This window comes from Thunnus albacares, chromosome 2, assembly GCF_914725855.1.
Source record: "Thunnus albacares chromosome 2, fThuAlb1.1, whole genome shotgun sequence".
Taxonomy (NCBI): Eukaryota; Metazoa; Chordata; class Actinopteri; order Scombriformes; family Scombridae; genus Thunnus; species Thunnus albacares.
This window is the reverse complement of record NC_058107.1, coordinates 28,404,554-28,548,732: the sequence shown is the minus strand read 5'-3', so window position 1 is coordinate 28,548,732 and position 144,179 is coordinate 28,404,554. Positions and strand designations below refer to the sequence as shown.

Here is a 144,179-nt window from a genome sequence, read left to right as displayed (position 1 = left end):
CAGGCTTCAACTTGTGCAGGGGGCATGAAACTCTGGTCGAACCAGAAAGAAGGGCGTCTCTTTAAGACATAAAGTTTCAAACTCTCCTCCCCTTGTGTCATTCATTCAGTGAGCTCAGATTCTTATAGTCTTTATATTATAGGCGGTGCGTGAGTTTGTTTTGCCAAGTTATTTCAAGCCAAACATATGGTTGTAGCTATAAAACACTCCTCCTTTTCACAGTAATATTTGATGTAATACTGAGAGGCAAGATTTATTAAATTAACATACACTGTACCAGTCAAAAGTCTGGACACACTTTCTCAATGGGAAAGTGTCCAAACTGTTGACTGGTACTGTATACTGTTATTCAATTGTTGGTCCCCAGACTGTCTCTACAAGCAGACATGCAGACATGTTATATTTTAAAAGAGAAAATAAGCAGATGATAATGAAATAAGAAAAAGAGAAAGTGGTAAGAAAGTATATATATGTAGGTATTCATTTTGCCTCAAGATGTACCTCCCTCCCTCCCTCCCTCCATCCATCTCTATCTTTCTCCCTGTCCGCCCAGACAGTGCAGGGAAAGTATCGAATGCTGTGAACAGATTTGTCTTTCCTAAAAGACTGCTGACACCTGTCTAGTGCTCATTTAAAACTTTTACTGGCCTATTTCTGCAGGGCATCCACATATAGATGTCCGCAATGTACTTTCTACTTAACCCCATAAAGAAAAAGGGGGAGATTGGCCTCAGTTTGTTCCTCTCTTAAATGCACAATCTGTATGACTTCCACTGGTCCAATTTCAAAGAAACTTTGAGTATCTTTTGTGTAATTCCTTTGTTCTAGCATTTTCTTTTTTTTAAAATACTTTATTTACAATTTTAGAAGGACATATAACAACAAATATATTGAAAAGACATATAAAACAATACTGGGAAAATAAAACACAAAGTCGAACACAAACAGAGCAAAAAGAAAAGAAAAGAAAAGATTAAATAACTGTCTTTCAAACGGCAACTTCTCTGCAGCAACATGAAGTATCACAAGTAATTGAGTCATGTTAAACATTGCATCCACTCATGTTGCCAAACAGGTCAGAGTCACTACTGCGGCCAAATACATAGATACTATTGATGTGACACAGTGCCAACAAAGCCCACATATTTTCTCAAATCTAATCTGTGTATTGGCAGCAGAGTAACACTTTGCTGCACTCAGAGAACAGTCCTTGTTTGTGAGTAATACAGTCCATGCATCACCTTGCACTGAATCAATCTGTAATGTGTGTTCATGGAACAGCAATGAACCCGAGACATTGCCTCTTCCCAGAACTCTGCTGATACCTCTGAATTCCTTATTAAATCTGAGGAAACAGAGGTAGTCAAGCAGTTCACAAATTTTGATACCAGCTGCTTAGACTCTGGAGGAATCAAGAGATGTTCATAAAAAAAATGTGGAAATTTTTCTTAATATACTGTAGGGGTCTGACTTGGAGACACTGGAAAAAATGTGGATTTGGGAGACTGAACTTCAGTTTATCTATCTGTCCGGGCTTAAATGGATGGTTTTGGCATATAGGAGTTTTGTGAGCCATCTGTTTTGTTGAATTGGTTTATCTAAAAATACAGAGCTGGAAAACAACAGAGCAGGCAGTGAAGCATTTTCAACAGCAGAGGCTTCCAACTGTAACCATGAGGTGGCATTTTCAATCCTTGTATCAGTGGGACCTTCACATTTCTAATAAATGGGAGCCCAAAAGTTAGTTGCCTAGTAGTAATATTTCAAAATTGAGAGACCAAGGCCACACTGGATTTGTGTTGGTGAGCCTTGGATATTCTGCATGATTTGTATCCTCATATAAACGACATTATGATAGAATTTAAAAGGATGCTTGGGTAGATTCTGGTAAATCTGGGTATGGTATCCTCCTGGACTTGATATTTGCTTTAATTTTTTCTTCTCACTCCATAAAGTTAAATCTGAAAAGACGCTTTGGGTTCTTGGTCAGTTTAAGCCCCAGATAAGTGAAATAGTCCTTCACTCCTCTAAAAAGCAAATCTTTCAGGAAGTCTTCAGTGAATGGATCCACTAAGGGAATGGATTTGCTCTTTTCCCAGTTAATCGTATAACCAGAAACACTGCAAAAGGAATTTATATATACTAGTCGGACAGGAATAGAGACTATTGGGTGCCCGCCTACAGAGTCTCATAGGTCTCAATACCTTTCAACTCCAGTGTGATATTAAACAGCAAAGGGGAAAGTGGGCGAACCCCACGTGGTTAGGAGAAAGATCTGGTTTTATCTACATTTGTGAGAATGAAACATTTTGGATTAGTGTATTATGTTGTGTTGCCATATCCAATCTTCTCAAGTATCATGATTAGATAGGGTCACTCTATCATGTCAAATGCCATGTCAAAGGATGATAAGGCAGCTGTATCATCTTTGCTGCAGTCAGTATACAAAACATTAAGAACTTTGTGGACATTACAGAAGGAGTATCTATTTGGTCAGCGTAGATGATATCTGCTATGTGTTTGCCCTGCCGGTTTGTTAACTGCTCTGGCATTTACAAAACAATCTCTCAGACTTTAAAGACTTAAAGGAAAGTAGGTGTCTAATTTCTAGGCATTTTCACACTAATTTGTCAAATGAAGTTTTACAACTTAACTTTTTTGCACTTTGCCAAAACTTGGGGTAGTGACGCACTTTCACATTTTAAAAATGGCTCTTATCAGTCCAAAGAGAGATGAAGCATAATTTACTTATCCTTGTTCCTCACAGACAGCATCACCTTGGGGACTTATCTTGGGAAAATAATGCATTATTCCAGTGTTTTGCATGACAGTGACAGATTACTGCTAAAAACAAGGTCACATATTTGTTATTTACTGGCCCAAGTAGGGACCTTGGCATTTGTGAGAATCATCAGAAATGGAATATTTACTGTTATTATTATTCTTATCCACCCTGCGTATAAAAGGATAAAGAAATGCAAATGATTTCAGCAGAGAACAGACACAATAAACTGCCACCAGAAAAACACATTCATGCATGAAAGCAGCGATGCAAATTCACACAAACGTAGGTGTTTAAAGAGGATAAAATACAGGAACAAATCTGGAAAATCAGACCTATAAATACCACAACATGACTTGACAAGTGAGACATGAGGGCAGGAGGTTGTTTTGCCAAAGGATATCGGAAACACACATTCCACAGTGTGTCAATTACGTTTGTCTTGTCATTAATATGAACTCAACACTTACAAGCTTTCGCTCATTATTTTCTGTTTTGTCAATAAAATTGGTTTCGCATTTCCCTGACAACTCAACATGTTATGCAAGTGAGCTGCTGTGCTGCGGGTGTAGGTGTGACTTCATGTATGTGATGAATATTTTTTATTGGAGCAAAACTCCTTAAATATAAATGAAGTATGTTGTGTGAGTCTGGGGATCCCTGTGGCTCCTTAATATCCCCTTAAATCCTCTTTTTTTGTAATCTAATCAAAGTTCCCAACTCACCAGGGTTCGGGTAGGTGAGGGGTGGGATTGGAGGGGGGGGTTTCTTGTGTTAGACAGCTTACTGCAATTAAAATTTATTTAAGGCTTACAAGGAATCCTTTCACTCTTGAATAAATCAGAGTGAATTCCTCTGACTCTGACGAGGTTTTCCTTCCCTATAATTATCCTTTGCTCAACAAGCACTGAGAGAGCAGCTCTCCTTTAACCCGCTGCAATACCTCAGAGCTTTACACTTGTAATTAAATCATAAAATAACAACAACTGCAAAGTCGGAGTTAAAACTCTGATGGGAGGAAATGGGTGCATGCCAGATGACGTCATGTTATTTTGATGTCATTTTTTTTAAGAAAAAACTTGAGCGACACATCATGCCTTGATTGCTGAGGCATTGGGCCTTCAACTACAAGACCTGACAGTAAGGCTCAGACCAGTGCTGGCATCCCGAGGAGTGTCATTGTGTAATGTGACACACCTCAGATGATTACAAGTTTCAACAGGTTACCAGTTTCAGTCTGATTGTCATGATGTTACTACAAACTGCCGCTACTGTCCTGCTGACACAACCTTTAATCTTAAGCGGTTTTTCATGTCATAGAAAAGTTTAGCTGCAAGGCAAGGCATTTTCTCATCTCTGGAAATACACTTAATTCACATTTTTGATATCTGGCCCAGTGGGAAAGAGCAACGAGGACAGAAATATATTAATCTATAATCCTGCTTCACTTTGATGTGCTGGAAGGATTTTAAGCCTAAAATGTGTGACAGCTGCAACTTGCCTTCTCTTCTTAGCTGTGTATTTACCTTCTAGTTTGGAGTTTAATTCAATTATTGAAGTAATTCAATTATTAATTTAGATTTTCAGTTGTTTGTGTTCAGCAGTTCTTAGCCAAAAGTCATCTCTGTGGGCTTATCTGACACTCCCTCCTTGTCCTTTTTAATATGTTTTTACGATTTCCCTCTGATTACTTTGCCCTTGTGACCGAGTGTTGAATTAAATGCCTAATTTAACATGGACCTTTTGTTGGCTGCTTCATTGTTGGGAAGCTCTTTCTAATCGTCCAGCGGGGGCCGTGGTGTTGTTGACGGCCGGGGGCCACTCAGTCCGCTCTTATTATGCCTCAGTGACAGCGTGTCCTTGGGCAAGGCAGCAGAGCTGTCAGGTCTCTCTGTCACACTTCTCTGCAGGCAGGACATGGCCAGCCCACGGCACAGCCAGGGGTCCTAAAGACCTGGGGCAGCACCGCTCATCTCCAAGATGCCTACCTTGGTTGTTTAGCAACCGACTCTGCCTGACAGCGTTTGTTCGTTTGTGTTTGGCTGCTGTGTGATGGAGCGCTGGTTTTTGGGGGGTTACAGCGAAACTAACCAAACAACACGATGGGCGCTTTTGTTGCCTCAATAAAGAGGAGGAGCTATCAGGAGATCCCACTATGTGTCCTTTCATTGCTCCAAGTCATGGGAAGTGCAAGCACATACACATACACACAAGCACAATGTAGAGTAGGCCTACTGTACAAGTCATAGAAAGTTTACTCATATATTCTCATTAATCACAAATTTCATTGGTGAATTTAACAAAGAGAACGTGACCTGTCCCCTCAGTTGTCTAATTCTGCTCTCACATTTTTTTTTTTTTCATTATTTTTCATCATTTTTATTCACAATTATTTTCTTGAATTATCATTGTAGTTCTGCAATCAGAATTTCCCAGTGCTCAAGTCAACATCTTCAATTTTTTTGTTTTGTCAGAAGAGTAGGCCAAAACTGAGAGATATTCAACTTACTATCATGGAGGACTAAAAGAAAACTAGCAAATATTTTCAGTTGAGAAGTCAGAACCAGTGAATTTTTGACATTTTTTCTTAAAAAATGGTTTATTTTCTGTTGATTGACTAATCTTAATTGACAAATCATATTTGAGCCCTATTTACCATGATGAAGAACCCTACCATCCATCCTACTCCACCAAAAAAGGCAAATTGGTTAAAAAAAAAAAAAAAAAAGATAATACACAAAACAAATTGTACATTATTAGATTGTCTCTATTTATTGATATTGGCCAGTAAGGCATTTTTAAATCATATTTTGGATTTCAGTAAGTTCAGGTTACAAAACACTAGCAGTACAGGAGTAAAAAGCCACAGACTGCTGGCAACGACTGACTGAACCGGCTTCCTCTTTCTTTCATCTCCCCTCTAATCTTCTGTTTGCACAGCTCTCTGTCTTGTCAGCATAGTTTGTTTAGGTTTTATGCCCGTCAATACAGTTGTATTCCTCCCTCTCAAGGTATCACCCTCATCTGAAAAGATCAGCGGTGATAGATTTGCAGGCAGAAGATTTCCACAGCCGCAATCCCGGGCTTTGTCTGAAAAATAATTAAAGCTAACGGAGTGTTTCACCTTAAACGGCTGCAAAGGAAACACCTCAGTGTTACTGAAAGTCTGCAAATTCACTTTCATGGTCAAGATCATCTGAGAGGTGGCTTCAGCAAAGATGGAAACAGGTTTCTTTTTTTCCAAATTCTCCAAGTTCACATGCACATTATGCTGCAATGTGCTTGTCTCCCTTAAAGCAGTAATTTGACATTTTGGAAAATAAGCCCACACTTCTTTGCTTTTTTGCTGCAAGTGAGATGGGAAGAAAGATACCACTCTCATATCTGTTTGGATTATATAAATGAGATATATCTCATTAATTAAGTAGTAAGCTTTAGTGGTGCATTTAGGAGTATTTTGTTACCTTTGGGCAGAGCAAGGCTGATTTCCCTCGTTACCTGTTGCTGTCTTAGTGCTAAAAGTTCCAAAATGACGTACTATTCCTTTAATGTACATCTGTTAGTGTGTGGTTATAACTGTACCGGTTTAAATAATTACTAAGAAAAATGTACCAAATATATAAAAATCTAGAGAAGCTTAATAAATGAATAAACTCTCTTAACAGGCACAAGTAGGAATGAACGTTAAGGTGCTCACTTTTCCTCCGTCCTGACCAGTCCTGCTCAGCCGAGAGAAAGAGAGCGTTGTTTCACTTCGACCTCGGCAGCCAATGACTCACACTGGAACGTGTTGCCAACAGACAGAGTTTGACAGTTTAATATTTATGCTGTCAATTCCAAAGACTAACTTTGGTAATTAGGGGAGGTGATTCCGGACAGATGTGGACGGAGGGACAAAGGGGCCTTTGTTTGGCTCTTGTGAATGCAGTCACCTCTGCCATGACAACATTAAAAAACAGGTCCGAAGTCATTGACAGCCTGATCGGTTCACCACTCAGCGCGACGGATGAAGTCACATTTCCTCATGGCATGATGTCACTCTTGGGTGGGACGTCACGTCAAGCAGCATTAGAGGGAGACATCCTGCTGACTGCCCGGCAATTAGGAGCATTTTAGTTCATTTGAGAACTGAAGATTACTCAAACCAAACTGAATTATTTAAACGTAGCAACTCAATATTTTGCCAACAGTGGAAATATAAATACAAGCAGGTGTGCCTTGTGTTTACAGAGACGGATCTGTAAGCAAAGAGTCACAGGTGCGATTCTGTCAACGGCAGTATACCTGAGTGTGGACAGGATACTGAACTACTGTAACTGCTGTATTGTAAGAAAAGAATAGACAAAATTATGTATATAATAATGAATAATGTTTCAGAGAAGAATTAATAACTTTTCGGCTCCAGTGGTTTTTCATTTAGACTATATTTAATGCTAAAATTGCAGCTTATACTTGTGTGTGTGTGGCAAAATATCAGTAAGCATGCAAACCAGAGTACAAAATGCTTTAAAACTCTGCAGGCAGTTGAACAAGTGGTGTAATTAGACATGCAGGACTCCATCACGAAATTCAAGTGCATCATTTTATGATGGATTATCTCCAGTTCTGTATTTAAAATCAAACTTGATTATAGTCCAAAAAAAATCTAAGGTTTCCCATTAATATAGTCCCAGAAAGTTATCATTTTGCAATCAAAGGAAAACTTTCAACTCTTATCTTGATGGAAGTCTCCTGTTTTATTTTTTTACTATGTTTTACATCTGTAATTATCGGCTTTAGGTTTTGTAAACCACATGCAAATTGCATCTGTAAGGAAATGTTAAAGGACAGGTTGACAATTTTCACAAGTCTGTCCTACAACAATAATCAAGTGCCCAAATGAACATTGACATGTTTTTCATGCTGTAATCATTCCTCCTGTTCATAGTGGCCATTAAGAGATCACTTTATAATGTGCTGTCAATGTAAGTGACGGGGGACAAAATCCACAGCCAAGCAAAAATCTGTTTAAAAGTTTTTTGCAGCTCATATGAAGCTTCAGCCATCCAAATTAGTTAATATCTTTCAATGTTACTGCATTTTTGGTGCCAATTTTTGTTATGATCTTTCCGCTGCAGCTGAACAGGAAAACACTGTCCCTTGAGACACAAAAAGGGAATTTTTTTACTAAAAAGACTGTAACTATGGAAGATATTCACTTACTTCGACTAACTTAGACAGCTGAAGCCTCATATTATCTTTAGAAAAACCTTTAAACGCATTACACAAATACACAAATGAGAACTGTGGATCTTATTCCCCATTGCTTACATTTTAAGTGCATTGGAGTGGATCTTCTAATGGTCAGTAAGAACAGGAGGAATGATTACAGTGAGCAAAACCTGTTTCAATTGTGAATTTAAGTCTTAGTTTTGGAGCACTCAGCTTGTATCAATATGTACATAAGCATATTTTATACTAAATAACGGATAAATAGATACACACCAGCAGATAAATAGCCTACAGTAACAGCTTTCTACCATTTACACTAAGCTGTGGTCACTGGTCAGACTAACAGCCCAGCCTCAGCCTCTCTCCTGTGAGAACTGCCTGACCACTGACTGTAACTCTGTTTTCCCTCTTAACAGATCACACACCACAAACACCACAAACTGCTGCTTAGGCACGGTAACACGTCAGGTACTTCACATATCCAACATCAATCATGGTCAGTGAGCAGGAAAACACTACTGTAAGGATTCTGTATAAAAACGCATATGATTTTATTCCATATTTTACCCTCTTAAATGTTTAACAACATGTTATTAGTGAAAATCTGCATATGGAGCTTCTGTATTAGCTGATGATATTAAGAGCAAAAATTTAATTTGAAGTTTACTAATGAAAATCTTCAAGGTTATGATTACTATAAACACAGAAACCAATCGATTATTCATACTGTACCTCATTATTCACAAAATTGTCCAAAACTTATGCAAATTTCTCATAAAAAAGAGAACCTCACACTACTACAGTTGTTAAATGATTCACGCAAAGCACATTTTTTTTACTTTGGCAGATCCATTACGCTCATTGCTGATATTAACCACTAACCTAAAGGCTTATCCTCCTGCAATGTTACAAACTTCATCCATCATTTGTTTTCTTTTCCCCCATGTCAGCCCACCTGGGCAGAGAGTGAGAGTGCAGTACAGGTAGTTGCCATAAACACTCAGGCTTTATCGTCTGGGGCAAACACAGCCAGGAGTCATTTTGTTGCACACTCTAGTTTAATGAGAGATGACCTCGAGCCATTTATAGGCTGTAAAGGACACCCTGTAGCAGTTTAAGTGCATCAGGGCTAGAGGTTTCAGGCGGAGGCCGAAACGTATGGTCAGTAAAGACAGAAGACATGTCAGTGGGCAGGAGGGGATGTTTTTCAGATGAGGGCTCTGAAAATAAATTTGAAGGGAAGGTCAGGCGTGATTAGTTAGGCCTTGCCTTCATTCAAATACTCTCATGGTTTGGCAGGATTGTGTATTTCTCACACCCAAGTGAATGCTCAGGGAAAAACACTAAATGAGTAGAGAAAAACATGGGCCAAGGGTGTAAAAGAATGAAGCCAATGTAATTTTAACTTCTCATCATCATTCATTGTTGGGTTTGGTCTCTTCAGGGGAATTGTCAATAATAATAATAATAATAATAATAATAAAAGATTAATTTAAACTGCAAAACCCATACAGGATCTGTTGAAGACATGCAACATTTAAATTTCTTTAAAACTGTTACAATCAGTATTTTCATAATGACAATGGCTAAAATTACTACTTGTATGTCAAAGGGAGCATTTCTGCATCTTTCAGCTCAACCATTGTCATTAATCTAATTTTCAGATACAGCAAGCAGTTGTTTTCAGTGAAAACATACAGATAAACCTACCTGTACACCTACCTGCCGAGCACCAAACAGCAGACAGAAACTAGCTGGTGAACATAGTAGAGTATTTAGTAGCTAAAGAGCCGGATATTTCCCTCAGGAGTTGGTGGAGACCAAAAACAGAGCTGAAAGGAGAGTAAATATAGTGCATACATTTGCTAGAAACATGATTCCAAATGAACATTACTGTTGCTTCGCTTTTGCTGGATGTGTAAATAAGCCAATGTTTGCTTATAAGTTGGCCATATCGGCTTTAAAGGTGATGTCACCTGTGATAACAGCTCGTTTCTGCTGCCCCCAAGTGGCCAAAAAAAAAAATCAATTACTGCAGGTTTAAATGCCTTAAGCATACAAAATATCTGCCATGAGCACAAAAAATAAATTCAGTAAACAAAAAATTTCACCACAAGGTCCATACAAGACTGTTCTTGGAACTTTTGAAAGTATCATGTGGACTTCCTCCACAGATAAGAGTTGCCCAGAAATTTTGATTTCCATTCCTTGGAGCACTTTAAGGACTTCTCATCTTTGCTTGGAAAACAGCTACTGTTTCCAAGATCAAGAATGTGCTTTCAGTCCCAAAAAATAAATGATTTTAAAGCTTCTTACAGCTCCTCAAAACAACCATAATATCAACTATTTAATTATCAGCATCTATCGAAAAATATTGAATTAAAAAAACATCTTAACTGATTTTGGTGTGTGTACTTGCTCTACTTTCAGCAGCTTAGTAGAAATGAGTCACATAGGATCTTCAAAATAAACAGTATGTTCAGATTTTAAAAGAAAATAAGAGACATTTCCTAGGTGTGTAGGTTTGCATTAATTATAATTTGTTTTGTCCATTGTACTCCTGGGAAACTTGCAGCACACCTTTATCATTTACACCAGTCATGGCACACAACAGAAGCAAAAAACATGGAGAAAGTGGGGGCTGGAGGGAGTCTACATTCAGTCTCCACATGCATGGTCAAACCCGATGGCACAGGGGCCCTTCACCCAAGGTAGAGTTTTGTTGTGCTAAACCCAGGGATCCAGGCCTTGTTATTGAGCAATATGCTCTGCTTTGTGCAATGAAGGTCCGCCCCCTTGTGCTCTGCTTGTGTTTTATCTCCCCTTTTACAAAGAAAGAGGCCCTGCAAACAGCCACCTTCACACCTCTCTTAGCTGCCCCACTGAATGAGCTCAAGCACTTCTCCATTCATACATGGAAATATACTACACACAAAAAAACAGGGTATTCCTGAGTACGCAGCCCTTTCTCCTCAGTGTGAAGAGGGGAGAAAAAAAAGTTATCAGTGAACGTATTGAGATCATATGAAAGAGGAAAAAGCACAGACTCCTGTTCGGGTATTGGCCTTGAAATGTTTATAGGTTTTTTCGAAAGGGCGATTGAGGAGTGAAATGTTCGACAATAGGCTCGAAAAAACTCCAGCAGCTTGGAACCTTTATAAAAATGCCAAATATGAATCACTGCTCCACGGATGCCAGACGGGCCTTTCCTGTGTTGCTAAGAGAGCCCCTTGGACTGGAACAGGCCGGGCGGCCAGAGGGGGGTTAAGTGTTTCGGATGGCTGTACAGTGCTGCATGGTAGATATGACTTGATGCTCCTATTCCTTCCCTGCAGCATGGGTGGTCCACGCTTGATTTTATACTGCCACCTATTAGCACCATGAGCCCGTGATTTATGCAGCTGTCAACTTCAACTTCATCAGCTCCGTCAGCCACTGGTGAATTGTGGGTATGCTGGCAAAGCCTTCCCTCTCTGCACCTCCTACTTTGGGGCTAAAGTAAACCACCCCTGAGAGCAGAAAGGAGGGGGGGGAAATGCTGTTAAAGAGAAAAATACAATTTAGATAAATAACAACCATGCATACCACTGAGGCCTCCTCTGTGGAGAACTTCCAGCCTAAACATCTGGCTGGCTGCGTATAAGGAAGAGACTGTGTTTGAGTTAAAGCAAGGTGAGAAAGGAGGAATTCATGGTTGAAACAGCCAACTAACAGTTGATCTGCCTGGGGATCAGTCAGAGGCTACACAGAATTATTCAGGGCAAGTGTTCCTAGAAAAATTGCTGTATGAAAGAAAGAAAATAGCAGTATTCATGGCAGTAACTTTTCTCAAACTGCATCTGACTTAATGCTAGGATATTGTGCATGAGGACAGAATGTGTTAAAGCAGGAAATCTGTTGAAAATTAGTCTGAGAGAGCCGTTGAGTTATTTTGCACTTGGTCGTACAGTACAAAGTAATGGAAACTGTGGGTAACAGCTCTTATTCGCTGGTTAATGAAGAAAAAGGTGTTATTCCCTGTGGGCAGAGCAGAGTAATGACCTTTTGCTTGGTTGTAATGGGGCTGCTAGATTCATGCTGAACCAGTGCTGCGGGCCAATTTCAACAAACACAGGCATGAAAGGAAGGTGGACTCTGTGTATGGGTGATTTACAGTATGTAATTCTTTACCATAAGGAGCATATTAGCAACAAAAAAGCACTTCTGCAGCTACTGTGATGCTGAGGGCACTGCAGTTAAGATTAAAATGCTGATTTGCGGAAAAGACATTGAGGTTTTAAGATGTCAGGGGGTAATTAAAGTCCATCAGCTTTTACTGCTGTTGCAACCCAAGAATGTTAAATTTTACTATGCACCTGTTAAAATAATACTTGTCACAGTGAAATTGTGGGAAAGCACCCAGTTGGATAGATTTGAAAGGCAAATCATACAACGTAATCGTCTAGATCAGTGATTCCCAACCAGGGAGTACTTCCGAAGTTGCCAGTGGTAAAAGATTGTGGAGTGGCTCAGCTAATTTCTAAATAAATTTAAAAAAAAAAAGATTTGATTTAAAAAAATAAAATCCGTGTTTGCATCTAGGAGGAAAATAAACATCCAAACAAGATGCTGATCTTTACCAAATCACTATCTGCAATTGGCAGCCATTCAGATTGCATGAAAATTAGTTTGCAAGTGAGCAGAAAAGTTGACATTGTCAGCTAAAAGTAGCTGGTAATTGTTAGCTAGTTAGCTAAAATTTTGGATAAGCATTTGAAATGATTAGCTAAAAATAATGGACAAACAGTTGAATTAATTAGCTAAAAATAACGGATAAGCAGATATACAGTAATTACGTGAAAGAAATGGATAAATGGTTGAAGGATCCAGCTTCTGCCACTAGTATGCGAACTTGACCAATTGTATTAAAAAAAAATTTTTGTAACAACATCCATTTTTATGGTTGCTTAACATCCACTTCAAAAGCAATTGTAATGAACACATTTGGAGCGTGATGGTTGGGGTCCATGAGGGGGTACTTGAGCCCATCGAATAAAAAAGGTTTGGAACCACTGGTCTGAGATGATTTATTATTCATATAGCGTGTTATCAGTTCAGACCAGATTTCTGCAACACAAATCTTGCATATTCTCTGTAGTTTTGCTTTTGATCCTCATTTTTAACTGTACTGCTGCTCAGTTTGCCATGACATGCAGCTGTCTCGTGTTTGCAGATCTTCCAGACCTACATCACAGATACTCACAGTGAAATGTTGGTGTTGGCTACATGCAGGGTGTGACTGGTGGCAAAGGCCTCTCCTTGGTGTAAAGCGGTTTACTTAATTTATGCTGGGTCAGAGGCAGAGATCATACTTTTGAGATGAGAAAAAAAGCATGTTTAGGTCACACGCTAGCTTTCCAGATGCCAGAAAGTGTGATCAAACGATTCCCAATTAGAACCATATAATTTGGTAACATTATGATATTAAAGATGGCAGCTTGGTTTTCCCAAGCAAAACTAACTTCACGAGCGGCTGACCATAATTTGGGGTTCTGTTGCATTTATGCAGAGGGGTAATGGTGCAGGAGGGTGTGTGCATGTGTGTGTGGCAGGGGGTGTAGTAGTTACTGCAGAGACAGAGAAGTACTCTGGAGGAGAAAATGGGTTGGGAAGCATTCAAATATGCATTTCTTTGCTCCAGAAGCAACATGGCTCGTGGATGCAAGGGAGGAGAGAAGGTAGGAACATGAGTGTGTCACAGGGGAGGTCTTAGACTTTTGGCTGTCACTGTCGGAAAGAAAAGTAGAGGGGAAAAAACCTTTTACATACATCATACAGACTGACTTTACAACAGCAGTGACTGCTGTCAGTTGTCATGGTGACAAAGGAAACAACACATAAACACATACAGTAAACAACGTCAATAACAACTTGTTACTGCAGAGGGAAAAAAAGGCAGATGGGATGATGAATCTCTACATACGTGATGTGCTTTAAATAAGTATTTCAGCATCTTGGAAAATATTCTTATTTGCTTAATTCTTACTTAGAGTCGGATGAGAAGATCAGCCCCACATCTTTCTGTTAAGTATGAAGTTACAGCCAGCAGCTGGTTAGTACTCTTAGCTTAACATAAAGACTGGAAGCAGAGGGAAACAGCTAGCCTCTGTCGAAAGCATAGACTGTAGCCTATATAAAGATGGACATTAGTTTGCATTGGAGCCAATTTGAAGCCCAGAGTTGCTGCTTATATTCAGCGTCGTCTTTTCTGTTTGGAGCCTGGACCTTCCACGTAAGGAGTGTGGGCTGTAACATTTTATACTCTGGAAACACATCCCGCTATCTCGGACCAAAGCAAATCCTAGCTTACTGGGAACACCGAGCGCTGCACACTAAAGGCTAAAAGAGCAGCAGGTGAGCGAACTGGCAATCACAGCTGTCAATCAATGACCACATGGCACCAATCAAAGCTACTATAAGTCTTTAAATCTTATTAACAGAGCAATAATTTTCTGAATGACCACCAGCACACTTATTAGAGGGCCTGAATTTAGCGATTGAGACCATAATGACTCATTGAAAAAAATGATTGAATTAGTATTTCTAGAGAGAAGTTGACTCTTTTTTGAATGAGAGTCAATTGGAGCCAGGGATTTTTTTGGAGCCAGCACCTAGTGGCCGTCGATGGTATTGCACTTTGACATTGGCTTCTGCCTCTAGCAGTGGTTGTCGCTTGGTCCAAAGGCAACAACATCTGTCTACCAGCGCCTCTGAAGCTCACTAATTAATTGTGTACATTTAGAGGAGCCAGATTTGCTGTTTCTAGTCTTAATGTTAAGCTGAGCTAACCAGCTGCTGGTTCCAGCTACATATTTACCATACAGACAAAAGAGTAGTATTGATCTTCTCCTCTAACTCACGGTGAATGAGGGTATTTCCCACAGTATTGAACTATTCCTTCAAGGTTAGACCGTTTGAAAATGATAGAGATAAACTGCATCCCTTACAATGTGCATAGTGATTTTCTGTTTTTGGAGACAGATTATAGTTTTGGTTTAGCTTCAAAAACATCATTGATAATAAAAACAGCTGACACAGGGCAGAAAAGGGATTGGTATGAAAACAAAAGATACTTTAAAAACTATAGGACTAACTTGAGTCATAAAAGGAGAGCTCACACCATGACTTATCTCAGCATCATCTAAGTAAAGAGCTGTAGCAGTGGGACCTTTTTAACATGTGAATTGATACCTTGAAATGCATGTGTGGCGAGAGAAAGAAAAGTTTGCTCAGTTCAGTGAAGCGTTGTGACCCTTCATTGCCAGGTTGCCAGTGAAGCGTACAGGAAGGATCCAAGAGGGAGCGAGGATTCACAGGAAGGCTGAGAGTCAACAGCCGAGCTGAATCCCCAGAGATTTCTGCCTGTCTCGCCCTGTGTGTTGACACTCTCCTACTCCATTGACTTTTTCATTAACCCCCTATCAAAATGTTTTTCTCTCCCACACTCCACCGACATTAGCCCCCCACATTTTTTTCCCCCCACATGATCCTGGTTCAGCTGTTCCACCTTGTGGTCAGATTTGATACAGTATGAGGGTTTGGGGCTTTCTGTAAACTTATGTCTTTGTTCTGGTAGTTTAAGTTTTTCTCTTTTTTTGATGAGACATGGGCCAACATCTTAAATATTTAGGATTGTTACTATGATGAGGAGTGAATAAGGAATATAGGAGCCAGGACATAGGAGTAAACCCACTTTTTTATATGTGATTATTTTATAAAAAGTACATTTTCAGACTGGAAATTTACCTTTTAATAAACATTTTTACAAACTAAATAGTAACATTCAACGTAAGAGTTTTGAATACTAATATAATCATAAAATTTGGATTTATTTGACAGATATATGAATTTTAGTAAGCATATTTCTTCACAAGAAACCAAACCTGTGAACATATTTTATGTGGTGCTGAAAACTTCAACTTGGCCAAAATAAGTGATGGCTTCTCACTTATTTTAATTAATTGCAACTTGCAGCCAAAATCAATGTTTTCATTGGCCTGGATTCAGAGTTGGGTCCACATGTTCTCTTCTGCAACTGTGAGGCCATCTTTTGCTCTAACTTTTAACCTCAGTGCTAATGTTCCTACTTAAATTAATAGGAGACGCTCGCATGATTTAAAAAGGCCATTTACAAATAAAACAGCGAACAGTTACGACCACATCCTGTGGCCACGAGCAAGGCAGGAGTTTGTCCATCTCTATACCATTTCTACTGAACCTTGTGAATACTGTACCTTATTTAAGTGAACAAAGAAGGCCAAATAGATGCAAAGCTACCCCATAGCCTTTTGTTTCGTTTACTAAGTTTGCTGTGTTATTTTATCCATAAAAGCACTGATCTGTGCAGGGCCACTTTTCCCAGATGTTAGACTGCTGAAACACACTCATGTCTGTTCCAGCTGTGCTAGTGGAGTATACAAATATAGCACCGACTAGTGGTTGGAATAGTAATCTGAGACTGAGAGTGGGAAGTGGGTGCAAGATTTATGTATACCTAATCAAAAACTGTATCTGTATTACAGATTTAAGTGGACAAAGTATATTTTCACATAGCTGGAGCAGAGAGAATGAGCTCAGATGGAGGGAAAGTCAAGAAAGTGCATAACTAGAGCACTAACGGTAATAACATGCACTTATTTGTGTGATCTCTTCTGCACGTTTACAGGTTACATGTAATTCAGAACATTTTCCTCTCTTGAAAAAAGAAATAAACAGACTCATATTACTGTTTTAAATATGCTAAAGTATAAAGCAAAGTATTCTAAGAAAGATTTAAACTTTTCACCTGTGCTTTAGTTTAATGGAGCAAAACAAAATGGTTCAGTAAGCATGTCATAATGTGGAGCATCAGGTGTTTACCCTCCAGCACATCGCTGATTTGCGTCGCAAATGATGAAGCACTAGTGGAGGAAGGTGATAAGGATCCATTTTCACCTCAGTGGTACTCTCATGTCTCCAACTCCCATCCACCTGCACTTACTAATGAAAAATTTGATGCTCCCAGTCCTGAACTCTAATAATTTCAACTTAACATGCCAAATCTTTAACCAGTTAACGGAGTTTCAACTTGAAAAAACAAACACTACTTTCCTACAGCAATTTCAATACATATTTACTTGTCAATAGGGTGATTATTATTGATATTCTACCTTATTGCTGTAATTATTTGGGGCTATTCATGCTTATATTAACTTGTCATTTTCTCCACATTTTGACAGTCGACTGACGGACAAACTCAGCAGAAGTTTAATTATGAAGACAAACCTCTAAAGAAGAATTTGCTGCTGAAATATCCCCACGGAGGTGAATTTTATCTTGTAAGTTATTAAAAAAAAATATGAAGCGCACACACCCATAAAGAATAGATTGTTTAATTACCAAAATTGTAACTCGTGTACAATTCCCTGAAAAAATAATGACTGATACAAACTGTTAAGACAGTGGTACAAATGATTTCCCCTCTGTTTTGATACAGTTCATTACATATTGAAAAGGTTTTTCAGAGCAGTTTTATGGTAGAATTTATTCAATGATGCACAAGTGTTTTGTGAAGCTGTTTGGAGACCTAATCAAATTAGAGTCTCGCTAGTTGTATTTCAGTATAAGCAGAGGGGATATGGACAATTATATTTCATTCCATGGAGTAATGAAAACTGGAACTTGATTAAACAGAAATCATACAGTGAAGAGGAAATGGAAGACACCAGAAAAAAAACAACACAGTAACTGTCTAATTTGAAAAATGTGATTTCTTGGAGACAAAAATGGGACTAGGCAACGGTGTGAAAGTAGTTTCATCCCTCATGGAAAAATGATTTCAACCACATGACCCTTTACAGTTACTGGACTCGAGGTCCTGTCGAGATGAGGACAAGCTGATAGCAGTTTGAGTTTCGGGAAAGCTTAGAAATCCTCTTCGGCATTCCGACTCCTGGACGACTTGAGCTCTTTCAGACGCTGGATGCACTCCTCTACACTGCGCTCGCCGTGGACTTTGTTATCCCGGGTGCGTACATTTACAGTGTTGCTGGTCTTCTCCTTTTCTCCCACCACTTTTTCCATGTAGAGAAAGATGCAAAGAGGACAAAAAAGGGAAATCAATATCTAGATAGACGGTGAGGGAGAGATAACAATAAAAACAGAGAGGAATAAGTGACAGATGGAGTGTGTTGCCACTGACCCAGGATGAAGTTGTATTGAGCCAGCTGTGCGTTTCTGATCTTTTTGTTCAGAGTACATCCGGGGTCGAGATCCACGTCAGTCATTAAGCCGCTGTTGTGGAATTCCTGCTGGACCTGCAACATTAACCAGAGAAACGACCAACAGTTAAAAGAGGTAAGTCTACATCAAGCATGTTTTAAACAATTAATTCAAACTTCCTGGTTCATATGTACTGTAGTTGTGAGCACAGTTTTCCAGTGAAGGATTCTTAGGTAGCTTTTCTGGATTAATAGTCGGCTTGACTGTATGATTGTATGACTGCTCGTGTCTTCTCCTGTTTTTTTTTTTTTTTTAAAGCAATGCTGTCTCGTTTTTTGATGTCTGCAATATACACTGCAGTCTGATGTTACCATAACCAACACAACAGATGGCACAAGCTAATAAAACCCAAGTTATCCTCCTCCCATTCATTTAGCTTTCTCTACAGACTTTAATGTGCAAAAGGCTTCAGAATCACTGACAGTATTTTATGTGGTTTGGTGCAGGTGACAGTAAAAGTTCATGTATACATGACAATAAAAAAAATTATAACTAACAGAACCATATAACAAAGGCTTCACAAGTAAAACAGAAGGGCTGTGACTAATCATTACTCACATAATGATTACTCAAGTAGTTTTTGTCTTATTTTGTCTTATTTAAATCATTGATAGTTAGAATAAGTAGCTGTGGTCAGTGGTTACCTTCTGAGCGTACTCATCACAGGTCGGTCCTACAGGTACAACCATCACTTGACGAGGAGAGAGCCACAGAGGCCTGAAACAGAAGAGAAGAAGACACATTTGATTTTAGTCGGTGAGCAGAAAAGCAGGTCGGGCACAACCTGCAAGGTACCTGTGCAAATATTTACACAGCTGAGCTGCTTCTATCAAAAAGTCATTATCAGTGCTCATAAATAACTGCGATAAAAACAAAAATATAAATGCCTGGAGTCAAGGCCCTTTTGACAAATCTTTTTTTTTTTCATTCACTGTATACAAACCATTTTCCGCCATAGTTTTCAGTCAGAATAGCAATCATCCTCTCTACTGATCCCAGGATGGCTCTGTGGATGATCACCGGCCTCTTTTTGTCATCACCATCGTGGCTACGAAATCATTTTTAGGAGACAATAACAGTGTTAGCAGCAACCAGGACTCGCATAAAAGAGAGAAATCAAAAACAGGAGAACAAAAATGATCATCTGGAGGAATTTGCATGTCATTAGCATTCCAGCTGTACGATTGTTACTTTCATTCTTTTTTTTTTTTTACAAAACAAAAAGGCTGGTTAAAATAATGCACCAAGACAATTGGTTTTCAGGGACATAAATCAAAGAAACACAAAGATGAGTGCTTCTCCTCAAATGGAGTTTCATTTAAGCAAATGTCTTTTTTTCTTTTTTTACGCTATAGCGTCACTTGATTTTATAACATATGTCTCAACATTGATTTCTTACTGTGAGAGAGCTACAATTTTAGATTATGTTAATTGTATCACAGTGTTTCTATTCTATTCTATATTCATTCTATAAAATATATGAAGATTTGCAGCAACAATATATTGTTCTGTCTTTTTACTTTTATTGATAAAAAGAGGTAGAAGGATTACCTAACAAATGTGAGGTTGAAGCGGATTGGTAGCTGGAAATCAAGCTGAATTGTGGCACACTGATGGTATCTGCCGATGGCATCCTTGATCTGAATGTCGATCTGCAGAGAAGGACAAAATGGACGGTAAATAGACTGTTCTTTTCCTCCTTAACGGACAAAGTAATTTACAATTTGCCTCTGATTCATTCAAGGACACTGATGTGGACCGGAGGGGCCAGGGATCGAACCACAAACCCTCTAATATACGATATGGACGCTCTACCTCCTGAGCCACAGCCGCTCCTATCAAAATGACCAAAGCTACCTTCATGCTGTTTCACAATTAAAGTATATCATTACTGCAGCACATGCTCACCTTTGGTCCGTAGAAAGCTCCGTCACCTGGGTTGAGAACCCATTTCTCTCCAAAGTCATTCAAGCTGTTCTCCAGTTGCTGTAAAAAACAAAACAACAAACAATTACTGCTTTGCTACAATATCGATTGCTGACCAACATGCGAGTAAACAGTGATGTTAAGCAAAGCTGTACATTTAGACCTGACATTTACTTCATCTGGAACCAATCACTGAACTGAGAAATGTTAACGTCTCAATAATATTTTATGGTTGCTTGTGGGAGTTAATGAGGTGAGGGAAACATGCACCAAGTTCTGTTCCAGTGACTTTGCCAAGTTTACAACTCCTTTTTTTTGTGTACATAATTTTCCACCTTTGTGCGTGCAAACATTAATCAGAAAATAGTCAGTGCTTTAGGTGGGAAATGTTGTCCCTCAGAGAAAGCGTCCTGATAGGTCAAGCAAGACAGCTGTATATTTTTTAATAACTCCAACTGGTATTCAGATATTACTGCTATTCTGAGAGCTGTGACTCGCAATTAATTACAGAAAGACCGAAAGGCAAACCATCATTTACGAATGCAGTCGGTAAGAAGCAGCACAATCTCAATAGTCTTTAAAATTATCTGTTCTCTTCCGTCCATAAGCAGACTACAAAGTGTTTAGTATTTAATTAGTTCCTGTGGCTGTTGGATTGATTGTTCATGAAATAACATGTTAAAAATAACTTCTATCATCAGTAATGTTCTTCATCCAGGGGGCAAATGACACACTTGAAAATGCAGTTAAAATGGATCACTGAGGACGGAACGATGACACAACCGACTAAACCAAGGAAAGAGATGAAGAGGAGTTGTTTAAAAGCTTATAAAATACCTGTGCATGTAAATATAACCAATAATTACAGGTAAGTAACGTTATCTACATCTTACCCTGCTCACATTTTATTATTGTCCCCTATGTGAGATTATAGTTGACCTGTGAGATGTAATATCTCACTGGTGAAATGAAACATACTCGTAACAATCAGATCAAGAGGAAAACGAAGTGAAAAACAATCTCGCCCTGCTGTAAAACTGAATGCATGCTTTGTCTGGGTCAACAGATTTTCATTCATTCAGAGCCTGTCAGTAAAGGTTTACTAGATGAAGAAACAATCTGAATGTGCTTCATACACTTGTTAAATCAATAAAGTATTCTTGTGACAATTGATCTAACAGTCAACATTTAATTCTGATTGTACAGATCTAGGGTATATTTTAGATTTTCCCAAGAGAGACCGTCGTCGTTTCATCTAATGCTGAAAGCATCAAGTAAATAGACTCATTATCACTCAGTGTAACTCACCCGCTCTTGTTATCACTTTGTTCACGCTAGTTTGAAACATTACCTGCTCTCTAAGAGCAACTTATAGCTGAACCTAAGATCTAAAATAAAGAGCTGGTCCACAGAGAATGAATATGATTTGACAGCAAAGGCAGACAGTGATACAACCAATTGAGATACTCTGGAGAGTTAAACAGAATAAAACTCATTCATTAATGTATAGACGTTCTTGGGAGTCTATAAATCACAATCTGTTTTCTGTCTGTGGAGTGGCGCCAGAATTTCCATCTTAATAATATCACAGGTCACTATCTTAATTCTCCAGTGAGACTTTGTGTGAGTCGTTCACTTCTTTGACTATACGCAAAAAAACAAGAGGCGTTCTGATTACCTTCTCTGCTTGCTCCCAGACCTTGGGGTCTCCCAGGAATTTCTCTGGTTTTGTGGAAAGGTTGAGCTTGAAAGTGAAGCCAAACACATCATACACAGTCCGCAGGAAGTCTAGGCAGCCTTTGATCTCCTCCTCAATCTGGAATCAAAAACAGCATGAAACAGAATTTGCATCATCCATCTGGACATGGCTGCGAATTTCACTTCTGGCTTAATACCCGATTACATCTTTGTTTGTTACAGTGTTACTAATGAATGATGTAATGAAAAAATGATGATTTGATTTTTTCCGGCAGCTATAATTGTGTAATTAATTGCTATTGGAGGTGCTATTTTAATTCTGGAGTTAAAATAAGGCAATCATACACATGCATGTGACAAATCACAAGTTTTAAGCAGCGATAGGATATTAAACACAGAAGATCAGTTGGAAAAAAATGGATCTCCACCACCTTACAGGGGAAAAGTCTCTCTCCTAAATCTAAGTTTGAAACTGTTTTTTTCACTTCTCCATCTGGAAACACTGATTATAAACCTCGAGGCATGTATCAGAGCATATCTGCAGTCTGCTTTAAGGTTGTTTTGATTTAGTAAATAACAAAAGACAATAATAGTACAAGCGGTGCTTTCCAGCTGCAGCGATGAAAGTGACAAATTAAAAGTGAAATAATTTGTGTGCAAAGTGCAATAAAATAATTAAATATTCAATCGCCTAATTAATTAAGAACTAATTAAGAAGACTCCTTTGCTTTCCAAAATCCTCTTGTGTATCAGTATTGGCAGGGCTCCTTTTTTTGGGTGGAAGGACTTAGCATGCAGCTATTGGAGTTCTCTCACTTTATCTGAAAATGTGAGAGACTGCTCACTGACCACATTACCTGAATTCATTCAATAAACTGTACCAGCAAGTCATTGATGTACTGAGAGGCGTCTACAAAGGAAGCAATTTCTCTCTTAACTGTGTAATAGCTTTGTTTTGTTCTTCACATTGTTTAACTTGCTCTGAAGAGTTTTTCTTGTGAATATGTGGTGTATTATTTTTAAATGATCAATATAGAAAGTGGAGACAGTTAACCTTTATCATTTGTGTTGTGTGAACTTAACGTGACTGACTAATGTCACTGTATCATCGGCTGGGCCTCACCTGGTCCATGGTGCAGAAGATATGAGCATCGTCCTGCTGGAAGCGGCGGACGCGGGTGAGGCCAGTGAGGGCTCCCGACAGCTCGTTCCTGTGCAGGACGCCGAAGTCGGCCATGCGAATGGGCAACTCTCTCCAGGAGCGTGGCCGGTGATCAAACATCAGACTGGTGCCGAACAGAGAGAGTAAAACAATTAAAAACACATCAAAATTCAACTGCTAACTGCAGCTTTGAGTTATCAGACTAACTGAAAATTGCTCTGCTGCTTTAACACTGTGAAAGACGGAGTTCAATATTTGATTTAACTGACATTCAACGCTTTGACAAAATGTGTTTGCGAGCTCAATTTCCATTTCAGTATGATCTCCAGAGGGGGTGCCTTTGTGGATAGCACAAGGACCGAACAGTAAAAAAAAAAAAAAAAAAAAAAAAAAAAAAGAGATAAAAGATTTGAATACAAAGAGCTGCAGTCTGCTTCTTTACACTGCAATGCAGCATTTAGCACTAAATTGAACTGGGTCATTCAAGAACTGAAAACATGGCAAGACTATCAGTCTATTACAAGTTGGGCTGGATGACTAGATGACAAATTACAGCAGTGAAATGTCAAACTCTTTCATAGATTGAGGGATAATAAACCCACTGTGCAGTTATAAAACTGTTCCAAGTATATGGAAACATTGCTTGATGGTGCTCTCTTGTTTGCTATGTTTGGTGTTTTTAGATATTCAACTAAATATTGCACCCAGGTTAATATTTTTGCAATGAAACAATACTACTCTGAGCTCATGTAATGTTGCAAATGCATTTAGTGCTTGAGAAGAACAAATCAGCCTCCAAAAGACTAAAAATATCTATTTAACCATTGCAAAACAATCTGTAACAGCAGACTTTGATTTTCTAATTAAAAGCACACTTTCATCTCTGAATGTGAGGGAAAAGAAGGCCTCACCAGTGTCCGGGGCAGTTCATGGGTTTGAGCGCAAAGGTCTCCTTCTCGGCCTCAAAGGAGAACATGTTCTCGCTGTAGTGCTGCCAGTGACCGGAGGTCTGCCACAGCTTGCTGTTGTAGATGTTGGGAGTCACCACCTCCTGGAAACCTCTCTTCCTGTACTCACTCTGCCAAAGACAATGTGTACATGTGTCACAACTACAAGCAACTGCTCAAAACAATTTCTGTCAACACAACGGGGACTCGCCGATAAACAGCGCGTATGCCCCCAAAGGATACATAACTCTGCGAGCAAAGATTTAGAGAAAGCAAACTACCCCGAATAATGTTTATACCACTGAATATTTGCATCCTTGTTTGTTTTCACATTGTGAAGGAGATTTGGGTAAACAAGAAATTCAGCATTTTTGTTTTGTTTTTTTACATATTTGTCAGTTTTATAGAGCTTTATTGTACCTTGGGTCGTTAGATGTCAGTTTTAAAATTCCAAACTAAAAGCTGACAGCAATAAGAAAATAAGTAATTTGTTTGAAATCCCGGCAATCATGTACACTACAAATATTCAGATGTTGGAGGTGTTTGTTGCTTGTACAAGCGGAGCTGTTTTTCAAACAAACCTTATTATTCAAAGTCCCTTCAGTCAGACATTTATTTACCACATAAAAGTCAAATTACTTCCAATTTACACTGCACAGTGCGCTGTTGGAAGACGAAGGAAGTGAATGTTTAAATGAAATTAATTGTGCGGCTTTTAATTATGAAGCAGGTGCAACAGTATTCTTTAATACTGACAATTACTTCATGTATCACTGCTTTCAATTTATTCTAAATAAATTGGTTCAAATATTAAACCATTTTAAATTTCATAAATTAGTCTTTGACACTGAGCAAAGATTTTCTATTATCTGGCAAGTTAGATCTGTTAACATCTATTTATGGTATTTTAAATAGTGGGAAAGGGGGTATGGATAAGATATTACCTTGATATGATCACAGATCTACAAAATGTCTTATTACATTTTACTTGTGAAACTATAACTAAGACTTGATGCATTTCAAGAGCATGATATAAGTAATGCTGCATCAACATACAGTATAACTTGTAATTATTTTAAATTGCAGCACTTTAAATATACCTTGTGAATGTATAAAACCATTATTATTGCACAGGCTGACTGAAGGCGACACACATCTGTTCTTCCCTTTTCCTCCAACTTTCTGACTCATACCCTTTGTCCTTTCTTATATCTCAAAGTGTAGAGTAAAAATCACAGCAACTCTCCACAGCTCTGACTTACTCTGATGAACTCAATCAGGGTGTTGTAGATGAAGGCTCCCTTTGGCAGGAAGAAGCAGCTCCCTGGACTCAGGTCGTGGAAGAAGAAGAGGTCCTGCTCCTGATGATGATGAAGAAGAAAAAAAAATATGTATAGGTCACTATGAGGGCAACCACTCTGGATTTTATTTGAGATAATGAAACGTCTCGTCACATGCTGTTGTTAATATAACTGTTGTCTAGCAATATACTCCTGCTCAGCTCACTTTTCAACACCTGTTATTATATTAAATGAATGGCAACATCACACAACTGCCAACTCCCTGTCAACAGTAAATGAGAGATTATTAGTAAGAAGTAACTGAATGGGTTCACTCACAGCTGACAACTTTATTTCCAAACATTCTCAGTATTTATTTCTACGCTAAGAAAAAGCTCAATTCATTAATAAATGAAGATGAACAACTGTCTAAACTCTGAAAGAAAGTAAGTGATACTCTCTCAAGTGTTTGTCCTTGACTTTTAAAACCCAAGAAGCTTTTCTTGTAGTAGGATGTTTTTTTTTAAGCCAGAAAATGTAACCACACTGCTGCAAATGCAACTGCTGTATATTTTTCACACTGTTCATAAATGTCTTTGAAGATCTGACACTACCTTGGCTCATATTTCTAGCTTTAGAAGAATTCTACCTGTAAACAACGATATTTGTTTTGGGTATTTCATCACTGCAAGTCTGCAGTCAAATCACATCTTCACAAACTTCAGACATATACCTAATGCACTAAATAAAATTCTTTAAAAAGGAGGGAAGAAACCCAACGGGAAACTATTTCAAAACTGCGACGGACATGAACTCTTCTTCTAACATTTCAGTTACCCGGCCCAGTTTGCGATGATCTCTGTTCTTGGCTTCTTCCTGGAACTTCTCCCACTCTTTCAGCATTTTGGGGTCAGGGAAGGAGATTCCATAGATCCTCTGGAGGGTTTCCATGTCCGCCTTTCCCTCCCAGTATGTAGACGAGTTCTAGCACACCACAGATACGGGATGTTAGCTTTCATCATATTTTTTTGGCCCATCTTATCCCTTGAGAATAAAGTGTAAGGTAACTCTGCTCTCGAAATGGGGACAGATGTGCTTACAGACAGATATTCTGGGCATATACTACGGTACATGAACTCATACTTCAATCAGTAATCAATCCACAAATACAGTAACACTAGGTTAAGAAATAAAAAGCTCACCTTGTGGATCTTAAGAGCCTTGATTTTTCCAGTGTGTCTCACATGGGGTCCACGACACAAGTCAATTAAGGGACCACACCTGAAACGCAGGATATTCATGAGTTTTGAATATTCTCTAAACAACAGATGTGTTTCGAGGACCAAATACGTATCAAATGACATGGAAACAGGAATTAAAAAATATGAACTCTGACATGCACAGGTCCCAGGCTCACCTGTAAACGGTAGTAGTGGGAGTGGTGACTTTCTCGTTCAGGATGCGGCACTTAAACTTGTTGTACTGTCAAGAAGAAGAGGCGGTTTTAGATTTTACTACTTCTGCAATGTTCCTCAAAGGAAGTTTTCTTCATATGTGTTAATGCTGTGAGATACCTTGAACATTTCCAGCAGAGTTTCCTTTTTAATCTCAAGTCTCTCAAAGGGCTGCTTCTCCTTGATGATTTTCTTGCACAAGGTCTCCAGACCGGGGAAGTCGTTGCTCGATACGCCCCTGTCCAAAAGTTCAAGAGGTAAACAAAACAGGAACAGTACCATCCAACAATACCACTTAGTAGCCTAGGGTTGGGCTATACTGCCTATAAATAATATCACAATATTTTTAGGCTATATCGCGATACACGATATATATCTCAATATTTTGAAATCTCCAAACTACTGTAAACTACTAAAATACTGAATAAACTACTGTTACAATAAAGTCAAAGTGCTGTTATAATAAAGTTAAAGTACTATTATAATAGCGTTAATAAAGTACTGTTATAATGAAGTTAAAGTACTGCTATAATATAGTTGAATAAAGTACTGCTATGATAAAGTTAAATGAAGTTCTGTCAGATACAAAAACACACACTTAACCTCACATACATACGTTGCACACACTCGCCCAGGTGAGTGTGTGCGACGTATGTATGTGAGTTTTTTTCTTTTTGCATCTGTGAGAGCGAGAGAGCCAGAGGAGAGAGCAAGAGAAGCGAAACACCAAAATGAGTCTCATGCCAGCGGCTTAAAAAGAAAAAATTGTGACAATTTATACTCATTCGCGATATAGTCATTTACTACATCTCATGATCATCAATTGAGTATATTCAATATATCGCCCGCCCCTAGCCTAAATTAATATTTAAATTGCCTCCAATGCTAAATTTAGCCTGCCAGTGTTTCTATAGGGCACCATGGATGTAACCAGACCTTTTGTTCACCAATGTAATTCTTTGACTGCCAGAAACTGATAACCTCTGCCAAGCACGGGCAAATAGTTCGAAGTCCTTGGCCTTAGGGCTTCAACAATGTTAAAATATCCTTGCAAAAAAACAGTCTTCAAGAATTCCATTAGCATAAAATGACTTCATTAAGGAAGATGTAGAATTAATTAGACAGCGCTCCTCACGCTCTCCTGCAGCCTGAAGCAGGGAGAAATGTATCTGTTTCAGGGAAAGGTCAAGTAAAAAAGTTGTTTACGAGGAGGAAGTGTTGAAATTTTTAAGGGGTTCTCAACTTCAGCTTCACTGAAGTAATCTCTAGTCCGTGGTTTGAATAGATTTGGTTTTATGATTCCAATCCCGTGTGCAGATATAGAAAGATGTCATTTCAAATCCACACCCAAGAAAAATCCAGCTTGACAGCATCAGTGTCATTACAGTCCACCTGTTCTGTCTTTGCCACTGGTCTTAGACAGTGAGGCAGAGTGACAGCTGCTAAGCCTTGAAGTACACACCAAAATAAGTCAGAGCTGACGAACACACAACTAATTATACAGACAAATCTGAACCCAAAGCCTGTGCGACTCACTCATTGTTGTCCAGGAACATGTCGTAGTAGAAGCCGCTCTCGATGGGGGGACCATAGCAGAGACAGCCCCCATACACCCTCTCCATGGCTTCACCCAGGATGTGGGCGCTGGAGTGCCAGTAAACCTTAAGAAAAGGGAAAAAAAAAAAAAGTACTGCCTGATTAGTGAAACAGCAGCAGAGTCAAACTCTTTGTGTTAATTAAGTCAGTATCATCGTGGTGGAAAATCAAGATTGTTGACCTTTATCATCTATGCCGATATTAAAATCATTCACTATGTTGCAGACTTTTTTAAAGCCTTTGAGACCATTTAAACCACTTAAATAGTGTAAATCAATTCTTCTGAATGCTGACAACACAAAAGATATGTCTTAAATGTGCTAAAAAAAAAAAAAAAAAAAAAAACTTGCTGACAAACTGCAATAAAGCAAATTGACTTTGGATTATCTTAAGTACTTAACAGTGTCAACTGACAACTGCTTCTCCTTCTGGTAAAATGTTCAGCACTTTGTTAAGACAATGAAGATAAAATTGGGCTTTTATTTTAGGGACAAGTCTAGTTATTCTCGAGAGACCATATGCTGCCACATTTATGACAGTGGATGATTACAGCAGTGTTTTATATTCTCTTAATGTCTTTGTAGCTCGCACACTTGGTGAATCACAGAGCTTTGAGCTTTACTGTTGATTGTAAACCTCTCATTCTTCACTTTAACCTTGCATACACAGGTCAGCCTATGCTATTTACATACCAGGAAGGGTGAAATATTTTGCATTTGTCATTGGTTGGTGAGTATTTTGGGTTAAATAGTGATGCTCAAAAGGGCTTCAAACTGTGCATTCGAAGGAGATTTTTAAGGTGAATTCTACAGCTCTACAATCCAATCTACTAATTCATGGGTCATTCTGTGTCAAATCAGATAAGGTTGTCTCAGATTTTGATCAAACCTTGTCTATATCATGAATGGGTCCCAAAACCAAGGCCTGTAAATTATTTCTGTTCAAATCCTATGTTTTCATATTTTTTCAGCCCTTGATATCATTTAATTTTATAGCCTCAAAAACACCTCATCTGGGAAGTGATGTTTGGGCATTAATATCTTGAAGTATTATTCCTAGCCTCACCAAACTTTGCAGGATGGAAGAAGACATGAAACATGTGTTCTTGCCAAAACCATTAAAAGCCTGTACTGCATGCCATTTTATTTTTATAAGGCCCTATATTTGGAAAAAAGTGCACCCCCCTCCTCCCCCAAAAGCAAGAGTGATATTGAGGGTACTACAAACCCACATTTTTGCACCAATATGATATCAATCATTATTTTTTCTGCAAGTACAGTCTTATTAATTTTGTGCAAATATTTGAGGTCTCTGCTACCAATGGACATAAAGATTATGAATAAAACAAGGTGTGGTAGCATATTTTGGTCATTTTCATAGGATCAAAATGGTATGTGGGGTAGCTAGTACGAACATGAAAATGTATGTTGAGAAAGCTTAATGTCTGTTCATTTAGTGTACAAAGTGCCCATGTCCTTCTGTTTTTCCTTCATACAAAAACAGATACAGATTTAGAGAGATATTTTACTTATGGCAGAAAAACATCCATTTCAGAATTACATTTTTTTTGCCTCAGTATCTCCATGGTTATTGAATTCTTGTGTTACAGGAATTGTAAGAAATAAGGGATAAACATGTTTTCAGTATGTTCATTGGAATAGATGGCATCTGACATGGCATTCTATCAATGTTTCAGAGGCTGGGACGCACATAAGTACAGATAATAAGAGAAGACCTTGCTTCTTCATTACGGACATTTTTTCCTCCCCAGAGTTAAAACAATGCTTTCAACTATGTGTATTTATCTATGAAGGGAACATAGAAGGACACTTTGTACACTAAATGAACATACATAAAAATAATTAAAGATTGTATTTGAAGAAAAAATGATGAGTTATACTATATGAGGGCAAAAATGGGTTTATAATACTCTAAATATCACTCTTGTTTAGCAATTTTGCACTTTTTTTCCCAAATCTAGGGCCTTACAGAAAATCAATAGGCATACAGTACAAACGTTTAATGGTTCAGTCATACTGAGAAGTTGTTTGTCTTCCATTCTACAAATTTAGGTGAGGCTTGGAATAATACTTTTCAAAATAATAATGCCCAAACTTAGCTTCGCAGATAAGGCTGTTTTAAGAGTGTAAAAATTAAAAAATATCAAGGGCCAAAGAAATATAAAAACATTGGAATTGAACAAAAATATTTTACAAGCCTGAAGGCCCAAACGCACTAAAAGCGATAATTAACGCGCCTCATTTAATCCGCGTCATTTGATGCTCCAATGGCGCACTGCAGGCATCAGATTTGAAATTCCAACACCACAGAACCAACACAGATTTGTCCTGTTGTTCTTTGTATTAACTGCTGTATTAGTTGGATGCAATGAATGAATGAAAAGGAGAAATGCAGAGGAGGAAATTAAATTAAGAGTGTCTGTTCCCATAGTAAACCATCTGTTGAGTGTTTGATGGTTATTCATTTATGCTGTAAAACATAACTGTGAAATAATCAGAATATAACATTTTATTTCTCTCATCCACCGGCTTTATTCTCACTATTGCTCGCTCTCTGCGCTCAACCATTGTCGCGCTGTCTCTCTCTCTCTCACCGGTGCTCAGCTGGCTTGCGCTTTCTCTCTCCTTCTTAGCTGCAGAGAAAACAGCTTTGGTTGCTGGATCCTCATTTGACACTCCAAACTCGAAACAAGGTCAGAGTCAGGGCATCAAGGCAGTTTGATGCACCTCGTAATGCTTTTGGTGCGCGTTCAGCCATTTTAAACAACTGGGGTACTTCAAAACATGTGTCAGATGCTTTCAGTGCATTTGGGCCTTTAGTTTTGGGACCCAAACATTATATACACAAACTTTGAATAAAATCTGAGATGGTGCTGCAACCACTTTCCTGGATTCTGTCTGATTTTACATGGAATGACCCTCATATGAAAGGGGGGGGGGGGGGAATCTAAATCTAATAATTGTTTTAGACCAGGGCTGAGGTGGACTTACAGCTTGAGCTTCCTCATCATCAAACTTGAGCAACTGAAGGCTGCAGTCATCTTCCAAAGGTCTGTCCAGATCCCACACACCATTGTTCACTTTGGCAATCACTGTGTTGTCTGCAAGGCCTTGACTGGACAGTAAAACATGAAATATTTCACATCAAATGAATGTGCAGATATACATTTATATTTTCTTATTATAATTACAAGTCCTCGTTAAAAGTGGCCAAATATAACATCTTCTGTGACATCCTGTACAACTAACATTTAAAAATGTATAACATAAAAGTGATATTCAAACATTAATATCACATTAAACATAAAAAGCTCCAATGCTGATTATCTAATTGTTATTTGATGTAGAACAAACTAACTAGATGTGTGCATGCATGTATGATAATGGCGCATGAAAATTAAGATTTTTAGTTTCAAATGTCATTATTTTCAGAAATCACAAAGTAATTGCTGTGTATGAATTTATATAAAACTATCAAAATCCACAAGAAAATCAAATTCCACATCATTGCAATGACAGGCAATAAGTGATATATTGATATACTTCCCAGCCTCACATAGATCTAGGATTTCTGAAAATTTGCCATCATGTACTGATTAAGTGACACTAATATCATCACTAGAACTACAGTATGTGTAGTTTAGCTGGTTTTACAAGGTGCATGTTGGTTTGACGGACCTGCGGTAATGTGCCAATGGAGAAGCTAAAGGGATACTGCTTATAGTACAGTTCCCATCCTTGAGGTTAGTCCTTTACATCTGAAATTCTAATTAACTTTCCACAAAAGGTTGAAAACAGCACTCTTACAATGATGGTGATGGAATTGTTAAGCTTTCCTCAAGCTTTTTACTATGTTTATGTGACCTTTGGTTATCAACATTTAATTTCTGTTTACACACTGCTAGCACGTACTGTATATTGGACAACGCTGGCAGAAAACAAAAAAACTCCACATCTTATCAGACATCGATCTCATTATCACACTGACCTGATTCCACAGGCCACCTGGTATGGCGTGGTCTTCCAAGACTCGGCCTCCACCACCTTCCCATCGGGCAGGGTCACCTTGATGGGTCGGCTATCCTTTGCAGCCCTCTCAGTCATCAGGGCATCGTGCTCGGCTTTCAGCTTTGCGTACAAAGTGAGACGCTCCTCAATGTACTGAGGTGCCGGTGATAGCTGGACACCAACAAAAAACAAGGTGTGAGTGAATGTGATGGTAAAGGACAATGCTGTCATTGTGTATACTTTTCATTGTGTGTTAATCTGTACAAATTGTCGATATAGATGGCTTTACGTCCAGGTGGTAGAAATGAAATGTTGTAAACCATTTTCTTTGTTTACCCAAAACAGCTTGTCTCATCATCTTCTTTGTGTAATTAGCAGATGACTCACCCTAACCAAACATCAGTACAAAACAGTGAAGGTACAAAGACATACACTGTGGACTGTATCAATAATCTCAACCATAAAGCCTGTGGGTGGCTGCTTTGAGGTGCAAGAGAGTTCATTAGGAAGGATCTATACAACTTGTAGACGTACTGTACAGCATAGTTTATGTTCTTCTAAAACAAGTAATATGTCCACTTAAAATAATCACATAGTTTCTGCCTCTTGATTTAGCAACTCACCTCAGTTTTACCTCCAGAGTCTCCAGCAGCATTTTTGGCCTTTTTCTTGCCGCCATCTTTACCACCTTCAGTTCCCCCCTGTCCAAATGTCACACAGTTTACACACAGTACAGATGTGAAAGGCACACACCAACACGATGCTTGAAAAAAAAAAATCACTAACACTATACAAAGATCTGTTGTTTTAAGAGGCCTTCCTTATTGGTATTTGATTAGCCTTTATAATTCATGATAGTTACAATATGACTATGGGAAAATCCGACACAAAGTGATCCAATAAGAGTTTATAAATGGTTAACGCCACCCTACAGCGTCCTCCAAGTTGTAACGCACACTGGAGATATTAATAGAAATTTGTGGGAGTTCAAACCAGTTTTTAAAGTAAGCTTTGCATGAAGATGCATTGGGTGTGTGCCGATTTGAAGAGAGAACCGACCTGCTTCATAAAATGGTCTTAAGTGTTATTCTTACGTGAGTTTAAGTCTACCTATAAGCAAATAAACATTAAATTGCCAGAGTTTTGAATAGAGTTTGGCGTGACGCTCTCTTCTTAGCCATACGTGTTAATAGCCAATGTTAACTGAGGTTGGCCAAACCAAACTAGCCGACTGGGGTCGCCAGATTGCAATGTGGCATTACTTCCCACTTTAGCAGATTAAAACAAACGCGGAAGTAATGCTTCTGTTATCTTGAGAGTAATATTGTAGGTGAAACCAACATAACGTTATCTATAGGAGCTTGCTAGCCGACGCGTTAGCACCACATTGCTGACAGCATGAATCTGAATACTGGCTAGGCTAGCTGTTAGCTGGCTAATATGACTGAAATGTAGCCCGTCCTGAAAACAGAAGAATTACCTTTTGTCCTCCTCCCACTTGTAATTCGCTCATTTTCTCCACGACAGTCTGATCAGCCATTACAAGTGAAAAGCTACCCCACTTTAAGAGATAACTTTCGCAAGTCTGAGCTACCGGTGTATGAACTGTAAGCAGTCAAGGTGCCGGGTGAGGGCTGATGACGTTTCCCGGGTGCCAATTTTTTCCTAGGATGGCGAAGTCATGGCCCACCCTACTCTGCCTCTGATTGGCTGGTACTCGTTGCCTTCGTTGGTTGGGTTGGTTAGGTTTAATCACGAGGAGTGAGATTGGTTAAGATTAGGATAAGAATATCAGAGTAAGCCAATCAGAGGCAGAGTAGGGCGGGTTATGACTTCGCCGTCCTGGGATAAAAAATATCGCCTCCCGGATATTGCGATTCTGATGCAACATTGCTGTAGACTTAAACCCTCTTTATATACAGTCTATGAGTTAAACAACCATGGGTGTATAAAGGAGAATTCAATGGTAACTTTGTAGCCAAATATTGGTCAGATTTTAGTTGTAATTTCCATCATAAACATAATTTTAAGTTTTCTGTTTAAAATGTTATACCATATTTTGGAAAATCCAACTGATTTTATTGTTAATGTGATGATTATAGTGGGTAAATGTGGGTTTTATTCAGTTTTTGTGAAGTAGATGACGTGAATTAGATGACTTTTTTGAAGAATGTTCTTCCTTTGTTTAAGTAACATTTGCTGTACTTCAGCCGTGCCGTGTGCTGTCGTTTTGTTACTATTGTATGTTCTGTTTATGCTCCATACCATGTGAGCATGGTCTTGAGTTACATAAATAAATAAATCTCATTTTACAAAAAAAAAAAAAGAAAATACCAATACGTACGATCAATTATTATAATATTTTTGGAAACATATAAAATTGTCTTTATTTTATTTTGATATATCTATTGATTTACTGTATTTTCTTATTATTATCATTTTTATTTTATTTTATTTCATTGTTATTGTCCTTGTCCGTCTATTTTGTATTTCCTGTTACAAGACTAGATTCTAAGGTAAATTCACAATATGTAACATTTGGACTGCGATGAAATGGAATGTGTTATGATAAATAAATAAAGTCTTGATAAAAAATAAAACATTGCTGTAGACTAGTAGGTGGTGCTTTGTATGACAGATGATAATATCAGCTGTTTTCCTTCAGATCAACTCCTAAACCTTTATGAAAGTACATTTAGCCTAATAAAGCATTCAAAGAATTCATCATGGTAGTCTTTTGGGGTCCTTGATACCCTTTTTCAATGTTTGCCATTATTTGTCACAGCAATAAATGATACAAACATAAACCATTCCCAGATGTTAATCAGCTTTTACCCAAAGCAATAAACAAAGTTGTTTTTTTTTTTATCTCTGGACCACACCATGGTTAGTGAAACTTTTCAATGTGACTTTTCCTACTTTTGAAGTTGAAAGTAGTAAAGCAGTTTCCTTGTTTTCAAGTGATGGTAGTAATTATGTGATGTGTATACTGCCTCACATAACACTACATGAACATCATCCAAGGCTTATTTGGCAAAAACTGAAAACCATGTATGAAATATATTTACCCAGTATTGGTTTAAAAGCCCAATAAACCATTTTATCAACATCATTATCAGGGCGGCCAGGATTTTAGAAATACTGAGGTCATGAGTCAAAGTCTCCACAATACATTTCCATCCCCTGTTAATACACTGAAATTATAATAATAGCCTTTAAAATGTTTTAATGTGAATTATTAATGCTTTATCAAGTCAGTAAAATGTCCATTTATACTGTCTATGAGTTTTATTTCCCCACATGGACGTCTCAGTGTTGTTTCAACATCTTTTCCACACCGCAATGAAATTCTGGTGGGGGAAATACTTTGTTTTATTGGTCTAATAGTAGTCAAATTTGAATATATATAAATAATATTAAGCATGTTATCTCAGTACTGTCAGTTGTAGCTTTGGCCCTAATGATCATCCTCATCAAAACACCAGCAAAAAAAAGAAAAAGTCTGTTGGAGAGCTTTGTGCAGGCAGCAAGTACAGATATTTTCTTGCAGAATATGTAGTTTTCTCTAGTTTGCCTTTGCGAACTTGATAGTGTTTCGCTGTGGTGGTCAGGATGTAATTTATGGGGGGTTTTCTGGATGCTGCTTCATTTTTTTGTGTGTGTGTGTGGTTTTTTTTGCACCACATGGTGAGCAAGTTTTAATTCCAACCAAACTTGAACATCTTAAACATGATTGTTTAAAACATGTGACATGGCTCAAATTAATAAAATCACCTGCTGTTGTATTTGGCTGGAACAAAACCTACAACAATCCTTAAAGCTCACTGCTACAGTCTTCTCATCAAGTCGGCAAGTTGTACTATTAATAATTAATATTCTGATAGAGCTATTTTTGACTATTAGATCATTTGTGAGGAGTAAAGAGACGAAACGAGGCAAGATAGATGTCTTATTATGCCACCAGCAGTTGGTTTCAGTTGAACTTTCTGTTGCTAGTAGCAACCATTTCTGGCACAGTTCTACAGCTGTCATCCAGCCTTTTGTCAAATCTGAGACCAAGCAAATATTAACAAGCATTGTTTACCTACTCCACAAATGCCCCAAATGGAGCACTGGCTTATCTGTGTTTTCTTATTTTAACTGTGCTGTGATTGCTAATTTGTTCATTTTAAAGCACCAGTGTGTAGGATTTAGTGGCATTTAGTGGTGAGGCTGCAGATTGCAACCAACTGAATACACCAACCCCCCCCCCCCCCCCCCCCTTCTAAGCATGTAGGAGAACCTACGGTGGCTGCGAAACTCACGAAAAATGTGAAAGGCCCTCTTTAGAGCAAGTGTTTGGTTTGTCCGTTCTGGGCTACTGTAGAAACATGGCGATGCAACATAGCAGGCTCTGTGGAAGAGGACCTGCTCCCAATGTAAATATAAAGGGTTCATTCTAAGATAATGAAAACACAACAATTCCTATTTTCAGGTGATTATACACTAATTAAAATGTACTTATGAATATTATGTTCCATTTCTGCCAAGTCTGTTCCGTTAGATGCCTCTAAATTTTAAACACTGCACCTTTAATATAGTTTTTCTGCAGTACATTTTACTGATAACCAAACTAGCCACTATGCTAGCTTTGTTGCTAATGCAACATATGTAACTAGGGCTGCAGCTAATGATGATTTACATCAGTTCATCTGGTTCATCTGTATTGATTCTTCTATTTTCTTGATTAATCGATTAGTTGTTTGGTCTACAAAATGATGAAACATGTCTGTCCAAAGTGCCCCAAAGCCCAAAATGACATCCTTAAATGTCTTCTTTTGTCCCGACCCACAGGCCACAACCCAAAGATATTCAGTTTGCTTTCAAAGAGGACTATAAGGAAACCAGAAAATATTCAAATTTGAGAAGCTGGACAATTAATTGATTATCAAAATAGTTGGCAATTAATTTGATAGTTGAGAACTAATCAATTATTCAACAAATTGTTGCAACTCTAATATATGTAACTGTTAACTGTGTAACTATTGAGCTAACGTTAGCTAACTAATTAGCTAACTTTTTTTCTTAATCTTTTTACCTTTGCTCTCGTGAACTCTATGTGTAAGTTACTAGATTAATTACCTTACTGTTGTACTTCTTATTGAGACTTAATGTTGTTCTGTACTGGTGTTACATGGGATGATTCATTTGACAGATTGTTATACTTTTGGTTTTCTTGTTAAGATACTGACTGACTTTTACAGTCTAACTATTGTTGTTCTCTATCTTATCTTTTTTTCTGATTTGTAATCACTATGATTGATATGACCTTTGTTGAAATCATGTTTAGCTCAACTACAGTACATGCATAGTGAGGGCAGAAAGCCCACGTTTTGTAATTTCTTTCCCTGCTTGAGAAGGCTGAATGCTTGAATGAATATTTCTCTGTATCAAGATTTGGCTGCTAATCATGAGAAAAGACTGGGTTTGGGAAATTGTCATCAAGGCAGAATACAAGAGGGCTTTTCAAACTATGAATGGATGACATAGAGCAGTAACATCCAACCTGTGGGTCATAACCCTCATAAGGGGTCACAAAATACATTTGCAGAGTCACAAAAGGATTAACAAGCTGAAGAAAAACATGTTTTTGCTACAGAAAATGATCTTCATTGGAAAATGTTGACCTCCAAGCCTCTACAGAATATTAATTTAAAACAAGGAAAACAATCACTCTTCAGTGGACCTGATCAAAACCAATAAACATATGTAACCTGTGATAAGGGGTTACACACTGACATATAAAGATATTTGAGTATGTGCATCAAATGGAGGCATTCATCTACCTCCAGTTTTGTTTGTCTTTTTTCTTTTGTTACATTTTGTCTCTTTTTTATGCAAGTCACACAAATATTTCAGCTCTTTATTGCTAAATAACAGTCCAGACATGTGGATCTTAATTGCTTTTAATTGATTTTTACAAACACAGAAAACTAATTTTAAAAACCTTATTCTCTTTCACTTACTAAGATGTCCAGCATAGTCATTATATATGGAGTATTTTTGTTAATCTTTAAACAGATGAACCAAGTAATAGACACAAATATTTTACACTGACAATGCATGCATAATCAAAATAACAAAGAAGAGATTAGTCTTGTTGCTGATTACAATCATAACACTGATTGCTTTGCTTACCCAGAGTATCTGTTTGTCCTATATTCTATTTCTGCCTTGCTTGAAGGCACCAGACTTCAGACAATGTGTGCATTTCAATTATTGTCGAACAGCAGTTTTAAACTTCTGACACTCTCCGAGGGAATAAAGAAGAAGCTGTAGCACACCGTGCTTCCCTGATGTTCTTGGCTTGTTGTGAGGAGAGGGAAGTCTTGAATAATTAACCTTCAAGCCCTTGAAAAGTCAGGCACCATGTTCTATTTCTTGGCTCTGTATTAGGTCTTAAACACTGTTCCAGTGCCAGCTCAGGCTCGCAGTGTGGTTGATGTATAAGGTTTAAAGTAGATTACATAGAATTGAACTATAGCAATGTGTTTAAAAAATTATGTTGGATGTGTGATTATGGGCATAAATATATTGCAATTATATGATGGTTTATAATTAGAATAATCACAATTTGAATATAATACTACTTTATGAATATGCTTTTATATACTAATAGCCTATTTCTAATAATGATAAGATATGGACAGATATAATGGTATAAAACAAACAAACAGATTTTTATTTTATTTTTTGTATTTTAATGTAAAAAGGGAAAAAGTAATTGGTAATAAAGTATACATACAAGCTCTTCTTTTTTATTGATAAAACAGCATATAAAAGGAGAGAGAGGTGTGAGGAAAAAAGAAAAAGGTGATGCTTATTATTATTTATAGCGAGAAAGAAGAAAAAAGAGAGGGGAAGAGTCGAATCCTGTAAAAGTGGATTTATTCAGGGAGCCTCTGGTGTTGTAGGGATAAGATTTATTACCATGTCTATAGTCATTCTCTAATTATTTGGAGGTATTTTGAATATTTTATATCACTAGCCATTAGGTGTCAGTAGAGAAACCTTGCTAAAGACAAACTGAGCCCTGAATCCAATACCATCCAGTCTCCAATGCTCTGTTTTCTGCCTGCAGTTTGCACTCCCCCACACTTCAGCAGCTGACATTGTCACCTCCTTCACTGAAGTTTTGATACAGCCAGCATTTGTCTACAGGCATCTCTGGAGAAAGCAACACGGAGCTCCTACCTCTTTCACTCTGCTCCACATTCAAAGGAAATTGCAGAGGCGAATACATGATGGGATTTGTTCCAAATGCATCATAAATATTTGATCCTTCCGTGGTAAAATCTTTTTTTGTTTTCAAAACAGAGTACATGAGATCATCAGTCAGTTCTATTATATTACATGTCTCTTAGATAATACTGGGGAAGACCTCCTGATTAAAGAATTTATATATATTATCTGTTAGGGTGGCCCAATTAATACAACCTCAATAATTCTCACCAAAGCCAGAGTCTACAAAAAAGCCTTTACTCTAGCTTAAAGCTTAAAATCTGGAGCAATAAAGATAGATAGATGACTGAATGTGGAAGCAGGGGAATATTTTTAAGGGGAAGGCTATAATGTCAAGTTCAAAGCACCTCTTAAGAGCACTTAATGAGGGTTATGAACATCTCAAAACCAATCTCAATGCAATAATACAGATCTGGAATCCTAAAGCACTCTTACAGCCTGGTCTAAGTAAGCCTACTGTGTTCTGGCACCAAGGGCAAGCTCCAGTATGAAAAATAACTGGTCTTCAGCTGCCCTCCACACTGGAAGAGGATGACACCAGGTCAGAGACAAGGGCAGGGAGGATCACCGCTCGCCCCAACCAGGCAGACAACCATCTGCTGCAAAATCCTTTATAAGATGGTCCAATCTGCCCCAGGCTCTTCCTGAGAGCTGTCACAAAGCTGCCCCCCACACACAACCACACACAACCACACACACACACACACACACACACACACACACACACACACAATCTTTGGACTTTTCACAACTCAGTATGAATGGCTGACTTTTACAAATTATTATCATTCTGTTTCTAATGGCCAATAGCCTTTCTACATAATTGCACACAATTCAAACCTTTAATTATGACTTTTTCGGCTGCTCATAATGTACATGTACTTTGTTCATTTATTTATTTTATCTCAGTCTACTTAGTACTAATTAAATGATGCATGTTTACATTATGTCACTACAGACAATACCGACATGGTCTTATCCAAGGTGCTAGGGTTTTAGGAAAGATCAAAAATGCACAAATAATACATTTTATCAAAAAAAGGGATTCAAACATGTTCAGTATTAGTTTTATTTAGAGGCCAGTGAGGAAAACAGTGTAACATGTGAAGTGTAGCAAAAAAATATAATAATATTTGCCTTGCTTTTCTTAAAAGACCAAATTTGTCTCCTTGCTGTTTTAGCCCTGCACCATATATTCTTTATATTATGCGGAACATTTTCCAAAGCATACAGCAGTGTCGTACATCAGTGACTGTCTTTCCTACCTTTAGCCATTCCTCATGGTTGACATTCATTTCAGTGCAGCATAAAAATCAGCCAGTAGAGAAATGAAACTGACTTGATCTTGGTAATTCCATATCAAATATGATTATGTTTGTCAAAGACACGTTATCATTGTGTAATATTATGTTTGTCAAAGACGCATTATCATTGTGTGGTAATACAATTGATAGTGCATTTATGTATTCATGAGAAGCTCATAATGTGAGCTATGAGAGCTGGCTGCAAAACAGCATCACTCTCACAAGCTACATTGTCCAACAAACCTGCCAACCATTAACATTCTGTTGCTATGCCACATTATTGAAATTCATTAGTTATATTAATTCATTATCTATATTTAATGATTTCAATAGGTGGTTATAAAATTGCTTTAAAGTGTCAAATAAAGGTATCATTCTATTTGTATCATTCTGAACAAATAACTAAAATGCAGATTGTGATGTCTGTGACTAGCCCTCCTTTCTGACAAATAATCCTTACCATCAGCTCTTCATACTGTATGAATACAAATAATATACTTGGAAATGGCTCGTCTGATCTATATCAACCTATTGTAACTCACTCCACTCCACAACACATACATAAACACAGGCGCACGCGCACACACTCCAGTCTGTTTCTGGGTCGTCCTCTGCTGATCTTCCTGCAGAGTTTCTGGTTCAGACAGAGGTGCTCCCTTTGAGTAGAAATTCAAATGCTGATGCACATGAAACAGCTTTGACAACAGTCAAATGAAGCACAATAACAGCAGAATTTTTTTTTTCAAAGGAGAAACAAAAAATATGTTCTCAAAAGTGTTGTAGCACTGAGCTCCACATTGTCTCTATTCAAGGTGAATCACTTACATTAAATGTTTTCCTACTTAACAGTGAAGACGCATGATGATAGTGTAACAGTATATTAAAGATTACATATTCCTTTACAACCATTTAGGTGTAGATGTACCCAAATATATTTGAAATAAGGTGTGTAAACCTACATATGACTAAAAACTTAAATAAATAAATGATGTTGTTTACTGTTAAAATCGTAGTCATATTTCTGTGTTCAATATTTCTTCAAAGTCTGAGTTTGTGTCCAATCCCAGGCAGTTGGTAGGGGGTCCAGATTATGTTGCTTAGACTTCCATTTCTGCATTGCCACATAATGTCACATACACCAAGGGAAGGCTTTAGTAAAGCTGCCTTTTCCAAACCCTCTGTGCTGCCAGAGGAGAAGGTAAAAAAGCAAAAGTCGAATGGAAAAAAACCAAGGCACTAAGCTTTCTTGTTGCTGTTCGCATCCTAGTAAGAAATGAGAATCAGTCGATGCGGAAGACAATAAGACGTACATCACATCACACCCAGAGGAACATTTATTGGCTACTTCCCACAGCCAGGGGTGATGGCAGATCAACTGGTAGTGGTGAGTTTGAGGGAGAGAGACAGAGAGGGAGGGAGATAGAAGGATTAGGCTTGATTCTGGTCCCTTATCATTCGGTTCAGTCTGCTGGCTCAGCAGCAGTAAGCAAATTGAAACTAACAGGATCTGCTGTAGCTACTACCTCTTCACAGTAATATGTGAGCCAAGTCGGGCCTGACTGTCATTAGAGGATTACACTTTATGTCCTCTGCAACTGCCAGAAGAATCCTGATGTGCTTAGAGGAACAACCCTCCCTAAAACAAAAATCGCATTAGACATTTGTTAATATGAGGATGCATCCCCCGAAAGTGGAAGCCAAGAATCTAGATTGTGATATTTTTTTCCCCAATATCCTTTCAGAAGCTTGTACAAGGACAAGGTTGCTGTTTATGTTCTTGAACTTTAGAAATTATTTATTAGTATAATAGTGCTGTAGTTTGGGACCTGAAAGTACACTCATTAGCCTAGAAATGCTTCCTGGGTACTATAATGCAAAATTATTTTGACATTCATTGACTCATGGCATCACTGCACATAAATGGATTGACCTGAAAAGTACCTGTTCATTTATATGACCATCATACTCTATGTTATAGGCTGTTTTGTGAGAGCAAACAGCATCAGGAACATTTACTTCACTCTTATTCTACTGAATATCTTGTCACCTTGGCTGGTATCTTGCAGACTAAAATAACCCCCCTTGTATCAAAAGGTACTTAATTACACAATAGTGAAAGGAAGTTAAACTCATTTTGAATTCCAAACATGCATTACACTAGATTTATTCACTTCAATAGCAGGATGAGCCCCTTGAGATGAAATAGCTCATTAGAAGCATAAAAACAAGAAAAAAAAACTTAATCGACCTAGGCTTCAGCACAACTTTCTCTGAGTCATTCCCACATCTTTGGTGAGTCTAAAAAAGCCTCAGTGATCCACACAGGTAAGCTGTATTAATCTCACAAGTTCTCATTTCATTTTACAAATTAAAAAACATCCAACGAGATCTAGAAAGCTCACACGTTCTTAGAGAGAGCACAAAACTTAAATATTTCATCAGCATCGAAACAAATCAAAATGTTATGAAACCCTTCCCCTTTGTGGTTGGCAAAGTGGATTTTGGATAATAATTCGATCTAAATTTCATCACATTCCAAAAATGTCCTTCCTGACGTTGATGATGTCCTGATGTTTTTCAAATCAGCATGCCTCCAATGCCCACATCTAATCAGTGCATTTATCTAAGGGCATAACATTTACATTATCATGTGCCAAAAAGGTTAATCATTCCACCCCAGCTGCTTGTATCAGTGTGTCACAGCCCTGGCCGTGCCTCCACTTATTTCCCTTGTGTTATCATGCGTTTCCCTTTTCCTCTGTGCCTCCTGTTTTCCTGTCTGTCTCTCTGTGTGTGTATGTGGTGTAGGCGTGGCTTCCTTCCTTGGCACTCTCTGGCTCTCTCCTGATTGCAACTTTACTGATCGTAACAGAATGATCTGGCCAGCATGGACCCAGCAGACTCAGACCACCTCTGCTAAGCTCTCACCACTCAGGGCACCCTCATGGGACAACATGACCAAGTCCTTTGTGATGTCGTGGAAACCCTCAAGTCACTCCAAGTCACGCCAACGTGGCCCTGATTGGACATCAAGTCAACCAGGTTTCCACACATCTTTCCTCTCTAGCCCCTGAAGCCCCTGCTAGCTCCACTGCTCCAGTACAACCCTCGGCCCAGCTAGCTCTCGTGCCCAGGGAACCTCACATCCCAATGCCAGAGAGCTACACTGGAGACTTGGGGACGTGCAGGTCTTTTCCGATCCAGTGTTCCCTGGTGTTCGAGCAACAATAAAATTATCTTATGTCATGGGGTTATTTAAGGAGAATGCTTTAGCCTGGGCATCAGCTGTGTGGGATAGCTAGTCATCTGTTAGCTCCTCTTACCTTATCTTTGTCTTTGAAATGAGAAAAGTTTTTGACCACCCTGTTAACGGTAGGGATGCCACTAAATGCCTCCTGTTACTGAGTCAGGGTTTCTGCAGCGTAGCTGAATATTCAGTTGAGTTTAGGACTATAGCTGTAGGCTACGTAGGCTGTAGGCTGTAGGCTGTAGGCTGTACATTTCTTGCCCCTACCCAAACTTCCCACAGCCTCGGAAACCGCTGACTTCCTAGTCCACAACATTGTGCGACTCCACGGGTTCCCAACTGACATCGTCTTTGACCATGGAGCACAATTAATACCCCAGGTATGGAAGGCATTCTGTCATCTGTGAATCTTTCATCAGGTTACCGTCCCCAGACCAATGGACAGATGCAGCGGGCCAACCAGGATCTGGGAGCTGTGCTTCATTGTGGCACAGACCGGAACCCCTCCTCCTGGAATAATCATCTTCCTTGGATTGAATACAATCACAATTCCTTGTCCAGTGCAGTCACAGGTATGTCACCCTTTGAATGCTCTCGGGATTTTCAGCTGCCTCTGTTCCCTGCTCAGGAGGATGGATTCGCTGTACCCTCGGTCCTGGCCCATCTTCACCACTGTTGCGGTGTATGGAAGGATGCCTCCTCCGCTCTGCTCCACTCTGCCCCGCTCTGCCAACTGCAACCAGCACATCGCTGACCGTCACCAGACTCCAGCACCCAACTACCAGCCAGGTCAGAGAGTTTGGCTTTCTTCCAAAGATATTCCTTTACAAACCAAATCGAGAAAACTACCAATATACCACCATACATTGGACCTTATGAGATAGACTGTATTATCAGTCCCTCTGTTGTTGTACTCAAGTTGCCTCCCTCCATGAGAATTCATCCCACCTTCCATGTCACCTAATTGAAACCAGTTTCTATCAGTCCAATGTACCCTCCAGCCATTGTCTGTGTATGTATTTGGGTCCGCCTTCACTGGTCGTAACAGATTGTGGATTTTTTAAATTTCTCTCATCTTTGATAGAATCTGCATTTTATGTGGTGTCCCTCACTTGTCCTTTAATGTTTCTCTTAAAGAATTCTTAACACTCTAATATTTGGAAACAGGCAATTTTCCTTCTTCTTCTTTTAACAACAGCACATTCAGAAATGAATATTGGTAAAGTACCTCAAATCCTATGCTTGTTTCATAGCCTTGGTTTAATGGAGTATGTATGTTCAAAGCAAAAAAGGTTCTATCTGAGCTTTAGAGAAACACATAGTACAGAAACAGCTGCTTTTACAGTGATTTTGTTTTTGCAGCAGATTGGGGTTGGAAGTTCAATTTTAATCCCATTAGATCTTAATGCACCGTTCGACAACCCAGAATTTTAATGGACTTAAATTGTGGGTTGACATCAAAGGCAAAACACTAAACTATCTCAGCTCATACTGCTCACTACTCACATGTAACATTCCCAATCACAAGGAAACTCCTTTTCCAGTGGTACTCCTCAAAGTTCAATCTTAGGCCCCATACTGCTTCTCATTTACTTGCTCCCACTTGGCCTTACAACATGAAGGGCTTAAGCTCAACATAAATCCTTCCTTCGTAATGCTTATAAATTTGGATTTTAGATTTATTTTAAGACTGAACTTTGTGTTTTTTCTCCATTGCTACAGTGGTTATCCACAGGTAATGCAGCGAAACACAGTGGCTAAATATACCACAGTTTAAAGGATAGGTTACAGTTTTTCAATTCTGTCTTAAAACAGTAGTCAAGTGCCCATATGAACACTGAAACAGGTTTTGTTCGCTATAATAATTTCTCCTGTTCATACTGACCATTAGCAGATCCCTTCATAATGTACTTACAATGTAAGTAATGAGGGACAAAATCCACAATCCTCATTTTGAGCAAAAATCTATTTAAAAGTTATCTGAAGATAATATGAGGCTTCAGCTATCTGAGTTAATAAAATAAAGTGGATATCTTCCACAGTTAGTCTTTTGTCAGTGAAAGATTCCCTGCTTGTCGCAATGGACAGCTTTTTCCTGTTCAACTGAAATGCAAGGATCGTAATAAAAAGTCACTGAAAAGAAAGATATTGACTTGATTTGACTAATGTGGATGGCTGAAGCCTCATACACATATGTATGGAACGAGGACCATGCATTATGTAGGGATCTCTTAATGTCCGGTATGAACAGGAAGAATGATTACAGTGAGGAAAACACGTGTCAAAGTTAATTTGGGCACCTGACTGTTGTTTTGGGACAGACTTGAAAAAATTGTGAACCCATCCTTTAAGGAATTCCTCAGAGATACAAACCACTGGATATAACAAAATGTCTATAGAAAATGAAAACATCTCAGAAATGGTTTCCTTTTACACAAAACATACATTTAACTGTGCAATATTGAAGATAGCACATGGTACAGCAGTGTTACATCATTCCTGTAATAGCATTTATCTTAAGGTAATATATTGTATCTTTTTGAAAAAAGCAATTGATGCTCATAATTTCCTAAAACCCAGGCTACACTACTGTAACTCTCTGTTTTGGCATTCATCACTCGCACATCTCCAGCTTGCTAAGAATGTGGTGCCTGGATCCTAATTGGTGAAAGCAGACAAAATCACACCAATGGCATCTTCTCACAGATTAACTGTTAAGAATTGATTTGACATATTACAGATTAATTTTAAAGCACAGGTAAATACTCCGAGGACACATATATCAAACATTTTAAATCTGTAAGCTTCCATTTGAACCCTCTAAACCTCAAGTCCTCAGCTAATGGAGCCTTGCTATAGTTCAGGCAGGCACAGAAGTTAGTTTTAGTCACATGCTCCATACACCTTCCAACCATGTATAACATGTCCATGACCTTTCTCTCGCAGTAGGTGGTCTATATAAATATTTGGCACTTGTTCAGTCTGCCTACTGAACGAGTTCTGCCCTTGCTGCTACACTGCTGCCTGTTTCAGAAATGTATCTCCCACCACCCCCTCAGCTTCCTCCTGTATTGGCAAGTTGTTTGTGAATTTTGAATGTTCCTTTTTTACCAAACTAAAATGTATATTGTTGCAATAAATCGTCAAAACTAAGACATGAGTGTTCTGACTGAAATGCCCCATATGCTGGTCTAAAGTACAAGCTTTAGACCAAAAGTGACTGGGTTTTTCTACTTGGGAACAACAAACAGAGACGAGAAAGAACATCTAATCAATAATTCTTTACATTTTTTTGAAAGACTTTTGTGTATTTGTCTTCCATTATTTTCTTGCTTTCTTTTCTATGTTTCGTTTTTATCAGTTTGTGATTTGTTTGTCTGTATTATTAGTTTTTTCTGTGCTTTCATCACTGGTTTCAAGTGGGTGGAACTCGGTTGGGAAATGTGATGTATTTCTATGCACCAATCAGGATTTCGTAACATTTGAATCGAAATATGATGACGATGAACAAGATGGTAATTAATAATACCTATGAATGTTTTTTTCCTAAACTTTACTGCAGCACATTTAATTGAACAGAGAAACGCTTAAGATTTTAAACCGCATTTTCTGAGGCTTTAAATAAAAAAGTAAAAAAGGTTGTCACATTGACACATTCACCCATTTTCTTTAAAGTAAACACACAGTTATTACAATTAATAGTAGGAGCAGTAGTAGTAGTGGTGTTATTGTTTGTTGTAAAATATTTTTGTGAAGTGCTCAACTTCACTTTCACACCCACAAAAGATTATTTTATTCTGACAAGGAAGCTTTAGTGAGTAGATGTTCAATGATATTCTTTCCAGGCAGAATCATCCACCTACAAAAGAGCAGTGAGAGAAAGGTATTGTGGAACATATAATGAGACATGCACAATTCACTAGCACCTGCTGTAGAATTCAAGTAATGGAGAGGGAACATGAAGCAAAAGGCAGTGAACCAGATAGCACATGAATAAAGCAGTAGGGAGATGGATGGAGCAATGGGGCTTGAGTCCGCCCTCCCCTCTCCTCTCCTTCGGAGCGGGTCGAGAGGCATCCTTGGCTTTAATCAGGCTCACCTAAGCATACCTCAGCGCTCCCGTGCCATGATGATGGATGGCCTGGAGAAATACCTGTAATGGCAAACTCTCTGCTATGTTTTGTGTTTGGCAAAGCAGGTACTGGCTCTAGAAAAGTGTGGTGGTGAACCAAGCAGCTGATAGCCTTAACTGAGGCATGTGCTTTATAATGCTCTCAACATTTTCACCATGTTAATTATTGCACAACCCCACTGTGCCTTATTTGTATCAGGGGGAGAGCAGGCTTTCAGGGCATTTCTGACATTTTTGTGTGATCTAACACACAGCAGTAACGTGTATGTCATTCCTTTTTGCCTCTGGACTGACATCATGTAGGGCTGATAGAAAGATGTCTTTTCTCTTGGTCCTGAACGATACATTTTGTTCTTTGAGAAGTGCCAAAGGCTCAGTTTAATCTATTCACACACGCTTTTTCATGCTGTTGCCTTCGAGGGCTGAGGCTACCACTGCACACAGAGCAGCTCTTGTAATTGTAATAAATAATGTATGATTAATATGGCTGATTAAACAGTCTGGGAATCCTCTCCCTATTGGCAACTCTACTTCTAGCAGAATAACAAAGATTACCTCAGAGCTTTCCCATCTTGTCACGCCATTGTCTGATAAGGAGTTAGACAGCTGCTCCAGATCAAAGAACACCTTTATGAAACATAGCTTTGCAAGTTCAGTTTTAGTCCTTTGAAAGTCTTGGTAGTAGTACAGTGTGTGCAGATTGGTGATTCTTAACAGAAAGTTTTAAATTTGGCTATGTGCTGTAAAATGGAAGATGTTGTACACTTTTGTTCAAAGTCACTTACACTTATGTTTTTTTTTCCCCACATACACACACATCCAGCTTTGTCTCCCAAAAATTCTGTTTATACACTACTACTGCGAGAGCAAGTATGTTTTGAAGGAAATCCAAATTACGTTTTGTACAGTATCTACACAATGACGAAACATTTTTAATGAACATATCTGCAAAGTTTCACTGTTTATACAGATGTATCTGCAAACCATATTTAATGAGTTCTGTGTAGCACCAACAGCATAAGTGATGGTTATACTTAGGCACTCAGAACATTTGGTTAAGGTTAGAGAAAGACTGAGTCAAAAGTGCCTTGAAACAGTTTACAAACATTTACTTTGTCAAAGCTACAGTAAGTTTTTCTCATATTTTTTAGTTGAAATATACTCCGAAGCACATCTTAATGAGGAGGGGTTTTGTCAAAGGCTTCTGTGACCCAGGCTCATTGAATAGCCTGGCAGCAGTACAGAGGTATTCCCTCTCAAGTTTGTAAGCAAGCCTCGTCTTTCTAACCAGAGAGGGCCAAAGTCAGAGGAGGGAACTCACGGCTGTCAGTCAACATGTGAATGCTTTTCTGATCTATTATTCCTCTCTTACTAAGGCTCCGAGCTAGCATTAGTTATTGGAAGACATGCTATGGTTTACTCATAGGCTAGAAAGTTCCCCATACCTATATCAGTTGAATCAAAGAGATATCAATTCATCAGGTGTGCGTGATCACAAGGATGCAGGTGAGGGGCTGGATGGAGCACAAAGTAGTAGACAGAGAGAGGGGAGGGAGGAGCAGAGTGGTTTGCTGCTGAGTCTCTTGATTTACACAACTTCCATATAGTAGCTTTTAGTTGCTGTCAGAGCAGACTTCACTCCCCCATTTATTTCTATGAGGAATGGGGCCAGACAGAGGCTTTTAGCTTATAGTCTGGAATTGACACGCTTCTTTTGCTTTGAGTTCAATCTGATTGAACTTTGACAAGCGAAATCGCAGTGCTGTCCAATGTCCACCCAGTTTGAGTAAGGCGTGGGATCGACCGCATGTATGAAATAATGATTGTTTATATTCCTGTTTATAATAAGGAGGGATGCTGTTTGGCTGCAGTGAGTGACAGGTTAATGACAGTAAAATATTTGATAAGAGACGGTATGATTTACAACTTCTGCTGTTGTTAGCCTGCTAGTCATGCTAGCTCCCACAATTTATGTAAGTTTACAACCTTACTCGCATGCACCTTTAACATTTAACCAAAATCACAAACATTCCCGAAACATAACCAAATGTCTTCCTCAAGGACATTTCTACATATGAACAGGACACTAGAAGGTTGCTTTAAGTAATGGACAACCTATTCTTCCACAACCATCTCTACATTGTGGAATGCTGTAGTCCAAACAACAGTGAATACACCTGTTTCTTACAATTTGTACAATACATTTGATATGATTTAAACACATTGTGACTGGATGCAATACTTTTGTATCATCTTGTAATAGAAATTGTTGGGTCCTAATGTTTGATGTCTTCTATTAAAGTTACAAATACTCCCATTTGTGATAAAGAGATTGTGGTACCAGAAATGTACCACTAGAAATGTGGTATATTTAGCCACTGCCACTCTAAACCCCTACCCACCTCCAATTCAGCCCTGTGTCTCACCTTCACTTCTGCCCTCTATCTCAGCCTTCTCTTGGAGCTGGTAACACATCATCATTACTTGTCTAGATAGAAAATTTTCGCCTCAATTTCTCATTTGAGGTTTTTTTTTCTCTTTTTTAGGACTTGTGGAGTGCCCCGCTCTAAGGACCATGACATTCTTCCCTCAATATCAGGCACAAAGTATGAAAAATTACATTACCTACCTGTTCTACTCTACTTTTAGGATGGTCTCCTGATGGGGACCATCCTTGAAGTTTCTTGCCATAAATTCTCTTTAAATGTCAAGCTTTCTGTGGACTTGATGCAAGGTTAGAATAGTTGTCCATGAACAGGCCCCTGATGTATGAAGAGAAAATGCAATTACAGTACAAACCTACCTGCTTTTGAAAAAGACGCTCTGTCCCTACACTTTGGCTAATATATCTGATGGGACTACCGCTACCACAAGTGGTCCAGCAAGAGAAAGAATGGCATATTAATAATTTAACTGCCAAAGTCTTTGACAGACAATGACCTTTAGCAGACAGAGGTCCTTAAACACTATTATAGGGTTTGGGGGAAATAGAAGTCGTTTAAGCTAATGCCTGGCACAGGCACTCACAGAATCCAATAAAGCAGAAGGTTACAAGCTGTCCATTCAAGTCTCCTGCAGAGAACTCAAGGAACACTTGCTAAGTGCTGTTATCTTGTTGGGACTCCAGAAAACTCAAACTGATCTGACAACTCAAGTTTCAACTCAACCCTTAAATTTACAAACAAAAACGAGGCCCTGTCTCAATCAAAATTCTTTGTCTTATTATTCTCATTTTTGTGGCTGTTTTGATAAAGCTCATAATAACTGTATGCGCCATCTCAGTTGTAGAGACTCTGGGCAAATATGTATTCCTTATCATTTCATTTATAGCATGATTGTACTTACAGGGGTAAATACATAATACAAAATGTCCTAAAAGCCTTTGAGAGCTTTGTAGGTGTTGTAATCGCAGTTGCTTACCATTTAGTTGAGCCAGTCTATGTCTTTTTTCTAATTGATTTTTGGGCAGGTGAATCACAGTTTCCATCACAGCAATGCGCTGCAAATTAATTTGTTGTAGTTACACAGCTGTCATCACTCATTCATCTGTTGACATGTCCAGGTTTTTTTTTTTTTTAATCTGTCATCAAAAGGTCCCACTCTTTCAAGCAAGGTTTTCCTACTCAGTTGGCTTTGGAGAGCACAGAAACACCACCAGCTTTCCTCTCCTGCCTTTGTTCCTCACCCTCCATTATTTTTCTTTCTACTTCTGTATCATTTATTCTCATAATAGTCCATTGGTTAACTAACTATCACTTAGTTTTCTAGAATTTCCTTAGCAGACAATAACATCAAAAAACAGAACACGAACAGGCAACTGTTTGGTTAGGCTGCAGGTTGCCCCAGAAGTACAGATCCCTATTCTCCCATCTTGAATAATTTCTGTGTTTACTTTTGTTTTGACTCACAGATAAGCATTTGAAATTATTTATGTACAATTTAAGATTATGTGGAAAGCCTGGAGAAGCTCAAACTAATTGCCCTAATGTAAGCTGTTTTGCTGGAGTCAGTTTCCCAAATCTCTACAACAGAGTGAAAAGTTATTATAATCCATAGTCAGAGCAGCCACAATTATGAGAGAAAGATCCATGTTGAAAAATACCATTATTTTCCTCTAACACTCTTATCAACATGCGCACTTACCCATATGACTCACATCATCTTGGTACCTATTGAATACTGTTGAGATGTACAATTGAATACACTTAGACAGCAAATTGATGCTGTGATACAACTGCAATTGTTTGCCACAGAGTACTTGACCACCGAGTTGGCTGGTCTAAATACAAAACACACTGAGGTGGAATATGTATTATGTGCAAGCTGTCTCCCAACAAAGGAGGGCGTGGGAGGCATTATGGGATTCATCACAATTTTAAGACAGAGCGAGTGTGTGAGTAAATGAGTGCAAAGATCTTCCAGACATTTTGGCATTTCATAACAATACAAAATGACAAGTGAATCAGACAGTGAAAATGAAGAATGGCTGTGATGGTATTTAGCTAATACCAGTGGCGTGATTGTGGTAAACCTTTCCATATGGTAAATTATTCATTGTCTCATTTGTTTGCAGAGACCTCAAGTATATCCCAACAGGCATCGGGCAGGACTCCAGTTAATCACTGGGCTGACACAGATTGACAGTCACTCACAATCTCATTCCTGGACAAAAATGTTTCCAATCCAAATGACCTGCATGTTTTTGGACAACATCCAAAACATACCCACTCTAGTGTGGTAAAAATATGTAAATTCACTAACCACTGAGCCACCATGTCACCTATTTTCATATGCAGCCACTTTGTTGAGATTTGTCTGTGATTTTTTTAACAACAAAACCAGCAGTGAAAACTTGTAAATATCCAAAAAAAAAGAAGCTGTCTCCAAAGAAGGACAGCAACAAGGTTAATGGCGTGGCTTGCTTTACGACTGCGGAGGATGATTACTTTTCGTGGTAATTTGCTGTTTATATGAATAGAAAAGCCTATAAATAGAGCAGCCTTGCAGAGTGACAATGCGATTATGGCTTTGGCAACTCAAGATAAGCAAATTGTGTTGCTCTGAGTAAAAGCTTTCCTGGGATTCACTCTCCTTGACCTATAAGTCTCGTCACTCCCACTCATCCACACACTTATTTACCCTCAAGATGGTTTAAAAAGTCTGTTACGCTCCAAGGCAGCAGGTCCTCTACTGTCCACAACCTGACTCTGTAGTCGTTTTTTTAATATGTTCCAATTTTCATCCCCTCACAGCACAAGAATTTTACAGGGGTAATAAATATCAGAAATGATGTACATTACTGGGACCGCTCAGTTCAGTCTGTGAGGTGAACGGTGCCTTTGATTCGGATTTTTCTTTTGACTGTCATAGTTTATAATAGCTACAGTATATAGTTTTTAAATTATAAATCCACTATTATCTCACTGTCTAACATACATGTAAGTATTTGCTGTTGCTATTATTTAACTCCAAATACTACTTGACCTGCCAAATGGTACAGAAAACGAACAGCTGTACTCTTATGCTGTAAATTGATGGTGGATGGATGATAGGATCGGATAATCTGCCATATTATTTAGAAATATTTGTAACACCCATCATTCAATGTCATCCTTCAGTGTCTCCAATCTGTGATGAGTGTAAATCAAATTATGGTACATTGTTGCATTTATTTTGGGACTGTCCACTCATTCATCCATTCTGGCCAAGAATTTTTAATTTTCTATCTGGCGTTTACCACAGAACTCTCTCCTGACAGGGACTTGGCTCTCTTTGGATACTCAGAGGATACTTTAACTATTCCCTCACACATACAAACAGCTCTGTGGATGGGCATGGTACTAACTAAAAAAACCTCTTCTCAAAGACTGGAAGACACCAACTCAACTGTGCTTCAGAAACTGGTTGCATGAACTGGTTACATGAACTTGCTTTGATTATCCACATGGACAAACTGCATTTTAATGACTTAAAATGTCAACATAAATGGGAAGAATCTTGGGGTCCTTTTTTTGCAATATCTGGACTCAATTTGATATTTGTATCCATATACAGATCCATATACAGATCGTTTTTGGTTGTATTTTATCTTTTTTTTTGATGAATTGTAAGTTACAATCACAAATAGATGATATGTACTGTTATGATGTTTTATGTCCTTGATACATGGTTCTTGATACATGGTTAAGATGAACTACTTTCACCTACTATTATCCCTCTTTTCTGGTGTGTTTGTGTGTGTGTGTGTGTGTGAGAGAGAGAGTGCATGCGTGTGTATGTTTAATTTGGGTTTTGGGGAAAGTGATTTTTGTGTGGTTTATATGTTCATACGAAAAATCTGTCAACAAAAATAGTATTCAAAAGAAATGTCTGTAATTATGCTACCATTGTAAAAAATGAATGTTCTTTTACAGACTGCCTTCGAACTTGTCAAGCCTAAATATCTGAATAATGCTGGTGAGTTCTGGAGCAGCATTTTATAAGACCAGTCCCCGTTGAAAATCTGATTGCCTTTGTTTATGACAGGTTGTGAAGCTACAATAGCTTGATTTGAGTCAACCTTATGTAATGCAGCTCCCATTGAAGCATGCAATGTTTCTCTTTTCATAATAGCAATATATTTTTGCTACCGAAGTGAAAATCCGCTGTGACTCAGAAAGAAATTCTGGTTTGATGTGGTTATCTAACAAAGAAGAGGTAGAAATGCTGCAAAAATTACACGCTGAAGCTTCTATTTCATGAGTGGTCCCATCAATGCAATGCTCATTGGCACAAGCACTGGTTTCATACTGATCATGTTGCTGAATTTTACATAGACATCTGTGGTACTGCTGTGGATTGCTTCTCATTTTAGGAGGTATTCACTATCTGAACCTGCTTATTCTGTGTAAGGTTGTAGGGGCAGTTTAATGGATCTGAGCTCAGAATAGGAACTGACAACATAGAGTATAAATTAAAAAAGGCTGACCATGGCTCAGGTTTTACAACCAACCTGGCACCTTGGGCTACAAGCACATTAAAAATCTGCTAAAACAGTGATGTGGATACATTCACTCAGCAAAAGTGATCTCTAATGAGCTGGATGATGACTTTAACCCCTTTTTGTTCTTGTTTTGTTCTTTTTCCTTCACATTATTTTACAATTGCATTTCATTATGAAGGATTTTACAGTACTTATGATGTAGATATATAGTGCCAAATCAGACGACTGTATACTCACATCATATGCATACATTGATCACTTTACAGTATTATATTCATGTCTCATCCATATCACATTTCATTTTACTGCATATGTCCTATGTTATTGGACAATAGATCAAGTGCTATATCAATAGTTTGACATACAATTACCTAATATATAGATATATCAATATAGTGTATGCTTAATATATTTATACAACATATTCATTAGTTATTTTACATTTACATAAAAAAGACAAATAGGGCTGCAACTTTCCATTATTTTCATTATCATTTAATCTGTTGGTTGTTTTTTCAATTAATTGATTAATTGTTTGGTCAATGAAATGTCATAAAAATAGTGAAAAATGCCCATCACAAGCAGAAAAGCAGCACATCCTCTCAAGGTGGAATCAGAGACTGCATCATTTTTACTTTATAAAACAACTGTAACAATTAATGGATTATTAAAATTGTTGCTCATACATTTTTAATAGATTGACTCATTCTTTCAGTCCTAAATACAAGAAAATAAAAAGAAAATGAGAAAGTAAGGCACAAGACAGGATACGTAAGAGAAGTGCAGAAAACAGGATTAAAAGTGCTTGATGAAGCAGATGGAATAAATACTTGAACTGTCAACAGAGTTCAAGTAGCTTGCTGTAGTTAAGTGAAGTGAAGCTACAAATGTAACACCTGACCAGCCTGAGAGTAAAAACGGTTTTTAAACCTGTTGGTACAAAATATTCTCAGTCAGAGTAGCACTTGCAGTGATAGCTACTACCTTATGTGAACGGAGTGATCAGTCTGTCACGCTGTTGGTTTTGCATCTGTGACTATCTTCTCATCACAGCACCTAAATGACATCTACAGATGGCAATTCTGTTTAAGAGCTGTTTAATGTGCTGATTTTACAACTTGTCTGTATGCCTCTAGTCCTCATCACTACAGTGGTTTTTTTTGTTTGTTTTTTTTTTGTTTTTTTTACCAGACTACGATATGGAAATCTTGTTACACTAGGCTTTTTAAAAACATGTTAGTGATGTTTGCCTTTAAGTCAGAAATGATTTCATTCATCTTGGTGGCATTTAAATCAACTTTATTTTCAGTACACCATTCTGTGAGTCACTCAAAATCCTCTCTGTGAAAAGGACCCATCATTATTCTGAGTTCGCTCTATCAGTTTTCCTGCTCGCAAATTTAATGATGTGGTCTCTATCATATTTTGCAATGCAGTCATGAGTGAAATGCGAATATAGAAGTGAACTAAGGATGCACCTCTGGGGTGCACCTGCGTTCATTACCACAGCAGATGAAGTGAAATTATCTATTCTCACTGCTTGTGCTCTCCTGGTAAAAATAGCTGAAATCCAGTCAAACAAAATGAGAGCCTGCTCTGATGTATTGGTTAACTTTTTTAAATTGACAATATATTCAGATTTGTTGATGATTGTGGCTGATGAGAAGAATCTGTGCTGTGTGTGTTTGACACTTTACATAGTCTCACTATGTCATTGTGAGGAGGATTGTGAGCACCTGCACAAAGTAAATCAAAGTAAAACACTGAAATATTCTCTACCTAACTCTCCATCTTTTGCATGTGCTACAACATTTATTCATCCAGACAATACGTTTTCAGTCTAAGCACTCCAGACTGGAATAATATTTTTCAACCACAAGCACACTTTTAACAGATCTTTTTCAAAAAATATTTTTTAAAACCCTAAATAAAAGTAAAACTGATTCATCAACGCTCCATCTGCTTTTTCTTTACTATTGTGGCATTGATGGTGGAACATTTTGCAGAACTGTTTCAGACTTTATCTGCTTAGACAACAACAGGACAAAGACAAGTTTTCATGTTTGGATGTTTTTATATCAGTTTTACCCTACATCTGCAACACCCTGGCTCTCTATCTCAGTTGTCATCAACAAATACATTTTTAATGTCTCCCTATTGCACATATTAATCAAACTGCCTCTTAAGCAGGTGTTCATGTCGCCGTAGGAACCTTCATGCTGTGATGAACTGAGGTGAAATATTTCATTATTGGTAACAATTTACCTCTAAAGATCTGTTTAGTTTTTAGAGCATTTTGCTGTAAACACCAGTGTTTGAGAATAGATACTGAGGGGCAGTGATAATGTTGGTATATACCAAAACTTGAGGTGAATGTATGTAAAATGAGCACTTACTTTGCAATGTTACCTCTACTTCCTGCTTATGATGATGTCATATTGTTCACACATGCTGACAAACGGCCATCCGTTCTGTAGCCTTTGTTGCTAAGGTTGTTCCATGGGTTGTTCTCATTGTCTACTCGCATATTCTGGATCTGATTTGCGCTCAAACATGTACGGATGTATTTGAGAAGTTTCCATTTTGAGTAGAGAATAAGAAAAAGAAGTGAGATACTCTACTACTCCCTCTACTACTATTTATTTACGTAGCCTCTGGAAGCTGGCCAATCAGAACTTAGTGGGCTCATTGGGAGGAGGGCCTTAAAGAAACAGGAGTTAAAACTACCTGTTTCAGACAGAGACGGAACCGAGGGGCTGCATAAAAGGCCAGTATAAAAATAAGATCAATAAGCATTTTTTTTAAACTGTAAATCATGCAAAGATGTTCCAGTAAAGCCCCGGAATATAAATATAGGTCTGGAAATGCATATGTAGTGCATTTAAGTCCATTGTACTCAACCTTTGGGATGGAACCCTGTAAGTGGTCTTAAGTTAAATCTGAGGAATCACAAGTATATTACTGGGATAAGACCGAAGGAAACCTTTCCCTGCTACAACTTTACAAATCTTACTTTTGTCAGACTTTTCTCTATAAAGCCTATTACCATGTCTAAGTTACAAATGACACATTTTGTCGTTTAATTTGGAGGACTTGCTGGAATTCCTGGATAGTTCATCATCTTCTAACTCTAAAATGGATTCTAATAAATAGTCCTAAGAAGGCAAGATCAGTCTTTGGTTGAATTAGTCATAACTCATAGGCATGTCCCTGAGGAGGTCTCTTTTAGACACTACTTTGTTTGAAGGGTTAAATGTAACCATTGGGTTCAATGTAATACCAGAGGAAATATTTTGGAGCTATCACAAAGGCCAAATGTTGGGTTTGTGACAAAAAAAGAAGAGTGTGTAGGCTGGCCAACCAAACCTGTAACATTTTCACACAGCCTCTGTCACCTGCAGTTCTGATCAACCGTGTCATGTGAGTGGTAATCTTGATGAGCTGTTAATGAACATGTTTTGTTTTCATTTTTATCTTTGCCACACACTTCCTCTCTTTTGTTTCTGGCTGTCTTCCGACATCATTTCCACCTGCTCATGTGTCACACCCTCAGCATAAGCCACAAAACACCCTGAACATCACTGAGAGCCAATTCCAGGTGAACAAGGAGATCAAGGGCTGCACACAGGCTGATAATGTGGAGTGGACCCAATTTTTTATATGTTGCCATTTTAATGCCAAAAAAAAGCTCCATATTGCAGCAGAAGCAAATATCGCTACTGGCTCAGCATTGGCACATTACCACTCATGAAAAAATTGATTTTCTCAACTTGCAACTGTGTGGGTATCAGCTCGCTGATTTCCAGGATAGAAGCACATTTCTAACTGTCAAAAACTAAGAAGAAATTTGCTTTACAACACGCTGTACATTTCTAGTGTAACAACAGCACACCATCTTCTATGTCGTTGAAGCCACAGAAACAGCAACAAGCTGTTCAGAGTTGACTGGATTCGACCCAGTGATTGACCCAACTTCCTGGGCTCCCTGTCCCTCACCTCCCAAAGCAATATTCGGAGCCTCTAATTGGGAAGACTGTGGGTTTATAGCAAAGAATGAACCAATCAGGATGTCTTCCTCTCCACAGGAGTGGAACTGCATGCTGGCTGTGGAGCTTGTTAAGGCATAGTTACTTTTAGCATCATGGGAGCAGCAGCGCACAAACACACACACACACACACACACACACACACACACCAGACATATAGTATAGTTCCTCAAATCACCAACTGTTTCCACACAATTAGAAAGTAGATCTTTCAGGCTAAGATCTGAAAACAGTATATGACATCACAGTCAAACACTCTGTAGGTAATCACGTTACCTTCCAAACCATTCAAGTAATGTCGTTTGGCTACGTCAAACCAACATGGCTGGTGAGAGAACAATGAGACACAACAAGGAAAAGAAAGTAAAATAGCCATTTTTGATTGGCATCTAACGACATAAGGAATCGAATCAGAATGAGACGTCATTTGTTGTATTTCATCCACACCATCAGTTCATATTGGATATGACTTAGCACACTCTAAACTAGATATACAAACAAGACTACAGGTGTGTTCGGACAGTACACAAAGCTAATTTTTCTAACTTGCGTGGCCACGCATTTGTGTATTTGCGTCTTTGCATTGATTTGCATCTAAAATTCGCTTTGCGTTCTGTCTGCCAGCAGCTCTGTGAAACTGTACTTAGGCACAGCAGTGATTTGAACTAAATGGTAACTTCAGCACGTTAATGCTAACAATGATAACATGTAGATGTTTAGCAGGGTTATGTTTGCCAAATTCACCATCTTAATTTAGTGTGTTAGCATGCTACCATTTGCTTATTAGCACAAATTATTAAGCATAGCTGAGGCTGATGGGAATGTCATTACAATTAAACCAAAATATTAAACACATTAAAATTTTGACCTGATTATGGTGCTAGAAAAAAATCAACAACAACAAATCAAAGATCAACAATGTTAGTACAATTAATCCTGAGGAGAACATACAGTATACTGTACTTCAAGACCTTTCACTCTAAACCACAAATGTCAATGTCATGATGGCTCTAAGTAACATGAACATACATTTCATGTCAATCCATCCAAAAGTTTTTTTCAGTCTGGATCAGAGTGGTGGACAAAGGAAAAGACTAGACCAACATTGCCATCCAGAGAGGCACGCTGCTGGCACGAAAAGAAAACTCATCCAAAGTCATAAAAACTAACTCATCCAAGGCAAAAATGAATTTAACAAATAAATAAATAAATTGAAGGTCTGCGTTGAGAGTGCAGCCTCGGCGGCCAAATTTGAGAAACGAGTCTGATGTGAGTGACAGACAACCCGTGACGGGATCACAGCACAGGTCACATCAGGCCTCGCTGTCCAAAAGGAGGCAGTGAATGATGAGGGCCAGAAAAAAACCCTCTCTGTCATCTCAACTTTAATCTTCAGGGTGCTTGTTTTTATAACTCCTGTAACAGCATCCACAATCATAACATTAATGGTGGCTATATGCAATAAATTCACAGAATTTGGATGGTCTCTGTCATAGAAGAAATTATTGACAGATGGAGGAAAAATGCATCAAAAGAAAAAGACACTTCTCCATAAAGGGGTCAACTATATCTTCTTCACAAACTACAGTATAGGAGACAAACACCAATCCCTAATGACTGACAACCTTAGCAGATACAAAGTTTGTTAACAAAGTTTGTTAAAAGTAATTTAGTTTTTTTTAATTGTATAATTTAAAGTGATTTTCATAATTTCATAACACTCAGCAGCTGGCACAAGCCTACATGTGGTGTGCTGATAGGTTTGACTATTTAGCATAATGCATAAGACCCCTGGAGGCAGCAGGGAGGCCAGATGTGTCTCATGATATGAAATAACTACCGTAGACCAGGAGAAAATGCTTTCAGCCATCATGCAATTATAAAGTGTAAGAACCTTTGGAAAAGCTACAGTCTAACAGCATGATGCTTTTAAATCAAAAAATGAAAACAGTGGGGGAAATTATATCATGCTGCACACCAGCCTGTTGAAACACAGATGAGACATGATTTGTACATTTAGATATGGAAGTTCCCTCTTCACCTTTGAACACATGTGTAACAAAATAAGGTCAAAGTTTCACTTTGTCCGAGCTTTCGACCACATCTTATGGTTCTCTTTCTTCTTCTGGTTTGTACATGACAACAAATCAAGAAAAACCTAAACTGCATGCTGAGCTGCAATTTCAATGACTGACTAGATTTCATTTTAGGTTTTAAGGTTTTTTTGAAAAACCAAAAGAAAATGTTTGTTATTGGAATCATTGGAGTCTTTAGTCTAAAGCTGTAACCAGCAATTATCCCCCTTTGTTAAGTTTAAAGTCCCCCTTCCACAAAATATGTGTTTTGCTCATTGTTACTTCTCTTGGATGTTTGAGCTTCGCTGTGCAGAATGATGTGTGTGCAGAGTTTGACACTAGAAGGCTGTTTTCAAATCCATCTGCTGAAGGGGAAAGTTTCTCTGTGCTCACCTAAAATCTGATTGTAAGGTGTGTACCTTACAAGCATGATCTGTGACATCAGAACTAGTGCAGAAGCCAATCCTGGTCCAGTATGCAATTTACACAAGTGTGATGTGGAAACTTGAAGGCTCGAGTGCACATACACTGAAAATGGACTTTACAGTGAAGTAGGAAACATCTTGTGTCCAGCAGTTAAACTTTTAAAATGAAAAACATTTGTATACTTATAGATTCTGGATTTTTGAAGAGGTAGAAGGAGTAGATGTCATTTTAATAACTTGCTTTATGAAAAAAACACATCAAACACTAATTATTATTCAAAGCAGAATATTTTTATGTCTTAAAACATGTCTAGAGGGGATCTTTAAGATAATACTCCACAAAATGGAATAGAATAGAAGACAGAAAGAAAGAAATCAAGTCAATTTTGAGCAAAGATTGCTCATTAAAAGCTACAACTCTCTTTATCAGTAGAGCATCAATTTGAATAAGAAAAAACACACAAAACAAACCCCAGAGAGAGCAACAGAGGAGGGACCCAAATCCCAGGGTGGTAATATCACATGGAAAGATTTCAGGACCTACACACTCACTGATTTGTTTCCTGTGTTTGCTTCCAGTAATGACTGGTACAGTGTCAGCAAGTTTGCAGTTCCAAAATGGGAAGATGGAATTACCATATCATCTAAGTTTGCATCAGTTTTAAAAGTTATTAGATGTCATCCTGACTTAGGCTAATTGCTGTTAGGAAATGATGGTTTTAAGAAGGCTCTTGTTACATTTGTAGACGTTAACTTAAATGACACACTCGAAGATTTGGCATGTCAACACTCACAACAGTGTTGACATTGAGGGGTGATAATTAAAGCCCTTGTCCTTCTGACCAGCAGCATGCTGTCTTTAGCACTTACATCTGAGCCTAAACTACAAGGACAAGGGCCCTTAATTTTAAAGCCGTGACACTATTGCATCTTAAACTGCGAGCATCATTAGCACACTCCAAACCCCAAGGCTTTTCACGGTTTCAAAAGCCAGTCATCATTTGGTCCCGTATGACAGATGTCTGTGCGGGGCTACACATTGTATATACCCACGACAGACTTTATTAAATCTCCCAGCGCCGGCGTTCAGCCATCCCTCTCAACACAGCATCTGAAATGTAGCATGACCTTTCTGGTCCCATCAGACTGCCAGGCTGTCTGCTTGATGTGTTTGGGTCTGGTATACGCTGACAGGAATCTGGAGGAGGAGCAGAGCGGAGCCAAATCAGAGATGTGAAGCTACTTATTCAGATCTGCCCTGTTTTGACAGTTTTCTCCTCTTTCTATACCTCTCTATTAAGGACCCAATGTAAAACCCTGCTTTGCTTAAATGTTATGTGACAGTGAATGAAATGTATGTAAAAGATTCAGACTCATCAGACACTTACTGCTTTAACAAGAACTCATGATACCTATTCATATGTGATCTATGCGTAGGTTCAACATTGGTTTTGCACTAAAGTTTCCTTTTTTATCTAATGGTAACAGGACCAAAGTCATGGACCAAGACATATAAGTTCAGTAATCAGCATTCAGCATGCACACATGTCAAAAAAGACTTCATAGACTCCTGCTTCCTTTTAATGTGTGAATGCTATGGATGAGTGCACAAACTCTGATGCATGTTTGATTTATTTTATTTCAGTTTTTAGTACTCGAGAGTGATAGCTCACAGCCTCGCATGCTGTTTCCAAATTCCGTGTACCTACCTAATCATGGATTATGTAGAAAAAAAAATTTCAGGTCTTAAATAGAATTTGTGCTCGGTAGTTTGGTGCAAAAATGCCTTTTCTCATCACACAGTACAATATAAGTTTTCCTGTGCAATTTGAATGTGATGATGTTTGAAATAATTGTAGTCTGGACTTGGATGTGGAGTCAGACTTCTAAATCCACAGGCCTTCCGAATTATTAACTTCAGCACCAAAGATGTAATTTTGGACACAATTTCAGCTGAATAAGAATGAAAGTTGGAGAACCTCTGGTTCAAGTCATGTACTGGTGCAATTTCAGCAATGATCTGTAGTTAAATATAATTGTGCTGATTTCTATCATTTGGAGGTACATATTTATCTGCACATATTCTCCAGAAAACACAAAGTAAATCAAAAAAAGGCAACAAGCAAGTACATCTAGAAAAAAAACCTTAACTGCAGCAAGCAAATACCTAAATAAAATGCAATACAGAGGCAACAGGGAGTCTTGAGAGACAACAGGATCAATAGGATTTTGGCCGGGCAATTTCTATATGTGATATGACCTGGCGATACTCAACTTTGTGACCAGAACTGCAGGTAGTGGCTGTACAGGATGAAGTGGCTGCCATTAGGGATAACTAGACAAGACAGCGTCTGGTTAAACAGTGTTCTGTTGATCTGTAACTGAAAAACAATGTTACTCACCTCCCAAATCAGAATCAATACATATGTGCATCAGCTCATTGACAAAATTGTATTCAAGTCTTTAGGGCTGTAGTCTGCTGATCGACTGGTCGATTAGTTGGTCAATATGCTCTTGTCCGACTAAATTCTCATTGGTCGAGTAATCTCCGTGTTATTTTCATAAGGAGAAAAGTGCTACATCAACAGCTTTCCAGGATCAATCCATTATTTCCTGCGGCGGGATGGACAGACTAACAAATTATGTTATTTTTGTATTCAAAACACCCCCGTTGTTTTCAAAACTTTGAACTTGCCCAACCTAATGGAGACTGCTGGGTCTAACTGTACTCAACGTTTACTGAACGTTTACTGAATCTGTGTTTCTCCATAATGATAACAACGAGAACCCCCAGCCAAGCCAAAAAAAAAAATTTTTTAATATTTGATATCCGAATGAAATCGACAGCGTTTGGGAGTCTCTGTGCAGCGCTGTTCTGGCACGGGAGTCAACCTCTGCTGTTGCCTGGGAAACTATTGGTAGTGTGGCTCCGTTAAGGAGTATGTTAGCGTAGCGAGTGGGAAAGAGCGAGGGGCAGAGAAGTGACGGTGGATACGAGCGGGGCAGAGGAAAAGGATAGTAATAAGTTGTCAGTACAGTACAAACTACAGTGTGTCAGTTAATAAATGCTAAAAAGTCACATCTGTTGTTTCCTCAAATGCTGGAAAAGTAAAGGGGGTTAGCTCCAAAGTTAGCAACAATGGGTTAGCCAAACCTGAAGACACAGAACGGAGAAATGTGTGGCTGCACTCTGTCCCGTTACACCCCCCCCCCGCGCGCGCGCGCACTCGACCAATCGATTAGTTGAAGATTATGTACGATTTTAGTCGACCAAGATTTTCTTTGGTTGACTACAGCCCTACAAGTCTTAGTAGACATCCATCTCCTGTTCACTGCTTGGCCCCAGTTCCTCAGTATTTAACCTGCAGCCCAGAATGCAGTGACTGAGATAAAACTCAAGAGTCTCAACATTCCCTTCAGTCTCAGTGCTGTTTTGCTGTTTGCAATTAAAGAGGATCTCCTCTGCCTCCTCCAACTGATAGAGCTACTTTGGCTGTAACAACTTCATCACTGTTTTTTTTTCTCTCTCTCTCCTAACTTATAATCTCCCTCATGGACATTCACTAATCTCTCATTTATATTTAAATCACAACTTTATGCAGAAGTGTCTGGCTCATGAGGCAAATTAGGCTTGTTACTGTTTCAGGCTCGGGGAAAGCTGGAATTTAAGTAAGTGATACCAAGATGAAAGTGAGGGAAACGTGAAAGTGCTCTTTCCTCTGGTGGTTGTGTTATGGCATACGGTTGACCTCTTCATAGAAATTACAACTCAACTTCAAAACAAAAACAGCCTTTGTTAATTCCCTATAATTAAATCGGCTTGTCCCAGATGTAACTGATTCTTAATCAGATTGTATTAAACTAACTCAACCTAAACTAACCTAGCATCATTATGGGACACTGTTTGCACCCTGGAGTGCATCTGGCCCTGTATAATGGCCTCATATTTCCTTGTTGCTATGCAATCGTCCAGAACAAACATCAGGCCTGATGACTCTCACCAGATGGATGTCCAAACCATTACAGATCCACCAACATGCCATATGGTCGGCAACAAACATTGTAGATTTAATGCATCCTTTGGAGTTCTTCAAATATAAACCTTTCAGAGTGGAGAGATGCTTAAATATGACTAATTCTTCATCATCGATCCCTCAGCGTTCCTGCTCCTCAGACCATATTATGCATATTTGTCCTTGAATACAGGTACTCTAACTGCATTTCTCTCATAAGTTCCAGCTTTGGGAAGCTTATGACGTATCATTTTGTCCACACTGAGGTGGTACAGCTATTCTAAACTGAATAAATTTGATGGCTAAACTGTAGGTTTTTTGCCAAGGCAATTTGTCCATCTTTGTAATCATTTTCAAGACTGTTCCCTCTGCAGCATTCAATAATTCTCAGTTTTTCTGTCAGATGCATCTGCAGCACATGCGGACAAAGGCGACTCCTTTTCATGACTCTGTTTCATTGATTTTTAAACTCACATTCTCTTAATTCCTATAATGCTACCACATACCGATAATGAGTATTGAAATGAATATGAATATGTCTGTATGGCTGCTTTGTATTTGCAGTTAATTAAATTAATTAAATTAATTAAATTCAATGTCCTTCCTCTTTTGAATTTTATTACTGTTGTTTAGAATATCACAGAGATGTACTGTAGTGAAGCTTGTGTGTCTATTTCTGACATTTTAAATCACCATGAACTTTTTATTACCCTGAGTATATAACATCATATACGAAGCCTTTCTGTGTCCTTTCTGCAAGGTTGTTTTTTGTTTTTTGTTTTTTAAAAAAAGCTTATATGAACACTGAAGGCTGACATGACTGACATAAGGAGAGAGTTTATATTCATGGAGATGCTATGTGCTGTATAGCTTTTATACAGGTCTCTGATATCTAGTGAATGTGTTGTGTGTGTGTGGAAACCAAAAGATGGATTTTGTGAGTGCCTGGCTGATTTGGATTACTGCAGATTCTCTCAAGATCATTCTGGCACTTTGAGTAAACTTGCAATGCAAAAAAGTGATGAAGATTTACAAAAACACATTCTTGATCATACTTTGCTCAAGTTATAATGGCTGAAAAGCAGTATTTTGACACTGTGTGGCTCATCACATATCAGCCCATTACAGTAGCTCTGTCTGTACTCAGACTGTAGAATTTACACAAGGAAAAACAGCCATGCAAATAAGCCAATCTGAAATTGCTCAGTGCTGTAGGTTATGGTGTGTCAGAGTAATAATCCCGTTAGATATGTTAGCCAAGAATCCATGAATACGAAGAGGGTACTTGCTTTGATTTCATGTGTGGTAGAAGTACAGGGATATTCACTGTTTGAAATTTCAATATCTGAGACCTTGTCATTTTAGTCTAATTTGTCTCATTAAGTACAGTTACAGGCCTTTTATTCCCGCCAAGGGGTGCACTCTGCGCTTGGAATATGGAGTCTCTTATTACAAGAATTTCCATTACTTGGCTTTTTATTGAAGTGGCAGGGGAGTGACTGAGAAATGCCCTGAAAATATGTACAGCTTCACAAAGTTTAATGTTGTTTAACCAGTGTTTTCATTTTGCATTTCAATAAAATGTGATTTCTGCTTTCAATATCCACTGAATCCTTTTAGATTCTTTAATTATCTGGTTGGACCAAAAAGAGGGAATGAGCCAATTCATGTCTCTTTTCGATAAGATGAAGAGAGCATCAATGACTGTTTTAATGTAAATGTTGTGTGGGTTGTACCTTGTTCAGATTAATATATAGGCTAATCCTTAATATGATACAATATGAGGATGATTCAACAACATTCTGATAAAAGCACAAAGTACATTGTGTAATCATCATGCTGCTCTTGTTTTATGTTTCTTATTTGGTAAAATCACTCAACTAAAGAAATCTTTTTTTGGACGGAGAGATTGGAGCAGAAACCTTAATGCAAGGATTTTAAATGCCCTCCAGTGACCTAACTCCATCACATTTTCAAAGCTCAACAGAAACACTATAGGTAAAGAACTGATGCATGATTAGCTACAGCAGCAGCTCTGGTAAAAATGAGGAATTAGTTTGTTTTTTTTCTCCTTCATCTTGCCCTGTAAATAAATGCTTTGCTTGCAAGTCTTGAATGAAAAAATGTTGATTGCGCAGTCAGGGTGTGTGTTGATTTTGTAGACTAAACTTCCATTTCTCTGATTTATTATGATTCTCAGCTTGACAAAATATTCCTTATATCTATTTTTTTGCTTATGATTGTGTGAATATTCTTATAGGAATAGTGACATTTTGGAAAATACGCTTCTTGCCAAGAATTAGATGAGAAGAAACAGCTGCTACAGCTCAGAGACGGTTATCTTAGCTTAGCTCAAAGACTGGAAACAGCTGGCTTGGCTCTGTCCAAAGGTAGCAAAATCTGCCTACCAGCACCTCTCAACCTCACTTAATTAACACTTTACATCTCTTTTGTTTCATTCATACAAAAACCTTAGTGTAAATTTAAAGTGAGTAATTTTAAGGGGGGATATGTGATAACAAAGCCAGGCTAACTGTCTCCTCCTTCTTCCAGTCTTTGTGCTAAGCCAGGCTAACCATCTCCTGGCTGTAGCTTCAAATTTAGCATACAAAGTAGTAAAAGTAGTGACAATCCTCACAGGTAACTACCGGCAAGAAAGCAAATAATATTTCCCAAAATGTCAAACTAGGCTATTGCTATTCATTTTTTTAGCTGTGTGATTTCAAGGCTAGGTACAACTTCCATTAGCTGTGGTAGAGTGTACTTACAAAAAAGAAAAAAGAAAAAACAAATTCTTTCATCTTTTCTTACGTTATCTGATAAAAAAAAAAAATACTTGGCATGCACACAGGGTAATAAATTTTGAGGAGCTTCTGATGGATCACATCTAATTAGGCATAAAGCAAAGAGTCATAAAAGCCTCTCAGCTCTGCTTTTTCTTAAGAAGACAGAGAGAGAGAGAGACAGAGAGAGACTACAGTGTATCGACAGTGTGCTCTGAAGCTGTCTTCATACTGCTGCTCTGTAGGAAAATTATTTATCTCTTGGTCTATTCCTGGGAGGACGCTGTTGACAGCATCTCATCTCACTGTCTGAGTACCACTGGCTTCCATTAGGCTAGGAATTGCAATATGATGTCTTTGTGGGAGGCTCACCCAGTGGCACTACATTTAAAAGCTTCGAAAGCAGTAATACTGAGGCAAAGAAAGAAAACATTTATTGTTTATGAATGTGGTGTCACACAGGTCCTGTCAGAAAAGAACAGGGAGGTGAGGTCTTGGTTTGAGGTCTCTGAAATAATCCTGCCTCCCCTTCTCTTTCAACAGGCAGCTGGACTTTGGAATTGTTCCCATCGAGAACAATCAGCACATTCGTGTGAAAGCGATACACTGCAATTGCAAAAGACAGTCTAACATTCCACATGACAACTAGGTTTTTACATTTGTGATGCCCACTGTAGTTTATAGTGTTATAAAAATTTACAGAATAACATTTTTGTGTCTCAGTGCAAAAGATATATTCCAAAAGAATTTCAAAAAAAGCCGTGCCCTTGATAAATGCCCCCCTGAGACCCCCCACCCCTCCCCAGTCTGTACCCCAACAGTAAGATAACTGGCCTGTTTACAGGACCACCAATAAATAACCAACAGAAGCAGTTTTACAGTCACCGTCAGATAGCAGCAGCGTTTCAGCTTTGACTTTAAATACATATTCACAAACAACAGTGTGTCACTGTACACCCACAATTCATCAGAACAACTTTAACTATATAATAATAATAATTACAGTTGTATTGATAGTAATTACCATGACAATAACAACAGAAAAAGAAATCCAATGTGTCACATCTGCATTAAAGTATTTACATTGCTTTTTCAAGTTCTGTGGCTTATTTTCCCGTGTGTGAATTTCCCAAGTAAAAGAAGGCAATGAAGTGTCTCTAAGGTAAAAGGCTGAGAGCAGGGAGTTTATCAGCTGGTACAGATGCTGTTGATGGAGATGATGGCTGGGTCCACCAGGCCCAGCTCCTCGTGCTCATTCACGCACAGTTGATAGCCGCAGCCTCGCCTACGCTTCAGCGGGGTCACCTTGGCGTCAGGCTTGGCACGAGGCGGAAGAAGAAAGCCCACGCTCCCAGCGATCAGCATGTGCCAGATGCTGTGGATGTAGAAGTAGTTCTCCTCTGTCTCCACGAAGGCGTAGAGGGCTACGGCAGATGTGGCGATCATAGTGCCTGGGAAGAGGAAGAACACCCAGCGCTTCCAGGTGGGTGGGTAGCAACGCCGCCGACGGATGGTGCGCACCGTCTGACAGTCCAACAGACACATAAAACAATGTTTTCAGCTTCATCATTTAGGCCTATTTGTTCAAAGGTTCAGAATACCAAAGTGTAGTTCAAATCTTTTATGTAGTTTATGCTTTATTTTACGGGTCCACTAGTTTCCTCATAAGTTCCTAGAGGATGGGTTGCTTAGAGCCCAACCAAATGTGGATTTCTGAGGCCATAAGCAAATAGCATGAACAAATATTTTTGATTAGGAGTCCTTAATATTTGTTTTTGAAAGAATTCAGTGCTAATGGCTCAATATCAGGTATATTTAGCACGTGATCAAGAAGGTCCATATATAGATTCCACCCAATTTAACCCAGGTATGGATCCCAAGTTTACAACAATTATCCTAGCTAATATGTAGGCCACACATCAAACTATTTACAACAAACAGTTGAAGAATGAACCTGCCAATGCTCTCTCATGGACAAACTATGTTAATGGAGACACTGTTTCTAAATAACCTCAAACATCTGTACGGCCATGTCTTGTTACTTAAATGACCAGTGTGTAGGATTTAGTGGCATCTAGTAGTGAGGTTGCAGATTGCAACCAAATGAATATCCTCCCTCCCCTTATCCTTTCCCTTCCAAGCACATAGGAGATCCTACACTTGCTGCGAAACTCGCAAAAAACACGAAAAAGGCCCTCTCTAGAGCCAGTGTTTGGTTTGTCTGTTCTGGTCTACTGCAGAAACATGGCCATACAACATGGCGGCCTCCATGGAAGAGGACCTGCTCCCTTTGTAGATATAAAGGGCTCATTCTAAGGTAATGAAAACACAACAATTCTTATTTCTGAATTATTCATTTTCTGAAAAGAAAAACACATTTTGGTACTGTACGTTTGATAAAATACTTCCTAATATTTATCTGTATAAATTATCTGAGTTTGTAACAAGGAACCAGGACATTATACAGAAAAAATGGAAAATTTGATGGATTTTTATAAGCAGCTGTAATTTTACAGGGACCGCACAATTCTTAAAACCCTGACAGATTTCTTTCTGAGATCCATCTGGTGAGTTGAGTAAATATTTATTTATTACTAAAATCAATATTCATTGATTTTTTGGCTTGTAATGTACAGACACACAAGAAGACAAACTTTATATTTTGACTGACTACTGAGTAAAAAAACACTTGCTATAGGCTACACAAGAAATTGATAGAAAAATGTCAAATGTAACTCAAACACTGCCTTCATTTTCTGGAATTGGTACAAGAAAACAGGAAACCTTCCTGAGAAATGAAGGTTACAAATTATTCAGCAACTAAGGGACCCATAAAATAAAGCACTCTGGTTTATTTTGTTTTAGGACTCATCTCAAAGACCAGAGTGTTTAATGTTCTTACTTTCTTAATTTAATGAGCATATTTCACGTAGACATTAGAGTAGGAGAGCACAGAGGAGGAGCCAGTCCAAAGTGGGACCAATGGGATTTCAGTGATGGAGAGGCAGGCAGTTAACTTTGATGTGAGCAACAGAGGGATGAGACACTTCATAAATCTACATTGGTTTTATTGATTCAAATTTGTATTCATGCCTACTGCTACAGCATAAAGTCCATCATCATAATCGGCTGATAAATTGGTCATCAGTGATTGGCCAGCCACTGCTTTAGCTGCCACTAAATATAATACATATCTGTTGTTTGATAGTAACTGGATATGATGTCTCTTTTTGTTTAATACAGAGAACGTGCTCATTCTTTTTGCAAGTGCAGCACAGACAGACTTGGGCATTAAATTTCTCCCTAAACAGTGCTTAGAGAGATCTTGATTATCACATTCATTCACTATTTTCATCGGTTCATAAACACCGATTGCTTGCATTATATTTTCTTTCCGAAACATTATAATAAAGAATCCCCACATTGTCGAGGGAAATGTAAGCCATTCATGAATGACAAAAATAATTACATGCATTCTAGCAGGGAAATGGTTCTGATTAAGTGTTTATGTTGTATACATTTTAGGTTAAGGACCAATAATCTGCAGTATGTGAAGCCAAGTGAAGAAAAACATGACATGTTTTTATCGTTGCAGTCTCTTTGGAACTGCACATTTTTCTGATAAAGACAAACAATCTCAGATGGTCTTTTTGCACATAAGTCAGGGACCTCATTTAGTTTGAGGAATTAAGGATGTTTGGCATTGACAGATCTGAACTTCTCCCCTTCCCTTTACTGCGCTCGACATCCCTGCAAAGCAGCAGACGCTCAATGCCCTCCGCTTGACTGATCTAATTCTGTTGTGTCTGGGAACGTTCAGAATGCCAGGCTTTGCAGAAACATGACAAGTTGAAATGAAAGGGCTCTTGTAGAAAATGTGCGGCGCTCCAATTCAGAAGTGCAGCATTAAGGAGGGAATGCTGAAATGCAGACACACGCTACTGAACAGCTGATAAATAATGAAGTGTCACGTAATCAAAGCATGAGCCCAGGTTTGTCTTTAAAAAAACTGCAACATTGTCACTTGATTCAAGTGACTTTTTATGAAAAAGTTACAATTGTGGCCTGTCAGCGTGTGGTTCATTGCCATAGAAAGATCAGAGATTATTCTTCTCTGTTTCATCATATTGACATTACACAGAATATATGTGCATGCACTTCCTTTTCCATTCTGTAGATATCGTCACAGTATACCAGACCATGATATCTGTATTTTATATCTGTCAAATAACATATGTCAACAAACCATCTATAATTGAATTGCAAATGCTCCAAAGCCTACAGAAAACCAGCCAAATAGGGGAAGCCAATGGCTTAATGTAAATCTCCAAAAAGACTCATTTGAATGAAACAGTAGCGCCGTGCATGAATTCTGAAGGGCTGTTGTTAATCTCAGAAGAAAAGGGTCTCGTCTAATGTAAAATATACTGTCTCCTACCATTGCTGAGGGTAAAGCTGGAGGGTTTACATGGTGGAATTAAACAGTACTTCATCTTCCACAGTTTCTGTAGGATCCTTCAGCTCACAGAAAGAAAACTCTGAGAGCTACAACTCCCACACTTTATTCAACGCAAAGCTTTCTCCAAGGAAGCCACAAACCATGTTTTCACACTCATGTCAGAGGTTTGCTGTTAAAGGCTTTTTTTTTTTCTTTCTAGAACCTTGCCTGAAAGACTATTATTTTTTATCTTCTCAGTTCAGGGAGCACATTATGACTCGGAGAAGAGTCAGTGAAAGTACAAGCTGACTTATAATGGAACTACAACCCATGACTAATACCCGCAGGCTGCAAAACTTTTAAAGCCCCTTCCATGCTAATGTAAAATAGCTTCATTGGTCAGAAACCCACAGTTTTTAGCCACGCACATGTTCCAGCCCTATGTGAGCCTAAATGACGGATTAAGTTCTTTTACACTTACTGACATGAGGAACAATAGAGCGACGGTTCTGACACTCTTCATCCGCATGTTTCAACAAGCTTGTCCATGAATGTCAAACACACATTATGTATTAAAAATAATTATATTGTATCCTGTGTAAAAATATCCCTTGTAGAGCATTTGAAGAGTTTTGTGGACTGTATGTAAGATTTTTGAAGGAGAAATAATCTTTTAAATTCTTACCTTTTTCCTAAATTATCATGAACTGTTTTAACTTTGACTGGTAATTTATAATTTCAGCGGCTACTGTTTTCAAATGCAAGTAAACTCATTGTGGAATAAACCTTTTTTTTTTTTTAGCTGTAGATTACTGTGCTACTACTGTGGAGTAAATATATGAGTTGCCCTTACCCATGCCACGGCCATGATGCCCAGAGCAAACAGACTGGGTCCCAGCAGGTTCCACAGACCGTGACGGTCCAGCTGCAAAGCCATGGAAAGAGACATTGCCCCCAGCAGATACAGCACCTTGAGAAAAACCACATGGATCAATAACGGTTCTCTCTAAACATTGTTAGCATTGTAACAACTTCAGTAAACAAGAAGATGTATGGTGAAGAAACAGCACACATCTGCTTTTGGAGACAAAGAAAATACTGATTTGGGTCTGTTAAATTGTAATTTTCTCCCCACAAGTTAGAAAAATGGTGTCAGGAGCTTTGTAGTTATGTCACAAATCTCTTAGTAATAACTGACTGAATGAGTGACCACCAGGAGATTATTTGCAGTTACTGTAATGCACTGTATGTGCACTGTACTTTCATTATCTTTTCTGTTCTGAATCTGTGTCCTGTTTTTTTTTTTGGTTGTGTGAGCTCTATATTTTCCTTAACAAACTCAGCTGGTGAAATCATACAGGTCTATTGGCGAACTGTGCTGCTGCAAAGAAAGATCGAACAGGCAGGAAAAAGAGAAATGTGTCTTACTGAGGAAAAGATTGTTGTGGTGCAAGCCAGTTCAGTGAAGTTGGTTATGTGAAAAATAAGTAGTTAAGGAAGAAGAATTGAAACATCTTTCCTGTAGTCATTTGGTACTATTCACTGTAGTAGTGCACCATTAACTCTAGCTTGAAAAGTGTCGAGCTGAACGAAGTTTGGTTTTGGCTTTGTTATGTCAAATTGAATTTGGAAAAGCATAGATATAAATGGTTAGGGATGAAAATTTTCCAAATATTTCTAATCAACAAATCCCATGAAAAGATCAAAACCAACATTGAATTGATCCTACAGACCAGTATTATCTGTGCAGCTAAAGCCTGATATAGATTATTTCTTAACACTATGTGTCATGGACCTGTCATTGTTGTCCAAAAACTCAAAAACACCTCCATGAGCTGCACTGTTGCACCAGGTGACATGTTCTTCCATTACCAAGAACATGGACACTGTAGGTTATTTTGAATCAGTCTCACATACACTTTTGCACCAAATGTGTGTTCATTCACGACTGAAAATAGTTCCAAACAAATGCACTATTTACTGTACTCCTATTTGAATAACACTTGATATAAACTACAGTGCCCACCTGTTTTAGGAAATATCTTAGCCTTGAAAGATGAAACCTATATGTGAGTTGTTTTTAAAAATGTACATCTTCTACTTCAGTAGAGTCAGGGTTACAGGTTCCACAAACAGGGCAGGGAAATCAATAAGTACGAGAGATGGTTTAACGCATGGTTGTTTGGTCTTTTCACAGGAATTTGTTGACAATAAGAAAAATACAAAATAATGCCAGTTTTATCTCGCAGTGTCAACAGCCACTACTAGAGGTGACTTTCACTGATGGCAAACAAATCAGTGTTAAGAAAGTTAAAAGAAAAACATCACAGTGTAAACATAACATCAGTTTGAAGTATCAGTGAGAGAGACGTCATCACAGAAAATGAGTGTGTCTACTGAGCTCTGTTAAAGTCAACATTTGTATTTCAAAGTGCTGATGACCTCCACTGAGGCTTGCAGAGTAATACAAGAGCTGAAAGGATTAGTCAATTAATCAAATAGTATATCAATAGAAAAGTAATTGGCAACATTTTGAAGTAAAAATGGCAAACATTCTCAGGCTACAACTTTTTGCTTTTCTCCATTTTATATCATTGTAGAATTTCTTCAGGTCTTGGATTGTATGACATATGAGACAAGACATTTGAAAACATCACCTTGGACTCTGACAAATTATAACAGGCATTTTTCTTCTATTTTATTGAAATGAAATACATAAACTGAAACTTCCTCTCTGTGAGTGAAAGCCACATTATAACAATGAAAACTAGAAGAGTGTACTCAGTAGGGTGCAGATCTCCGCCAGCTGTGTACAGTTAAGATGGTGGCAAAGGTATCAAAAACAAGGATTTATTCATCTTGTATCGTATTTAACTTTAGTCATAACATATCAGGTATGGAATTAATCTGCAGATGCTCCGGTTCAAGATGAGACTGAATTTTTCTCTGGTTGTCAGTTTTTGAGCCACGACAAAGGACAAAATGTGGCCTTCAAGAGACGAGGTAAGCCTTGTTTTTAGTCTAGCTGACTGCCGGAAATGCATTTTGCTATGTCATAACACATATCGTAAAATGGCGAGGACTGCTGAAAAGATGAAAGTATAAGCTTTATGATAGGCTCATAAGGAAACTTTTGAAATGCAACGCGCTCTCAGGGTACCGAAATTTGGCATTGATTGATCTATCGTGGCAACAAGGCACGACTGGTTGTCCCTAGCGGAAACAAGATTCCAAACTGAAGCAGTTGTTGATCACTTGTGGCCCCTACCAAGAGGAGTGAAGAGTCAGCAGTCAGTGGCGGCATAAAACAGATCAGTCAATTGTGTTATAAAATAGTTTTTTTAAAAATTGGGAATCATCGCAACCACGAGATGTCCTTGAGCATACAGTCATAAATGTGCACAAAAAATATTAGGCTGATGGGTCCAGTAGTATGCAAGATTAGCAGTGGACAGATACACATGCACACACAAGACCAAACGCATGATCCCCTCCAGGCTTGTGCCTGGCTGAGATAACAAAACACTAACAATAAAGGGCCCATTCTATAAATAATACCAGTTTAACTTTTTTTTGTCAAGCTCACAATTTGACATAACGCCACAGGATATGAAAGAGATAAAGTGAGAGGGAAAAAAAATCAATAAGGTGTGCTATACATGCATTGGGAAAACTTAAGCCTGTCCAGGATGCCTGGGGTCTGCATTCTTCTGTCTGGTAGGGAACGTGAGGAGAAATTGGGGGTTTTCAGGCATGGAAGGGATGACCTGCCTGCAGAACAGGACTAATTGGCACAGAGCAAGGAGGAGAGGAGCAGTGTGGTGCAGCCCGAGGACTCTGTGCAGCAACAGTCATCAGTCATACTGTACCGCTGGATAAAAGTGTAGCACCCAAACATGCATGTATACATGTACTGTCTGCAGGCATGAATGCATGGCTGCTCACAGGAAGGGGGTTGTGCTGTAATGAATCATTATCTGTCATTGTGACGGACGAGGTTGTAGGAATTCTTGTAGGAAGCCTATTTTTATCTGCTTTATATATTTTCATGCTTTCCAACATTATATAGATCTATACTACATTTATGTATGTGTGGATTATAACATGTCTAACAGCAATGCGGCAATAAACCGCCTTACAAGGGCCATGCTAGACAAATGTTACTAAAGCCGTCTTTAGACTGTGTGCAAGTTTATAGCATGTCACAGTGTGCAAGACACCTATGATAAAATCTTGGTGGCAATTTGTGTCAGACTATATGATATCTATATGAAGCATGTCAGATTTTACCTAAATGTATGGTTAAGCATTTGAATATGCATCAAACTCACACAAAGTTCTTTTTCATTGCCATGGATGTACTAAGGAGAACAAGTATGTTTTCTCCCTAAACCTTATTCAAAAAACTGCACTTACAAATTTGTATTCTGATTGGTTCGTTTGTAGACATGGGTTGTAGCAGCATTCACATTGAGAGAATTTGGTCTCGAATTTCTGACACCGGACCACTGTTCTGCACTGAGGACCAAAGATTTTACCATGTTACTCTCAGGATTGTCAACTTCAGTCTCAGACAGCCTAAAATCATACAGTGCAAAGGGGCCTTAAATAATTAAATATAATTTGAGCATGCATGTTTAATCTTGACCTTTGTGAACAGTGTAGTATATGGTGCAGACCAACTAAGCACAAAGGTCTACTTATGAGCTTTCATTGTGCACTGGGCTGATCTACTTCTTTGATTGGCTGCCTTTCATATTGTTCTTCCCTGTGATTGGTTGGTCTGCTCTGTGCTTAAATCAATATCAAGGTGGCTGTCCAAATTCCCTGTTTGCCCTGTAGATTGTTGGTCAGCCTGCTTATTTATTGGACCCTTTGTTTAGCTATTATTCTGTTGTGTTATATTTGTAGAATTATATGAAAAGGAAAAGCAATGTTGTAGCACCAGTAATTATTGTCCTACTCTCAGAATGATGGATATATGTAATGCATAATATGCTTCAGTAAATTTTGATCTAAACACAAGGATAATATGTGGGAGAGAAAACAAAGGAGAACAGAATGACCCAGACGGTTCATTGTAAACATTCATCACAGGTTACAGACAAACTTATTGCACCTGCTGCAATTGTGCGCAGACACAGTTGTTTAGTACTATGAGGGATTATGTTCAATGTTTGGCTGCAAATGGTAAATGGCTGCATTTATATAGTGCTTTTGTCCAAAGTGCTTTACAGTTTTTTTGCCGCCCATTCACTCACACACACTCACTGATGGCTGCAAGCTACTGTGCAAGGCCTGACCATTGGGGTCAATTAGGGGTTCAGTATCTTGCCCGAGGACATTTTGACATACGGACTCCTAACCACCAAACTCTGTGGTTAGTGGATGACCAGCTCTACCAGATGATTAATTTCTAGCCATATCAAACTTTGTTGAATCTATGTTTCAGTGTTTCTGGGTCTGGGTCATAACCAACAGAAAAGAGAGCCCAAACTACAAAGATAAGACTTAAGTTGTAATAAAGTGTATCCTGTTATCCTTTAAACTGATTTGGATGCAACAACCTTCAACCAGTTAAGATTGAAGCTCTCCCTTCATGTGATCCACAAAATGTCCTTGCAGATAGTTTGCTGACATATTTGTGTAAACTTTTAGACCTTTGAAGGTCCAAAAATCACACTCATACACACTATCAGGTGATCCTGGGTCCTTCACCCTCTACTGCTGCTGTGGTCATGGACATAAACAAACAAACACAAACAAACAAACACACACCATCTCTCTCTCTAGTACACAAACACACACAGTTCCACTTGCCAGTCCTGACATGTGCGATTTGATTAGTGACTGTGTACTGCAGCGCTCAGCAAAAATGAAAACTCTAGAGGACAGCAGATGTTCGTACACTCTCCCTCCCTCCCACTACTCTTTCCTCTCTCACCCTCCCCTCGCTCTGTCTCATTTATGGACATGAACACACACACTTACACACACACACACACACACACACACATTCCCTGAGACTGCTCCATCTTGGTGTGCAGCCAGGGAGTGACCCAGGGAGAAGGTGCACCTGTTAGTGTTTACTGTGATCCACCGCAATATGTCAACAACTAGAGAATTTAGCACCTCACATCACTGATTCTAACACACTGATCTTTCAATTTAGGACTAATCATTTAGGCATATGCAGTACTCATTTATAGCTCTCCTTCATAGCTCTACAGCTCTCCTTCTCAGTCTTGTAATCCCTCTTTGCTTCAGAGTTTATCTCAAGTTGTCAACCGCTAACATGGAGCTCTAAGCTTAGGTGCTGCCAGGCTGCACTGCATGACAGGGGACATGCATTATGGTCAAAGGATGTCTGGTTCCAGACCTCTGAAAATAGGTCTAGTGTTGCTCTAGCTGCTTCCTGGTTGGAGAGACAATCGAGCCAATCTGAGTGTGAGCAGGACTACTGTAAAGGTTGTGACATTGGCTGCACTCCTCTTGGCTTTGCAGATCTGTTTGTTATGTGGTGGCAAGGTTGGGAAAACCGCTTAAATGGAGCTCAGGTTTCATATGAGGTGGCAGGTATGATGTTGAATCTCTGTCAGCTGATGATCAAACAGCATCAGATAGTGGAGATGCTGTGGTAAAATTCATTTTTGATATTTTCACCGCTTTAAAGAGTTGGCAGTACAGTAGAGTACATTTTCTATTTGGATTCAGTCACATGTGGTGTAAATAATGTGTTTATTGGTCTGTATTGTTAACAGTGCGGTTGGGACACGTGGCGTTTTTTTTTTTTTAGGTCATATGGTGCCATTGATTGAGGTCAGCATGAGTGGCATGTGCTGTTCTGCGTGGCGAATTGATGGAGCACAAACCAGCAATGTGACACTCAGGTTTTCCGCTTTGGTTTTGTGTCAGGTGGTGCATTCATGTGGGGTTATAGTATGTTTAACAATTTATCTAGAAATGTTGAACATTCAACTCACCTGGTGTTCAAAACTATGCAAGTGGAAATGATCCGCTTGCTCACACCTTCTGCACTTTGTCATGACTCAAATTTCTTGAATGCCGAACATATACTGTAGTGCACATTCAAATTGCAAGCTGACACATTTTATTAAAGTGAAAACAAAATGACTATTCACTATTAATCCAGTCAAACATAACATACACTGACTGCTTTTTCACAAACTATACTTCCATTAAAATAGTCAATTGTCATTCCAATTATGTCAGTGTGTTTAATTAGACAGAATTATAGAATGGACCTACCTGTTTGATGATGGACTTTAGCCTGGCCATAGCAATGACAGTGACCCACACTGACATGAGAGACCCGAGGAAGTCACAGAACTGCAGGACATCATACTCCATTATGCAAAAGACCACAATGCCTGGCTGGTCACATGCATGGTAGAACTGCCCAGAGAAAGAGAAAAGGCATCTTAGACCAAAAAGGTGATGTCTCAGTCATAATACTGCAAAGCTAAAAATGGGTTCAGTGAAATTATAATGAATTCTTTAAAAGTAGAAAACACACTCTTTGCTAATAAATGGCAACAGGGTGAGTTCTTTCTTCCCCAACATCAAAACTATTATTTGACTAGCTAAACCTGTTCTGGTCGTGATTCCCATCCAGGTGTACTTGTACCCCAGGGGGCATTTCTGCAGTTGCCAAGGGGTATGTGGAAAGATTGTGGCATAGCTCTACTAATTTGAAAAAATAGAAATTGCAATTTGATTTAAAAAAAAAATCCATATATAGAGTAACATCTGAACCTGAAAACAAACTACATGTTGTGTTTGAGCATGCATGAAGACTAGTTAGCAAGCCAGCACAGAAGTTAGCTAAAAGTAATGAATAAATGTCTAATGGTTATAATGGCCAATAATGGTTATAATATCTATTATAATATCTATATGTAAAATATCAATTAAGTTAAAATAGTTTGCTAAAAATAATGGATAAATGGTAGAAAAGTCCAGGTTCTGCTATTTCAAGTGATAGTATACAAACGCAAACTTGACCAAATCAACCTAAACAGATGAGACAGTTCAATTTTATGAAAAAACATATTGTTACAATATCCACTTTAAAATAATTAATTGTGTTAAATGACATTAAATAATTTCAAATGTACTCATTTGTAGCATGATGGGTACTTGAGCTCATCTGACAGGGCTGTGGGGGTACATTAGACAAAGAAAGTCAGGAACCTCAGGTTTAGCCTGACTATCTCCAGGCTAAGAAAAGGTCTGACTGGTTTGGTTTGAAAAACTGGATAATCTATATTTTAATCCATATCTAACCCTACTTTCTGAAAACATCTTATTTTGCATTTGTACATGCTTAAATTACTAGTTGATAGTTGTCCTTTTAAAAAACACAGTGATTATTTTTAACCACAACTAGACACATATTAAATGCCTGGCTTTAGTGCCTTTTAAAACATATTTTGTTCCTGTTTATGCAACATTTGAAATCCTCCTCCTGCTGCCTTGATATTCTGCCTACAGGCTTTTTTCAGAAATGTTTTCAGGCCTCAGATCTTCTACAAATTGTCAACACGTCTCCTCTCTCGGGTGTCTTTCCACAGGACCTGAAAACTGCCATCATCAAGCCACTAGAATAATCTAGACACCTCACTAATGAGCAATTATAAGCTCATATCAAACTTCCTGTTTTTAAGTCAAATCATTGAAAAAGCTGTTTTTCAACAGCTGAACAACTTCTTGGCACAAACAACTGTTTTGATGTCTTCCAGTCAGGATTTCAACCACACCACAGCACTGAGACTGCTCTTGTTAAGATCTTTAATGACATCCACTTAAACACAGACAGTGGCAGAATTTTAGTCTTAATGTTACTGGATCTCAATGCTGCATTTGACATGGTCGACCACAACATATTACTAGACCGACAGGAAAACTGGGTGGAACTTTCTGGCACATTACTAAATTAGTTTGAATCCTACTTAAAGGACAGGGACTAGTTTGTGTCTATAGGTAATTACACATTTGAGTGGACAAAAATGACCTGTGGAGTTCCCCAAGGACCCATTCTGGGGCCTCTTCTGTTCAACATCTACATGCTTCCACTGGCTCAGATTATGGAAAACCTCAAAATTGTGTGATGTTGATGTGTTGATGTGTTCAACCAATCATTGAACAAATCAACATTTGGATGTGCCAGACTTTCTTCAATTAAACAAAGACAGAACTGAAGTAACTGTTTTTGGAGCCAAGGAAGAATGATTAAAAGTCAGTGCTCAGCTTCAATAGGTAATGTTAAAAACTACAATTACTACATTTCAACAGCCACATTAAGACAATTACAAAGTCAGCCTAGGGCTTGGCGTTAAATTGAATTTTATTTTCAATTACGATTTTGGCTTCCAACAATTATGAAATCATGATAAGAGATAAAACAATTATTGTGCCGCATTCCATTTTGCAATGATACTCTTGTGTTTTCTTGTGTTTTAAGAAATCCAGCGCACCCATTTCCTTTAGGACAGAGGCAAGCCAAACTGCCTTCATCAGGCTGACTGACAGCAGAAATTTACTGAACCAAAATAGTTTTCATGTCAGCTCCATGAGAAGAAATCGACAGTGTTTGTATTTATTAATTCATTGATTTTATTTCCCCACCCACCTTAGCAAGTGAGAAGAATCTGCCTGTAGTGAAACAGGCAGCTCACAAACAGACTGGGAGCCTTGATCAATCAACGTAGATACTGTTAATAAGTTCAGAACACATACAGCAGAATATTTGTGTGATCTAAACAGCTGTCTGTGCAGATTATGCTTCACTAAATGCAACAGAAATAGACTGGGAGCTCCATGAAATGCGTGTCACTTGCACGTGAGTCTGTGTGGATTGATACATTTCATAACATGGATAATTTCTGTTATGTGAGTCAGTGAGTATAATCATGTTAAATAATCGTGATCTTAATATTGACCAAAATAATTGTGATTATGATTTTTGCCATAATTGAGCAGCCCTAAGTCAGCCTACTATCACTTAAAGCATATATCAAGGATTAAAGGACTTATGTCTCAACATTCGGAAAAACTTGTCCATGCATTTATCTTCAGTAGACTCGACTACTGTGTCTTTACAGGTCTCCCTAAAATAAAGAAAGAAATTGCTTTTAAAACACTGCTGTTGGTTTATAAAGCACAGAATGGTTTAGGGCCAAAATACATTTCTGATCTGCTGCTACGTTATGAACCATCAAGACCTCTCAGGTCATCTAGGACAGGTCTGCTTTCTGTCCCCAGAGTCAAAACTAAACACAGAGAAGGAGAGTTCAGCTTTTATGCTCCACATATCTAGAACAAACTCCCAGAAAACTGCAGGTCTGCTGCAACTCTCAGTTCAAGGCTGAAGACTTTTCTGTTTGCTGTTGCCTTTTATTAAATCAAATATTTATTCATTTCTTACACTGCACTGAAAGTTTTATTCTTGTATCTGTCTTGTTCTATTTTAGCTTGTTTTTATTTTCTATTCTCTTGGCTCTTTAATGACTGTCTTCAATGTATTTAAATTTCCTTTTATGGTGTGTTTCTGTTGTACTTTGTCTCGATGCTTTTAATGTTGTATGTAAAGCATCTTGAATTGCCTTGTTGCTGAAATGTACTATAAAAATAAACTTGCCTTGCCTTGCCTTGCCTCCTCTAAATATTGGTGAATTCTCATTTAACCTAATCTTTTCCTTCTTCCTTAAACATTTGCCAAGCCAATTTTTTTAATACTTTAGATTGTCCAGTGTTTACATCCATGATTGCGACATTGCAGTCTTCTTTTCCCTTGCCTTTGTTTGCGCATTGCTATGTTTCTTTGCGCTTTACAGCCATCAATCGTTAATCTGCGGAATAGTGTGACACCAGTAGCAGAAATGTGTAAAGGGGTCGCCCGCCTCATGTTCATGTATGTCCTTGTGTGCGTACTTGATAAAAACATTGCTCCACAGCTCCACTAGTAATCAAAAAGTCCACAGGGTACTTTTAAATCAGTGACATGCATTTAAAATAAAAGCAAGAGCTGTGCTTATAATCATCAAAATATTTCTGTCTATCACAGAAACTGATGGAAAAAATATTGTTCCTGAGGTCTCATAAGAAAAAATCAGCAGATGTAGATGTAGAAGTAGTGCTACTTCACCAATAGTTTGTGCTGGTATAACACCCAGATATATTTCAAAGGTTAGCAGGGAGTAGAACATGCACCACTTTGATTTTTTGGCAGTCACTCACAGTGGAGAAGAACATGGTGAATATATAAACTGAAGCCTCCAGCAGGTAGTGGCTTCGGATTGCGATGGCCACTGGCGGGACAAACATGAGGTTACTGAGACAGAGCAGCAGGGTGGAGAGGAGCTGGAAACTGTAGGAATAGGCCTCCGAGTTGTCTGTGCATCCCCAGCCATCCCAGCCTAACAGACAAACACAAACACAGTCAGCACTGTACGTTGATATAAGAAAGTCAAGATCTAAGAGAGTAGGAAGCTGTTGTTTTTTCAGCGTTTGTGAGTTAGAAAAAGACTGAAGTCAGAGTTGTTTCTGTCTTCCTTGAACTCTACACAAACTTTAGGAGAGTCTCCTTAAATCTTTTGGCTGAACAGACGAGAAAAAAAATCTACAGAAGATGAATCAGTTTGTTTCAAAAGCTCATCCCTTTAGAATTTACAGTATCTCTTAAAATGAATAAAATATTTATCTCCAGACAAGATGAATGCTTCATCAGCCCCACATTTCTCAGTGAAAAATAATCAAAAACAGATATGTGAAGTTGTTTATCCTGCACAATGAGCCTCCTGGTGTGAACTCCTCCTATGTTAAAACACTACTGCTTTGCCACTTGAATTGGATCCTTATCAAGTGGGGGATTGGATAAGACAGTGTGAATTAAATATTTGTGAGCCCTGTTGAACGGAGGGTTTCAGACAGGCCAAGGGCAAGAGCTGAATGCAAAGTGCCTGCCAGGAAGCAGTCACACATATATGAAGTATGACAATGAATTTATCTGAAGAGAAACCAGCTCTGATAAAAGAAGATCAAAGGCAGGATTTTAAAAAAGCCTCTGAGGACACGCTTTGTTTAGTTTCATAAGCTCATCTTTTATTAAAAAGCTGTTCGTAATTAAGAGTGTGTTTTATTGTCTTATCAAAACGGCTTATACTGGAAGATTAATAACAGGTCGCTGTATGACTCATTGGACAATGGCACATACAATTTAATCACCATATTTTCAGTCCAATTCTGGTAAAATGACCTGTGGCGTCCCACCTTGTTCTTTCCCATTTCCTTGTCACTCTGTATGATGTATTTTCCGACAAATTAGAAATCCTTTGCAGCAGTGATGACCCAATTTCCCCACAGAAACTTTTATCTTATCTTATATGCAAAAAAGCTTTTGACTGCTGAAAAAGGCTTCCAATTATTAATTCATTATCATGCTTTTTGCTAATTATTAATTACTGATTAATAAATAAAGGCGATGTTGAGTACACACCATATTTATACAATTATTTTTCCACATAAATAAAACAACTTGCTTTGTTTTTGTCTGTAATTGCCTTCCATAGATGGTGTTTTGTGATGTGCATGTAATTTGAAAATAAAATGGACATAAAATAAAATCAAAAGTAGACATAATTACCTAATCTGAATTTAGCTCACAACTGCATTATGTACACATTCAAATCAGCAAACCAACAGAAAAACTTCATTGCAATAGAGTTACCTGCTTTGCATTCACATGCAGCATAAAGGTAGTTGTTGGTGCGCAGAAGCTTGCACTGTCCATATGTCCCACAGTCATTGATGCATGGAGTCAGGTAAGAGCGCATATATACCTCGGCGGTGACATTGGTGCATACTTCAAATCTGGAAAGTCACAGACAGGCAGAATATTAAATGGGGATGAATAACATGAGTACTAAAACACTGATAAATTTAGGTGTATTTTTAACTGTATAAAGATGGAAATTTGTGAAGGTCGTCCTTCCAAATGTTTATCAATTTGCATATTCTTAACTCATGCTAGATATTTTTATTTATAGGCAGTTGTTTTTACCAAACAAATTGGTCCAGACTGAAGTACCTTAATAGCTACTGGATGGATAATCATGAAATTGTGTACAGACATTCATGGTGCCCAGAGGATGAATGACTTTGGTGATCCTCTGCATTTAGCTCAAAGAACCACTGTGCCTGAAAGTGCAGCCTCAAAGAAAAGCTAGCATGTCTGTAGACTATCATCATCACAACTCTTTGGAGATTATAAGGCCATTTTAGGTTTGTCAGATGTCAGACAACTTTACACTGTTCTTGTGTGATCTCCAACCTCATAAAGCAATTCTAAAGGTCATTTTCCACAAATTATGTCTGTGCTTTATAGACCAATAATGATACTGTGATAGCTTAATCTTTAATAGGTAGATATCTTAATTAGGTACATCAAATTTTCACAATAATCAGGAAGAACTATCCATTCCATCTTAAACTACTTCATCTTAAATGTCTTTTTTTTTACATGTTTACCATACAGCACAATGGTTTGGTCAGAATTCATGGCCTGATAATGATTATGGTAAATTTTTAAAAAATCATTTTTATGCAGTTAACTGTACCAACAACTGCACAATGGACCTATATATGATTTGCTTATCTCTGACATTACATGGGCTGACAGAAAATATGTTTGTGCTTGCGTTGCCACTTTTGTAATTGTTGGATTCTACAATCAGTCACGGAGAATGAAACTCCAGGAGGTAAAAAATGTGCTTCCTTGCTGGAACCCATCTTTTAGTCGACACAGCTGTTCTTTTTATAAAAAGTTATATCAATCAACTTAATTGTAGCCTTGAAGAGCACCTGTCATTCACACTACCTATTTTCCTCTCTAAGAAGACCTGATTTATTTAGCATGTGTAAATTTGCGGAAATCTAACAAATAGGAATGTGAAAGCTTTTCCACATTTCCATACCACAGCAAAGCTCTCATGTGAGGATAAGTCCATGTCCCACACCATCTGTTATTATCTGTTATTCAGATTCAATTGGAACTCCAGAGTGGCCCCGGAAAAATCTGCTTAATTTCATTCTGTTCACATTTTTATGCCATTAAAGGTTCGTCAAAACAGCTCAATCTGCTGAATAGCTAATACTTACTCAATACTGATCTTGTGAATAACATTGCATTAGACAACTTAATAAGAAACATTTCCCCACATTTTCTTTCTGACATTTCTCACAATGACTTTAAACAACCCTCAGAAAAAGAGTATGTGCTTATTGCATTCATCTGTGGATTCAAGTGTACAGTTAAGTGGATAAAACCATAGAGATTACGAGACATTTCCTAGTCAACAAAAGATAACAGTTGTGCCTTGTAGTCGCAATGCATTTTGGTCTACTTACGGTACTAGAGGTGGAGAATATAGTGTCTGTGTATAATATGGTACCTGCGTGAATGTTGAATGTTGGTACAAAATAAGAAGAAAAGGAATTCTTGCTCTTTTAGTCTGAGAGTCTAACAACAATTTGAATGTTTCAATTTATGGAGACTCAGTGAAAATATCCCAATGTGAGTTTCAATTCAATTCATTTTTTCAATTCAGTTTTATTTATATAGTACCAAATCACAACAAAAGTTATCTCAGGGAACTCTTCACATAGAGCAGGCCTAGCTAGACCGTACTCTTTATTTTACAGAGACCCAACATTTTCCCAAAGCAAGCAACAGATGTCCTGTTGTTATGTTGAACAAGAGAAATAAACCGAACACAATGGGTGCAGGAATTGAATGTACCCTGCTCATAAGGTCTATGCAAATTACAACAAACAAATCCAAACAAAAAACATATTTGTTAACATGAAAATATGGTTACATGAGATATCTGTTTTTTTAAAGCTCAAAATCTAACCCTGTTCCATGTCATATGCTAGGTGTTTGCCAGAAGCCAATCCCAAATGTATCTGTTGGGTGACAGATGGGAAAGGATGTGGCTGAATGAGGGAGGCTGCACCATTTAAACAGTGAGCATGGTGTCTTCATTAGAGTACTGAATTATTAATTATGGTAAACAACCTAGGGATTGTTATACGCAGATGAGTTTTTAAAAAAATTGAATATCCTATATTTCCAATTGTCTTCCTGTAATTGACAGCAAATATTGTCTCACAGTGGTTGCTTCGGGAGATTGGGACCAAGCCAAAGAACTGATTATGGACTGTGAAATTCATGAGCACCCATCATATGACTGGTTTCAATTAATTTCTGCTTGTAAATTATGTTTTGAGGACCATCTGGATTTTAAATACTCTTAAGCATACATTCTACACAATTTTATTTCATTTTAAGCACTTAAAAATTTGTGCCAGTTGTTCATCCTTTTAGGCATAGGGCATAGGGACCCATTTTTTTTATCTTTTACTTTACTTTTTAAGGTACTTCAGTGAAGTTTCCTCGTGACACAAAATGCAAGCCTTTGAGAAACAAAAAAGAAAAAAAGAAATGCAGAGGTATTATTGACAGTCTCACCCGTGTTCAGTGGCACACAGAGAGCGCAGACTGAGGTACCAGGTGCCTGTTTGTGGATAGGGAATTCTCAGTTTGGTGATGTTAGCGGAGGCGTTCACGGAAAGGAAAAACCCGGCCACGGATTCTGCAACAGAAGAAAACAATGACAGAGCAGGGTTTTGTTTCTGTAATGACAGATAATACCCTGAAACAGAGTTGGAAAATGAAAGAGCCTGCACTCCTACAGAAAAAGAACTAAAAACGCTAGAAAAAGCAAGATTTTCTAAAGACTTTTCAGGTATGTTTGCTGCTGAAATTTTAACAGTTTGATTTGATATATAAATACAGATAGAAGGTGAAACAGCAGTCAAAATGGAAGTGCCAAAAGAAGTTGAAGTTTTAACTTTATTGTAAGCTCTGAGTGAAGTTAAAGCACTGAAAGGAGAAAAGAGTTGAAATGTCTGTAGTTTGCGAGCAATAAATTGAGCTTGAAGTGTCAGCTGACGTGGAAGTTGTACCGGTTCAAGTGAATAAACTCAGATATAATGTAAGGTAAATGTAAATGTAAGCCCTGTGTATGAATAGTGGAAATTGTAAAACTTAAAAGAGCTGAAGAAGTTTTTACTGTTGTCCAAATGTGAAGACCTGAAGTAGCCTTACACCCATACAGAAAAAGTGTTAATTAATATGAATAATTATAAGAAACAATACACATTATATCAATTTGGGGGTTATAAAAGTATGGCCATCTTGTTAAATTTGTTATTTCGTTAAATGTGACATACCTGATTCACATTTCAGTGATGAGTTTTCCCGCAGGAAGAGAGGCATCCCGTGGTTCAGGCACCCAAACACTGTGACATTAGCGCCTTTCAGCGTAGACTGCAAAAGGAAAACACAAGCAAACGTCACTCATCCATCCAACCATCAACCATCTGCTGCCATCATGCCGGTGAGCTCACACTGTTCATGATTACCTCAAGTCTCATTTCCTCTCAGCCATCACACTGTAAAATTTAAAACTAACAAATCAAGTGAAACTGCGTTCCCTCCGACTGCCCGAGGCACCTAGATGAAGATGTTGGCAGTTTATCTCCTTAAAGCATCAATGCTTATGCATTAAAAAAAAAAAAATCCTGAAGAATTATTCAAGCGTTGGGAACTGCATATGCTTATACAAATTGTCTCATTCTGCTAAGAGATGAAAGGAGACCAGTACAGTCCAATTTGTTGTATCAGTGAAAGAACAACAGGAGTAGAGATAGAAGCAAAAAATACTGCATGTGTTCATAAGGCATGAATGTGCACTATAGCACCAAATTTAACACTTCATAAGTTTCAAAATTCCTCCTGATTTATTAACAATGTCCCTAAACCTGAAACTGTCTTACACATTACATGCGTTTGCGTTGTGTTCATAGGGAAATACTCTCATGGTAGGGGTAACTCTGGGCAATTAGTTCTTGAATAAATAAGATTCCTATCTCCCCCCCTAGCACAAAATGAGCATAATGTATATGCAGGGAGTTGGCAAAGTTGTTGATTAATGCAATGACTCAACAAACACTTTGCCAGGTGCTGAGATTTCAGGCCTCCTAAACTCACCATCTGGCCTGCACTCTCTTGGTAGTAAGACTCAATCACGCCCACTGGCACTTCAAGATAGTCCGCCCCTCCTCCCCCCTTTCGTCCTGACTTTCCTCCACCGTATGAAGATGAAGGATTGAGTGAGAAACACTCATGGATAGATTACCGAACCAAAGGTCCAGGGGGAGTCCCCAAGCCAGACTCTCTTTATGAAGTGACTGTTATCAACATTTCTGGCTGGAAAGAAAGAAAGGATGTTTTTTTCTTCTCCCTTAATATATATCGGCCCATAATGAGTCCAATACTATTTTTTATTACAGTTTTGTGTGTTTTCTACACGATATAGCTTCACAACGTACACCCTGCACAATAAGCTGAAGTTAAGGTGCAGTTTTCAACCGATAGTAGCAGTAAGTTACAGCGGAGTTATGGTTTACCTGCAAAATGTTGCTCAAGAGACTACAGCTTCAATTATTAATCAATTGATTGATCGACAGAACTATCAGCAAATATTTTGATAATCGATAGTTTCAGTCATTTTTTCCAAAAAAAACATTGTAAGTGAAGGGGTCTTTGTTCTGTGCAAAAATGTATTCATAAGTTTATCTGAAGCAAATATAGGACTTCGGTCATCCAAGTTAATCAAATCAACTGGATATCTTCCAAAGTTAGTCTTTTTACTACAGCTCGGCAAGGAAACATTGTCCAGAGAAGCATAAATAGGGAATTTATACTAAAAAGATTATAATTTTGGAAGATATTCTCTTGGTTTGACTAACTCAGACTGCTAAAGAAAAATTGCTGAAAAATTGTGAACCTATCCTGTAATCCACAAAAATAATCAGCAAATTAATCGCTAATGAAATTAATCATTAGTTGCAGCCCTACAAGAGACACAAAACACTGCTGCTCTGTCCGAGGAGGGGCCTTTGTCATGTAATGTGTCCACGCAAACAATCAAACCAAGAAAGTTACACCATCAGTATTGTCATTTTTAGACTCTCTTATTAAGCCTGTATGACTGAGAAGACACAGTATACGATGGCACGGCTGAGACAAAGTTGTTTAAGTATGTTGCTCCTCTTCCTGGCCCACATTGAGCTCCACAGAGGTTTTATATGACCCTTTTGGGACCGTTTTCTGAACAGTGTAATTGGCATACCCCGAATCAAAAGAAGAACAAAAGAAAAAGTTGTGTTGTGGTTCAAAATCCCCTTTACTTGTTCTTCCTGGCAAATAAATATCTTTAGTAATGGTGTCTCTGTGTACCAGGAGACACTCAAGTAAATTCCAGCCATAAATATAATTACAATGTTTGGACAACCCTGCTTTCTTTGAGACTCCTGGCAATTAAAATGAAAAAAAGAAAACTGCCTTAAGTCACTATTTTGAATATTACTACAATATGATGTGGTATGATTACTCTAAATCAACATGATCAGAAAATAAATATTACATATATTTATATATTTCAAATCTCCCCTAAAATGAGATTAAACTCTTTAACAGGCAACCATTTTTCATGCAAAAGCATGAAAAATACATATTAAAATATAATAGCCATGGTTCTTAAACCACTTTTATTATAGTTAATGATCTGAAGGAATAGGTTCACAAATTTTCCAGTCTTTCCCAAAACAGCAGTCAGGTCAGTGGCCATTAAGAGACCCATTCATAATGCACTTTAAATGTATGTGTGTTAGGGGACAAAATCCACAATCTTCCTTCTGTGCAAAAACATATTTAAAAGTTAATTTGAAGCTGGTATGAGGCTTTAGCTGCCCAAATGAGTCAAATCAAGTCAATGTTTTTCAAGGTTACAGTCTTTTTAATGCCAAATTTCCAATTAAGTTTACAATCCTCCCACTGCAGCTGAACAGAAAAACACAGTCAAGACACATTTTTTTTCTTTCAGGGAAATTTTTATTAAAAAGACTGTAACTTTGGAAGATATCCAATTAACTCAGATGACTGAATATTATCTCCAGATAAACTTTTAAATACAATTTTGCTAAAACAAGAACTGTGGATTTTGTCTCCATCACTTACATTATAAGCACATTTTAGGTGGGAATATTCTAATAGCCTGTATGAACAGGAGGAATGATTACAGCGAGCAAAACATGTTTCAGTCTTCATAAGGATACCTGATTACTGTTTTAAGACAGACTTGAAAAATAGTGAACCTATCCTTTAACTCTTTGGAATTTATTATCCAAAACTCAGAATAAGTCAAAGTAATACTGAAACAAATTCAAAGACACACAAAGATGGTAAATGTTTTTTCCTCAACTATAAGCTACGTACCCTATTTTTTTTCTTTTTCTTTTCATTTATTTTTGAGCTCTTCTGTATTGAATGCACTCCTGTTGTTGGAGTGAAGTGGAATCTTCAAATGTTTTACACAGATAAAATCATGAGGCTTTGTGCCTTCAAATTAGAGTTTTTCTTTGGTGAGAACAGAATAGCATCCCAAATAAAGTGAGGAAAAAACTCCCACATCTGCCTTTATTCAGGCCACTACTTGTTAAGAGGTAAACATTTATCAGGTGACTTAGATATAGCCATGCCAGTGTACCTCCATGTTTGGTTTTACCTCCTTATGTCTTACTGAATAAATCAGCAAAGGCAAACTTTGTACCTGGTAAAATGTTAAAAAATTAATTTCCCTCACTCCAACTACATTTAATGATATAGTTCATGTAATTTATATTGTATTGACACAAATCCTTTAGAGTCAGCCTTCAGAATCAGAGTCCATGTACTGCTACACCTCTAACATCCTATCGGTATCATATAATCTGAAAAAAACACATGTTATGTTCCCACCAGGAAACACATCAAATTAAGGAAGCTAGAGTCTTTTGTGATATGTTTTATCCCTGTTAGATCTATCATCCGAACCAGGAAACTCCTTGTTTGATACACCACGCCTGTGTAGAACTGAAATCAAGATGGCACCGATAACTTTTGCGGCTCTGTCGGCTTTATCTTCCAGTTCCATCTCATCTCATTTCCCTTCATGCAGGCTGCTGACCGTTCCTGAACAACATGTGTCTTTGCTGTCCAGAGCCCCAGGTTTCAGAGAGGGCTTCAGTCACTTCTTTGTTGTCAGGACATGCTATGATCTCTTGTTAATTTATGTTCAATTCTTGTTATTGTTATTGTTTTTATTTTGTGCTCCATTATAAATCCATGCCTGGAATTTTTAATGATAATTTTGTTTGGGTTTTATTCATTGCTGCCACTTGTAAAGCACTTTGTCACACTGTCAGGAACATGCCTACATTAATCACATTTAATATTGTGATTTACATGCCTGATCCATTATGCAGTTATGATTGTGAAATGTGAGTGGCAGAGGCACAATTCAATCAGGAGCACTATCTTCTGACAATGCAACACTCAAGGTTACCGACTGAAAGCAAAATACTACAGAACAACTTCTGAGTTCAGATCTCTTCAAAAGCACTCCTACAACAGAGCAGATGCTTCAACTCTGATCACAAAAACGCTACAGATAGGAAAAAAAAAAACCCAACATTTTATCTCTGTTCAGTACTCGCGTGGCTTTTGCTTTGCTGAATTTTTCCAAGTGTTTTGCTGGTAACATGTGCCAAGCAGGACACAATGCCAACTGATACAAGAACGTGGATGAAGTTGGCTTGTGTATGCATAGCACCATACTGCACATCCCAGTACCCAAACTAATTAAAATCAACTCTATGATGAGTTTTGGTTTGGCTCAAAAATGTATAAACTTTCCTGTATTTTTTATTCAAATTTGACAGTATGATTTAAATAAACTGGTTTTGCAAGAGTGCTGTTTAGCAACACCAAACATTTTTCATTTGAGTTGCTTCAGTTCAACATTTTCTGCTCAAACGAAACACCCCTTTTCAAACAAGTATTACTGTGATAAAACAATTGTAACATATAAAAGCTAACAAGGAATAACAATGCTCATTACAGAGCTTACGATCTCTCTCTCTGCGTAAGCCCTACCTAAAGAAAACTTTGAAAAATGGATCTAAAGCAAAACTGATCCAGTGCCAGTTGAGGTATCACTGGAAATAAAAGCCATATGCATTCCTTTCACATTCTTTCACAGGGACTGATGCAAGGCAGACAAGCAGTTCCAGCTATTGTCTCCTAAAGCCCTGCAAATCTGCCAGAGTCCCCCACTGGCAGCGGCTGACTGGATTCTGCGCCTGTGACAAGCAAGTGACAGATCATCGCTGAGGGGGGAGAAATCTGTCCATAGAATAATATAGCATGACAGGCTCTCTGAAGAATACATCTCACGGCTCATACAACAATCACAGCATACTCTCTCTGTGACATCCACAGACTCTAACCAACTATACCCACTTATGACTATACTGGGGCATAGGGTTGTGGGTTGTTGTGATCAGGATCTATCCCAGCATGCATGCGACAGAAAAACACCCCGATCAGGTTGCTATTGTTAAGGTAACACACAGGTGTCCTGAGTTCCTCCAGACTGGACCACACATACAGAAAACACGAGGACAACAAGAAAACTCCACAAAGAAAAGGACCAGTGTGACCATTTATGTTTAATCCCATCTCTCTGCGAGGTGATGGTAATTATTTACCCACTGTGTCACAACAAGTACTCAATCAATAAACCATCCAATTAATTATTCAGTCAATTAATGTCATTTCCTGAAAAACGAACAATTTGTATTTTTCTATGACATTTGGGGAAATACGCCTGTTTACTTTCTTGCAGAAGGTTAGATGAGAAGATCGATTATCAATTTCATCTCTGCGTGCTCGGTAGAAATGAAAGATGTGTTTGGCCTAGCGTATCATAAAATCTGGAGGCAGCATACAGGCTGCATTTCAGCAGCTCAGAACCTGTCATACATTACACGGTGTACTGTATTTTAGCATGTGTTTGGTTGGTTAAATGAGCAATTGCATTGAAGCTTTTTTAGTGACTAACAGCTGCAACTCTGGGCTCACAGCAATTTACACTGCAAGTGCTGCATGCAGCCTGAACTTACTGTGTGACACCTGCTTTCCACACTTCCCTTACTCTGAACAAAACCCAGGTGATTCATGGTGGCCAGTTTGCTGGCTTGCTTGCTAGTTGAGGAACAGTATTTGACAATATCATCACAAGGTCCATTTAGTAGCTGTTCTGGAGCTTTTGATCCTATCACAGCAAGTTCAAGAACTTTCAGTCTAGACTTTTAAGCAAACGTAGATGAGAAGTTCTTATAGCGCTCAGAAAGATGGAAATTTTTACATCTGATGAAGGACACATTTTTCCTTTTGGCTGTATCCTCCTGCTTCTGTCTTTGTGCTAAGATACAGGTACCGTAACCTAAAAATGTCGTGGACCAATGACTCTATTGAATGCAAAGAGATGAAAATTAATCTAACTACCAGGAAGACAGCAAAGAAAAACATATTAACCAAAATGTCAGGGTCTGCCTTTGAACTGAATAATCAAAGATTTCTTTTTCTGTTTTATGCTTCATCCTCTAGTTATTTCAAGATCATCTGGCTGCTTTTTATTAGGAGTAAAATGTTTAAAAGTCCATCTGCCAGCCTGTAGCTCTCCAGTTTCTGACTCCCTGTAGACGTCCAGAGCCACTGCAGGTGCATTCTTAATGCCATTACTATCTGAAGGACAGCTTAACAAAGACACATCAAATCCTTCTTGGCTGATTTTTGCATTTTGTTTGCTCTCAATTAACAACATATGTCACAAACCACAAACACTGGCGCCTGTTTCATTGTGAACTTTTTCAGCTGCCACAGCAAAGTCTGTGACCATACGAGCATCCATATTTAGCAGGCTAGCTCAGCCAGACACTTGGGGAGCCCAATTATTCACCCTTGCTTGCTGGGGAATTTCCCAGCGTTAACTGTTGCATATTTACCTTTCTGATTACAATCTGATCCATTGCAATGGTAAATCATGCAGCAGGCGAAGGTTAAGGGTAGCAACAGAGCTCTACCCAACATCTTGAAACAAAATGTCTCCTTCAAGAATCCTGTAGGTGTCTGGTGAACATTTTTAACTGATATATCCGGAGTGCAGTGGTAATACAATATACAAGTAATACCTAGATTTCTCAAACGTTGCCAAGATATCAAATAAAACTGTAATTCAATCAAAGCTTTTTTGCCCAATCCTCTTTTTTTTTTACATGTAACTGAAGCTCATTGAAAAAATAATCTTTTTTTCTTGTTCTGTCTACAAAAATAGACTATTAAAGGTATCAGAAAATTTTTATAACTTTGATTGAGTTTGTAGAGTTCCTATGTCAACCAATCTGAGTAATGGCGCGTTTCCAATTTTGCATTTTGAACTCGTGTTTACATTTGAGTAATTGATTATGCTTTTAAAACAAGCAGCAATAGTGTCATCAGAAGCACTCACCATGTTGAGCTTGAGCTCCATGTTGAGGACTCCTCCGCTGTCTAAAACTGGCATCAGGTTGATGGCGAACACGGCGGCCCTGTCCGGTGGAATCGATATATTTGGACCAAAGAAGACGTAGAAGTGCACAGAGAAGGTGTCCAACTCGTTTCGCAGAGTCGGACGGATTGGCCAGCACTTGTTAGTGTCGGCAGTTGGGGTGAGGTAAATTATGCTGTCCTCCGAGGTGTGCAGGTGACTGGCATTCTGCGAGAGGCTGGGCAGTGCTGCCATAGAGAGCGTATCAGACAAGGAGAAACCCATCGCTGTTCCGAAAGACTGTGGCATGTTCATCGAGGAACTGGGTTGTGACTGGTCCTTTGACAAATTGGACTTGGAGCAATCTAATTAGGAAAGAAAGATATGACAGATAAGACCAAGAATATGAGCTGAACATTGTCACTGGTTTGATGCAGAAGGTTTTCAAAATGCACCTTGCAACATGTTGTGTAATGCAATAATCCCTATCATGAAATCAAACAGCCAATCCCTGGCAAATCTCAAACAAACAGGCAATAACCATGTCAGTTATTTCACTTGCATTATTATGCATGCTACGCAGTCTTTTGCAAATGTTTGAAATGATCCCCTTCGGCTGGCTTCCATAATGTAAACAGCAAGGTTCAATTCTGTACACTGCTTTTTAATGAGACAAAGATTCACAGTAATTGCAAACAGTATGCTTTCACTCAACACAAAGCAACTCACTGCAAAATGGTCATTGATGGCAACTGGCAAAGTACCATCAAATACCGCCAATCCCCAAGGGGAAAGGATTTCAAAGGCTTTTCTAGCTCAGCCTCGTTTGCATAGTGTTGTCTCTGAAAGGGTTTGAAGTATTTTGATGTCCGTTCAGGCAGCTGTAGCACTCCTAAAAATACTGAGATACCAAATAGTGCAGGCTCGAGGCAAATGTAACTTTGGTAAAAACAAGAAAAATCAATGTAAAATCAGTAAAGACACAAATATATAGTGCATGTTTATGTATGTATATGTGTGAGTGGGTGGGAGAGAAAGGACTGTGCAAACATACAGTTTCATAACATTCATAATACATAGAAATGGCTTCATTTTGCTCTCATATACAGCATATTCTCTGATTTAAGTTTTGAAGCTCATATCAGCAAAGTGACCAAGACAGTGTTCTTCCACCTGAGAAAATGTTGCCAACGTAAGTCCGTTCTTCTCAAAGTAGGGTACCGAGAAATTGATCCATACTTTCATCACTAACAGGTTGGAATATTGTAATGCTCTCTTCACTGGCCTAACAAAAAAAAGCTGATAGGAAAACTTCAGCTGGTTCAGAACTCTGCCGCCAGACTTTTAACAAAGACCAGGAAGGGAGAGCACATTACTCCTGTTTTAGCTGGCTCCCCTTTTCTTTTAGAATTGATTTCAAGGTCCTTTTACTCACATACAAAGTTCTTAATGATATATCACCTTCCTACATTTCAGACTTTTTAACTCCTTATCAACCAACAAGAGCTATTAGGTCCTTTGATGCTGGTCTTTGAACTGTTCTTAAAGTAGCCCACAAAATGAGTGGGGAAACTGTTTTTAGCTACTATGCTCCAAGATTGTGGAGCATCCTGCCAAATTACATTAGATATGTTAATATATCTGTTGACATTTTTAAAAAACAACTGAACACCTACTTATTCAGGCAGGCATTTAGTTAATGCTGTATGTTTTTATCTCTTTTTATTTCCTTTTTATTAGATCTCTTGTTCTATTTTTATGAACTTATTTATTTTTTGTATTTATTTATTATCTATTTTACCTTGATTTTACCCATGATTACCCTGTTCTCATTGTTTTATATTGTTGTACTCGCTTACTAATGTGTTTTGTTTTTAGTGCTATACTGTGTCTATTGTGTTTCATTTTTAATGCCATACTGTAAAGCACTTTGAGCTGCATTTTATGTATGAAAGGTGCAATACTAATTCAAGTTATTATAACTATTATTAGAATTATTATTATTACATTAAATAGTCTATCTTCAATGCCCAATCATGTATTGAGGGCAAGACACCTGCAGTGAAAATACTGTATAAACAATAATAAATAATATAGTGCAGCCTAGTTTCACCACTACCTATCTAGCCAGCGACCGCGATTCCTGTAAATTGTATTCAAGTAAGGCAAATATTTCTGAGAAAGCTTATAACAACAATAACCAATAACGGCAAGAAAGAATAAGAAGGTGAGGACTCCAGATGATCTTTTCCCTGAACCCGAGGTGTTCTTCAATTTAAATCCACAAAAGGTCAAGTAAGATCTGCCTTGCAGGCAGGGGGAAAGACAGAGTGTGAATAATTAGTGTCTGTGTTGCCATGGTGACAAAGTGCACTGTACAGTGTGGAACAGAGGGAGGGGATCGCTACATGGGAGTGGACTTCCCACAGATTTGTGAGCCATCCCTGTGGAGGGAGTATAAAGAATATCTCGGCTCTCCACAACCCAAAAACAGCATGTAGCACTTAAACGTGGTATCACTGGCCTCTTAGCAATCCCATATGAATCGCCTCAGTTTGGGCTCCACTCTTTTTCTTGAACAAGCCTCTTAATGGTCCGCCTGTGTCTGGCTCCCTTTTCCAATCAAAACATGTGTCCAAAATTCGATTTCTGCCCCACATATCTGTGAGAAGCACGAGCCTCTTGAAAACGCTTCAAAAGACATTTGGAGATTCCTGCTTTGATACGAGGACAAAATTACACCTGGGCATTTTTAAGAGCTCCTGTGCAAACTGAAGGCTACAATCCTTTATAATTTGACTTTATAATGCAGGATATTGGATATGATATGCTGCAGAGATCTACTTTGAGCTTTTGTTTGGCCTAATTTATGAGTTCTCAGGTTTATAGAAAACCACCCCAGCAACATCTTAAATTACACATCAAAAGCAGCAGGAAGGAATATAATGAAGCAGGTTGGAGGCAAACAGCTCATAGATTGTGGTGATAAACATTATCACAATTTCTTTGAAAATAATGAGAGATGGGAGAAAATTCAACACATTACCTCTAAGATTGATTAAATAATTCAGTTTAATTGGCAAAATTGGTAAAAATGCTCTAATTTACAGAACAGTCTGCACCTCACAGTATGAAAAGCCCTGATGGGACTTGAACATGAACAAAACATGTTGCAAGTTATTTTCACATTAAGACAAGAAGCAAGAACACCAAGATACTCAAATATTGTGCTTGGCTTTTAGATCAATAAAATAATCAAAACATTACAAATCTACAACCTGTCCATGATTTTGTGCCACATTAGTGATTATAGCAATAAACAGCATAACCCACTATGGAAAACCAGGAATTAATTAATAGTTTGAATTTCTGCGGCTTTTGATGTGATGAATCTCATGTAGCATATTATTATCAATGCAAACTACTACGTACAGATAGCTAGGGATGGGCGGATATAAGATTTTATCTTATATTGGGATAAAAACACTCAAGATAATTTAATCGTGATGAATTTCCATTATCGGGATAATCGTGAATACCCTCACACGAGTGACTTGAAAAAGCTGTCTAGCTCATGAACGTACAGTCCGATTGATTTCCTGATTTACTTTAAATTGTCATTTAACACAAGGGGGAGCCCGCATCTTTCCAGTCATTCGTCACCATAGCTGAAGGCTTGGGAATGTGAATGCTTGGATATCAGGGTGATAGGTAGATTCTTTTTATTAATGATTTTTTTTTTTACTCTCAATGTGATTACCTGCTGTTGGCGAGAGTCTGAATCTGTCCTTGTTAATTTTTCACTAAAAAGGATGTTCACCAAAAAAAAAGATATGACACAATAAAAATGTTTGTTTAATGTAAGTTAAAGTGATTCAAATATGTTTTAGTGTCATTTAAGCATATTATGATGATTATTAGGATAATATCGCTAATCACAGTTATTTTGGCCAGGATAATCATGACAAGAAATTTTCATATCATCTCATGCATACAGATGGCCCTTACTGTTCGAATAGTGATTGTGTAAACGGTGGGATTACATATATCACAAATAATCTCAACTGTATACTGGGGAGCCAATACTCTAGTCCAGCTAAGGTCAAGTTACTGTTGTGTGTCAGAACAATAATTCAATCTCTGATTTTTCAGACTTTATGAGGTAAAATAAACAGATCAACACTTTTTTTCTTATACTACTAAACTATTCTATTCTATTCTATACTATACTATACTATTCTATTTTATTCTATTCTATATTATACTATACTATTCTATTTTATTCTATTCTATATTATACTATACTATTCTATTTTATTCTATTCTATTCTATTCTATACTATACTATACTATACTATACTATACTATACTATACTATACTATACTATACTATACTATACTATACTATTCTATTTTATTCTATTCTATATTATACTATACTATACTATACTATACTATTCTATTTTATTCTATTCTATATTATACTATACTATACTATACTATACTATACTATTCTATTTTATACTACACTATACTATACTATACTATTCTATTCTATTCTATTCTATTCTATTCTATTCTATTCTATTTTATACTACACTATACTATTCTATTTTATACTATACTATACTATACTATACTATACTATACTATACTGTACTGTACTATTCTATTCTATACTATACTATACTATACTATACTATACTATACTATACTATACTATACTACTGTACTATTCCTATATATCTTCTCTGCAAACCAAGTTCTATATCTAAAAAAAAAAGTATTTGTTTTACATCTACAATACACAATTTCTTCTTTGCGTTTGTTTTTCCTGCCTTCCTCTGTTTATGTTGGACAAGAATAGAAATTGGTGATATTTATCAATTAATTTAAAACTGATATCCATGTAATGAAACAATATATGTGTGGGCTATTTTAGCTCATAATATGGTGAATAGCTTAAAAATAGTCTTTTCATGATCTTAAAGGCTACATTATAGTTAAAGCCAGATTATGCAACATTCACTGTGGTAAAAATGAAAAGTTAAACTCATAAGTATTAAAATGCACCCTTTACTGATCGATGCACTCAGTGGTTTTGCTGTCACAGCCTTACGTGGTCTGGTATGACCAGTAATGGTGGCTAATGTTAGCTAATGTTAGCAAACATTAGATAGATATTGCTTTATAATTTATGACTCTGTTTTACTGTTGCTATTGTTACTCTATGTTTTAGCATTTAACATTATCTCATTAACGCCATTTGTGTTTTTACTCTGTTCAGCCAGAGTTATACAGACTCATTTTAAATTGTATAACTTTCAAATTTACCTGTTTAACACGAATAATGAATGAATGCCTCTTTCCACATGGCCAGACTGATAATGCCCAATCAATACTGTTAGCTTATTGTTTTTTGTTTGATATTTCTATTGTTTGTTTTTCCAACATTTAATATAATGAAAATTGCCGATTTAATTTAGAAAGGTTTACTTACCTTGCTGTCAAACACTTGATAAGTGAAAATAAATAAATTCTCAACCATCCAGAAATAATAATGAGAATAACCCAAAGACTCATCAATCACCATTTGCCTGTAAATTACACTCACCTGTCACCTGCACCCCGATGCGGAAGTAGACATCAGAGTTTCCTAGATATCTCTCCACCATGATGTAGTACCATTGTTCCCAGGCAGGTACAAGGGTGTCTAATTCACAAGGGCTCCACTCCCTGCAGTCGAGGGCACTTGAGTTATGCACCGGCGGCGCCCGCGCTCTTATCTTCAGCACCACGGGACAACTGTCGCTACTCTTGTTCTTGGTGCTGCAGTTTACCAGCTGAACTTTCACCTTTGATATATAGTTGGGTATGAACACTCTGCACAAGCACACACACACAAACACACACACAGATACATGTTTCAGGTAGAAATAACACCATTGTAAGCTGTACACTAGAGTATGCAGCACAATATAGAACAATACTGTATATAAAATGCATTTAAGTTAATGTATGTTGACAAAAAAAATCAACCTGTTTACAAAAGGCCCCAACAATTATTCTGCAGAACGCTATGAATTATAAAAATTACCTTTATTATAGGACATGCTTTGTTGTTTTGGTTTTGTTGAGACCACACCTTTGAGGTAACTTCATAACTATTGAAAATATGAGTTCCATTTGTATGAATGGTCATAGAAATTACTTGCTCTTTAATAAAAATACTCGTACACTGCAAATACCAGTGCTTATATTCAAAGTATATTATTTCCGTACCTCCAACAGCTTATTTAGATGCAAATACATGTGATATTTAAATATGGAAGTAACATTTTAAAATCCTCATCTCAAAACTTTTTCTGTTTTTGTAGCACTCACATAATATTGACTCTGCTGCCTTTAGGCACATCAAAAATTAACATAAACCTAGAAAAAAAGTCATATTGCTCTGCTTACAAGATTGAGGTGACTTTTAGAGAAGGGGAAGTTAATAAAGGTGCACAGACTTTTGGCACACACTTGGAAATTGCATCTTTTTCAAATGAAAATAGCAAGATAAGCTTTATAGAGAAGACTCCAGGAAAAATCATAACTCATGAGGCAGATGAGGAGGAGGAGAAGTGGGAGAGCATATTGGGCAAAAATGCTTATTTTTCTCTTAGATAGCACATGATTTGGTGAGTTATTCTAAAACCAACTCCCCCGACTTCCTGCAATTTGGCATTTTCCAGGTATGGAAGCTCTGTCAGAGGACTTACTTATAAAGTGCAGATCTGTTGTGGATGGGGATCATCTGGTCGATGAAATATCCAGGATAGAGCACTGAAATCCCAATCAGCTTCTGGACAATGAGCTGAGGTTGGAACAGATACTGGCATTCTTCAGATAGACCCTATAAAGATAACACAGCAGAGGTTTAGATGGTATTTTTGTGTTTAACACCAATATTTCTTTAAAGCTGGTAGAGAGGAGATTAGATATCATTCAGACTGGCTCAAAATTCCTAATGGACTGTGTGCATAAAGCCTGTCAGCTTCCCGGATTAATATCACTCTGTCCTCCCTGCCTGCCACACAACGAAACATGCACCCACTATTTCACGCGTGTTGTTCTGAACCATTAACGCTTGATGTGCATTACTTTGTGAGATGAGCCGAGTGGACAGCATGACTTAGAGCTGGGAGGCCGTGTGTTGTTTCTACACATGATCTGCTGTAAAATTTGTTATAAAACAGGAACAGAGCCTTTTGCACCTGATTCAAAAGGACAGGTGTGAATACCAAATGAGGTCCTTCATTCCTGTCAACTGATCACTAACCCCTCCTGCTCCAGCCACAATTACTGTGGCATGCCATTAGTCCAGGAGGTGCGGGGGTGACCCTTTGATTTATTACAGCCTGTCAAGTTGGACCTGCACATGTGTCTTGTAGAGCAGGTTGTGTTTTAATTAAGGCTCAACCAATATGGGTTTTTGAAGGCCAATGTTTTTACACTATAAGCGCAGACAGCTTTTGATGGTGTTCAACAGCTTTAAATTTGACCATTTTTTACACCAAAAAGATGTAGGAATCAATCTGTTTTCCCCAGAATTCCAGTCTTGGCAGGATGTAAAAGCCTCTAAAACTCCATTTAGGCCAAAGAACAGTAAAACTCCCTTTTGAAGCCCTGACTAATTGCATTCTTTTAGCTCCTTCAGTTAGAATGACCCACTGAGATTAGGCAATTTTAGTGAAAACTCCAGGGTATACACTGAGTTGCCAGTTTATTTGATAGACCTGTACAATCTAACGCAATACACTGCAATACTGCTGCAATAAATGAAGCTAACTTGTGTTCAGCTTTTGTTTACAGTCTGTCAGTAAGGTGTTGATAGAAATCTCAGTTTTAGACCCAGTAGTTAGTGGAAGTGTTGTATTGAATTACATTATATTGAGAGGTGTTTTGAATGATCCCGTTTCAACTTAAATGCTCACAAATCAAGGATTTATCAGAAGAATAAAACATATGAACAACTGAATTAGTGAGTAATATGTGCAAAGAAAATCAGAGTCAGTTTTTAAATATTTGTGGTCATGGATTGAGCTCCAATTTTACTGACAGTGGACAACACTGACTGGCCAATATCCAGCATTTAATAAAAGGCTAATTTATAATGGACTATATGTCAAACCCTACTTTTTATGAACATCATAAAACAGCAAAATCTTTTAAAATAATGAGTAAGTGAGAAAAGTGAATAAAATGAAGAGCAGTTCTCAATGATTAATCAAATTAGTTACCCTCTCCAGAATTATAGTAGATATTATTTTTTACATTCATTTTTATTGAATTTAATCACAACCAGTTGTTGTTATGTCTATGTTACAGTACTACAGCTTAACACAGCTCAGTCTGTAAACTAGTGTCATTCATATAAGAAGGATAATTTGCCCTTCAACGTGATCAGTGAAGTCATCATTTTCCTCCTCCTGAGTTTCCTCATTTACACTTAGCTTTGTATGATGTGTAATGACTTCAAATAAGGATAAGATGCACCTAGTCGATGAGCTGATAGCAATAAGTAGAGGAAAAATGTCTGGATAGTATTCAGTGTTGGTTTTTGAGAAAATTGGTCTCTTCTTAAAGTGATTTTTAGAGAAAATTGAGTAAATTATGAAAAAACCCAAAGAGTTAACAGTAAATAATGCCTACATGATATACAATATGCACTCACAAGTCAAGGTACATATGGAGATATCAGTGTTTGACAGTAAATGCGGTTTATCACTGCTGTTTTTGCTTGCAAAATCCTTATATACTGTGTGCTAATTTCAGTTGTTGACTGAGACTGTGAGAAATGCAGTGTGAGACTCTTCCGCTTGCATCGCTTCCATCCGTGTTTCCTTTTTGAATTGAAAATATCACATCTTGGTTGCTAGAAAATTGCTTCAGAGAGCAGAATTTCTGAAAAAAAAAAAGAAGTATGTTTTCCATCTATACAGTGTGTCATTGGAGGCTGGTCACATTTTAGCCACAGTGGTTTCTATTCCCAGTGCCCCCACAGCAAACCAATTCTTTTGTACATGCAATGTTGATGGCAACTTTTGATGATATTTTTGATTGTGTATTCCAGGTGCACTTTTGCCAGCCAGCGGAGTCCACAAAGGAAGCACTACCAGACACAATGCCAGTGACAAATAAATTGCCTGAAATGGAAATCAGCAGGTGTTTATGTGGCCAAACAGGAGAACATGATGAGATGAAGAAAAACTCTCTGACACTGCTATGCCTCTTTAGGCTCTGCAGCACACACTGGAATACTAATCCCAATGACTATTTACATCATTTTCATTTGATTTTTTTCCTATCTACTGAACGGGAATTAAGTAACCATGAAGAAAATATCTTAGATGTAGATCTCATTAAAGTTATATTACATAACACTTTCATATAAATAAGCTTCCATCTTATCAGCTCTCCATTAGTGACTGATATATAACACAACAGTGATTTTCATCTTGTACTCTAAACAGCTGAAGCTGGATGAGATGTTTTGCATTTTCAGAAATGCTAGCAGTTTGGCTTTAGGGATGGCGAAGTCAGTCTGTCGGTCCACTAACTATTGGATTGATGGCCACGAAATTTTGTACAGACATTCATGGTCCCCAGAGGATGACTCCTACTGACTTTGGGGATCCCCTTACTTTTCATGTAGCGCTACCAACAGGTCAAACCTTTCATTTAGTGAAAGCTTTTCAAATAACTATTAAATGGATTGCCATGAAATTAAGTTCAGACATTCATATCCCCCTGAGGATAAATTGTAATAACTTTTCTGATCCCTTATTTTCCATGTGGTGCCATCATCAGGTCAAAATCTTAATTCAACAAATTCTTTGGTTTGTGTACCAACATAACTAATGACAATCAGCCTCAGTTGTATTTTGTATTTAATACCAATAAGCAAATGTTTGCATGCTAACCCCCAAAACTGATAAGGTAAACATTATAGCCGCTAAACATCAGCATGTTAGCATTGTCATTATGAGCATATTAGCATAGTGATGTTAGGATTTAGCTCAAAGGACCTCTGTGCTGGAGCTGCTAGCATGGCTGTAGACTCTTTGTTTTGTTAAAGGACGAATCTTGTGGTTCACTCAAGCAGTAAGAGTGACTATGACTGAGCGTCACCTACTGAAAGATTGCTTTTACAAGTGGACCTCTGGGAAGTGCAATGTAATAACAACTCACAGATTCCAATTCTAACATAAAACTATGACGTGTATTTGAGATAAATGTTCAGACTGACCTTGACTGAAATCTTGCCTTCATCCTTGGGTAAATGTGCGGCTAGGAACCAGTCTCCAGGGAGCGGGCTGGTCACATTGAATGCTCCCGTTGTACGGTTTGGAAGAGTCCAAGTCAGAGTCACTGCAAAGGATCCTGGGACGACTGTATCCCGAGGGAAGCGTGTGTACAGGGGGTTGATTACAGGAGGAGCCCCGGACCTGAAGTACCTATAAATCACAAAGCCAAAATTCAATCCTTGTTAGGCCTAATATTTTCATAAACAACAGAGGCATCTGTCACACATAAAACCCTTCCATAGGAACAGCTGACAGATGAGCACAGATGGCATCCTCTATTTAAAATATAAAAAATGCAAATCCAAAACATTAATAATCATACCCAGGCCTTTATATATGAATGTGATAACCATGACCATGTCAATCACAACATCACAGGGACACTGAAGAATCACCTGAGACATGCGACAAGCTCTCATGACAAACACTGCTTGCCAATATGATAAATATAGACGGGCAAAATTAAAAGCTAAATACAGCTAATGCTTCCACAGGAGCTCCTCCATATGTTGAGGCTACCAGTATTATCTGACACCACTCAGGTTTAACCAGCTGCTGTAACCTTTTTTTCCCTACGGTAAAGTATATGAGTGTTTACTATTATCTATTTATACCCCACAGAGGGAGCAGACTTCAACTTCTACGTTCAAGGAAAGAAAAGTTAAACACAAGTTCCCTCATAAAACAGTCTTACACAGTCACATTGCGGTTTGGGCAGCTGTCTCCGAACGTGCCCCCTTGCTCCTTGAAGGTGATGAGGTTCCATACGGCCATCATGGTGTCGTCAGGCACATTGAAGTGGAACAGTTCCACACTGGCGAAGGAGTTGAAAGCATTCAGCTTACGAGGCGTACGGGTGAAGTATTCAGTCACAAAAAGGCAATCTGTAGGGTATAGAAACAGAGGAAAGTGTCCCTGAATATTTGTGAAGATACATGTAATGAGAGATATACACCATATAGAAGATCAGTAATATCATTCTTGCAAACAGAACAAAGGCATGAGCAGTCTCAGTGTGTTAACTCTATAATAACAAGCTTCTCCTTGAACCCGGCAAACTGCGTGGATTGAGCTAGATCATCTAAATATGTGATCACAGACTTTAATTCCCCTTTAAGCAGCTGAGGGAGATGTATACAGTATATGCAGGCTCACTCCTGCCCTGCATAATGTCAAATCCTTGGATTACATCTAGCGAACGCTCTGCATATAAAAAGCAGCAGAACAAGTGACAGGTGTAATCTGCCATATTACCTACATGAGCCGACATGGCGTCGAACACGCCCAGCGGGTGGGCAAAATCTGGGGGAAATTGTGTGTGAGTCAGTTAATTACTATACTGGCGCAGACTAGCACTGCATCTTTTAGATACGTGTTATCATAAACATGCAGATAAGACAGGAGGCCACAGTATTTCATGGGAGCAATGTGGAAGCACCTTGATGTTTCAGCGCAGGAGAAAGCTTTCCATTTTCTAATGTAGCACAAACACTCCCTTTGTGTTCATGCATATCAACCATTTCTGCCCTCTGTGTTTGGAATACCTGTGGTGATATCTTTCTCTGTTTTCTTTCTTTTGGAGAATAATTATCTCACGTGTGCAATTTGTACAAGAATAGTAAAAAAAAAACGAGAAAGCAGCACAATACTGTTTGGAGGATGCAATGAAAATCCTGCGCCTCTAAAACAGCGTGAGCCCAATTTATTTAAGAGTTGTAGCGAGACAGTAAGTGAGCTCAATGTACTGTGATTCTGTCATTTGAAGCTGAATGTTAACTGCTTATTCTGCTTTTTGCTGTGATGATGGCACATAGGAAAGAAAACCAAGTGACCCTCTACAGTGACAAGGTGCCAAGGCATGAATGCGTAAAAGAAAGGCTTTCTTGAATGTGCAGTGTGTTCTAATGTGTGTTAGTAAAAAGAGAAAATGGCTCTGCTCTGCTCCTCTCCCCCGCACTATTATCAGTCCTCAAAGCTCACACTGGCTCTCACCTATAGAAGCAACCTTGAATACTAAAGTGCAGAAACTCAGAAGAATGAAGCAATCTTGCTATCAAGAACTAAAGCCTAATCCCATACAGAACGACCAGACCTTATTTCACTGTCATGCCAGCCTTGCTCTGGTCCACTGTCTGTGTCAAATGTGAGCCTTCTTTACATCAAGGTTCCTCTTTGCCTTTTCATCACATGGATACCTGTGACTGAGGCCAAACTGGAAACACGTCACAGACTGATATGTGTATCACATTAGGTAGAATATGGCACCCACATTGCTGGAGTCTGTAGTGAGCCAACTGTATGTTCTGCTTCTTTTTCCTACAGTTCACAGCTACTATAGAAACATTAAATAAGATTACCAAAGGTTATTAACATACTGTAGCTGGATTAGGTTTTTAAACATCTGGAGGAGGTCTTTAAATTAGGATGCATGGCTCATCGCCACATTATTCAAGGCAACATGACCCCAGTTACAAGAAGGTCATCATTTTGACTTTTTATTCACTACATCAAAAGCAAGTTTCAGAGCCCCCACAAGGTGTCTCGAGATGGATCTACAGGGGTCATGAGACTCCTGGGGGCAGAAACTACAAAAATTCCTGCAACATAAAATTTTGTTGAGTAGATTTCAAACTTCAATCTTTGTTTTTTATTTTAGTTTTACCTCTTCAGCACACAAAAATTATTCAAAACATTTCCGTAAAGGAAAATCACTCTTCAACTGAACTGCTCACAACAAAAATACATGCACCCTGGGGGTTTGCAAGTAGATATTGCTTCATATTAAGGAGTCACAAACAAAAAAAGTTGGGAATCAATGGTGTAAATAGCTACAGTATATTTCAGTATGTAGAAATGTTTGAAGGTCAGTGTGAGCAGTAATTATCTTTGTTGTTTTTACTCATCACTTATTCCCTCACACACCTGTCTGTATACAGACACAGAGTAGATCATTTTCTTTTACTTGTTATTTGCTATGAACTGGTACAACCTTGTGTTTGCCAGACTTCACACAATGTCACAATTATGATTGTTAAGGTTTTATAATGTACGGTACATACAGCATAGACACGATTACACAAAAGGGACATTAAAGGCTGCCATTCAAACATAACATCTAAGGCTGTAGCAACAAATGAAATGCATGATCAGTATCCACATACCAGTCAAGTTACGATTAGAATATTAAACGTGCATATCTATATCCAAACCCTTCTATATGAAAATCAGATTTTGTAAAGGAAATGTATCCAAAACACACAACACATGCCTCCGTGACAACCCAGCAATCACACAGTAACCACACTTCATGTGAAGGTGTAAGCATGGCGATATATCTAAATATGCTTGTTTGTTTGCCAGCTAAATAAAGACACTTCATTTAAAGATAAAGACAGCAGAGTGCTTACAGGCGTTCTTACAGCATGGTTTTGAATTCAGTAATCTCTTCAATGAGCACCTCCCAACCACTGTTTTACTCTGTTAGAGGCTTACAGTAATATAGACATAATCCTGCTTTTTGTCATCTCAACTAGAGATTTATCCTTCAATGCTAAGGTGGATAGTCTTTAAACTTTTTATTTTTTTGGAACATTATAGGTAAAGGCTGCTTTTTTTCCCTCCTCTATCAGCTTGATCATGTAGGATTTTAAAATCTGCTGTGAAAGAAGGACCTTCTGTAAGAACAATGACTAAAATTAGAGGATTTTGGTGTAAAACTGGCGTCAAATCGTATTCCTGATCAAATACAAAACCCTCTGCTTCATCAGGCTCATACCAACATCAACAATAAACACCTTAAAAAATTCAAACACAAAGCAGTAAAGATTAATGGACTTCAAAGCTCAGAGACGTCGACGCCAGAGAGCTGTGCGAAATACATCCAGGATCTATTTATGTATCTCTATCTGTTTATTTATTTAGAGTCAAGTAATGACTGATTCAAATTAACATCAATTATTGAGAACCAGTTCTAAAATATCACTTTGTTCCCCCTTACCATGATGTATATAATGTATATATCCCCAGAAAGAATAACCTCAGCCATGAAAAAAAGGAGGGCAAGGAAAGAAATTGAGCATTCTGTCTTCAACTAAATCCGGATTTACTAAAACTGATGGAGCAAAACAGCAACAAGTCTGTCAGGGGGACTGCAAGATCCTCAGACAGATCTTTAAGGTCTTCAGTGACCACAGCCAGTACAGTGTGTGCTGTAAGGTATAGATTCATTGTTGTCCCACAATTGAGCACTGAGGTTTTTGTTTCACGCTAAAGGCAGCGAAGACAAACACAAGAAAAACACACTTCTTTGTCTGTCTATATAAGATTCTTTTAAAAAGGAAATAAATATACAGAAAGAATAATAGACTTCTTGGTCACATTTTATGATAAAAAGGAGCCACACTTAAAAAAAAAAGGTTTAACTATAACATTATCCAATCAAATGTGTTCTTTTTTTAATTCTGTAGTCAGTTAAGCTGAATTAAAAACAGGAAATAACAAGGTTTGACTCAATTGTTCCCTTATTGTCCGATGAAATTGCTCACATTTTGCTCAGTGTCCTAACTTGTCTTTTCCTTCATTAACAAAGCAAAACAACCACAAACAAACATACAAAAAAAGAAAAAAACAACCAAAGGCAGCAACAATGAAAGCTGTCCAGCCTGGTGTGTCTTCTTGTAGCCACACATTCAGCCCATCAGTATCGTAGCCTACAACCTGAGAGCATCTGTCAATGTGTTGCGTGCCATAATTAGCAGCAACCTTCCCATGCGTCAGAAGACAGTCTGTGTTCGTAAAAAAAACGGTTCTGTCGGTGGCCGAGACTAAAAAGCAGCGGCTGTGGATGTTCAGGAAGACTGTGAATCCAAACCAGGAGCGGGGACGCGATGCCGCTCTCTCTGGGAGGATTTCAGCACCCCCGACAAAAGGAACAGCTCCCCGTGAATCAAAGCAAACACACACTGAATGGAAAGCACTCACCTCCAAGAGCGCAGAGAGAGGTGTAAACAAGCAAGAGGAGCCGCGGAGGGCTACATCCTGAGCCCAGACGTTCCAGCTGCCACATCGTTAAAAGCAAAAAGATTTGTGATGGGCTACAGCCCGGCTGCAGTTCTCAGTCGCTGTGCTGGTCTACATTTTTTCCAGATTTTTTTTTGCCAACGACCAGCTGTTTGTGCATGACGTAATTCAGACGACGACGGGACAGCGCCTCCTCGTTGGCTTTGATTTGACAACCTCAATATGTCGACTTATTTCATTGGACCTCCGGCCCTGTCAGTCCGGGGACAGTGCACACGTAGATTGCAGCACAAGGCTCGTCACATCGCTCGCGTCCGGGGCCACCACACACACACACACACACACACACAAACACACACACACACACACACACACACACACACACACACACACAGAGGAGGCTGCAGCTGCCCCCGGAGGATGCAGCCTCTGCTCCCTCCAAGACCCGGGACAGAAAGTTGGTGGTGGTTGGTGGTGGTTGGGGGGGGGACAGCAATCTGACCTGATCCGATTCTGTTCAGCCCTCTGAACTCAGACATGTGTGTACTCAGAAATAGGGCCGTTGCCGTTGCTCTGTATTATTTGCAACAAAACATATATTTGATTTTGGCTCAAAATGAGAATAAATCATATAAAGGTTGGAATAGTTAAGTTAAGTTTTTTTCATTAATGAAACTGAACTGACAATAAGAGGGAATCAGTATCACTGCAGTTTTGGTATTCAATTGTATTCAAATGGAAAAACAACAACAATATAATTTTCTCCTAAATAACTATGTCAGTGTGCGAAGTAATACCTTTTAAATATATCTCTATATGATGGCACAGTCATTGAAAGAGAGAGGAAAGGATTCTTTTAAGCTATATTATTTTATTTTGTCACAATTGTCTCCATCAGACAATAATCCATTCCCCTCCAGGAACTGGACATTAAGCCTGACTCAAATTCTCAGTCATGATTATTTTTAGGCTGCGGGGTGACTTCAACATGAGTCATAATTGTCCATGTAAATCTGTCATAAGGCGAATGAGCTCCTGAATCAGGTTTATTTGAAATAAATGAATCATTATGAATTGGTAGCACATGAACAAAGAACATGTTTCTAGGAGGATAAGTAGCCTATGATAAGTATGCTGAATTTCACATTGTGACAATTCTTTCTTGAACTGCTTTTCGAATGCTTAAAATCAAACTAACCCAACACACAACACACTTTTGTTTCGGGTAAATGATCTGGTAAATTAGTTCAAAGTCTTGTCACCCAATCTAAATAGGCTTTGTTTCATTTAGGCTGCTGACTACAGAATATGAATTAACCAAATCTCTGTATATCAAGCAAAAAAGTCTGAACAAGTATCACAAAAGCTACATCATAAAGGTCTGCATGACTACTGAGTAACAGGAATATTAAAGAGGAGAAATCCTATTTTCACATGCATGTGAAAAGAAAAGTCCTACATGTTCTCCTTCACAGGATTGTCAGTTAGTTACAGAATAGAGGAAGCAAATTATAAATCAAGAATAAATGCATCTTATTCAACATTGTGGCTTATTATTGTGCAGTTTTGTCCCCGTTTAATTTATTCAGTGCCATCTTATAAGTGTAGTCTAAGTAAAAATCTAATTCAAAATATTAAGTAAAGTGGGGTGACAGTGATTATGGTCAATTACGTGTACCTGACTGGTCTTTAATACATTTTTAAAAATCCTCACTGCAACAAGATCAAGTAAAAATGATAAAGACTGAGATGAGATCAAGACCTGTATGTGTGGAGTACTAATACTGACAATACTCCCTAAAAAATATAGGTACCAGTGTGAGAACTAGTTGGTAGCAGCCCGTTTACGCTCAAGTTTTCCTCAAAATTGTAAAGATTGCCAAATCCCCTGGATACCACGACCCACGCATAGCAACCCACTGAGAATGGCTGGCCTTTACTGCAGTAATCAGCACAGCTAGAAATGCAGCTTCACTGCGTCTGATAGAGACAGCCTGTTGTGTACTTATTTAGCTGGAGAAAAAAAAAAATGTATCCCTATAGTCTATAGACATTTTGAAGTTGCATAACTTATATGCAACTGTCACACACAGACGATGAATTGATTTCTGAGGAAAGACTTGTGGCCCTCAACCCTCTTGCTTTCAGAAATGTGTGATATTTGGGTCTCTTCTAGTAGCTTCAGCTTCCTGCAATGGTCCAGACATTTAAGTTTGGACATACTGACTGCACATAGCTGTTAATGAGAGTATCTGTCCGTGTGTGCCCGACAATCTGTCCCGAGTGGCTTTTATTCCAGTGTATGCTGGGACAGGCTGTCACCATCTAAGGTGTGAAGTGTTGTACAACTTCAAATCCAAAATATTCAACATCAGAGGTGAAGCTTGCCAGATATTCTGGCCAAACAAAAAGACCACCTCACCCTTCTGTAATAGGGGACCTGGAAGCCATCCAGTGAGTAATTATTACAGCAATTAAGAGGAGTCATTTTCAGCAACAAAGGTTAGATCAGAAAGGTATGATCATAAATTATCTCGGTTACTCTCGATTGATCAATATGTTGGATTTCACAGGCGTATTTTCCCTGCTCGGACAAACTTACCTTGAAACACATCCATGAAAACTTTTATGAACCATTGAGTCTCAGTATCTCTGCCAAGTTTTGCTTTTCAGTAAAATTTTAAACTTTTAAAACTGGCTCCTGTGGTTTGGTAATACTTCGCACACTGACATTTGGCGGAAGAGCATGAAGGCATAACCAGCGAACCACATCTAAAAATTGGTGGTAGGAGGTGGTGGAGGATGTGTGCGTGGGTGGCACACACATACTCTCACTCACTCACTCACACACACACACACACAAATCATGGCCTGAGTTATTTCTGCTCTCCCTAAGGTGAGGCTCTCCACGGCTCTAATGCACCAGCCATACAGTCATACAGAGACACATGAAAGGTTTCCAGTTAAGCGTTTTAAGCAGCTGGCTTCATACGATGACGTTTGAACACTGAAATGCAAATCTGCACCAAATCTTTCCCCTAAAAAAAAGTCCTATATGGAAAAACAAAATGTAACTTGTTGCCAGAGTGAACTCAAGATGGTCTATACTAATGTGTGAGCATACCAACTGTGTGCAACATGTTCAGTTAAATAGATAAATTGACAAAATGGAAAAGAGACAGAGGGAGTGGAAGAAAGGGTGGCCAGCTGGTAAAGTTAAGCACCCTTCCTCTGTGACTCAGCTTTGACACACAGCATACTCTGCCTGCAGCGTGGCATCTATAAGACCACTTCCCATTCAATCCTGTTGTAACACAATATTTGCACAATTATAAACATAAGGAGGAAACAGTAGTCTGGCTTAGTGTCTCTGGTGGGTGTGCATAAAGAGATAATAGCACTGAACTCGGGCATCTTCAGAAAACATTTCCTCAAAACAGCTCCTCTGTCAATACCAGAACACCACTATGTGTTATGTAAAAGGTCTGAAAAATGTTAACTGTGTTTGTAGTTTGCACTTGTGCTTGTGTGTATACTGTAGTGAGGAAGATATTTATAGCTAACTAGCGCCCCCTTATGAACACTTCTTTCACTCAGATACTCCTCTATCAGGTGTTGGATCACTTGGCAACAGTAATGGTCTTGAATAAAAACGACAGCACCCAAATATTTTCCACATTTTTATATTTAACTATTCACAGAATTTGATTAAAAAAATACCCACCCACAGAAACAGTTTTATAAGGACAGTTGCATTTACACTTGGAGTAGTTACAGGTAAGGCACAACGTAACAGTGAAAATGTCCTATAACAGTATATCATCCAATCACATCCCCATACATCCAAGGTTGTGCAATTCCACCACTGTGATTTTTCTTTTTTAGTGTTTTTCTGTGTTTTGTTACCGTTAATAAATGAAACTACAAGCATAAGTACAGTACATGTCCATCTCTGATGGGGAAAGTCTGAGCTCTACACCATTAAAAACAGACGGAGCATTACATCCTGAACACTCCAAAACGTGTCTTCTTCGTTGGTGCATTCAGAGCTGCACTGAGACTCAGTCCCAAAACCAGACGAGTATCAGCAGGATCAATAATCCCGTCATCCCATAGTCTGTAAAAAAGAAATAGAGAAAAAAAGTGCATTAATATGCATATTAGCTGTTGTCTGATGCTTTTTGTAATACTTGTGCAGGTCTCGTATCAGTTTCTTTAATAGAGTGTCAAGACGTGTTCTTCTTCTCTGAATAACTCCCACGTTCCTGTTTTAATACACTTGTTGAAGTTTAACATTAAGTCTTTACTATTATCTTCACTTTGCTTTTTTCTTTCTGAGTAAACTCATTCAAAGTCAGATTAATAAATTCTATTATCAGTTACCATGATTGGGACACTTACATACCATAATAATCTAATAATCTAAACCTATAATTGTGGTTTTTATATGAAAATCTTGCACTTAAATGTTTTTTTTGTAGCTCTTAATGTAAGAAATACTGCATCCTATTATGGGATGTTAATATAATTCAGTGTATTGAAAATCATCAACCTCCTCTGGCGAAAGAAAAAAAAAAAATCACATACAAATCCTTTGATGTTGTTTTGATCTATTCTCACTATTTCTCTACACCAGTAAAAAGGTTGTAACGATTAGTAGATTAGTTGATTAATAATCGACAGAAGATTAATTGCTATCTATTTTGATAACAGATAATTGTTTTGAATCATTTTTTAAGAAAAAAATCAAAATTCTCTGATTCCAGCTTCTCAGATGTGAATATCACTGGTTTATGTAGTCTTCTGTGATGGTAAACTGAATATCTTTGGGTTTTGGACTGTTGTGCTTTGGGAAACAGTGATCCGTCATTTTTCACCGTTTTCTGACATTTTATAGACCAAATGAATCAATTAATCAAGAAAATAATTGACAGATTAATCTATAATGAAAATAATCATTTGCCCTAAATGGTTCGTTGACTTGCACAAATTTGACAAATGCTAACAGGATACCAGAGCCAAATTCAGAAACAAAAACTGGTCATTGTTATCAGTTAGTGTCTTTAATTAGGCCTGATTATTGGTCAATAGAGTCAACAGCAGTTTTGGAAATTTCCTTTTTTCTAAACACATCAGTATCTCCATTCTCTGCTAGTATCATCTCTACAATAAATGTGTTAATAGCCTCTATTTATAGACATCCACAGGATCACGGCTGGTGCAGACAAGATTCTTCTTGTTAGACATCTAGCACATTTTAGCATTTTGTCTGTTTGTCTGATCTTGGCTGATGTAGGCCAGAGGACTGAAACTTCATTAGTAAAGTCAGTACAAATGATCGACAGAATGCAGGATGTTTTTTTTTTTTGTCCTTTCACAGCTATTTAAAATACTTTTGATCTCACCGTATGCACTTTGTGAATCTTCATTATGCTCTTGATAGTTATCACATTTATTGTAAGCCTGAAGTTTTATGTTTCGAAACGTCATTGTTGTGCTGCTATTTTGGTCAGGACACTCCTGTAGAAGTTATATAAAATCTGCCTAATTTAATCATTTGAACTGTCACAGTGTTGCAAAACACAACCACACAATTTTCCACCATGTGATGCATTTTTTCTTTATAAGAACTACGTATATGATCTAATGGATGCTCTGCTCACACACACCTTGAAAATAAGCCTACAGGGCTAAATGAAAAGAAAGACGGCTCATTTTAAACAAAACAACAGGATGTCTAATCGAGAAGAAATAAATTTGATACAAATGCTAGTGGCTTGTTGGTAAGCCACCTCTCACCTCGCACTAGTGCTGAATTGCAATGACATACTGATATTAGAAAAACTTCATAGTTAGTTACAGCCCCTAAGATTGTGAGCTCCTCATTTTGCCTGAGAAATAAAATGCATCATGACCGAACCTCACCTGGCACTGGAGTAGTACGGACTGCCTTCCTCTTCAAACCGCCGCACAATCGGTTCCTTCATGGCAGCCTCTTGCTCTGCTGTGAACTGGAAAAAGTGGTAACAACAAAGGAATTGGTAAGTTTGCCAAAGACAACTGCACAAAGGAAAAAGGTTTACTGTCATGCGCATTTAAACACAAAATGAGGCAATAAGGACTGATGCCAAAGACGTTTCTGAAGGTGTTCTCTGAAGTGTGCAAGGCGTACAGCAGTGTCATGAAAGCTAGTTTCCTTGGCTTGAAAATGATGAGTCAATCCTTGTGAACATGATGAGAATAACGAAAAATATTGAGTCGATGCAGTAAAGTTTTTTTCAGGTCTTCCTAGTCTACCGTCATGGATATGAATGAGACACACAAAATATTAAAAATACCACTCAGAATAGCACAACATAATTCAACAGCAACACAAACTACAGCCTCCAAAATGACCATAAAGTTGAATCAACACCTCTCTAAAGCAAAAACTGAACATTATAACCTTTATGAAGGTAGAACTTCTTCTGTATTAGACTGCATTAGTTTTAGCTCAATGTACCTCATAAACTAGAAACTCTGTGGACTTTATCTTGGTTAATTTCTGTTTATCTGTTGGTAGAATAAATGAGTGTTGGGACTTGCTTACTTCATGAATTTTGTTTCCTTGTTTTGCACTGCTGACAACATCATCAAGAAATGTGTTGATTTATAAAGTTCAACTATAATGACAAGTAGAGCAAAGGTGGTAAAAAAAAAAAGAGTAAATTAGATTGACATTTGAAATATATTTGAAAATGAACCTCTAATTAGTTTTTGCTACCTTTTCAGTCATTTTTAATGGTGTATACTGTTTCTTAAGCATCACTGATTGAAACGCCTACCATCAGGGCACTGATGTGAGGTGTCATCCTGAAGCTATTAATGTGCTCTTAATACACCCCTAACAGCATACCTGACACAGTTTAATTACAGCCATTTGATGACTGCACTATTCAGGATAAGTCATCAATGTAACATTTAACACTGATATAATTTGATCCTTGTATAAGTGCTATGTCAAACCATTACTGAAAGAAAAGTGTCTTTCATAATGTTTATGCTTTTGGCAGCATATCCACAAAACCTATTTTAAGCCTTTCAACTGAAGCACAGAAGAGATGATTAATGTGAATTGTTACCTCCTTTCCCTCGCGTGCCCGCTGATCCTTGGTAATGGTGGCCAGGACAGTGGCGGCCTGCTCACCGCCCATTACGGAGATTCGAGAATTTGGCCACATGTAGAGGAATCGGGGGCTGTGAACGAGAAAACGGAAGGGTCAGTTTGCTTGTTTTTTCCTCAGCCAGAATAGTCAACAACAACTGAGAACAACAAAAAAGAAATCTGCAGTGATGAGGATCTAATTCCAAGTGATGACGACTGCAGCAAAATATGATTTATGAGTGCTTAAGTGGGAAATGTACCACTTGGGTAATATTGAATAATTTAAAAAAAAAAAGTCTAGCCAAAGGTGAGCGCTAACATAAATATTCTAAAATGCTATCATCTTCATCTGTGCTGTTTTTAAATGTTACAAGAGCATGCATGCCAATATTTATTTTTTTATTTAACTTGTTGGAAAGCAGAAAGGACAAAAACATGAGTGAGACACAGATAAGAAACGTTTAATATAATTCAGTCCTTCAATCTGACAATAGCTTGTTTTCCTACAATGGATGAAAATTCCACTATCTTAAAATGAAAGGTGCACACAATGCTGAAAAAAAATAAGTAAGCAGCCTCTGGCCACAATACAATCAAAACCGTCAGTCACATAATTCTTTGCGTCACGTCATTCTCTCGGAAACAATACAGTCGGGTGATATTTTCCGAACAAAATGACAAATAATAAGTGAAACAAGTGGCAGTCCGACTCAGAAAATCTAAATGGATATTCTGAGAGCCTCTTTTTCTGACATTTAAGAAGGTCACTTTCACCTAGATGTAAAAATTGAAGATCTGAGCTCATATTATTCCACATGCACTGAGCAGCATGCATTAAGAGTATACTTAGTTAATTTTGTAGACTTAAATTATGCACAACTCAGACACAGCTCAATGATCTTTACACTTAGGTAAAAGGTTTTGACCAGACTTCCATTTTGTTCATTTTTTTATGTTACTGGTTATCACAGACTACTTATCAACTCTGGAGTCTTCATACTGTACCTGTAAGCTCTACCGCACATGCCGTAGTTTCCTGCACCGTATGAGCCGCCAATGATAACAGTAATCTTGGGTACATTGGCGCAGGCAACAGCAGTCACCATCTTGGCTCCATCCTTTGCAATTCCCCCTGCTTCATACTCTCTGCCCACCATGAAGCCTGAGAGAGAGATGGAAAAGAGAGATTGCAAATAAAAGCTGTGCTGACGTGTATGTCTTTGTGTGTGTTGTCATGGGAGTACATCTAGATGCATTATAATTAAACAATCAATAGATAACAGGTAAAACTGAGAACTTGTTGAGAGAAATTCAAAGATCATGTCATAAGATATGGAAATATCATTAATTAAGATATTATCAATTTGATTGGTACTCCATATGACTTTACAGTAATCAACCGAATGCTGTATTTAATACAAGGTTCATTAGGTGTCTAGTATCCCTTAAAACTCAATACTGACATGATGTTTTCACAATTGTTTAACAACTTAAATTGACTATTTATGATTATTATCCTTGTTTTGTTCACATCTGACCTGAGGTGATGGGTAGAAAACAGAAACTTGCAAGCAGGGGACAAAAAGGATCATAACAGAACAAAATATCAGATAACAATAATCCCAAAACCTCAGATATTAAAGGATAAGGTGGGCAATATATTTTTCTTATTGTTGACAAATCTCATGTGCAGAGCCAAACCAACAATGAATTGATATATTCACAAATATTATGTGTGTATCCAAAGCCTGATATATCTTATTCCTCTGTGCTGTAGACCATTGAGCCACAGTGTTGCACTGGGCGACATGTTCCTTCACCACAAAAGAGTTTTGGGCACATTAGTTTGTTTAGAAACAGCTCCGAAGACTAATATCAGCGCTCAGGAACATACACAGCGGCGTCTGACTTACACAGAACTACTCTCAGGAAACCGAAACCTTGATCACTATTATTAGTCTTTGGAGATGTTTCTTTTTTACCCCCAGAATATTATTTTTGAATATACTCCGCATAGAGCACAGTGTAGGAATAATAACAGATTTTTCTTATAAATCCATCAATAACCTTGGAGCCGTTTCTAAATAAACAAACAAGTCACTCTTCGGGGTGAAGTAACATGTGACCCAGTGCAACAATGTGGCTCACTGATTTGTTTTTAATAGTATTTGGGCAACAGTGGAGGTCTACAGCACAGAGGAATAACATGTATCAGGCTGTGGATGCACACACAATACTTGTAAGTAGGATCAATTCATTGTTGGTTTGGCTCTGCACATCAGCTTCACTGACACTAAGAAAAATATGCCAGCTATATCCTTTAAGAATTCCCACTGACCTGTTATGTTTTGGAGAAAAATAAGTGGAATGTTTCGTTGACAGCACAATTCGATGAAATGCGTCCCCTGAAAAGAAATTAAATATTCAATGAATCTAGTATATTCCTGCCGGTAAAAAAATAACTGTCCAGAGGGAAAAAACACAAACATGTACTTTTCCTATCTTAAAGAACCAGTGTGTAGAATTTAGTGGCATCTAGCAGTGGAGTTACAGATTGCAACCAACTGAATACCCCTCCCCCTCCAAACGTATAGAAAAACCTACGGTGGCTGCAAAACTTTGCTTCTTAGTTTCAGGTGATTACACACTAATTAAAACATACTTATGAGTATTATATTCCATTTTTGCCAACAGATCCCCCTTAATCTTACACACTGGTCCTTTAAGTGATGCTATCAAATCTCCCAAGCAATCAGTTTGCTTGAGATCTGGTGACTGAATCAAAGAGCAATGACATAAACTATTCAATAAGTGAGTGTCCTGTGAGCAGTTTGCCTCACCTTAAATCATCATCTTCATCTGAGACGACACCAGTCAGGACAGAAATTTATCAACATGCGAGGAAGGTCGTCTGGCTTCACACTGGCTTTGCATTTTCTAGATTTTACTTTGAATTCGAAAGGAGGCGAATGGCCTTCAGTCTCGCCAGAAAAACGCGCTGCACAACGCAGAGCTGCCAGAATGCCTATTGTACAGGCAAACAAGCACAAAAGACTGTGCACGGTGCAGAGACCCCTCATTTCCATATACTTTGTATTGCTAAATTACTCAGGTGTTTTCTTTATTTTGGCAGTTTCTCTGCTGGCTTTCTTTCAGTGAAGCCACCTGCCTTGCATTGGGAAGTGTAAACAAAGTGGGAAACAATGTGAAAGATGGCTGCCTATTAGAAACCGTCACTTGGTGAAAAAAGGATCCATCAGTTTGCTCCCAAATGTGCACACAACAACAGAAATGTTATCTTTTTTTCTCTTACCTCTTCTTCTCACAAACACAAATACCAGTGGAGAAGCTTTTAACAACTTAACAGTTAGTATAATAGAAGTCCAGGCATGTCTTAAGTGATGAAAGGGTGTCTCAAAAATGCATCTCGAAATGCAGGTGCGCTATTGATTTTTCTTGGATATGCTCTCTGTGCATGTCTGTTCCACATCTGTCTGAAGCACTGTCAGTCCCTTTCGACAGTAACTAATTACACTGATAAGATAACCAATGCTCACACTGTCTCATTGAGACCTCACAGAAAAGTGAATCAAAGAAACCTTTTTTTTTTTTCTTTTCAGGTCGAGCTTGTAATCGAATTCAGAATGCGTTTGAAAAACTTATTAGTCTATAATCACAAATTCATCTCCTCGTCTTTCCTAAGCCTGTGTAAAGTTCAGCTGTGTTCACGGCAGATTGGCTTGCAAATTAAGTGAATTATATTGAATGAAAATTATGATTGTCCCTTGTCCATGGTTTCTAAATGCTACGTTATTACAATACCATTCAGAGTACTCATGAGATAGCACAGACAAGTGCAATTTGAGAGCTTATTGTATGAGGGAACCTCAGCGCCTCGACTGTGAAGGGTCAGAACAAACCATCTACGAAGACTAAAGCTCCCTCAAGAGAGAAATTTTTGGCATTCAGTGATGTAAGCAGCAAATCTCTGTGGAAAATACTATCAGAACTGCCTCAGTATTGTTATAGTCATTGACATTTAGAGAGGCACATTTCCAGTACATTGCTTGGTGCTTTGAAAATTCAGCACAATTGTGAGGCTTAGCTTTTTACTCTTTACACACAGGTATTGCTTGTATGTTGTCATTGTGTTTGTTCATAAAAATCACAGGATCAAAGCAGTACCATGCACAATTTGAACATTTAGTTCAAATATAGGCAAATCTGAGGTTTTCTAATAACACTGTAGTGATGGTGTGATCTTTCTGAAGCAAAGGAGCTCAATTTTTACTCAATAAGTTACTGTTTCAATTATCTTTGGGTACAATTTTACCTTTTTCGCAGACTCTGAAAACAAGACTCCGTTGTTGCCGATGATTCCGACAGGGTAACCAAATATTCTTGAAAATCCTGAATGGGTAGATATTGAAAGTCAAATAATTATCAGTCACATAATTATCTGTGCTGTAGACAAAGGAAAATATTATTGAATATACCTGTAACAAGAGTGTCTCCATAGAAAGCCTTGAACTCATCAAATTTACTCCCATCTACAATTCTGGCAATGACCTGTAATCAAATGAATAAGACAAAGTTAAAGCCAGTAAAAACATGTCAAACAACAGCGACGGCAAGACTTGTATCCTTTTTATTATAAAAAAAAATTATGTGATGACACCAGTTATGTGTGTTGAATTATTTTTACTAAAGTGATTTAACAATGGCTGGGGCCCTTCTGTATGGAGTTTGCATGTTCTCCCCATGCCTGCGTGGGTTCTCTTCGGGTACTCCAGCTTCCTCCAACAGACCAAAAACATGCAAGTTAACCGATGAGTCTAAATTGCCCGCAGGTGTGAATGTGACTATGAATAGTTGTCTGTCTCTATACTATATGTTAGCCCTGTGACTGACTAGCGACCTGTACAGGGTGTTCCCCGCCAGGTGAGATTGGCTCCAGCTCCATTGCAACCCTCTAGAGGATAAGTGGTAAAGAAAATGGATGGATGGATGATTTAACACTGTGCTAAAAAGGCTATTACAGCTGAAAACTCCAGTAAAGTGCGACCAGCCAGTTGATCTTGCATCCTAAATGGAGTGCCAATACTGTTCTACACTACAAACAGTTTGACATTTCTAGAGTTAGCAGTAATTCTTGCTCCCGGGTCCACATCAAGAATCAAAGGCTCAGGCTTTAAACCAAATGAGAACATCTGGCGAGCTGTGCCAGACAAAGCAAAAACAAAGTGATTGAAGCCAGTCGTCCATAGAGGGACTCAACAGCTAAACACTGGTTTAAAGTGCCTTCTTTACCTGTAAAAGGTTTGCTTCATAATAAATCTTAAGTATAAAACAGTGGTACTAAGTCTATATTCTATAGATCTAATATAGATCAAGTAGTAATACTGTAACAAATGGGTTTATTTAATGCTCTTATAAATACACATTAAACAAAAGGACATCATGGAAAAGTTTCATCCAAATAGAGGTCTAAATACTAATCTAAATAGAAGTGGGAGCTCATTGAGTGTTTTATTACTTCAAAAGTGACTCAACCCACCAGAACAGAAAGTCAAGCTGGAAAAAAAAAAATCTATATTTAAGTGTTGCCATGTTCAAATCAGACATTTTTTCCTGTCCTTATTTCCCGGACAGGAAACCAGACAAATATAGTACCTCTCTGACATCAAAGTTGCGTTTCAGGTTATCTCCAACTATGCCATAGAGTTCATCAGCAGGGAAGAGAGGGGCTTCAGTAGGTTCTGTAGTAACCTGTAAAATATAAAAAACAGACAGAATCCACATCAAGATGTGCTACAGACATCATCCCTTTTTGAACAATAAAATGTGACACTTTATAATGATTGTCATCATTGGACTTGCCTCGATATTTTTCCTGTAGTTGAGGCTTCGCACTGTCTTCCTTGCTAAATGGAGCGCGTGGTTATCGTCTAAAGCATAGTGGTCTGTCACACCTGATTTTCTGTAAAATAAGCAGCAAATCAATCACAGTGAGATGATCACAGCACATAAATCATAACTTAGCAAATAACTATGTACATGGGAGCATGTGTTTCATCGATGCACAGTAAAATAAAGAGAAAAAAAGAGAAATGTTAATTGTTTTTTTAAAAAACTACAATATTTAAAGGGTAACTTTTTTACACTGTACACACAATCACATACGTCTATATCGTCATATGATTTTAATACAGGTGATAGCTTATTTCTGTCTGCTTGGATTTGAAAATTCAGTTCAGCCGAATACTCTGATCATGATGTAATAGGCAAGACTCCGAGGTATATTTTATATCAGCTGCTGCCAAGTACAAATATCAGAACATCAGCTAACTGAAACCCCAGTTTGTGCCCCTCACACAGACCTGCTGGTAGCGTTGGCAAGTCTGATAAGAGTCAGAGAACCATGGTTATGCAAATAAACAAAAGATTTATTCCTTTTCTGTGGCAGTCAATACAGCACATGGGTCCGCCGATAACTAACTGAGCTTTACAAGATATTCAGGGTTGATGACAGTAACATTAACCACGATAAATAGCAGGGTTGTAGCTCAGCTACAACACAGGTACCACACAGAAACTTTTACAAAGGACCATGAATGCGCTTCCAGTGACTGTCAAAGCTTCAGCGGACTCTCTGTGCTTCCAGCACGGACACGCAGAGTCTGACAGCAGCTGCTCACGGCTGGTTAGCTCTGACTATCAGCTCTACATCGCTATTCATGCTACACTGAGCAGTGGTCAGTCTCACATTGTAGGTAAGTCATTCTGGCCGGTGTCCCCTTACCTCCTGTGTCACACACTATGTACCCAGGAGGCCACGACCCCTACAGTCGTTGTCCTGTGAAGTCCTCTGCTGCATATTTAAAATATAGTGGGATGGAGGGAGCTAGCAGAATTTGGCTGTGTAGTTACTCTTTAAAGCTGCTAATTTGCACCACTGAGCTTTTGTCTATTTTGTTGTACTATAAACTTATTTTCATAAATACTGGGATCTAAGTGAAGTGAAAAACTTGTCTGTGAAATTACACAATTCAAATAACAGAACAACCTATTGTCTGTGTCAACCCAGGCGTCACTAGAATATTGTACCTAACCCTAACCCTATTTCAGAGGGATTTTAGGGTTAAGGCAGAGATAACAGTATTTCTATGGACTAAACCAGCATTTTAGTAGATGAACAACACTTTCTTGAAAGCAAAAACTTGGGATCACAGGCCTATAAATGCAATGTCATGAAGAAATGCTGTCATTACATACTTGCAGTGAAGATCAGCACCACCAAGGTCCTCTGCAGAAACTTCTTCCCCAGTGGCAGCTTTGACCTGTAAATACAAAGGCACAGAGATTCTCAATAAAAAGGAACAATACTAACAGGCACATTATCCTTGTTATATATTCCATCACTTATGTGCAGTAAACAAACATATTAGTTATTTCTTGACCTTTCTTTTCAAAGTAGTTCAAAACTATAGCTTTGCTTACACACCACATTGACCACAGGATTATGAGCCAACATGACTCTATAAAATGTAATATTTTTTCATCCTATTGCCATACAGTTGCAGAAAAAGACAAATTTGCAAACCAGTGGAGGTCCTCCAAGGAAAATGGTTCCTTGCTTCCGCACAATGATGCTTTCATCTGCCATAGCCGGTACATATGCTCCTCCAGCAGTGCAGGAACCCATCACAACTGCAATCTGAAAGAGTGCAGAAACAGAATAAGTCTAGTGGCAGAACATGTTCAGTATTCAGAGTGAATATCTAAGACTGACAAGACATGAAAGATTTCAAATGAATGGGCGATTTATTTGACAGAGCAAGAAACACATTTAAAACCTGCTCACTCTTAGAAAAATTGAGTTTCAAGAAACATTTGTAGTTCTACACCAGTAGAACCAGTAGATATTCTGTTTCAATAATCATTTCTATCATGGTGCATTTCAGCAAATATCTGAATTGTATATGAGATTAAAAACATTACGGGGACGGACAGCTGTAATTGTAAATTTTAATGCTGTTATTCAGTGGTAAAATTGGCATTAATAATAAATATGACTAGAAGAAAAAAAAAAACGTCTTAAGAAAACAAGATTAGCCTCAAGATGATATTAACATGAATCAATGGGCATTCAATATTGTGAAGTCTGAATATATTCAGGTGTGGTCATCACCTCTAGGTCTTCTTGAGAGATTTGAGTGCAAGACCTGATTTCTCTACAGCACTATCTGCATTTATTAGCTCTCACACAAACAGCCTTGTTTTTTTTTTTCCTCCCCTTAAACACAAGAGGGGAAGGATGTCTCTTCGGTAGTCAATAGCAAGATGGATTTTGGTTGCCTGCAGACAATGAAAAGATGAATAACCTTAAGCCGTGCAGATCGTTTAAATTTACAATCCCTGCTCTGTCTAATATAATTTTTCAGACAACCTTTTCTGCATTTACTACAAAAACAGGTCCATGTATCGACTTTCCAAAAGGAGACGAGCAAAACATGAAGCCGAGGTGTTTAAGTTCCATTATGCCACTTTAAATGTAAATGCGTTATGTGATCGACATGTGAAATACAATTTATCAACCAAACATCAGCATCACCTGTGCTATCCCCTTTGACGACAGCCTGGCCTGGTTGAAGAAAATGCGTCCAAAGTGATCCCTGTCTGGAAAGACATCTGCTTGTCTGGGTAGATTGGCTCCTCCTGAATCCACTAAAGGAGTCAAGAAGATCAGGATATGTAGAGATGTCACTGATTATTAATTAAACATCTGGCTCCTGGCTCGATTACAGACATTTTATCTTCCCTTTTACGATGAACTGCAGTCTGAAACCCTAAACCAGCTCCTTCTGGGATGCTACAAGTCTACACTAACAAGAAAACCTGTCTCTTTTTCCACAGGGCCCTTTGACTTTGGAACAACTGCAGAGGAGACCTGACTGGCAAAGTTAGTGAATTTAATCACTATGAAAATGTTATGTTGCTCATTTTACTCAGCTACTGATACTCAACATTTCTGTTTAACGACTTCATGCTGGTGGCGCGGATAAAAAGAGTGTTTTCCCCCCTTTTGTGGGTATTTTCTTTGTGTTTGTCCAAGTCTATGCAAAATATAAAAAACTCACCTAAGTAAATGCATGGCAAGTGGTTCTGCTGGGCTATTTCTTGTGCACGCAGGTGTTTCTTCACCGTAACTGGGTAGTAGGTTCCCCCTTTGACGGTAGCATCATTTGCAACAATGACACACTCTACCCTGTGAGAAATAAAAAAAAAAAACAATGAAGATATAAATATGAAGGTAACACTCCATGTAATTATCATAGACTGCTAAATCTGTAGCCAGTTTTGTATCTTCTACCAGCACATATGGAGCATTCAAAATAGCTGATCCTGCGGTGTTAAATCAAGGTTTATAACATAGTCGAAAAATGATCTTTTAAAGTGTTTCTCAGTGTGAGATTCAAAACACTTTGGTTAAATTCAACTCATTGTTATTCATGACAACATTTGTGCGAAACAACTCTCACTATTTTAAAGACTTTTAATAGAGCGACACCCTGGTGAACCTCAAAAGTGTTAAGAGCACTTACCCTGAAACCCGTCCGATACCAGTAATTATTCCACCTGCAGGCACTTCCTCTTTTCCATACAACTCATATGCTGCAAACTGGGATAATTCCAAGAAAGGAGTCCTGCAAGAAAATCAAATCAGGAAATACAATCATGTAATACAGTAATTTGGATGGAGAGAGGATAATGTTCTGGCTTGTACCTTAAAAATACTTTTAAACTTGAAATGTGAGGAGTTTTGAGCACAAAACAAGTGGATTATTTTAGGATTAAAATGACAGCAATGCCTGTTCTCAGTGCACAGGGATGTGTGTGCCCCATGGTTTGTGTAATGACGTCAAACCAGAGCACTACAAATTTTTATGCATCCAGTCTGCTGGGTATGACTCAGCCTTAAATTTTGAATGTGTCAAAAAAAAAAGCAAGGATGGAAGAAGAGGACAGTACCCCGGATCCAAGAGTCTGTCTATACGCTCTCTAGGCAAGAGTTTCCCACGAGAAGTATGAAGTCTTCTGGCTTTTTCTCCCCCACCTGGAACAATAAAAATAAATAACATGTTAACTGACAATTTGAATTCTGATATTCAACTGACTGTCCTGTGTTAACTCACACAAGCTTTCCACTTTATTGTATCTGTCCTGAAAGTCATTGTTGTGATATGTTATAATCTCATGATAGTTAGGTGAGTATCAGCACTGGACAATCTAAATTAAAGTGTAACTGGTAATGGTCACATTCAACTAAGTTAAAGAAGAATGAATTGTTATTATCAGGCAATGGATTAAGGAGTGGTTTCATATTTTCACATAAAAACTGATCCTTAAAATCTCATTTCTCATTTCCAGCTCTATATTTCTATTCAGGGACTCCACTTGAGTAGCTTTGCAGTTTCACAGTTCAAAAAATCCTTATTGGTCTTATATTGGCCCTTTATGCAGCCCCTCAATTCAGCCTCTGTCTGAAAGAGGCCGCTTTAGCTCTTGTCTCTTTAAGGCCCCCCTCCCGATGAGCCCACTCTGTTCTGATTGGTTAGCTTCACGAATCTGCATCACAGCTGACTTCCGCCAGCTCTGGACGCTACGTAAATAAACTATAGTAGCAGGATTTCATTATTTTTCTCTTTCTCCAAATGTCAACTTCTCAAATCCAAATCCACAAGTTGAAGTCAGCTCGACTCAAAAGTAGAAAAAAAACGTTGGAAACCAAGCATTCAGAGAAGTCTGAAGCCTTAGTTTTCTGCTCACATGGATTACTTTTACAAACATTTACCTCATTATTTGAAACTCTGGCCATGTTTAATATGAACATCCAGCATTGTAACATTATATGTATGACAGAAAATAAGGAAAAGCATAATAGGTCCCCTTTAATATCTACTGGTGGCCCCTGAATAATACAACTGGAACAGATACAAGTAAGAAAGGGCTTTTATTTAACACTTTTGTCATCCAAATAGCCCAAATTTGGACATTAATTTGAATAGGTGAAATAAAAAAAACATGCAGTGATGATTTTTTTTTTTTTAACTTTAGATATCATGAAGAAACTGTAGTGTGTAATCTGTCAAGAGCTCAGACCTACCCAGTTTAACCTTCTCTGTCCGGCATTTCAATTCATCAACAAGAACTTGCATTCGCTCATAATTCTCCTGAAAAACAAAAAGAGTTTTTGTTTGTCAAGTGATCAAACGATTTCTACTGATGACAATTTGTGGCAGAAAGCACCACATCCAGAAACTGTTGACTACAATAATTTAACCCAAACAGAATGGCAGGCAAGTGTTAATGACAGAAATATGTAGGCCTAATTAATTATCATTTTAATAAAAAAAAAACATTCAGCCCAAACAGTAATGTGTCACATAGTCAAGTCTGTCAAATACAAACTAAAGCGACCACCAATCTGATTTATAAAGGGAATTATATAAAAGAATAGTGCCTTTAACTGAAAACACCTGCAATAAGACCCAATCATCACTGAGTTGGACAACATCATAATATTTCCATGACAAAATAGAACAAGTTCTGATTACTGAGCATATTAAATTGTTAAAATTCAGCTTTTAGATCATTTGCAGTAGAGAAGTTTACAACCCTCTCAACACTACATTTGTCAAGGGGAAATAAAAAGGTTGAAGAACATGGCGACAACAACACTGATTTAATGCAGGACTATCACTTAATAGACCTGTTTATGCTGGTTTGAACAAGTCTCTCTACAAGTTACAAGAATGTCAAGAAAATGTGTCTGTGGTGCCATCAAGTGACACTTTTTGGTGCTGCACAATATCAGTAAAGAAAAAACAATTATGAGATGAGGACACCATGTACCAAGGGTTATAATGATAATTAAAATTTGAATTAAAATTATTACATTATCTCTTAAACTTATCATTTTCCATCTTTAATACCTAAAACACTATGAAAAATCTCATTTGCATTTTTTCTCAAAATGGCATGAATGTTTTTCAAATTACAGCTTTCTGAGTAGGGCTAACTTTATTTTCAGTATCGATTAATCTGACAATTATTTTCTGCATTTATCGGTTTAGTCTATGAAATGTTAAAAAATAGTGGGGAAATTGCATTCACACAATTTCTTTGAGGACAAGGTGATGTCTTCAATGTGCTTGTTTTGTCTGACTAACAGTCCAAAACCATCAGAGATTCAATTCACTGTCATATATGACAAAGAAAAACAGCAAGAAAAAGTTACATATGAGAAGCTGCAACCAGAAAATGTTCGGTTGTTGCTTGAAAAATTACTATAAAAAGATTATTTGATTATCAAATCATTTGCCGATTTTTATATATGACATCATTACATTATTAATATTGAAGCATCAGTGTGTAAGCAGCAAGTGGAGCTAGTTTGAACTACTTTATTTACAGTTAGCTAGTTTAGTCCAGTGGTTCCCAACCTAGGGGTCGGGCCCCTCCAAAGGGTCACCAGATAGATCTGAGGGTTATGAGATGATTAATGGGAGAGGAAAGAGGTAAAAGCAAAGTTCTGATACACAAATTTCTTTTCAGTTTTTGGACTTTTTCTCTATTCTTTGATTTTTGATGAAATACTGGATCATTTTAACATTTATTGAAATGAAACAATGTAAGAAGTTTAGAGGGAAAAATCACTATTTGGTGGAGCTGTTAACAACTAGGCTAATAGACATCTGAAATGTGACCCCGACTACACACTGCTTTTTGTAAGATGTCAAAAGCCAAAAAGGTTGAAAACTACTGGTTTCATCTTCAAAAATGTGTTTTATTTTAAAAGCTTGTTATTGTACTCATTGTGTCAAATCTTCATCTGAAAAGTAACTAAAGCTGTCAAGTTAATGTAGTGGAGTAGAAAGTATAAAGTAGCATAAAATGTAAATACACAAACAAAGTACAAGTGCCTCAAAACTGTACTTAAGCGCAGTACTTGAGTAAATGTTCTTAGTTTCCTTCCACCGCTGATGATAAAACTTATTAGCAGGGAAAATAGTAAAAAGTAGCAATAGTGTGATGCTAGACCTTGACAGAGCACCAAATGAAAGCTCAAGGTTTTGACCTCTTGTGGACACTCAGCTGGCTACCATTGTTGTTTGTACGTGGTTTAGGGACTACATGAACCATATTTTAATGCTTGTCAGTATTGCTATTGCTTCTACAGTTATCTGTCAGGTGTGACACACCTCATCTATTAGCACAGTTAACGTTAGCAGCAAGTAGAAATGTGGCGTTAACGTTACAGTCTGGCTTGCTGACGTTAGCAACATGCTAACCTACCTGATATTCAGCAGTCTGTTTATCAAGCTGAGAGCCTAGTCGAGCTACTTTATCGGCGTAGTAAGATCTCGTGCAAGCCAAAGGTAGACTCCTGCAACGAAGCAGCCACGGTCTGACCGTCTGTAGAAGCATTTTGCTGCTCACGTCAACCTAAACGTGAAATTTGCAACTGCTAGCTGGCTAGCTAACCTAGCAGTGAGTGATCTTACTCTGTGGTTAATGTTAGTCGACGTGAAGTTCCTCATCGCCACCTGGTGGCTACAGACAATGACTACATCTGTAGAAATTACAGAAATGTAATGTCAGGAGAGTGTTGAGTTTTTCTGAAAATCTTACAGATATCCAACCAGTAACCAAATACATTTAGTCAAATACTGCACTTAAGTACAAATTTGAGGTACTTGTACTTTACTTCAGTATTTCTATTTCATGCTACTTTACACTTCTACTCCACTGCATTTCAGAGGGAAATATTGTACTTTCTACCCCGCTACATTTATTTGTGTTATGCACTTTGAGCTGCATTAGTGTGTCAAAAATGCTACAAAAATGAAGTGTATTAATTATGAATTTAATTTTTTTTTTTTAATTTCACACTTGTATAATACTAGTAGTAATCTATCCAAAGTATATAAAATTGGCTCCACATTGATGAACTACAACATTAAAATGCTCTTACATATATGTGTTAGTGATACAAACAAACAATATATTATGCTATTATGACAGTCTGCATAATGACTACTTTTACTTTTGATACTTAAAGTACATTTTGCTGATAATACCTCCATACTTTTATTTAGGTAACATTTTGAATTTTAGACACAGTATTTCTACTTTTACTTAAGTAAAGGATCTGAATACTTCTTCCGCCACCGTATCCAGAATTCAAAGAGTGGATTTGATATTTGTTTTCTGGGATGGGACAGAATTGGGGAATAATGTAATGTATACCATAATATGTTTTAAAATTATAACCAAATTGACCAATTAAAACATAACTGGTGATGTTAAGCCTTTAAATTGTAAATTACAGAGTGGAACGAGAATGGGCATGTCCTGAGGAAAATGCTGCTACCTGATTAGACTGCCAGCTGCTGCTACTGCCATCAGGTTTTTAGGTTGTTACAAAATGTGAAATGTGTGTGTAATTAAGATTTATCATACTGTACTGATATTCACTATTATATTCAATCACAAATGACTCACAAAGACTAGAAGAGTATTTCTATTTTTGCGTCATATGCTACAATAACACCGGAACAGATGCAGAGAAAAGGCCTTGTCTCGTTCAGAAATGGGAACTAAAGTTGGTTTTAAGTGGGAATCAGAGTTGGCTTAAAAGCTTCAAAAAACATCCTTTCTGACCCGAGTGCTTTATTCTGAGGTAGAGTACATTTGGCAGAGTATAGGCTGAAGAGCATTCAAACCTTTTAGTTCATTTAGTTTTAAGAGGCCTTTCTCCTCCAACGCTTCCACCTATTCTGTCAGCGTGCATAGAAATGTCTATGACCTCCACTCAAATGGCTGCTCCTGTTTTCTTAGGAAATATACAATCCTCCACTCTCTGTGTGAACTTAAACCCTCTCACTCATCCAGCTCGCTCTACTTTGCCGCGACCCTTGAACCCTTCTCACTGCTGCAGCTGTGAAGAGACAGAATAGATGTAGAGGCATGAAAAGCCTCTTAAAAGTGGAAAAAAAAAATTTAAATAAAATATTTTCATGACAGGGAGTGGAGTGCAGGAAAGTGGTTGACTAGCACACATAGGTTGGATGAAAAAGAAAGAAAGATTGTCCCTTTAGTCATGAAACATATGGAAAATCATGATATCAAGCAAAGAATTTTGTAAAATATAATCTCACATTTTCAATAGTTTTATGTATTTCTCTCTTGAAACTTTTGGTTTGATCATATATGGCAACAAAGATGTGATATGGTGTTATTGGCCGTATGGTTGTACTCTGACAGCAATAGCAATTTCACCCCAGCTGACCTCAAAACTGTTGCCCACCAGTCCATTTTATGCAGCATAAGTGTAAAAATCTTTAGACTGAATACTGATATCCTATACAAATCAACTAAATGGCTTGTCTGTTAGGACATATGAGCAAAGACCAAGGGTTTCCAGTCCCTTTTTTAAATAAGGAATAGTTTAAACTGGTTTGTATGACAATGGAAGAAAAGGATAACATAAAAAATTAATCTAGACATCATACTTCCTAATTCCAATATATTGATAATCCAACAAAGATAGTCTAACTTCAAACACAAGTATTGTCTAAACATACTAATGAAATGATAACTTAACCACTACTGAAACTTACAGTCAATAATGAATCACAAGTTACCAAAGCTAACAATGCACCTTAAATTATCAGACAAAGGAAACTTACATATCATATCCACAGTTCAAACTAATGATGGATAAGGACAGCCAGTTTTTTCGTTTCAAGAGGAAAGAGGAATTTTAGAACTTTTTCAATTAAAAAAAGGTTTGTAAAAAAAACATATCTATAGTTCTCAAATTAAGGAATCATAAAAGGTAGAATTTTAGTATCCACACCAAAACTCAGAAACAAAAACTTGTCTTTCGAGGGTCTAGACGGTGATATCTGAAGTCTGAGAAAATAAGTCTGATGATGTTATCTTGACATGTCTCTCACAAGTCCCCTAACTTTATGGGAGTGCCAGAGGAGTGCCTCTTTGGCTAAATTTTTTAAAAAAAGCACAATATCCATATTAACAAACATTCATAGCTGGTTTGGGTTGAAATGTGCACAGAAAAATCTTCCTCAGACTTTTTTCTCAGATGCAGGTTGCTGAGCAATAAAATGTTCAAGTGTCACTCACTCTCAGTCACACAGACACACACACTCTCTCTTACACACACACACACACACATACACACACACACACACACATATACACACATACACACACGGTGACTGATTCCTCTCCTGTCTTAATACAAGCTGAGCTGAAATCTCTCATCCTTCCCTTTTTAGAAAGAGATAATGATGCTCGTTTCACAGCTCAAAGAAGTCATTAATCTGTGACACAGCCTTGAATGTAGGATATCAAAGCGCTGCAGAGTGCACCCCCCTCCCGCCCACTAACGGGCACAACCTCGTTAAGACGGCAGAGACATGAATTAATCATCAGTCCACCCTGTAACAGGGCAGGAAATTGTTAGCAGCATCAGTTGTTGCGAGAAATGTCCCTTTGAATCGCTTGAAAGTATAAAGCTCCTTACAAATCTTTCATCTCATTACAGGATCACCGTCAAATTTACTCCACCAGATAAGCTGATGGACGCGCTCCCTGTACCCTGATCCAATCTTTTTCACAGATGTGATGGGACTGACGAGGTGAAAAATGGAAGGGGGTGAAAATTAGTAAGTCAGATATGACAAGGACACATTTGTGTGAGTTCAAATGCAATACAAGGCCTTAAAAGAGGATACTATGAGCCTCATAACTGTGATATAATCTCATTAAAAATACACTAAAGTACAACCTGAATACATAGCATACCTGGTCTTCCAAATACCAAAGGAAAAAATTCTACATTCACATGAATTTCCTTTTATGGAAGTCACATCTTCCAGTGCAGTAAGACACATTTCTGCTGCACTGGGAACATTGTTTCTTTTATATTTTTGGTGGGGACAGACCTTCATCCTAGCGTGCATTAATGTGAATAGGTGGACAGAAATGCTAGCATGGTGACAAGACCTCACCTTATAACCTTATTGTCTTGCTTGTTAGTTGTTTGTTTATTTGCTGGTCCTCTGTGTGGTTGGAGCATATTAGCCTCAGGTTTCTATTACTCTATTATGATGTTAAAGCAGAGGTTTCTCTGATCATGAGTTATAAGGTAATGTCTTGTGCCTGCAGGGCATATAAAGTTGTCTGTAATGTGCTAATAGAGTATAAAGGCCAGTTATTATGATAGATAGATGATAGACGCATCCATGTTCATTATTTAAGTGGAACAAATCCTGGCATTTCCGGAGGTAATTGTCTCTTTTGTGCAGCATCTTCAAGAGAATAACAGACAGGAGATACACAGCAGCATCTTGTCTCCGGGGATTTTGTGTATCCCATCAAAAGCATGACCAGTGATTGTATGTTCAGCTGAGGTTTTATGATCAAAGCACAGCAGACACTGGAAAGGAATGATGTTGTTCACTTACCTCCCCATTCCTGTTACCAGGTGTTGAGGTTTCCTTAAAAGAAATCTCCTAGCAACTATGCCTGGTGCTGTAGGAGAAGAAAGACCACTTTTATAGAGTGGTCATAGGAGGGCAAGAATGTTCTGCTAAAATGGACAAAAAAATGTGTTTTAATTGGTGATGAAGTAGTATCTAAAATGTTTTATTTTAGATTATTGGTTCCTCTTTGGTTGAAGGTGCCAAGTCAGCTGGTATTTGATGTTTGGGTGATTATCTACAGTTTGTCAGTTAGTCCACTACTGTGGTCCAAACTCAAAGATCCTCTCTAGACATATTTTAAGACAATAAAATCCTCTGCTTGCAATAATAAATTGTGTCTGACATGTTTTTTCCACAAAATAATGTTTAGTTAGCATGTCACCAGTCCTTAAAATGACCTACTGCTACTGCAACCTACTGCTTGAAAAGTCAAGAATCTATGAAAATATGTTGGATGTTTCCACTTCCCTGAAAAGTCCATTCTAAGTGTAAATGCACTGGAGGGTTCAAGTTACCACATCTGGCCCTTGATTGACTCCAAACTAGTCGTGGTGACACAAATCATGCTCATAGGCTGCCCCTTAAACTCAGATTTAAGGTGTGCACAGAGAAAACTTACCATTGAAAACAGCCTCCTAGAGCACATATATACATCATTCTGCACAGTGGAGCTCAAACATCAAACTGAAGTAACAAAAAGCATTTTTGAGTGAAGGGAGACTTAAAATACCTTTTGATGGACATGAGATTTTGTACAAATATTCATGATGCCCACAGGATGGATCCTAATGACTTGGTAATCCCCTGACTCCTCCGCTAGCGCCACCATGAGGTTGACATCTTTAGTTTTTAGTGAAATATGACAACTATTGAATGAATTGTCATGTTTTATCTTGGTACAGATGCCCCCCTCAGGATGAATTGGAACAACTTTGGAGATCCCCTGACTTTCCATATAGCACCATCATCAGTTCATTTTTAGTTTGTCCAATACTTACAAAACTAATAGAATACGGTACCTGCAAAACTACTTTTTCCTATCAGTTGTAGCCTGCTATGTGAGCTAATTAGCAAGCATTTGCATGCCACTAAGATGGCAAACATTATATCTGCCAAACATGAGCATTAGTATTTTCATTTTGAGCATGTCATCTTGCTGACATAAGCATTTAGCGCAAAAACACTGCTGTGCTGTTCCTAAGTGCAGCCTCACAGACCCGCTAGTCTTCTTAACTTCCTGCAATGAAAATATTCACTCTGTTGCACCCAGAGTCCAAGAGCTTCCTGAGTGTGCCGAAGCAGTGAATTAATTAAGAGCAATTCTGACAGTGCTTTGAAGTTAGTAGAGTATTGTAATGGTTCTGTAAAGTGGTACTTTACAAACATACCACCAGCAGACTGTTGGGTCCCCAATGTGGACATGAGAGTCTGTAAAAGGACAATAAATATGACAATGGTGGCTGTGAACTAGCATAATTTTAACATCCAAGTGTGAAGTCTCTGTGAAGCAAAAATAATGGTATCCTTGGAGCTTTATGAGCCAATTGTACCACAACATGACGCAACATGTGCAAACTATTAAACACTGTCTTGCTATTGTGTGGCCTGTTTGTTTAATCCAACTTCTATGTCTGTCAGGAAAGTGGGCAATTTGCAAGCTGCAAGAGCTCTTAATATAAAATGCTGAAGTAGGGTGGCTCATTCCCACATTGCATCCCCACCTTTCCTCCTTCTCTCCCACTTTTGGCTGTTTGAAGTGCTGGTTGGAGAGCTGTAACAGGAGTATCATTCACTGTAATGGTGGAGCGTCCTCCTCCACAGCCCTCACTTAGATCACTTAATCCACTTCAACAGTCCGGCGCTGTGCTCTACATGAACACAGCACGTTCACAATGGGAGGTTAGACAGAGACTAGCACTGACCTGTCAGCTTGCACTAAAATGCCACACTAAAACACTTGAAACCCTTGTTTCCCTTCTCACTTAATATGGATGTGGAGTATGCCTGCCACACACCACGAGTCAAAAACTAGAGCTTTTCTGGCAAAAAAGTTTGTCACACTATACTTTCAAGAGGACACAGAGGATTTATAGCAATAATTATTGTGTTATTAATATCATCCACTACTGGTACTACTCACTGTATTCTATCTCTACATGTGTGGATATAGATACTGTGGATACTGTATGTGGCCTGTTGATTCAGTCAAGTATCGACTCTGTTTGGGCAAAGGAAGGATTCAGAGGCAGATTGCAGGTTTAGAAGTTCAAAAGTAGGTTAGAGTAGGCAAGAGAAGAGTGTTTCAGTAGATTTAGTATTTAGTCAAGGGGCCATAAAGTAACAAAAAACCAAAGGACAAACTAAAAACTATTGTTCTGGTTGTTTTGCTGGGAGTTTTTTTTTCAAGGGCAGAGTATATTGAAGAGACATGAAGAGCCAGAGCTCAATGGAATAACCTTAAATGCTAAATTAATGCCTGCTGTGGCTGACTGCAGGTCTGTCCAGTGTACTGGTGCAATAGCATTAGGTTGTTAAGGAGAATATTAGAATATTAATGCTCTGAGCGCACATAGAAAAGAGGCAGGTTGATAATGAGTCCATTAACAGGTTGTAATACACAGAGGAGTGAAATGAGGGCTGAAATATGTAAAGAACATTGGATAAGTCAAGTGTTCTGTCATGAACATTTAATATCATTCTGCAGAGAGGACTGAATTTGCTACTGCTGACTGTAGGTAAACCTGTGTCTTAAGTCCATCTCACCCACACTTGCCCATTTTTCATCTCTGCTATCAAATGCCATGGATAATCTTCAAAGATACAGAAAATTCCTCTTTAATGCACACTGTAACACCATGGAGGAGAAACAAGGTCATTTTCTTCAGCTGGGCAGGTAGAGAGGAGTCAAAAGATACTTCCAAACAAAATATTTTTCAGCATTGTTGCAGAACTTTGTAATATTGCAGCCACCATAAATTTATGCAAGAACCTTGCCACTTTCTCTCATTGCATAGTCTTTATGCAAATACTGTTTGGTTTATTTGAGTATCTTCATTATAATTAATTGCATTATTAACTAAATAATGAAAATATGACATGAGATGGAACAATGAACAAGCCTCACACCAAATATTCCACACAATAATTTAATAAAATCAACCACAGACTAGAAAAAAGAGAGCAAAGGCATTTTGTATTGAAGAGAAAAAAAAGCTCAACTAGCAACAGGAAGTTTCTTTCCACTGTAAGCTTGAATTATTACATGTTTACAGTAAATTCATAATACCTTCATGAGTTCAGTCAAGCTAAATGCTCTACACATCGTTGTTTATAACATCCTTTCTGTATCAGGTCACGTTAGCCAGCTAACTTGTAGCAATCAGATGAGACGGGTAACATTCAGGTTTGACTTTTGACATTAGCACGACTATAACCAAAGTGTATTTTAAATTTTTTCCCCTTGCACAGTATCTGATACAGTACAAAAGGTGCCACCAGATTTTGACTCATTCAAGAGCACAAAGCACAGCTGAGCAGTCAGTGACAGCAAGGTGAATGGATCGTCATTTTAATTTCAAAGCGTAGCTGACGGCAGCAAACACAGAAATGTTTCAGATTTAAAAAGAAAACACAGGATCAGGCAAACACGGTAAAAAACGAAACACTATCATGACCGGTCCTTCAGAATGCACAGTATCACTGTGCGCGGCTGTCAAAAAAATCCCATAAATATCAGTCATACTAGTATATTCTTTTTCTCCTTCTCACTTTTTCTCTTCAGAGGTGGCTGAACTACAAAATGAGCCTATTCATTCACACCAGTGCAGTTAGTATCAGTAGTTTCTTCAATCCTGTCACATACTTATTTGTACATATTGTGACATACGTGTCATGTCCCATTAAACTGATAAAAATTAATGTGCCAAAACAACTTCAGCATTACTTCAACAGAGATCTGCTCGTACCACACTTGCAAAGAACAATTAATATTCAAGAAAATAATAAAAAGTCAGGTTCTCTTGGCATTTAGTTAGAAAAAAACTTTTCTTTCCAGTGCAATACAGTATCAAACTTACTCAAAAAATTGATCTAATGTACATTGTTTTTCTGCTTTAAGAGGTGCTCAAAAACCTAGAGAGGAGTTATACCTGTATGTTTCCAAGGATGGCACAAACTGATTTGTTCAGATCTCAATATTAATATTTAAGTTATTTAAGCATAGGTACGTCTATGTCAGGCAGCACTGCTCGCTTCATCAGTTTCATCAGTGTAATCCAGGAAACCGTTAAACAAATTTAGGTTTGGTCATGTTGGTTCAATCATTTAATCTTTTATAAGGCAGTCATTATTGAGAGAAGGTGCTACTGTGAAAGGTAAAATAAGAAAGTACTGCATTAAAGTCACTGAAATAGGCTACAGACTATATCACCTCATTGTTACAGGACAACTCGTGATTATAGTACAGTAATAATCATTACTGTACATACACACCTCCCTCTGTTCATTTCTGCCTTCTTTTCCTTCTCTGTTTGCAGGCTGAGGATGTATTTTTGTGCTCAAGGGCCCTAAAACTGAAAGTTAACGCTATAATATGCAGCTTCTGGGATTAATACACCTAATATTTTGTTAATCAGTCTCTGTCCATTTACAGTTCTGTTGTTACATTTCTAAATCATTCAGTTGGTCTGAGATTTACCTTTCAGTGTTGCAAAATTATGGATCCCATGAGTGTTATGGGAAGGTTAACCAGAAAGTTGGCTTCAGGCTTAACATTCAAAGTAGTTATGAGCCTCCAGATATAGTTACATGTTTAAATGGCTTGGACAGTTGGCATTAGGTGAGGGTGGTTATGGTTACGTTAAGAATTTAAGAGTGAAGGACATCTCTGCCAATACCTACTGTGGGATCCATAAGATGTGCACGGTAGTGTTTTACTGTGTGTCTTCCTGTGGATGAGTGTCATTTGGGTATGTAGCTATGTAGCAGAAACGCAACAAGAGCCAAGTTTGAAAGCAGAAAGAAAAGTACAGCAAAGAATAACAACTCTTAAATGGCACAATGCAGCTATCAAAAACAAACAGCGGTAGCCATGATATTGTGTTTCACGTGCATGTTTTCAGCAAAGCAGGCAAAACAAAGAAGTTTGGTCCAGATTATAGCATGTTAAAGTGGACAACAGATAATGGATAAAAAACAGGACTGGATAATGTGGGTTACAGTCTATATTAATCTGCTGATAATTAATCTTTCAAATGAAATCCGTCCTCAAATGCCGCAAGATGTGAACACTGAAAAACAGTTTTCATTTCTAAAATCATTCCAAGACAAGAGTCTGTCACGTTTCAGCTCTCTGTGTAGTTGAACACTCAGCAGGACAAAATGAAGTCAGAAGCGTAGCGGCATAAAGGCACTGTGTTATTTCTACAAGCCAACAGAAGTAAATCCAAGAGAAATCACGAACATATCGCTGACCACTTGTTTTTTTTAGAGAAATGTCAAAAGGTCCAAACAGAAAATCCAGGCAGGAAATGGAGGGCTGGTTGACCTCCCAACACCAATTGAACAGTTTTACTGTTATCTGCCAGAGAAAATCCAGTGAGCATCCAGTGGAGTCTGAGCTGAAGGGGCAGAACCAAGTGCAAAGGTCAGTCAGTAGTGAGGGCACTGAGGGCAATCTTGTTAGTTTGTTAAACGCGTACAGGGTAGAAACACACACACACACACACACACACACACACACACACACACACACACAGACTGAGCTCACATCTTACTCAGAAGTTGAATTTTGAGAGCAGATGACGAAAATAGATAAAAACAATTATGAAGCACGTAGATAGAAAGTAAATATTGGAGGTAATAGGCACAATTTGCATTTAAAGGAATAGTTCAATGGGAACAAAAAAGTGAACAAATGTCAATTTGCCATTTTACAAGGCGTGTGTCCCTGCATCCAATCTAAGCTAAGCTAACTGTCTCTAGCTTCCTTGTCTTCCAACTCTGTCAGCAAGAAATTATGTTCACATATTACTAAATTGCAACAGCAAATACTGTCTGTTTTGCTAGAAATGTAATGCTGGCTGAATTACATTTTCTCTCATCATAATGAGAAAATGTTGTTAATTAATGTTGATACTGAACATACAGTGTGAGTGAAATGTTAAGTGATAACGTAGTTCTTTTTTTTCCCGAGCTAAATATCTGATCTTGAAGTACTTGTAGTAGTAACTATAGCAATATTAAACATTTTATGGTTATGTTTAGGTACTGGCAGCACTTGGTTAAGGTTAGGGAAAGATGGTCTTGATGAAGAAAAAAGTCCACAGTGACTGATGAAAACGACAATATTTCACTAATCAAAGTGCTTTTGTTGCCTAAACATAACTACATGTGGGACTCAGGATGTGAACCCATTTCTGGTGTCACAGTCCTGTGTCTTCTACACTCACCATCCACACCAACCTCCTATCTCCAACTTCAGAGAGATATATCCTTGTAAAGCTTAATGTGTTTGAAAAAACGTTGCCTGTGAACATTATCCAGGCAGCTATTAAGTTGCCCCAATGCAACATAATTGGGAAAACAATTTAGTAATATATAAACGTAATTTCTCGCAGACAGGTTCTCTTCTAACTCTAGGCAAGAAAACAAATATGCACATTTCCCAGAAAGTCACACTATTCCTTTAAGAACAATGCCAATTGAGCTAATTGTCATTACTATCACTATGTCAAGGTGTATTGACATGAGTATGATAGTAATGCCATTTGTAGATAGACTGGTACTGTATGAGCAACCATCCACAGAAAGTACCACTATACTCAGCATGAATTTGATATGAAAAGAAACAGTGATAATTTTTTCATACGTGGAAGGCAGATTTTTTTACACAATTGGCCCCAAACAAACAAAAAATGAATGAACTATTATAATAAAAAAAGGCAAATTTGGTATGAGGTATAAACATATAGTGCATGAAGGCAAGAACGAGAACTTATATATGAAAAAAAAACACAATATTGCCTCAGGAGTGCAATCAAAATGCAAAAAGATGCCAATTTTATGCAAATGTCCACAGGTGGTTGTTTTTTAATAAAGCCTCTGATATATTTGCTTTGAACTACGTGTTTGCATGTGCATGGTGGCTACCCCCCACATATCCCCGCGTTGGATGTGCACGTCCTCACTGTTTTTATTTATATTTATGTTGTAAAAATTCCACAGTTCTCGAGGAAGATATTCTGGTATGAGCCGGGATTGATTTTGCCCTAATGTATTTTTTAAAGAGGACATAACATGCACATTTCCAAGTCTAAATTTATATTTTGGGCATCTGCTGGAACATCTTTTTATGACTTACAGTTTCAAAAACTCCTTATTTATCCTATACTGGCTCTTTATGCAGTACCTCAGTTCAGCCTCTG

General features: G+C 38.1%; 3 protein-coding genes and 2 long non-coding RNA genes across 5 annotated transcripts; 2 read left to right on the top strand and 3 right to left on the bottom strand.

Annotated features, from left to right (window-relative positions):
- Positions 1–17,387: 17,387 nt before the first annotated feature.
- tars1 (threonyl-tRNA synthetase 1) lies at positions 17,388–34,042 on the bottom strand. The gene is made up of 19 exons (XM_044377000.1): positions 33,864–34,042; positions 33,007–33,084; positions 32,364–32,554; positions 31,367–31,490; positions 28,296–28,420; positions 26,880–26,997; positions 26,723–26,787; positions 26,508–26,586; positions 26,143–26,289; positions 25,288–25,386; positions 23,990–24,156; positions 23,040–23,202; positions 21,897–22,034; positions 20,201–20,278; positions 19,844–19,944; positions 19,236–19,340; positions 18,937–19,009; positions 18,213–18,327; positions 17,388–18,084 (listed from the first exon to the last, which is right to left on the bottom strand). The coding sequence occupies exons 1-19, from the start codon at positions 33,921–33,923 to the stop codon at positions 17,936–17,938; spliced, it is 2,175 nt and encodes a 724-aa protein (XP_044232935.1). The 5' UTR covers positions 33,924–34,042; the 3' UTR covers positions 17,388–17,935.
- On the top strand, positions 18,283–18,659 carry LOC122999780. The gene is made up of 2 exons (XR_006407823.1): positions 18,283–18,367; positions 18,551–18,659. It is a non-coding gene; the product is annotated as an uncharacterized LOC122999780 (long non-coding RNA).
- Positions 34,043–69,080: 35,038 nt separating the features above from the next.
- Positions 69,081–112,247, bottom strand: tmem8b (transmembrane protein 8B). Its single transcript, XM_044376989.1, has 13 exons — positions 111,997–112,247; positions 107,711–107,900; positions 106,959–107,166; positions 103,429–103,562; positions 102,279–102,547; positions 96,647–97,029; positions 89,424–89,520; positions 88,660–88,783; positions 85,858–86,000; positions 84,369–84,547; positions 80,379–80,525; positions 73,963–74,079; positions 69,081–70,195 (listed from the first exon to the last, which is right to left on the bottom strand). Exons 1-13 carry the CDS (start codon positions 112,079–112,081, stop codon positions 69,860–69,862), a joined length of 2,412 nt encoding a protein of 803 aa, XP_044232924.1. The 5' UTR covers positions 112,082–112,247; the 3' UTR covers positions 69,081–69,859.
- Positions 112,248–115,702: 3,455 nt separating this feature from the next.
- Positions 115,703–132,769, bottom strand: mccc2 (methylcrotonyl-CoA carboxylase subunit 2). Its single transcript, XM_044376968.1, has 17 exons — positions 132,539–132,769; positions 130,347–130,413; positions 129,212–129,296; positions 128,785–128,886; positions 128,320–128,447; positions 127,794–127,906; positions 126,783–126,896; positions 126,455–126,519; positions 125,060–125,159; positions 124,853–124,948; positions 123,676–123,748; positions 123,513–123,589; positions 121,518–121,584; positions 120,185–120,341; positions 119,157–119,271; positions 117,961–118,046; positions 115,703–116,152 (listed from the first exon to the last, which is right to left on the bottom strand). Exons 1-17 carry the CDS (start codon positions 132,668–132,670, stop codon positions 116,035–116,037), a joined length of 1,695 nt encoding a protein of 564 aa, XP_044232903.1. The 5' UTR covers positions 132,671–132,769; the 3' UTR covers positions 115,703–116,034.
- LOC122999760 lies at positions 132,175–138,027 on the top strand. Its single transcript, XR_006407819.1, has 3 exons — positions 132,175–132,356; positions 135,816–135,936; positions 137,658–138,027. It is a non-coding gene; the product is annotated as an uncharacterized LOC122999760 (long non-coding RNA).
- Positions 138,028–144,179: the final 6,152 nt, after the last annotated feature.

Excerpts from the sequence above, each read along its gene's own strand:
- tmem8b (XM_044376989.1), bottom strand. The coding sequence starts at position 112,081 with ATGTGGCAGCTGGAACGTCTGGGCTCAGGATGTAGCCCTCCGCGGCTC. Across the intron at positions 102,548-103,428 it reads AACAGATCTGCACTTTATAA|AGTGTTCATACCCAACTATA; the intron begins GTAAGTCCTCTG and ends GTGCTTGTGCAG. Across the intron at positions 86,001-88,659 it reads CTGTGTGCCACTGAACACGG|ATTTGAAGTATGCACCAATG; the intron begins GTGAGACTGTCA and ends GTGACTTTCCAG.
- tars1 (XM_044377000.1), bottom strand. The coding sequence starts at position 33,923 with ATGGCTGATCAGACTGTCGTGGAGAAAATGAGCGAATTACAAGTGGGA. Across the intron at positions 25,387-26,142 it reads ATCATCGCAAACTGGGCCGG|GAGCAGGACCTCTTCTTCTT; the intron begins GTAACTGAAATG and ends CATCATCATCAG. Across the intron at positions 18,328-18,936 it reads GTGATGAGTACGCTCAGAAG|GTCCAGCAGGAATTCCACAA; the intron begins GTAACCACTGAC and ends TTAATGTTGCAG.
- mccc2 (XM_044376968.1), bottom strand. The coding sequence starts at position 132,670 with ATGCTTCTACAGACGGTCAGACCGTGGCTGCTTCGTTGCAGGAGTCTA. Across the intron at positions 126,520-126,782 it reads TCCTTGGAGGACCTCCACTG|GTCAAAGCTGCCACTGGGGA; the intron begins GTTTGCAAATTT and ends TTGTATTTACAG. Across the intron at positions 119,272-120,184 it reads ATGTGCGGTAGAGCTTACAG|CCCCCGATTCCTCTACATGT; the intron begins GTACAGTATGAA and ends TCTCGTTCACAG.